Source organism: Podarcis vaucheri, assembly GCF_965113315.1.
Source record: "Podarcis vaucheri genome assembly, chromosome: 13".
NCBI classification, from domain to species: Eukaryota; Metazoa; Chordata; class Lepidosauria; order Squamata; family Lacertidae; genus Podarcis; species Podarcis vaucheri.
In genome coordinates, this window is record NC_138751.1 from 19,450,920 (window position 1) to 19,574,014 (window position 123,095).

The window sequence follows — 123,095 nt, forward strand, 5'->3', positions numbered from 1 at the left end:
TGGAAGGACTTTCCTTGCCCAAGACCCTGGAGAGCTACTGCCAGACGGAATAGAAAACACAATTTCCTAAGTGAGCAAATGCAAAATTATTTTCTTCATTTATGCATTGCATTTAGCACATACCTGCTAGAAATGGAACAATCTAAAATTCCCATTAATGAATTGTGCTTTTCACAGTTTCCCCCTGCTACCCATGCATACCTTGACCGGCCCACTGTGAGATTTGGTGTCCAGAGAATGAGAAAACCAGAGCAGGAGTAGGTTTATATTAAACTTTATTAATATTAGAATTAGGAAGTATCAACACGGAGATATATACATAGCTAATGAGAGACTCCCCCACACGGCCACGGATAGCTGCACACCTCATGTGTCCCTATGCAATGATGCTTCTTATACACACACACATACAAGACTGATACCCCCAAATGGAACACATCATATCCTTTCCACACTTTGTTCAGGGCCACACCAAGCACCCAGCTATGTACACGTGTACATATTTAGAGTGCATGTGTGCGTACACCAACACAGGCTCATTAAATAAAAAGAGAAAGCTATTTATTGATGGGTAACTTGCTGTGAGGTACACTTGCTGAACTAATGGCCTTGTATTATCCTACCAAGAAGGGAGGAGAATTTTACTATCCAATGCTTCCCTAGATTTCTGATCTGATGCAGATACAGCAAGAAGACTCCCTCTTTTCCCACCACTTAGGACAAAAAAAAATCCAGTTTACTCAGCTGTTACACACACATCAAGGTAAGCCACCACCTTGTAACTTAGCCACCAGCACTGACCCATTTTTGCCCTTGGAAATATGTCAACCGAACAAAGCAGTGGGACAGGATGGATTCTTTCCACTTGGGGGCCACAGAGCACACATAAGCTGGAATGGAATCCAATTTGCTTTCCCCTCTAAAAGCAAACACCAGAACTCTGATTTTGTTTGAGTGTGTTACAATGAGTGCTCCTGCAAATCAAACGCTGCCATCTCTGTCATTCCTTCAAAGCAGAATGTCCCCACATCATTTCCATGCTCAGAATTTGAAAACTTTGATCTCAGGTATGAAATTCTGCAATCTGAATTCACACTACAGGCTTTCCAAGTAGAAATATCCAGAATGCCAAACCCCCCAGAACTGACTCTACAGAAACATGCAAAACAAGAAACACGCATACATAAAACCAACGTGGGGATTGGGGTCATTTCTCTCTAGTGGAGGGGATTCTGCCCCCCAACATAAAGCCTGCCACCCCTAACATAAATCCTGGCTAAGCCCATGGCTGTGAGTAGGGTGAAATTAGGCATTTGCTGTTAATAAGGCACACTTTCCAGCTGCATAGGTTTTAGATAATGTATCACATTCTGCGATCAACAATCTGCTACAGAAAATTCTGCAGCTGGTTATTTCATAAAGGACATTTGCAATCACATAGCCACACCAAAACCCCACATTTGATTCCTCTTCCCCCCCACCCCCAAAAAGCATTCTGTATTTGGTTGTCCATAGTACAAGCAGTAGTTGTCCTGGCAAACTGGTGACAGCTATCCTACTGGGAACCTCTGTCAAGGAGAGCGGCTTCAGACATTACATGGAAATGGAGGGCAGAGGGGACACACATTCACTTTTCACACTTCTGGTGCCAAGGAGGAACTGCAGCACCCCCCTTGCCTTGCACCTGTGGACTTCCCCAGCATCTGGCGAGCACACATCTCATAGCAGAGGAGATGAGCAAGTTTCAGTTTTGGATGACACGCCAGAAACATAAAAAGAAGGCACAAAACCAGTTAGCCTTCTTCACACCCTTCTGTTCAGCACCTGAAGCCATGTTCTCGTGGATACAGTTTGGCCTTATCCAATGCATATGCCATTTCCCTAACCCTATCCAAACCAAACACTGGTCTTATACGCCAATTTTTGAAAAGGTATCACACAGATGGGCAGCTACTTCTCTGTAGCTCATTTTGCTGACCTTGCGATTTTAACCATACACTGTAAGCTTTAATGCTGCCAGTTGCACCCACCCTGGATGGAAATCAACATCCGAGGACAACCAATATTATAAAGAAAACAGGGATGCGACAGAATGGCTGCATCCGTTAAAATCTTAAATTTTATTCTGGGTTTTTTGCCCTGCCAGACAAATTTCGAAATATCCTTCTGCCACCTCTTGAAACAGTCCATTTTGTCAAGAATTTGCAATGTTTGAAACAAAAATAACATTCTAGGCAATACATTCATCTTTATAGCTGCAATTCGGCCTAACAAGGAAAGCTTCAAATTTGACCATATTTCTAAATCTTTCTTAACTTCTGTCCAACATTTCTCATAATTATCTTTAAATAGATTCACATTCTTAGATGTCATATTAACCCCTAAATATTTCACCTTCTTAACCACTGTCAGGCCTGTTTCATTCTGAAACTTCTCCCTTTCCATGGCTGTTAAATTTTTCTCCAAAACTTTAGTTTTTTGTTTATTCAGTTTAAATCCGGCGACTTGACCAAATTCTTGAATTAATTCTAAAACTCTTTTCGTACTAGTGTCTGGCTCTTGTAAAGTAAGTACTAAATCATCTGCGAAGGCCCTTAAGGCTGAGGAGGGGTCCTTGCCACCCCACACAGAACCCATTTACACAGCTGAAACATTTTATCTCCTGTGTTGACAAGCTCTGGCCACATTTCCAAAGGGCCGCGGTTCTTTCAACCCTTCCTGGCCCCTGTGGCAAAGGCCATTGTTTTGCTACGGAGTTGTGAACATCAACAGAGGTAACTACCTTGCATATTGCTTTCGTGATTGCTTATCCCGGGTCTGAAAGAGGGATGGGCCATGGACATTTCCAGAAACTGGGGGAGATGGAGACAAGGTCAAGGACTAGGACAAAGTGGCCAGGACAGTGAGTCTGCAATGGCACATCTGTGCCCACAGGGGGCAGCATGCCAGTCCTTAAAACGAGTGGCTTGCTGGTGTGGGGGCACCGCCTAGGAAATGGGACAACATGCCCTTTTCTCAAAAGAGAAATAACTGCTTCAGACAAAATTTTTGCAGCTGAATTAGCCAGCTTAGGCTTTGACCAAAATGCCTGCATTTTGGTTCCCCAAGACATGTATATTGCTGCAGATTGTTTTCTTCTCCCAGCAACTGAAGTTAAGAAACATCTTCAATTATTTTAACATTTCCCAGATGCCTTTCTCTAATTGGCTACCTCTCTCAAAAAACTAAGGAGTCCTGACTCCTGAGTTTTCTATCTACATCTACATCTTATTACATTACTGGTTCCCCCAAAATGTTGGGGGGACGACAAAATCTATTCTCACAGATGGCCGGCCATATACCCTAGTGTGGTGATGTTATGGTTAAATCTGCTACACAAATCAATATAAATTACACAGTGAACACGTGAGGAAAACTGGTGGCCCAATGTTTCATGAAGGGGTATTTGGGAGATGGCAGGCGTTGTTGTTCTGTGAAAGTATTGCAACTTCTGGCTGAAGAGCAGTCAAAGCTCACTAGCCATGTGAACCACTTCGGTGAGGTCTGTGGACTACCCAGCCGCCCACGGAGAATAGCTCAGCAACCACTGCACTTCCAGAAAACCCAGGAAACCCAGTTCCTCTTTAACACACCACATTGCCCTGCACAGATTATAATGATGGGCTAGTTGTCACATGCATACCATCACTCAGTAATGGCAAGTTTCAAACAGCCACTGTAGATCAAATGCCAACAGAGTTTTTATAGGGTCTGTAGTTATTGACACGCCAGTGGAGACTGCTCATATATTCACCCTCAAGTAGCCAAGGGCTGCTACAAGTGGGTACGTTTACTGCTTGAAGAAGGCAGGAATTCATATGTATTAGTAGGCCAACGCATACCTAATATATTGCAGAAACAACTTTCATATCACTTCCAATTCAATGCTTTTCAATGGAGTCAGTTCACACATTCAGCTGTCAAGTGATGTATAACCACATGTTGCGTAACTGGTGTAAGTTGTATGTTGAAAGCGAGAATCAGCCTTGAATTCAGCCTTTCCCAAATTCCGTTTGTAATGATCACCCATTTCTTCTCTCTCCCAAACTATTCTCCCCTTCTCAGTCCTGAAATCTCTAAATTCTATACTGCAGGGGTAGACCCGGGGAACTTCCTGCTAGTGGTCCCTCTGTGGGATGAGCTCACCATAGGTAGCCTTTTTAACCACAAGGGATATATCCCTTACATGATGTTTAAAGGGCTAACATGTTGAAGTACCAGGCTATCACAACTGCAGCCATCAAGGGAGCCACCTGGACAGCTGAACCCACACAAATTCCAGAGAAAGTGAGGCCAATTTAAGGCTCAAGGAAGTCAGGAATTCTTAAATCCCACTGCTTCTAAGGAGATTTAACCATGCCTCACTTTCAATCTGGTCTCAAACGCCTTACTTAGGAATACATACCACTGAAATGATGGGGCTTTACTTCAAAGTATGGGGGTGAAACTTGGATACAAGTTTTTTTTTTTTTTTTTAAGGGAACTTTGCCGCTGAGTTCTAAGGAGCATTAATTGCATCCACATGCCCAGATCTAGTGACCTGCCTTCTTTAAATAAATTTTGCAATGTGAGAAGTGGCTCCGAGTCCTCCTCTATCCCACCCTAGTTTTCTTCTCCTTCCATCTGACCTCCAGTCCCACATCCTCGATCTTTCTTCTGCCTCTGTTCCTCCAACCATTACACCTGTGCTTGCATCCTAGTGCCTTCTTCTGTCCTGTTCTCTGTCCTTCTGCTGTTGGCTTGTGTCCCCTGCAGGAAATCGCTGCCACCGAGCGCAACATACAACAGTCCGTGCCCAGTACTCTCATTGGCAACTAGAGAGGGTGAGGAGGAGGCAGGCCCGGCCTGGCCTGTGGCGCCGACTCCAAGCCAGGAATGCTTTGTTAGGTAGGAAAGGCCACACGGTGGGGTCAAAAGAGGAAGTGGGTGCAGCGATCTGGCTCCACCAATCGCCACACCTCTCACTGGATAAGCGGAGCGGAGCGGTCGTTGGTCACCGTACGCTTCAGCTTGATGTGAGCAAATGGGTTGGTCCTGCGGTGGGAAAGGGTAAGTCAGAGAAGGAGAAGTGTCACCGTGGCAGGAAGGAAGCACCAGATCATGAAGGATGCTTTCTGAAGCTCTGGGTAGGGAGTTGTGACTCTCAGAACCATAGAGCCACAGAACTGTAGAACTGGAAGTGACCACGAGGGTCACCTCAATGCAGAAACCTTTCACTCAGCCTGGGGCTCAAACCCACAACCCTGAGATTAAGCGTCTCCTAGGGGTTAGCTCAATATGGCAGCAAATGAGGTGACAAGGCAGAATACAGAGAACAGACAATGGATGGGGAAACAAGACTTTTTAATGCTCTTCCATTTTAAAACAAAGAAGCTCACTTTGCAAATATAAGACTCACATTTCAGGGACAAAGGCTCTAGCCTGGCCTTTTGCCCACAGTGATAGTTTCCTGTTTGCATGATTTATTTATTTTTAAATGTACAGGAGCATTGAAAAGCGGCAGTTTTCCCACCTGTAACCGGGAGAAGGGAATCCATTCTACCACTTCACTCTCCTGAATGCGTCAACTAGGCCTGAATCATAAGGCACCCCAGAAGCTTTTGGTCATGGTGCCCTGTGCCCTCTGGGACTCTTAAGGCACTATATGCAAAATTATATCAGAATTGGGGCACTGGATGTCTCACAGGAAAAAAGACAGCTGTGGAAGACACAGGAGGGTTTCTTACCTTGACGGGGAGCCGCTTGGACTGCCAAATTCATTTGCTAGCTGGGAAGCAAAACGAGAAAGAATTGCATTCAGAGAATCCTTTCAGTTTAGGCAAAAGGCCCATAGACTCAGAGATCTAAACCCCAGAGCAGCAGACGAAGCCACAAAACTGTAAAAACTTTGCACTGCAGAATTTGCAACTTGAATTTTGAATTGTTTCTGCTAAGAAATGTTGCTTAGTGGCCTTTGACCACTGGGTGGCAGCACATACACGTTAAGAGGACAGCCGTGGCTAGGGCCCCTCTAGCGCTCTCCAGCTCCTTCTCCACACACAGCCACCTCGCAAACTCACCTGCGACAGGTCTGGGTTCAGCATGCTGTAAGGGCGCTGGCGGGATGCAGTGGCACGCGGTGAAGGCCCGAAGCGTTGGCTATCACCACCATCAGGGCCAATGGGTGGAGAGCCGGCTCGGTCCAAATTTCCTGTGCTGCTACTGTTCATCTTGCTAAGTGGGAAGCTGCTCAGGAAAGGGAAAGGAGAAAGTTTTGTGCCAATTCATGCCAAATGACTTTTGCTTCCTAGATCTGATCCAGGATTTCCCCCTCTCTGTGCTTTTGAGGAAACCCTGTAGCCTGGCCACCCAGCACACCCTGCCTGATCCATCTATATCTTTACCTATATATATCTGGCAGTGGGAGAGGCAGGTGAGCCCAAAACCCACTGCAGTACAAGGATGGGAAACCCTATTCCCACATAATCCCTTGCTGACTGGCAAGTATTAAAACATGAGCAGCTCCCGCAAAGGTCAGCCGCTGGAGACCCTTAAGGCAATCCGTCTCAAAGGGTCAAAGTGACCTGCCCCTCCACCACCAGCCAAATCTCCCTCTGAGACGCTGGGCCCCCCTCTCCCACCTTACCTGCTGAACGGTTTCTCAGACCCTTCGGCTGGGGGGAAGGGCCGGGTGTAGGAGAAAGGAAACCAGCCTTTCCTGTAAAAGGGGGAATGGGGAGGGAGAAGCATGGGAAGCAGACATTTAAGACCAGAAAGTAAAAGGGCCCAAAACTGCTTCCTATTCTTTCTGCGTTTGAGGTGAGGGTTAAGAAGGACAAGTGCTAAGCACAAGGAGCGGTAGAAGCAGGCGTAGCCAAGGCAGAGAGGTTTGGGGAGATCACCTAGTGGGCTAAGAAACAGCAGGGGCTAGCAGCCCAGATGATCCGGGTTCTCAAGAAAGGGGAATGAGCTTGGTTTAGTCACAAAACCAAGAGGCTGATAGCCAGTGTTCTTTGCAGAGGAGTCACAACGGCCTGACCACCAGAGGCAGTATCCCTCTGAATGCCTCTTGCTGGGAATTGCAAGGGGGGGGGAGGGCTGTGAGGTCCTGCTTTCCAAATTCCCGAAGGCCCCTGGATGGCTGCTGTGAGAACAGGTTGCTGGACCAGATAGGCCATGCGATGTTCTTGAAGGACAGTGCCTCTTAGCTGGGGTTGCATCCAACCAAGAGTAGACCCACTAAAATTAATGAACCTAAATTGGTCATGTTAACGAGTCTACTCTGAGTAGGACTCCCAGACCCTTATGCAAGGGAACATAAAGGTAAAGCTAAAGGTACCCCTGACCATTAAGTCCAGTTGCGAACGACTCTGGGGTTGCGGTGCTCATCTCGCTTTATTGGCCGAGGGAGCCAGCGTTTGTCCGCAGACAGCTTCTGGGTCATGTGGCCAGCATGACTAAGCTGCTTCTGGCGAACCAGAGCAGCACACGGAAACGCCGTTTACCTTCCCGCTAGAGCGGTACCTATTTATCTACTTGCACTTTGACATGCTTTCGAACTGCTAGGTGGGCAGGAGCAGAGACTGAGCAACGGGAGCTCACCCCATCGCAGGGATTCGAACCGCCGACCTTCTGATCAGCAAGCCCTAGGCTCTGTGGTTTAGGCCACAGTGCCACCCGCCTCCCCCAAGGGAACATAGGAAGCTACTTAACACTGAGTCAGGCCATTGGCCCATCAGTGTATTGTCTACACTGACTGGCAGCAGCTGCTCATGGTTTCAGGCAGAGGTCTCTTCCAGCCCCACGTGAACCTGGGACCTTCTGCATGCAGAGCAGATGCTCTGCCACTGAGCTACAGCCCTTCACCTCAAGGGAGCTGAGTCGAGCGGTTGCTGGCCGTATAGTCCGCGGAAATCTTTCTAGTCCAGTATCCCTTACTGTGGCTGGAAGTAGCTCCCCAAGGTCTCAGACGGAGGTCTTTCACATCCCCTGCTCCATAAAATGTCAGACTGAACCTGGGACCTTCGGCTACTATTGCCCTACAGGTCTTATCCAAGCTGAACAGGCCTCCCTCTCTCCCTCCCCCTGCAGAGGTTGCAAGAGAATCCTCATACCTGGTCCCTGCAAACTGCACACATGACCTGGACCCACACAGGTTAGGGTAAATTCCCACCCATCCAACAGGGAAAGCCTACCACTTGTGTTTGTATGGGGCAGAAGGGGGAGGATCTTGCTTACATTTTGGTTGCCTCGTTTTCCCCATAATGCCAGCCATCCCGTGCCTCGGTCACTAATAAAAGAATGACGTCTCCCTCTTGGAAGTTGAGCAGGGTGCTGTTCTCTCCTGCCGCATGTGAGAATATCGCCTGGACCCTCCGCCGTTCAGAACGTGGAGGCAGGACCGACAGAGGATTGATGCGGGGCAGGGTTTTGTTCTCCACTGTGAGGAGATGGGAACAGAATTGGGATAGGGAAAAGGCGGTAGTATTAGTGGCTCTCTCTGTACATATGTATATATACTTCTATGACTGGAAGAGCTGTATACAGTATATAGTTTAGTGTCTGGAGACAATAAACACTTCGTTACTTTGAACTGTATGAGAGAGTTTTCCCCTTAACTGGAGACTCTGGAAGAAGCTGTCTGATGGGAGCAGGAAATCTCTGAAGACTCTGCTAGGGCTCCACATCCTCTACTGATGAATCACACAGGTGGAGGTGTGGCAAGCTACCAACTGACTTCTACAAGTCACCGACAATTCTTACAAGCAGTGCTCAAAAGGTTTTATGGCTTCTCTTTAAGTTCTGCATCTCATGCTCCATCCTGGCCAGTTCCCAAATGGTGCAATGGTGAAAAAGTGGCCTCGTGCAACTCCAATATCGTTGTTGTTGTTTTAAGGGAATGGGCAGAATTTGTTCTGTCCTGACACTGCACAATCTGGAGTTCTGACGAGGATTCAACAGAAACATGACTGATCAGATGGCATAAATTACACAGTGGAAGTCCCATTCCATTCATCCCGGTTTTGAACCGGTGCTGGCTAAACAAGGAAGATGGGCTGCAGGTCAAAACCAACCTGGGGCACTTACCCAGCGTTGCCAGGCGGGTCTCCATTGACATTTTGCGTGGCATTGGCAGGGTGCAGGAATAGCTGTCGGCGGTCTTGGTCTGTGGAGGGGCCTGAGTGGTTTGTGTGGGTGGCAGACCTGATGTGAGGGTGAGGGGTTCGGTGACCGGCGGGTGCCCCAAGTCCCGAGATCCCCGCCCACGGTGTGAGTCGCCATTTGGTAACGGCATCACCTCCTGGACTGAGGCACGCTGTGGGGGATTGGTGGGGGGAAAAGGGAAGAGAGGAAAAAAAGAACGGATAGGGTGAACAAACACAGGTGAACCCTGATGCATCCTATTGCCCCACCTCCCTGCCGCACAGAGAACTTATAACCTTTGGGCAAGTGTGGTCCTTCTTCATAGTTGGCTAAAGTGTCACGTTAGTAGTTTGGGAGCTGCCATTTGAATCCTGGAAGTAAAGAGGGAGGTTGGGACCTCCAGGATGAGCGGCCTATTCATCAGTCCACCCCATGGACTCACGTGGTTTGGCCCCAGCTCTGAGAGCTCTTCCAGGACCTTGGAGCCAGGGAGGGCATCATTGGCTGGTATGGGAGTCCCACCAGAGAGGTTATTGGCCGTGAGCTTGACCAGGGCCAGGGCCCGCTCTGGTAAGCGGGTGGGTTGAGTGCATGATGTCTGCCAGATGGGCAACTTGGCTGCCAGCAGCTCCCGTACCTGCAAAGGGATGAAAAGAAGGTCCATGTTGCTTGTTTTTGCTTTCTTTTAGCCAACCGGCTTCCACCCCGTCCCTCTTAAGCTACTAGTGGTTGTCTGTTGGCTCCAGACTGCAGGAAGTTGTGCTGAGTTCTCTTCCCCACCTCTAATTCCCAGATTTCACCTAGACTTGGCTGTACAGGAGCAGACAGCATAGTTTTTTGGGGGGGCAACACTTACCTTACCTTCCAACAGCTGTGTGGCTGCTGTTTACTGGGAGGGAGAGAAACAAGTTGGCAGGGAGGCTGGCACAATCCAAAGCACTGGCAGTTCTATTACTCTAATATTCTCTAACCACAACATCACCCTGGCTGAGAATGATAAATTCTGCGTCAGTGCCAAATTCTGCAGTGCAGTCGCGGAATCACAGAATGCAAATGGCCCTTCCTGATTCGCTCTCCTAAAGCCTACATTGGGGAGAGGAATAGTGAAACAGGGGCTTCTAATCCCTCCTTCTGTGGTGGAGAGGGCGCAGCTCACCTTAGTGTGATAGTTGCTGAAGTGTTTGGAGACTGCACACTGGCGGTCCACCAGAAAAGAGTACCGGCGCCTCTCCTCTGTCAGGGCCGCCTTGTAGCCTTCAGCCACGAACCGATCCAGTTCGCTCTGTTTGGTGCTCATGATCTCCACATACTAAGGCAAAAACCACCATGAGAAGGGAAGGAACCATCATGTTGTAATCTGAGGCCCAACTGCTTCACAGCCAGGCCTGCATAGCAGCGCTGTACACCATTTAGTCTCTCCTATATTATGTAGCACACTTCATTTAATTTCATAAATGTATATCCCACCACTCTTTGACAGAAATCATTCAAGCGGCTTACAATAAAATGGATGTTTAAAACTGAGGTGATTTCTTTAGGAAGTCAAAAGGTGGAGAGGGGAAGGAGGTGAAACGTGCAACATCACACTTGAAGCAAAATCGTTTTCTTATTACACTTTGTGGAAACATGTTTTGACATGTCGCCTTCTTCAGGAGCGAGTGCGAGAGATGTCAACAATGATTATTAAACTGACGATAATAACCTTGCATTAAAAAAACACTTTGCCTCAAAATCATACCAAACCAGGTATATTTAACTTCCATTTTCTCTCTAAACAAAAAAAAGTGAAAAGGAACTGGTGTAGAGGAGAATTCTGAATACATTCTGTATATGTCTTCTAGTCTCTAAACTCTTTGGTTTAACTGAGTAATAAAACAGAGAAACTTAACCAGCAACAGTGAGGGCCAAATCAGGCACGACACCACTCACGCTATTAGCAATTTCATGATTTCTTTTTTTTTAATAATAAAATGGCAGCAAAGGAGTCTCATTTCCAATTGAGACCACAGCAGAAGAGGCTTCCCACACCCATCTCTCTTGCTTTCTCTCCTTCTAAGCAGCCAGTACTAATACAGATCACACCCCACATGCCTGCTATTTACTTTTTAAAAACAGAACGAAATGTGTGGTTGTTCATTGGACGTGTGGTGCTATGTCGAGTTTAGCCTTAACAGCACAATCTGTGCATGTTCACCTGGAAGTAAGTCTGACTGTTCAACGGGTCTCACTCCCAAGCACATTTAGGATTGTAGCCAGAAACACTTCCAAGTATTTTACTCAGTACTCTTTTCATGCATTGCTGTTATCATCTCTCCTAGTGCCCTTGAAGAATGCAACAAGTCAAAACATGTTTGGGGAGTATCACATCGTATAATAAAAATTCTTTTCACTTCAAGCATCATTTTGTGGTTTCATCCCCGCCTTCCTCCTGCCTCTTTCTTGTTGGCTTTTTGACCTTTTGATGCTCTGGGCTGTTCCCTCCCCTCTCCCCTGTTCAAGGTAATTTCTTCCCTACTCTTTGAAATGTTGCCTGTGGGGTGAGATAAAACACCCTGTTATTTTATATTCTATATCAGACATTTACCCAATGCAGTTTTCCCCTGGCTCATGGCTGGAACTGCTGTTCAGCGTTTAGAAAGCTGCACAGCTCACAGAGAGATATTATTACAATCAACAGATACATTAGCGTTCAAATGTACTCCTGTTCGCATGCACTAGGGAAAAACATTAGGCACCGTTTTGTTTGCGCCGCTCACTCTCCTAGCAAAGGACATCTCCATTGCCTCAGGGCAGTTTCTAGAATCCCTTGGCACATTGTTCTGGATTAATTAATGCGGAGTAATTGCCTCTGCCTAATTCCACACTCACACAACCACCAGCGTGAATTAGGATCTGAGCTCTATCCATAAGCAAGCATAGAGAGACGATTGTGGGGAGAAGTCAGTGCTTCCTTACAATTTCAGCCCAATTGTGAGTACAAAAGGATGACGAAGGTGCTCTGAAACAACTAATCTAATTTTAGGAAACATAGGGCTTGTACTGATTTTATATCCTGGGAAGCTAGGGGCAGTCTTATAGGATCCAGGAGATGAAGGGTTATCTCCATACCCCATTCCCTACCAGCCCCCTCCTTGCGGCCTCTAGCCTGAGCAGGCCTTGATCCTGAAGTAATGGTTGCCGCGGCAACAAGGTTGACAAAAGGGGCCTTTCCGGAGCCAAATGCTGCTGCTAGGATTCACAGGATGGGGGTAGGTGGCGGATGGTAGACAGGGCACCAGACCAAATTGAGTCAGAGAGCGAGGAAGACGGGTGACATCTGAATCAAGGCGGGCGCACCCTTTTTGCAGTGTTCTCCATGCACAGCACTCCATCTCCTCACAGAGAAGCTTTGCCCGACCTTTCAGGTTTGTTGTGTAAGTGTGCATGTGAAGGCGGGTGTGCAAAAGCAGCACACTGCACTTGCACATGCATTCTGAACAAGCAGGGTGTTTGTGTAAGGCTCTGGGTACAGGGTGTGCATGCGTAAAGCACATGGCATGTATGATTTGCACAGGTATGCACTTGCCTGTATGTGTGCTTACGGGTATGCCCACAATGAAGTACAGTATATACACGGGTCTGGTGGAGAGACTGTGTACATTTCTCTTTGTATTACTGTCAACAACCCAGGTACCCCCTCTGTAGAGATTACCTCTCCAGGCACTAAACAGCCAAAGAATGTTAAACCCTATTAAAGACATAAACTTCTTAGTGACCCCAATTCCAGCACCCAGATGGCATCTGTATGGAGTGGCCAGGTCTTGAGTGTAACCTGCTCCACTGAAAAACTTTAGAAAGCTGAACTTCCAAACAACAATATTCCTACACCTTTTTGCATTCAGATCTATATTTTTCATTTACACAAACAGAACTTCCCAATATTATACATTTTCAAAATTTTGAAACACAACACATACACAGAACACATGTTCTGTTGTATACCATTTTTTTTGTAACCTATCTGTTGCTGCTGCTGCTGCTGCTGTTGTTGTTATTATATGAAATGTAGCTGAAGGCTAAAATTTTAATTTTTTAATCTCATCCCGTTTGTGAGAATTGACCATTTTGGCCTTGCAGGACTACGCAAACACCTTAAAAGCTCAGCCCAGAATTGAGGTAAGTCAAAGCTAAAAAACACCATTCTCTTCAGAACTTCATGGGCTTTAATATGATATGTCACAAGATGGACTAACTTTAAATTTTAAATTTACAAGGTTGATTTTATTTTTTTAAGTGAGTGATGTGCAAGGTTGTGGGTTCAATCCCAGGCATCCTAGACTACAGGACAGGGGAAAAGACCACTGCTTGAACAGCTGCTTCCAGCCAAGGTAGATGGTAGATGGGCTAGAGAGGTCATTTGTCTACCTCAGCATAACGTAGCTTCACTTGTTATCTTATATCTTGTAAATAAGCTCACTGAGCTTGAGGAGAGAGAGAGAGACATGAGGCTGTTCTGTCTCCTGCCCAGATAGCCTGACCTGGAATTCCACATATCCGCTTCTGGCAGGATGTGACACTGTTCCCAGAGGGAGCAAGCAACATTCCCATTGTTCTCTTAAGCACTTCCCTTTATGGAATCCCTCCCTTCTCCGCTGCCAATCTTACCTGCACCTCGCGATCCCCGTATTTCTGTGGGTTTTTGCTATTCTGGCACTTCTTGCGCAGTTTTTTCAGCTCCGTCTGACACTTTTCAATTGACTCTGCTTTGGAACGGTGCTCACCTTGGTATTTCTTCAGGGTGGCCTAGGAGGTGGGGAGGGAGGGCACCAGACAGTAGATAGCCAGGTCAGCCTTGAAGGAACTGGATCCTTCCTGGTTCTCTGAGCCTCATTCCACATATAAATACACAGAGCAGCTCAACAGACAGGCTGTTGAGCTTTTATTCCTTTCGGATGAACAAGTAGATCAGGGGTGGGGAATCTTTTTTCAGTCTGAGGGCCACCTTTCTGCACCAGGGGGCCGCATGCTAAGGGTGGGATGGACCAGAGGCAAAAATGGGCAGAGCATTGGATGTCTTATCTGTTATCTATATACAGTTTCAGTCACACAAGGCTTTTACACACACTCACCCCTCTCTATCCAGGCAAGCAAGAGGCATTGTCTCAGTTACTGGAGGAGGGGATGGAGCAGGGTCAGAGTTCAGAGCTCTGAGGAGAGGTTGTGGCATAGGGAGAATCCCAGGGGCCAAACAGAGAGCCCAAGAGGGCCGCATTCAACCTGAGCCAGAGGTTCCCCACCCCTGGACAGATGCATGTTGACAGAATGGAAAATACCTCAGGTCACACCCTTCTCAAATCAATACGACATACTGAATGGATTATTGGTTTCCCTGAGGGACAACAGCTGGGCTTGGGCCAAACTGGGTCTTTCTTGAGAGGAATCTTGGACCTGGCAGAAACAATGCTGACAGTGGACGCTTGTTTCTTCACAGCCAGTCTTAAGAGTTGAGCTACACGTCTTCACCTTGGGCAAGAGGGGGAACTTGTGGCCATCCACAAGTTCCCTGACTGATGGCAACGCTAGATGAGGCTGAGGGGAGTTGTAGTTCAACCACATCTGGAGGGCTAAAAGTTCCCTGTCCCAGAGTGCCCATCCCTCAAGCTTTTCCACACAAATAGCAAGGCCTCGTTTTGGTCTTCTCGCTGGCTAGCAAGAAGCTCTCCAGAGAAGTGAAAGCCTGTGAAGAAGTGCTGACCACCGTCTCCTTTGCTTTCTCATAGACTCTGACAATCCCTCAGTCTCATCTTCCTTGGGGAATTATTGTGAGATAAAGACAAGATGAAAGAAACATCACAACCCATGCTTAGCTGAATAAATTCCTGCCTCAATGGCACTCTCTTCTGTGGATAAATTAGATACCTCCCTAAATGGCCAACTGTAAGAAATGGAAATGTATATAAACAGAGATGGAACCAGTGTTTCATTTATGAGTAAAACAAATGCAAGGCACATGCCTTCCTGGAAGCCATACTATGACACTATTTGACCTGGAGATTCCAGGAATGTTGTGACAGGCTCTGTGGTGAGGGAAAGTCATTCTGCACATGCTCAGGGGTACTTTCCTTCATCATTATTTCAGACATTCGGGGCATAGATAGATTCTGATACTGAACCCTAGCAAAGATTAAGCTTCGGATAAGATATTGCACAAGAAGTGATGGGCGGATGAATACACATGACAACAGACAGACAAACTTGAAATGGCAGAAGAGGAGGGTTCAGATATTAATCTTTCTCTCACCATCAGATACTTGATATCCAGTTCCAGTTTGTGTTCTAGCTGGGATAACAGCTCCGAGTGGAAAAGCTTCAGCTGGGACCAGGTGACAGAGAAGCAGGAAAGGAGAGGGTGAGAGTCAGGAAGACGAAGGCCAGTACTACCCCCTCCCGCCCATAGATTGGAGGTCCCAAGAATGGCTTTTGGACATGACAAGATACCAGGATAGGTGGGTCTGCGGTCCTGATTGGAAGCAGCAAAGGACAGGAGGGGAAGAGGGCAGAGGTCTAAATAGGCCCATCAGTCTGATCCAGGCAGGCCTGATGCCAGGCTAAATGGGCCCATCACATACAGATACTCACCGTTTCTTCCAGCTGCACTTGGATCTGACGGTGGACCTCAGCCATTTGGAACAACGTGTCACCTGTAGGTCAAGGTGATTGGAGGCTTAATATACCCCAGACATTCCCTGGTCTATGAAAAGAGTCCTTTGTCCCCTGGACTCTGCCTGTCCCTGGATAATCTCCTTTCGGGTTAATTCCTTTCCTAGGAGTTGACCAAGGAACTCCAACCAGCTTTTAATTGGAACCAGAATGTTGGTGGCAGGCATTTGTGGAAGCACTTGGTACATACACACAAACTTGAGCTCCGCTCTGCAGCTTCTGCTTTGGGGGCGCATTGTGCAATTCACACACCTGGCACAGAGATTAGATCAATGTGACGCAGCACACATCTAGATGGGAGCATCCCCCTCCAAAAGAAAGTGCGATCTAGCACAGGAGCAGTTCACAGCCCTGTCGCCTAAGTAGCTAAAAGTGACAAAAAGATGTTTTTTAAAAGAAAAGCAAATATGTATCCTGCCTATTGGCTGCAGGAGCCCTAAAAAAAAAGGCTTACAGCATTGTCAGTCACAACTATCTTCTGTATACATAATAATCTAAGGCTGTTGTCATGCTCTGTAGTTGGGGCAGCCATGTTAGCTCCAGCATGAAACAGTGCTGGTGACAGGCGCTTAACCGAGTGGGAAGAGGTGCTTCACATAAGAGTTCAGCAAGCTGTTTTGTGAAGCCACCCCACCCCACGTTAAATGTGGTTGAATGGATGAAGGCAAGGCACCCCATCCTTTAAATGGGGGTGAAGGTTGGGACGAGCTGTGAGGGGATAGGTGAAAAGGAGGGTGAGGTACAAAGGGAGGTGGTTTGGCCAGGGAAGAAAGCAGGTATACAACAAAATCACAAGATACAGAAGACGTGAGAGGGGAAAAAACCTGCCAGCCTCTCAAAGAATACCATTCCATGGCATAACCTGGCCCGAAACCATACAGACAGAAAAAAATGTGTCTGAACTATATTTGAGGTTTTACATTTTTAAAAACCCATCTAAAGGTGGCATTACAATTAGGGCTGCAAGGCAGGAGGAACCATCAACAGATTTATAACTGGGATACACATGCAGCAGAATGTGGGCTGTACCATTTCAGGCTGCAGGTATGGATGGCATGTTTGAATGCTCAGCTACATGAAAACTGCCCAATAAATAGTAACCAGGACGAAAAGGAATGGGCAGGACTCTAGAATCTCTTATACCATACAGCATATTATGTGTAATTTATAACTTGCAGGGAGTTGTGTTCACATGGGGCAGTGTTCAAAACCGGCATCCCTACCTCTCCTGTGAAGTGGTACAGCCCACCCTAACCACAGTTTTCTTGCTACCTCCCTCTGCTGCATGGTGGAGTTGATTAATGATAGGGGCCCATTTTAATCAATCGGGCCATGACTTAAGGGCGCCCTTGTTTATGCTGGAGTCTATTTTGGTTCTGGTGTTGCAACAGGGAATTGAAAAGAGGAAATATTAAAGATTGCCTTTGCTTCTAACAATGAGCAGTAGCTTTTGTTTGTGAAATCGTATCTCGTATTTCCTTCAACATCTCAAGAAAGGGCCTGCCGCAGTTTTATTTACATGTAATTGATGGATCGTTTGACAGAACCACTAAAAAAATCTTTAGCCGCTTGGCAGCCCTATCTACAGCGGAGACTAGTACAAAACAGCTACTGCTAAAAACCACAAGGCCCCACAGCCGACAAGCTTAAAGACTAGTTTACACCGTCAGCAGAGCCAAGCAGTAACAATCTCCTTAGGCATGTGCAGTTTTAGGCTATGAGACGCAGTGCTAAACACCAACCTGGATGGCTTTGAAAGAGAATTAGACAAATTGATGGGAGATAAGGCTCTACTGGCCACAATGGCTATGTTCGGCCTCCACTGTCAAGGACAGTGTGCTGATGGACTGAGAGTGTTGCTGTTGCACTCAGGTCTGGCTTGTGGGCTTCCCAATGGGGCAACTGCTTGGCCACTGTGAGAACAGGTTGCTGGACTAGATGGGACACTGGCCCAATCGAGAAGACTCTTCTTATGGGCGGGTATTGAATGCTTGCGAGTGAAACCAAACAAAACCCTTCATGCAGAAAAATAGGTTGGCAGGGAGAAACTGAGGCCAGACTCTCCTCCCTGCCATGCCATTCAAACATACAAGGTTTCTTTCTTAATTAAGGAAGGATTCAAGCATGCTAACATACCCAACACCCTTGCCTTCAGCCTGAAACGGACCAGCCCAAACGAAATTTTACCAAGTGGTTTTGCTGAATGTGTAAACTGGCTCAACGTCTCGGTTCGCACAGAAGCAGAGATGTGGGGTCTCTGCTCTCTTGAGGCATCATCCTTTGATGTTTCCACGATGCTTGAAGGGAAGAATTCCATGGAGTCACCAGGAACACATGGGATGCCGCCCTATTCACCACCAATAGTCCAGATATGGGGTGTGTACATGATGAGACAAGTGCAAGTGGTATCCTCATTGGAAGCGGTTTGGCAGGTGGAGCAGAGCTGCAACTCAAGCCTCCCAGAAGATATTCCACAGCCAATTACGGGAAGCGGAAGGGGTGCAGGAGTGGCTCTGCTGGTGCCCCTGCACTGCACTGACCTCCTTGCAGCTTCACCCTTCCCTTCTCCCTCCTGGTAAGTGGCAGTGACTTGTTTGCTGGTACGCCAGTGTTGCAGTTCTGCTCCACCCAAGAAACCACTTGCAAGCAACATGAGTGACCAATACTATGTGGTTCCAAACAGAGACTAGATGCTGTGGGTTTGCTGGGGTTATGCCTGCCTGCCTCTTACAATGATGCTCGCAAAGTCATAATTTGCTAACACCTTTTTGCAAGCACAAATTTGCGCTCAAGAGTGCTCTAGGGAGAGTTCAGTAGTAGGAAATAAGTCTCTTCCCTCCAGAGGAGGCCACAGGTCGAATCAAAAACCTACCTAACTCCTTGGATCCTTGGCTGTCGCTGGCCAACTCGCCGAGCTTCACTAAGGCATCAAAATAACCCTTGGCGGCCACTGTAACTCCTGCAAAGGGTGGAGGGATGGACCATTGAATCATAAACTCTCAACACAAAAGCTGCAGAGACCTTTCCCCTTTAAGGAACACCAACTCTGACCTGGCCTGAGGTCAAGGGCTGGACTGGGGCATTCCATTACCTGAGAGTGCTTTCTGATAGTTCTTTCCCATAGTAACAAAATTCCTTAGACTGGGGTTGAATTGGTCCAGAATCGCCTGGATACAAGGGAGAAGAAAACAAATAATGCAAATCCTTCTGGCATGATTCAGACAAAGTTTAGGCACTAACTTCCCACAGAAAGGCTGAGGCGTGTGCTTCATTTCCTCACTGAAATCCACAGGAATTAGAAGGACATAAGTGATTGGTTCGTCTCCTTAGCATCACAATTCTCTCCGTATTATCAGGAGAGAGGACTTCCTTGCAAAACAAGATGAATCACGAGTGCTTAGAAGAGACACACACTAATATTATTATTATTTATTAAATTTGTAATAAATGTACTTGATAGAGAAACTGATGGGCAAGTTGGTGAAGAAGAGTCTGAATTCTGTATGGTCTGATTTTAAATTGTATTTGATGTTAACCTATATTTTTCTTACAGTTGGAAAACTACTTTGTATAACTTAATGAAACTTTGGACTTTGAAGAAGCATGAACTCAGGATGAAAGGGAGAAACGAGCTAAGAGGAAGGCACGTTTGGCAAATCCTCACCGTGATCAACTCCCACCTGGAAGCTTATGTCCCCACTGTGGAAGGACATGTGGATCCAGAATCGGCCTCCACAGCCACATATGAACATACTGTTAAGACCATATTCATGGAAGCCAATCTTACTCAGCTACAAGTGATTGCCAAAGAAGAAGAAAAGTGGTCTAAAAATCTTACAAATGAAAAAAATAAATAACACAAAATGACATACTTTGGGAGAAGATATATAAACTGGCACAAGGAAGGGGAGAATTATACGCGGTGGCCTGCAGGGAGTTGAATATGACAGAGGGTACCTGGGAAATAATACACAGACCTGGTTTACATGTCATAGTAAAACAAAACAAAACATGGTTTAGTGTGAACCTGCAGGCTCTGGGAAAGTAGATCGGGGTTGTTTTGTTCCTCCCCAGGCATTCTGAAGCTGTACTGACCTAAGCCCATCATTAAGCTTAGCGTTTTGTCCGGAACTGGGCTTGTGATTTCAATCTCCCCCAGACCAATAACCCCTGATGTGGAGGACAGACTAAGATAAACCACAACTTAACTCAGCATAACACTGAGTAACGAGAGAGGAGCAACGTCGCCATGGAGTACTCATGCTAAACCATGGCTTGACTTATTATGACATGTGAACCAGGCCACAGATAGATGAGAAGTTTAGGAATGGATAAAGAAAGTAGCTAGGTCAAATAGCTTAGTTATCCATGTTTTCCTCTAAGGGGTTCAACTGAGCATATATATCCCTATATTTCTCAAAGCAACCCTATGAGGTGGGGTTCAGAAGCGCTGAGTGACCCATGACAGCCCAACTGCAGTCTAGCAAACTAACCACTACAATGGCTTGATCAAGAGTGAGCAGAAGCCCTAAACTTTACTAAAATGTTGTCCACATCTATAAAATTAAAATTAACATAATTTCTGCATGAAAAATAAAACAATCAAAACTCTACAGATTTTCTTATGACCTATATTTTGTATGTTATATTGACATGCAAAAGTCAATTCATATACAGTATTTGGGAATAGAGACATAATTGTTGATAAGGACTGTGACATTTTATTCATTTCATTTTAATGAAGGAATTGGTTTTAATGTAAGTTGTGTTTTTTTTTTTAACAGGAATGCATTAGGAAAATTTACAGTTCTCCCTGACTCCTGTGTGCTGCTTGGTAGCTACTGGTCGGGAAGCTATTTATCTTGTTTTGACTCCGATCAAGAGTGCTCAAGGGGGGTGGGAATGGAGAGAGGGAGGGAGGATTATCTGGACAGACAGGAATGTGTGGGAGGGTGGAAAGACAGACAGGAACTGGATGAAGGGAGCAGATGATGGACAGAGGGAGAGGAGAAAGGATGTCTTGTGGAATGGAGTTGGCCTGGCCTAAACATTCACCAGAAATAAGTGGTGAAAAAGGGTCAGCTTTGGTCACAGAGTGTCTACACCTCTCCCTACCCCCTATCATTTGGGGCTGTGATAGAGGGCGCCAAACCTGAGAGAGCTACCCTGGTGCTACCAAGTACTTTTTCCCTTCTGGAAATAGGAAATCAGGTCTGGTCTGCATCTAGGGTTAGTGGTTGGACCCAAGCTTGCCTGTGGACCTCGAGAAGGTGCTCAGGTACACTGATTCTTGACACTAGACCTGTGGTAGAATTAGGCATTATAATCATTTAAAGGGGAAACAGGTGGCGCTGTGGGTTAAACCACAGAGCCTAGGGCTTGCTGATCAGAAGTTCGGCGGTTCGAATCCCCACGATGGGGTGAGCTTCCATTGCTCGGTCCCAGCTCCTGCCAACCTAGCAGTTCGAAAGCACGTCAAAGTGCAAGTAGATAAATAGGTACCATTCCAGTGGGAAGGTAAACGGCGTTCGCCAGAAGCGGCTTAGTCATGCTGGCCATATGACCTGGAAAAACTGTCTGCAGACAAACGTTGGCTCCCTCAGCCAGTAAAGCGAGATGAACACCACAACACCAGAGTGGTTTGCGACTAGACTTAACTGTCAGGGGTCCTTTACCTTTTAATCATTTAAAACTGCACATGTCTCACCTGGCCCTTAAATGAAAGTTCCCTGCAAGTAAAAATCTAGCACAGTGAGGAGGATGTTAGCCAGCCCACTTCTTTTGATGCTATTTTTCTACCTACAGATTAAAAATCCCTTTCCTGTAGTCAGATGCTGAATAGTCTCTTCTGCCACCTTATTCTCACCTGATTCTTTTGCTGTTGCTTCATCACAAAAAGGCATTTTCACGCATGGTGTGAAAAAGGGTATTTTGCTTTCCTGTAATAATATACAGGTGAACACCACAATCACATTCTGCCTTTTCTTCCATTTTCTGTTCTAAATTTACAGTATTCATATGTCTTCCTCATTAGCATGATAAGCTAATAATAAGATCTTTTAGCCTAGCAGAAGCAAAAATGCCTTCAACAACTTATTGAAGCAATGGTTAGAGTAATCAACTGAGCAGATCCAGCCTCAAACTCCTACTCAGCCATGAATTCCCATGGGCCAAGTCTCTATCTTTCAGTCTAACCTCATCTCAACAAGTTGTTGTGACGATCAAATGAAGGAAAGAGTCTTACATCATCCTGAGCTCCTCTGAGGAAATGTGAACTAAAAATGTAATAAAAAATTAGAATAAGTGGGCACTGCAACAAAATGTTAGGAATATGCAGTCCATCTCATTCTCCCTTACCACTTGGGCTTTCCATTCCACAACCGTGAATTCTGCCTTGACTGAGCATGCTCAGTCCTCATTTGGTTTCTTTGGGAAGGAGCTCCTCATTTCCAGGTCTCTACCCTAAATATTATTTTATGCTCCTACAAACCTTGGGGTTCTCCTAAGCCTGCTGATACCTCTTGCTCATGGATGGTACCATTTTGGCTACATAACCAACAACACTCACAGCCCAGAGATAGAGGGAATAACAGCACTGGTTAGTACAATGTTCTCCACACACACAAGGAAAGCTGCTCTGAAGACCCAGATTTCAGACAACACCAGCGCCACTCCGGCCCCCACCTTCCCAGCCCCAAGGAGACAATGGCCCCTTCTCGGCATCTGCTTTAACAGCTGTCAGATGTGTCTCTGCTGAGCGAAGACAGCAAAGAAAGCACAGGAACCCCCGGCCTATGTGCGTGCTTCCTCCCCGGATAAGAAGAGAATATCCCATCCAGTTGGAGTCAAGATGTTTAGGCAACACATCTCAAGGGAGCGGGAAGGGTTAAGTTTTCCCTCCTCCTGGCCAAGTACATTGAGGCTGGGATTTGGCATGGGATTTGCTTCATTTCCATATGGGAGAAGAAAACACACAGAAAGAGCAAAAGCTTCCAGCTGCATCTGAACTTAACCAGAAAAGCGGATAACCACAGATTTCATTGAAAGCAGGGAGCCCAGGTCAGAATCTGGCCCCACATCCTTAGCAAAGTGTCTCTTTCCAAGGAAGCGAGCAAAACAAGAACACTTTATTAGCGGTACTATTTCTATTACCATTGACGAACTTCCCCCCAAGTTTTTTCCATCCACATGTCCAAATGCACAGCTGAGTTTCTAATAAAACAGTGGGACTGAATGATGATAATAATAATAATAATAATAATAATAATAATAATAATAATAAAGTTGTCTGTAGCCACATTTCTCCTGCAAATAACAGAACAGGTCCGTTATCTGGAAAAAACTTTTTTAAAAAAAGTTCACACAACTTCTCCATCTTAATTTGGGTTTGTCTGGCTCCCCCCCCCCCCCATTTACTAGAGGGAAGGGGGAACTTCCCAGACCTGGACGTTATTATTAATGTTGCGCTACCTTCAAATCCAGGGCATTTCTCTGCATTCAAAAGGTGGGGTGGGGGGCGCGGGGGGGCAGCGGGGGTGGGGTGCACAAAGTGTGTGTGTTTGTGGAAATGTGGAGTTGGGGGGTGGCTTGTTGGAACAACTTTGCCCCACTGGCCTCTCCTCCCTTTCCCCTGTCCCTTCCTTTTCCGAGGCTCTGTTTTTCCAAAAAGATTTTGGGAGGTGAACAAAAGGCTGGTTAAGAACAGCCAGAAAGGAAAAAAGAAAGGGGGAAGGGGGGGGTTGGAAGGGGATTTTTTGTGTGTGGCGGTGCTGGAAAGGGCTAGTGTGCGATGGGGTGTGGATGGCAGGAGTGGGGCGGAGGAAAAGAAGGACGGAAACACAAATCAGGGACGGAGGGGGGCAGAGTGGGGGGGGGAGTGGTGGGGGGAGAGAGATGAAGGGGAGCCAAAGGGAGAGGCGGAGGGGGGGGGAGAGAAAGGAAGAACAGGAGGAATAAACAGGGGAGAGGGCTGGCTGAGAAATGGACGGGGGCTGGATCTGGGAAGAGAGGGTCAAGGGAAAGAATGGAGAGAGAAAGGGGGAATGAGGAAGGGATGAGGAGAAGGATAGAAAGTGTCCCGCTCACTCACCCTATAGACGTTCTCCGTGAGCCGGTTTACCTCCTCCGAGCGGGACATGATGCCGGGGCAGTGAGCGCCGTGGGGCCTGGACGGGGCGTGTTAGAAAGGGGGTGGGGTTGTGTCCCCCCCCCGGTGGGGGCCTGAGGGGTGGGTCTTAAAATGGGGGGAAGCAGGAGGGGATTGGGAGCCAGATCAGCTGGGAAGGAAAAGGCTGGGAGAGCAGCGCCAGAAATCAAACGGGATCCTTAGCAGGCGGACCACACAGATAGACAGATAGATAGATAGATAGATAGATAGATAGATAGATAGATAGATAGATAGATAGATAGATAGATGATAGATAGATGATAGATAGATAGATAGATAGATAGATCGTGTTAGTGTCAGGCTCATATAACACGGCCATTTTTATCTTATTTTTTAATAGTACACAGGGTGCTGGAGGTATATACATACTGTTGCCAAATGTTGGAGAATTGAATCCCCAGCATCTGAAAGGCGCCGTTTGTTTTGGGTGGAGGGAGGTTTACGTTGAAATCGCTAGTAGGGAATTTTTTTTATCTCCCCGTCTGGAGTCATTTTCAGTGTTTCCCATTTAGGGAATGCTGTTGGATTTTAAGGTTATCAGGAAATAAACGTCCAGGTGTGAAAAAATATGAAAGTTAGCAAGTTAGTCACGGTGATAGTCGTCTTAAATTTTTAAGATTTTGTAAGCTTTTCTCAAGCAAAATTCAGTGTTTGAAACCCACACACGATGTCCGAAGTCTGAAAAGTTAATTTTAGCTGTGTTCAGGATGACGAGGCTAAACGATATTTATTAGGAAGATCAAATGAAGAAGTTGGTATTTTATCTGCATAAATTTAAAGAGGAGGAAAAAAGTGTCCCAAAAGCAGGAAAAAACTTCCTTAGTTTAATATGGTTGCGTATGTAGAATTGCAGCAGGAATCATCTTCCTTGTTTTGATTATTCCTTATTTTCTCTCACACAGCACTGAAGTTTTCGAAAGAGCTTCTATTAAAAATATTAATTGAAAATGTTGAAATCTGCTGGCTTGATTAATCAGGAACCCTTTTTACAATCAATCCAAACATTGTGAAGATATTCATCTTCCTGTCTAAACCGGGGGTGGGGAATCTTTTTCAGCCAAAGGCTGTGTTTCCTCCTCATAGGCAAACATGCAAAGGACACATTCCAGCGATGGGTGGGGCCTTACATATAAAGTGACTAATAAATTTAATCATCGTAGTACAACAGTAGTAAAAAAAAATCCTACGTGGTTATAGACGTGCCTCCCTTCACACTTGGTATGTACAAGTGGTAAAACTTGCACACAAGAAAATCTGCTGTGCAGTGTAAACAAACTTTCAAAGTCTGCAAAGCAGCATTTGAACTCTGATCTTGAAGGTTCAAGTCTAGGAAATAGGTATCATTGACCAGTATAGGTTGGCTGGAGAATACATGAGATGTAACACAGAGGGAGATTCCAAAAATGGTCTCCGACAGCAATGGATTTGGAAGTTGGGCATAAGCGGCCCTGGCAGAGCTTGGCAGGAGGTTTGGCTATGCCTGCTATTGTTGCTTTCCAGGGCTGGCAGGATTCCCAGCCATGCAATGCCAGCTCTGGGCGACTCGTTTTTCCCATGGGACACTGTCCAGGCCCCCTGTAGTGAAAGTCCAGGACCTAGGACTTGCCTGCCAATCCTGTATAAGATGTGTGCATCTTGGTTTCACGCTGCCCCCTGCTGGCTGTCTCTGGCACTTGGAGCTGGCAAAAGGGTTAGGAAAACAGGCTAGGCCTACTGCAGAGCTTGAGGTCTTGATCTGGGCCTGGTAGGGTGAGCCATGGAACATGTTTGTAGCACTCCAATTCCAATACCAGGGATCACTGCCTGAGTTGCCCCTGCCACACCTTGCTGAGGGCTGCAGTCTGCTTGTGTAGCAGGAACCCCCCATCCCAATCATTCAGTTTGTACAAACTTCACACACTCACACTCGCAAACTACATATGCCACACTTCTGTTATAAATTCATAGAAAAATCAACCATACATCGGATTTGCACTGTTCCATTTTTATTTTACTCCATATGACAAGGACTATCAAAGGGGGGTGGCTTGGTTCTGGTCAGCCATAATCCCTTCACCATCCCAGCACATCCACAGGAGCCCTGCCCAGTTGCTATGCCAACCCTGATGGTCCTAGACAGAAGACCATCAAGATCACAAAGAACTTGCATATGGGAGTGGATTCAGCATGGACTGGAACAAAGAACAATGATCAGATCTTCCCTCTGGGGGCAGGAAACTGCCAACTCCCCTTTGTCTCCTGGAAGTGACTCATGGGGAGGGGGAAAGGAGGAACCAGCCAGGTGACAGGACACTCAGGTTACCACCACAACTCTTCCCTCAACCCTTCCTTTCTGTAATGTATGCATGATGTCAACCCCTCCTTTCTGTAATGTATGCATGATGTTTCTGGGGGTGGGCTTGACCTAGAGGATGGGAATTTCAAAAGTTTTTATAAGGTCTTGCACACCATCTTTCTGGGTCTTTCCTCTCTCTTGCAAGTGAGGGGAACACCCTGTTGCAACAGTTCAATAAAGGCCAAGCCTACAGGCTGCTGTTTTGCTCCAAGTTATCCTGGTTGGTGTCTTTGTTTTTGTCCAAGGGAGCCCTCGGATTTTTCCAGTAACACTTGCTATAATCCTGCCTGCACAGTGGTGCCCTCAGGGTAGGATTTGGGGCAGACGTCCAAGGCCTCACTTAGCACGAGAAGGAAGCCCCCCAAATGCAGCAGGGCCAGGTAACCATGTTTTGAAGTACAGTGGTACCTTGGGTTAAGTACTTAATTCGTTCCGGAGGCCTGTACTTAACCTGAAGCTGTTCTTAACCTGAAGCACCACTTTAGCTAAGGGGCCCCCCGCTGCCACCGCGCCACCGGAGCACAATTTCTGTTTTCATCCTGAAGCAAAGTTCTTAACCCGAGGTACTATTTCTGGGTTAGCAGAGTATGTAACCTGAAGCATATGTAACCTGAAGCGTATGTAACCCGAGGTACCACTGTAAGTGAAGAAATGCACATTACCATCTAAGGAATCCAACCACATGACCATTAAGCCCAGAGTCCTGAAATCATCGTGTTGTAGCACGGGCAGCGACAGCACAGGGGTGGTTCCCTCGGGTTAAATTGTTAGGGCCGCACAATTTCAACACCCGGTGCTGCTCAATACAGCTGCACACTTCCGTTGCTAGGCTCCGTTGAAATTCCAGAACTGTGTCTAGAAAATCGGGGCACTTGGAGGGTATGGTGGTTTCCAGCACCTGGTGTTCGGAAACTTACTGCCCCACAGAGCAGAGCTTCCCAGACTTTTACACTGGTGACACACTTTTTTTAGATACGCATCATTTTGCGACACAGCAATTCAGTTTTACTAGCAAAGCAGAGGTTAAACTAACCCCTTTCAGTTAGAGCGGTCGCAGGCAGAGGACCAGGGAGGCTCAAAGGGGGGTTATTCATCCTGATCTCACTATGCCTAAACCCCACCTGTAAGGAGCTGTCCCCTCTAGATCACCTAGCAATGGCCCTACTTGTATCCTGGGGAACTGCAGTTTACTAATTATTAACGTTTTGTTTTTTGTTTTTTAAATTTCTCTTTATTGATTTTTATTACACACAAATACACACAAAACAAATTCATCACAAATAAAAACAAAACACACAACAAAACTAACAAGAGGGGAAAAAAAACAGAAGACCAAAACAACATGTAACTAATTGACTTCCTTCCACCTCGGTTTTGGGTTATGTAACAAAGGATTTCCCCCCACAGTTTCTCTTTAAAATATCTGCACGTTGTAGGGTTATATTGAGCCTACTGTGATCTTTACATTTTTTAAATCTGCTTCGATATATATTATAAATTTGTTCCATTCCTTAATAAACTTTGTTTCTTTCTGATCTCTAATTTTTTGTGTCATTTTTGCCAATTCTATGTATTCGAATAATTTGCTTTGCCAATCTCTTATCGTTGGGATATTAGTTGACTTCCAATTTTGTGCTATTAATATTCTAGCAGCTGTTGTTGCATATTGGAATAAAATCTGGTCCTCTTTCTTGATTTAATTACCAATCATCCCCAGAAGGAAATTTTCAGGTTTTTTGACAAAAGTGTATTTAAACATTTTTTAAAATTCATTATAAACAAGCTCCCAAATTATTAACGTTTATATTCCCCCAACTAGCAAAAAAACCCCTGACATTGAGGGCAACTGGAATAGACTGGATTCTTATGTCAGGTTACTGCTAGCAGATTATCTGGGAGCAAAGGTCCTGCTGGTGGGCGACCTAAATGCAAGGTTAGGGTCTGACGTTAGGGGGTTGGACTTGATGGCCCTTGTGGTCTCTTCCAACTCTATGATTCTATGATTCTATGACCCTAGTTTAGAAACTAAATACAGGCATAAAATAGGGTGCCCTGATGCCTCTGGCCCGGAGGCTTTCCAACTACCAAGGCAGTCAAAGGACCAACCCCTCTCCAGTCCCAGGAGGAGCACGGGGAGTGTTCGCACGACACACCTATACACTGCAGCCGACAAACTATTGTGTCACAACACATAGTTCGGAAAGCTTTGCTATAAGAGCGTAGGTAGAAGATACGCATTGTAGCTAGTAGCCACTGACAGCCTGAGCCTCCATGAATTTGTCTAATTCTCCTTTTAAAGCTCACCCATGGGTGAAAGAGAGAGCGAAAGTATTCCAGGGTTGCTCCACCTCTTCCTCTTTTCGTGCCGCACCTCCTTCTGTCATAAGTTTCAGTTCCCAACTGGCACACCCAGGGAGTGAAGGGGCACATGGCTGACCACAGGAGGAGGAAATAAGCTGCACTTCGACTCAAACCTCACGTACCATGGGAGAAGGAGGAAGCACACTTGAGCAGCTTCTTCAGCGGATGAGAGAAAGACCCAATGCTAAAGGTGGGTCTGCCCATGGCAGGACTTTCGGGGTTTGGTGGGGAGGTTTGGCTTCAGTCACAGAGGCAGCTTGCAAAACGGAATGAGTGGAAGGGCAAAGAGGAAATGATGGGGCTGGAAAAAATGGGTATTTCCCAAGCCTGTCTGGTTGCTTGCACAATAATATGCCCATGGCAGCACTCTTGCGTTTGCAAGGCAAAAGCCCGAGAGGGCAAGCTTTCTGCTGAAATTTTCTGCTGAAACTGCCTTTTAGCAGTCGGTGTTTTAAAAAGAGCGAGAGATATTACGACTTGCAGACCTTACATTATGAGTCTCTGTAAACTCCGGATTTTGGAAATGATTGCTTTCTTGCGTCTGACTGGATCACAAGCCTGCGGTTTCAGATTCCTCCAGTCATACCACCTTGGGCTTCCTCACATGTGGCATTTACAAATCGCTCGACAACTTGAGGTTGCTCAAGGTCTGAAGCGGTCCTTTGTTTAGCTGTGGAGGTTTGCGGAGGCTTCTTTTGTCTCCTCGCATATTGTTATGCTGCTCCTCACTTTCCTGAGAGGAGAGCAGTGTGGTTTTGTGCGGTGTGTTTTGCTTCCTTTGGATGAGAGGGCACCCAGGGATGGAGGCAGGTGCTGGCGATAGGGGGTGATGTTCTGCTGGGCCAGAGCAAAAGACCCACTGCCAATCTGTGCAGCCTGCTTGCTGGTCATCTCTCCTTGTTGCCCACCCACCTGCTGTCTCTGAGGGCACAGAAACAGTCAGACCATTTGCTCCATCTGGCTCAGGACTGTCAAAACTGACTGGCAGCAGTTCACCAGCGGCTCAGACAAGGAAATGTTTTCCCACCAAGAGATTGAACACCCGCACATTCTGAACGCAAAGCCACTTTCCTAAATAAAATTACAGGTGTGTAAAAGCAGTTAGCATGCTGTAACTAGCATGTGAACCGCCTCCCCGTGAGGATAGGGGCAGCAGCGTTGGGGAACCATCACCCCATTGTGATCATGATCAAAATGACACACCCCAATTTGCTGTTAGCCGCAGCAGGAGCCCATGGGAGTTTATTTCCTGATACAAATCACACTTTGTTTGTGTGTATGTGTGTAACCAGGATGGTGGCAGGAAGACAAGGGTTAAACTCCCCGCTCTCTGCCCACCACCATCCGGATTCTGCTCAGCTTCACCCCTGCCCCGTGGTGCCTATTTATTTAATTATTCTAAAAAGTGCAGATCCGTTGTTTCCACACATCTACCATGGCCCTGGCCCTGTGGTGACAGGATAAAGGAGAAGGAACAGCTGACCGCCATTCATCTCACTTTGTGGGCAGCTGTGGGGCTGGTTTCAGAGGAAGAAGGCAAGTGCATGGTCAGGGGTGGCAGTGGCAAGGAAAGAGAAAGAGAGAGTATGTGTATGTGTCCATGCTGGCTGGGGCTGATGGGAGTTGTAGTCCAAATTATCAGGAGATAATGGGGAAAGTTTACTTACACCTACAGCTCTGTTTTCTCCTGCTTCCATTTCCCCTTTGTTGCATTTTAGACGCTATTCTCCTTCATTCAAGAGTAACATATTTTGGGGAAGTCGCTAAAGGCTTGTCTGCGCAGTGTGGAAGGGACACTTTTCACCCCTTCCCAGGATCCCCCTGAGTACCATTGAGAAGATGTTCCCCCCTTCCTATGGCAGGCAGCTCCTTTCAATATAATAGGTGGGGCATGAACAATGGCCCCTTGCTGTGCCTTAGGAATAAGGAGAGAACTCTGCTGTACTCCCATATTGCATCCCTGAGCCTTTGAAGGGGCAGGGAACGTGGGCAGTTTATTACCCCTGTATAGGACTAGTGAATTCATATCTGCACTCCTCCTCAGTAAACCTTGCAGAAGAACCTCACATTTGCAGCTGCCTTCATGTCAATGCAGTATACTAGATTACGCATTTCACCACCCTGAGTTTAACTCACTGGAAGCGTGTTCATATTCTTGCTTTAGGAGCTGAACGTCTTCTGCATGAAGGTTCTCTCAACCCAAGATGGAGAAGAAACAACTGCCTTTGGTCCTGTGAAACCCACAGTATGACATACAGGAAGCACAAAGAGCTCACAATGCCCAATTTTAGACTTGTCTCCATGATGCTCTACATACTGTTAGTCTTCTTTGTGTGGCCGCATCAGGGCGTTCATTCTTTTGGGCTCACTCACTGTATTCTTTCCTCGAACAGACCGGGCCTTGCTACCTGCAGTGGCCAGGCCATCTCCAACTTGACTTCTGTTACCCTCCAGCTGCCCAACTCCACCTGCTGGCTCAACGCCTCCAACAACAAAGTGACGCACCTGACCTCAACGACCTTTTCCCATCTTCCTCACTTGTTGGAACTTTACCTGGACCATAACAACATATCAGGCATTGAGTATAATGCCTTCCAAAGCTTGGAGGACTTGGAGGTGCTTGATCTGAGCTGGAACCAGCTGGTGTCTGTGGAGTCTTCCATGTTGTCCAGCCTCAGGAATCTGCGTGAACTGTTTTTGGGTCACAACAGTATTGCCACATTGCATCCCAGCTCTCTCATATCCCAGGTGGCTCTGCAGGAACTGCACCTTCCCAACAATAATCTCTCTAGTCTCCAAGAGGTGGCAACAGCTACCCAAGGCTTGGCCAACCTTACCTTCCTTGACTTGGGTTCCAATCAGATCTCTACTCCGTGTATGGGCTCCAGTTGGATTGTCTTTCCCTCCCTGAGGAACCTCAGCCTCAACAGCAATGGGATTTCCAGGCTGGACTTGTCTAACTGCTCCTTCCCTAACTTGCAACAACTCAACCTAACCCATAACAACATGTCGCAAGTGGAGGCTGGATCCTTTCGGGCCACCCCTCTTTTGGTGGAGTTGTCCTTCAACATGAACCCCCTGGATATCTCCCAGCTTATCAATGCAACCCTCCCTAACCTAACCATGTTGCATTTATCCAGTATGAATCCACCATTAAATGAGAGCATGTCAGCAGCTTGTTCCTTCTTCAAAAGCTTACCCTCTTTGACCTCTTTGGACATCCAACATTCTCAAATGAATGACACTCAACTGAGGCAGCTGGGTTCCTGCACTAATCTCACGTGGCTGGATCTGTCCACCACGGGGTACAAGTATCTGAAAAATGGGGTCTTCGAAACATTTCAGGGCCTGGAATTCCTCTCTCTGGAGAAGTGCAAAGTCCTGAGGCTCAGCTCTAGCGCCTGGGGGAAGCAGATGCAGCTACGAACCCTGATCCTAAGGAGAAATTCCATTTCCCAGTTGGAGGATTCTGTCTTCCGTCCTTTGAACCAATTGAGCTATTTGGATCTGTCAAAGAACCACCTGACCAACCTTCAGCAGAGATCCTTTTTTGGCATGGAGGCATTGCGGACCCTCATCCTGCAGGGCTGCCAGATCACAGCTGTCACCCGCAACACCTTCCATTATGCCCGTAAGATGGAATTCTTGGACTTGAGGGATAACAGCATCAAATTAATCAAGCCCCGTGCCTTTTTGCTCAAGCACGTGGGGACTCTCCTGCTGTCAGGAAACAAAATCCTCACTGTCAAAAGGAATGGCTTTTACCAGCTGAACTCCCTGAGATATCTCTACCTAGACCACAACTTGCTTTACAAGCTATCTCGGGGAGTCTTTACACCCCTCAAAAAACTAGAAATCTTGGACATCAGTCACAACAACCTCTTTACTTACAACAAATATGATTACCCGAGTCCTTTTGCTGGTCTCCGCTCCCTTCGCAAGCTGGACCTTAGTTTTCAGAGTCCTAGACTACCCATTTGTCCCCCAGACAAAGTCCTCCAAGGCCTTGGGAACCTACAGTACCTCTCTTTGAAGGGCAACCCCAGTCTCTTGTTCCTTAACATCTCGTTTGTTAACCTGACTAGCCTCAAGTCTTTAGATGTCTCCGAAATCAGTCCATTCAATGACTCTTGGAAACCTTCATTAAATTTCTTCCAAGGCCTGGGTAACTTAAGCCAACTCTGGATAGATGACAGTGCCATCAAGGACTTGCCTGAACAAATATTTTCTGGTTTGACATCACTAGAGCAACTCTCCCTGAGCAAGAATGACCTGAGGAACATCAGCAAAAAAACGCTTGGTGGGCTGTCCTCCTTGAAATATCTGGATGTGTCTGGGAATCCCCTGTCATGCTCCTGTGATAATGCCTGGTTTCAAAACTGGTCTGTGTCGGAACCAAATATCCAGGTGTCCTTGCTGGGCTCATATCATTGCTTTGGCCCTGGCGCGACTGACCGTCTCTTTGCTTATGAAGACTTCTCCTTCTGCTTTGAGACCAGGGGAATATACTTCTTCATTGCCACCACTGTGATCACCCTTTGCTTCCTGTTTACTGTTTTAGTCTATGCCAAATTTGGTTGGACCCTCAGACATGGCTACTACCTGCTGAGGGGCTGGGGCTTCAAGCGCCTGCGCCTAAAGGGACAGGAATACCAGTATGATGCCTACATTTCTTGTTGTAGTCAGGACCACGAATGGGTGGTGAACAATGTTCTGGAAAAGCTGGAAGTGCAAGGAGAACCCAGCTTGCGGCTTTGCTTCGGGCCTAGAGATTTCGCGCCTGGAGAATATTACATAGACAACGTTCAGAATGGAATAAGCCAGAGCCGCAAGACCTTGTGTGTGGTGAGCGACAATTACTTGGAAAGTGAGTGGTGTTCGCTGGAAATCCAACTTGCTTGTTCCAAGATCTACTACCACAGGGAGGACCCTCTGGTTGTGGTCTTTATGGAGGAAATCCCTAACTACAGGTGAGTGAGGATAGCTCATCAGCCGCAAAGGTGAGACAGGAATATTGGGTGCCAAGGCAGGAGGTCTTATTTCATTCATTCCTTCTGATTTGAACATTTCTTATCCTTTGTTTAAAATAACCCCGGAGGAGGGTACAATTCCACAAATAAAACCACAATTTAATATTAACACCCATGTTCAGAAATGCTGGGGAAGGCTACTGCCTTTGTGCCCTTGCTTGTGGGCTTCCATATGCAGCTGGTGTGAGAATGTTGTAGGTACTAGGAGAGGATATATTGATTTAATAGTATCCTTCCCAACTCACGCTTGTAAGTCAGCAGCAGAGCGACATTCCCCAATATATAGCAGGAAGCTAGTTGGTAGATTCGTTTGAATCTCTTTACTTAAGCAATCCAATCTGGCTTTGTTCAGATTGGATTTTGTTCCTGATAAGTCCCCTTTTTACCCCTCCTAAAAAATAATAATAATAAAGACACAAGAAGCTTCTTTTCAAAGTAACAAGAATTTTACTCACATTCAGTTCACAGTTGGATTCCTGAAGGCAGGCTTTAGCTTAGAGTTACAGAAGAGGGTTTGAGTTCATCCCATATGGGAATGAGCCCATGTCCTGGTGGCTGAGAGCCAGCAGACAGCAAAATACATCAGTATCAAGAGAGCATGGCATCAAGAGGAAGAGGAAGGGAGGTGGCTGCGTGACCAGCCCCTTTTATGGGGTTTCCCAGGGTCACGCCCACCTACCTAGTCACATGCAGGGGGAGGAAGCTCCAGACAGGAAGTATGACAGGAAGTCCTCCTAGCTGTGGAGTAACCCCCCCCGTGTGTCCACTCTAGGCAAACAGGAAGTGTTGTACTTGACTGCTTATATTACATCCCACAGTTGGTTGGCCACCAAGGGAAGCAGGATGTTTTGCTTAGATTCAGCCTTTGTCTGCTCCAGCGGGCCACTTCTTGAGGACCCCGTTGAGTACGTCTGGGTGTGGAGTATGGTCAGTCTGCTAAGGAATGGGAAACCTCAGCCCTGCTTTCCTTCCTTCCTAGGTTGTCCCCCTATCATCGCCTAAGGAAACTGATGAAGCAAGAGAGCTACCTCACATGGCCGGAGGACCCTGAGGCTGAGAATGTGTTCTGGACCAAACTGCACGAGGCCTTGAGCTGTGGAGAGCCAGAGCAAAACACTACGCAATTTAGCGTGACTTGTTAGGTGACGGCCGCAAAGCAAAACACTGCGACTAGCCTTCCTGGGATCGGTTAACCTACAACTGTGCGGCCTTTTAGCTAACATAGAAATCCCCCCCCCTCCCCACACCCCCTTCAAACCTGGCTCCTCTTGTAAGTTTATTTGAATTTCCATTGAAATGTTGTGACTTTTAATTGTAAATAGCATTTTGTGTTTAATAATAGAAATGAATGTATTTCATACTTTTATAGATAAATAATTTTGTTGTTGTTTTTACTTAGCTTGGAATATATTTTTTAGAAATACATCCCCTCAAAAAAAAAGGAAGGAAGGAAGGAAGGAAGGAAGGAAGGAAGGAATCCCCTCCCTTGAGATCTTTATACAAGCCTCAGGGGTGGCGGAGCCCCACTGGCTAAGAAACACTAACCTAGAAGGACATGAAGCAGAAGGAAGAACATGTACTGCGATTGCCGCCACCAACAAAGGATGCCATGGCACTTTCCATCTCTGGATGACAGAATGTTTTATAAACGATGCTGCCTGTAATTGGACAGGGACTTGTGGGGCTCACATTAACCATCTAGAGGAGGGGGGGAGTATAAAAATATTGAATCTAGTAAGCTGATGCCTTACAGTATTGCCTTAAAATTCATTAAAAGAAAAGAATTAAATTGAGTTTTAAAAAAAATCCGTTGGGGATTAATCAATTTTTTTTGGGGGGGGGAATACATTCTGAGCATGTATTCAAGGTTTATCGCTGCTGTGCGATGACTGGGTGTTGAAGTGCTTTAGAAACATTGATAATATCAATAACTGCGGTTATTAGGTTATTAGGCTCAAAATTCTAATGGCAAAATTATATAATTCCCTCAGATTTGTTCGAAATGTTGTCTGTATCCTGAATGATATGATTTTATGGGTTGCTAGTAGAAATAGCTCTTCTTGACACCTGCTTCTTGTCTGTATGTAATTACAGATGGTTAGTACAATGACTTCGATCCCAAAAGAGTAACTGGGGCTGAATCCATTGCAGACACGTAAATTAATTGCACTTAACCCCACTGAAATCAATGGGAAAAGTAAATCCTATTGATTTCAGTGTGAACTGAGTGCAGCAAGCTTAGCCTCGTTAGCACAACCCAATGTGCTAAAATGTAAAATGCCTGGTACAATGGATCCAACGTTCCCAGTTATAAATGCTATTAGAGTTGGGGGCTGTAAGGGGAAACCCCAATCATGTAAAAGTGTTCTGGCAAGTTCAGTTTCCCATGTCAGATATGTGAAATCAAGACTTGTTAGAACCAACCTGTTGTGCTCTGAGGCTAGGGATGGAGAAAATGCTATTCAGATTGCATTCAGGACCAAATCTATGATATGCACATTTTTCAAAAACAATGTGAGAATCAAAACACAGTCATCCTCAAAATTGCTTGGGGGGGGGGGATATGTTTAGGAGAAAGTTGCATGAATTTTCATGAGGATTTAATCCCCGCCCCTGCAAACTGCTGCAGAAGTGTGGAGAACTCAGTTTAAGATTGGAAAAATGAGAAACAGAAACCCCAAAAGGACAGATGTTTTCATCCCTATCTGAGCTCTGAGCCTCAACTACCTCTGCCCTTGGGCTCTGTCTGAAGTTTACTATAATCTCAATCTGATTTTTACTTTTTTAAAAAATGCAAATCTAACAGAAAGAAAGAAGATACTACTACTGCTACTACTACTACTACTACTACTACTACTACTACTAATACTACTAATAACACCATTGCTAGCTGGCATTAACAATATGACTGTTCCATAATTTAAACATATAAATTAAATATAGGCAGTCCAAATATCCAAAGAGATATCTAAATGAAATTGATGATTATAAGCCCTGAGTTCGAATACATAGGCAGGGGGGGTACTGTTTGTGCTTTTGGAATATATGTCTAATATTTTCCCTATATTTTGGAATATATGTCTAATATTTACAGGTAGGACATATTGATATATCTTTCACAGATATTCCCCCCGTCTTGCTATCCATCCCCCCCATGGTCTACTTGACACCCTGGCTCCCCTTATGTCCTCTTATTCTACCTGCGAATAATGGGCCCCGTGTAAGTACTTTTCATTAGATGAGAAACCAGTGAATTAGTTCAAAGCTCAGACTTAGCTTCTGTGTCTCTCACTGGTAACTTAATTCTTCTGAGTGGAGTTTTAGCTTTGCAAGTCTCTTATCTGCTGGGGTGGGGGTAGAGGAGGAGGAGGGCAGTGGCATGAGGAGGGGCTCTATAAAGGCTTCCAGGCAGAGGCCTTAGCAACAGGGGTGGGAGGAGGATGGGCAAGGGTGAAGGAAAAAGCTCTGCCGTGACACCTTAAGCCCATTAATTTCTCGGTCGCCAGGGGAGACGATGCTTCTCTCCGCATCACCAACGGATTTGGCAAATTGAAAAGGAAGGAGAGGCAGGAAAAGCACAAATCCCGCCTGCCTACACTGTTGGAATACCTGCTGGCAGCTTGGTTCCGCTGGGTAGTAAAGCTCAGATGCCGCCGGCAAGGGAGAAAAGGCTCTGACGGCTGAGGCAACGCTACCAGATTTCAGGGGAGGGCAAGACCTGATTCGTGTTTGGTGACTTGGCGGGCCCAACTTGACTCCCTCCATTGTACGCTCCAGCTGGAATTAACGTCCACTTTTCCATCAAGACCTTCGGATCGCCTTCCTAACAGAGGCCTCTGAGGTGGCCCCTTGGGATTTCCGTTGGCCTCCTAAAAGAGGGCCTAGATGATCGAGGTTGCATCTAAATCTGTTGTGCGGCAACGTCCATGATACCTAGACCACCGGCCTCTAACTAGGATCACCTCCATCCTCCTTCCTTGGCTGCAAAACCCATTCCGGACTGCTCTCCCTACCCCCATCCCTTTCCCATCCGCCAGAGCCATCGCAGCTGTGGAGATGGCCTTGCATTGGGCGTTGCTCTGCCTCATCTTCTCCCCACTGATGCTGGCCACTGAATACGGCTTGCCCAAATTCATCTGCAGCCCTATGCCTCTGGATATGGACAACGGCTGCCAGTCAGCCAGCCAGCAGCGACACGGAGCAGGGGCTAACAGCGCGGGAAATGGGCACTGGGTAGGGACTCTTGAGGAAGCCAAGGAAACCATCCTGCACCTGCGGGAGACTGTGGTGCACCAGAAGGAGACGATCTTGGACCAGCGGGAGACGGTGCGGGAGTTGACGGCCAAGCTGAGCCGCTGTGAAGCCCATTCCCGGAGACATGTTGGGGAGCACCATGGTGGTCACCATGAAGAGAACCACAGCCATGGGCATGGGCATCACGAGGGAGTTCACAGAGGCCACCACGAGGGTGGGCATCGGACCCACCATGAGGATGGTCACAGGGGACATCATGAGAATGCACACCAAGGCCACCGCGAGGATGGGCATCAGGGCCACCATGAAGAAAGTCACAGGGGACACCATGAGGCTGGGCACCGAGATCCCCATGAAGGCATCCATGCCCGGGAGAACGAGTACCACCATTTTGGTCAACGGGAGCACCATGAACTACAGGTGGGGCACAGCAACCACGATGCCTTTCGCAAGGGGGCTGCCGCTGCCAACACCATGGAAGACCCACCCAAGGAGACATCTGGGGTGAACCAGATGGAGAGGATGCTGGAATCCCTCAAGGAGAGACTGGAGCATCTTCAGGTACCAAGTCTTGTGCATCAGCCACCTCTTCTCCAGAAAACTATCCCTTATCTTTCCCAGTTATGCTTTCTTCTCATATTTGTCCATCTGTTCCTTGTCTACCCAAATATTCACCACCCAAGTTTGCCTCCCATCCCTCCCTCCCTCCTTTAACGTGATCACAATAAACAAGGGCAGGCAATGCTCCCTGGTAAAAAAAAAACCCACCTTATTTAACACACAACCCTCCATAAATCCAATGTCCAAAAATATTTCCCATTCTGCCAGATACACTTTCTCGCATCAAGCTTTCCTGCTTCCTCTTCACAAATAGATTCACACGGCTAAGTTGTCTTACCCATAGGGATGATTTTTGGACATTGTGGCATGTGAGAAGCAAAATTTAATATTTTGACAGTTTATTTGAAACACATTATTTCGCTCAAAGAATTCTGGGCACTGTAGTTTACCCCTCACAGAGTTACAATTCCCAGCAACCCTTAACAAACAACAGTGCCCAGAATACTTTGAGAGGTGCTTTAAAGCTATAGTGAAGACACGGCCTATGAAGCTACCCCATCACTACCAACAATATCTGAATGGGGGAAATCACAAATTAAGGTCAGTCAGTACTCCCAGGGGACACCTAGCTTGCCTGTAGTACATGTGAAAAGGATCTAGGGGTCTTAGTAGACCACAGGTTTAACATGAGTCAACAGTGTGGTGCAGCAGCACAAAAAGCTAATGCTATTCTAGGCTGCATCAACAGAAGTATATTGTGCAGATCAAGAGAAGTAATAGGACTTCTGCCTTGGTCAGACCCTCCCTACCTAGAGTGCTGTGTCCAGTTCTGGGTGCCACAATTTAAGAAGGATGTTGACAAGCTGGACAAGAGGAGGATGACCAAGATGGTCAAAGGTCTGGAAACCAAGCCTTATGAGGATGGTTGAGGGAGTTGGGTATCTTTGGCCTGGAAAAGAGGAGATTGAGAGGAGATAGGATAGCCATCTTAAAATATCTAAAGGGCTGTCACACATGGAAGATGGAGCAAGCTTGTTTTGTCCTGCTCTGGAGGGTAGGACTCAAATCAATGGCTTCAGGTTACAAGAAAGAACTTTCTGACAGTAAGAGGTGTTCAACAGTGGAATGGACTCCCTTGGAAGCTGGTGGACTTTCCTTCCTTGGAGGTTTTTAAGCAGAGGTTGAGTGGCCATTTTTCATGGATGCTTTAGTTGATACCTTGCAGAGAAGGGGGTTGGATGAGAAGAAGCTCAAGGTCCCTTCCAACTCTACAATTCTATGATTCTATGAAATATTTTGGATCTCATTTCTTAAGGACGCCGTTGTAGACTGATCAACCTACCTACATGTCTATTCATCTTCTGTAACAGAGGCCTTCATCAGGCAAGATGCTGCACAAAGCACTGGATAAAGGAGGATATTCTCTGTCTTAAGGCAGTATATCTCCTGCTTAAGCCATATCGATCAGGTCCTGATTCTTCCCCCTCTGTAAAATCTCTAGAGCTGGGTCATCTGTAGCTTGGTTCTCATCACAGTTTCTATACACCTTTACCCTTTATGTCTGGCAGAAAAATATCTGAATTGACTCCACTGAAAAAAATTGCGCTGAAAGTCATTTTTGTAAAGAAAATTCTCTAGGTGGATTTATATCTCAGTCATCACTTCTTGTTGCAGTCATCAAGTGAAGAGCATGCGTTTCTGGCTTTATCACATACGGTTGGCCACCATTCTTTCAGTTAAGAAGTGATCCACCCCACACCCCATGTTCCTATCCCTTGAGGGTGCCAACATCTGGCACTCCATATGTTGTTGGACTGCAGATCCCATTATCCCTGACCATTGGGCTGGCTGGGGCTGATGGGAGCTGCTCTAAAACTATAGTATGGTGTAAACCCATTGTCCCTGTCCCAGTCTCTGTTGCAAGAGAGAAAAGATCGCCTTCTGCCACCTTTGTATTAAACTCTCTAAAAATAGGCAGAGATTGCAACTGAGTCCCCTTTTAATCTTCTTTTCCCTAGTCTAAACATACACAGTTTCCTTTACCTTTCTTCATACTGACTAACACACTTTCTAAACGTTTGGGTGTCATGTTGCTTTCCTGCCCTCAGGTCCACCTCCCTCTTTTTCCTTCCACCCCACTTTCCACAAACACCCTGTATTCCTTGTCTCTCCCATCAACATATCTATCTCAGCTGCCGATGTATCTCCTTCAGTAAGGAAGATAGTTCACATGGTTTCTTGGAACTCCCGCAACCTTTTCCCTAACCGCAGGGATAAATGTAGGTGAAATCTTTGTTAGGTGTCAGTGGTCTCTCTGCCCTTTGCCTCCTGAACTTATCACAAATGACCACTCACTCACATGTACCCTGTCTGTCTGTCTATTTCCATCCCTCCCTATGGCCATATATAACCAGAGACAGAAAATCATCTTGTTTTGCTTTTACAAAAGTGAGGGTGTAACAGAACCAACAGCTTGCACATGATACAGCACAATGATTCTAGTTGAAGTCAGTTTTCTGGTTCCAGTTGAAGTCATTTCATTTCTTTTTACAAGCTCAGTATATCCACACAAGATAGCACTCAGCTATCTCGGTACCAGCAAATGAGCAGGTCCTTTTAGAGGCATTTTGGTCTCAGCGGGAAAATGGTCTTCATGAGCCTTTATTCCCCCACACCCCAACACACAAACCTTGATTTCCCAAAGTGCATATCACACCAGCCTCCTCCCTGAGGCCTACCACACCTCCCAAGAAAGGAATAACATGTCGAACAAGCTCCAAAATCGACAGCTGGGTGAAACCTTTATTGGGGACTTACCACAAGCCTTTTAGTTTTCCAGACGTTGTACAAAAAGAGATGAGGCATGGGAAAAAGGAACTTTCCTTTTTCAGCATTTTGAAAATTGAGACCTTGGGTGGAATTCAATGTTGTGCTATGACAAGCATGGCAACCTGCAAGGTGGAATGACCTCCCCACCATTCCCCCATGCACTGTTCTGGGGGTTCCTTCAAACCCCTAAAACAATACTATGGGGTGTATAGGAGGAGGAGAGGGGAGAAAGTCCCATTGCACAAGCAACATATTGCCTGATGATTTTGGAGTGTTTCCCCCCCTTATGGCTCACCATAAGTTTTTAATGAAGATCAAAGTTTTCTTTTCCCTCCCCATCCCTCCTTCTTCTGACAACAGCCGAAACTACTGCCAGGGTGGCGGCATCATTCATCTAGGCCTTAGGAATTCTTTCTGACCATCCTTTCCTCTCAAAGGCTATTATTGAGACGAACAATAATAATACGTGATAAAGGTAAAGCCTGTACCGACCATGTTAAATTGGGCCTCTCTCACCACGTTGCACACCCCGTACCTTACAATTGCATCCCCTCGTGTGGAGCAACTGCAAGATCTCCCAAAACGGCTGTCGGACGAGGGATAACAAATAGGCCAGGAATCTAGGAGAGAGGAAGCATGCCAATGGATTCGTGGAATGCAGAGGTGGATCGAAGGATTATTAGATGCATAGGAAGGTTGGAAGGAAAGCAGGATAGATGAGACAAAGGAGGATGGGAGAACAGATGAGATGGAGTGAAGGACTGGCAGATGTAACACTCAGGCCCTCACTGCAAAAAAGAACTCAGGAGGTCATTTGGTGCTGCAACATTTTTAGGGGCACATAAATAATAATGATTATATGATCTGAAAGAGCATCCTCCTCCTCTTCAGAGACAGGTCAGGAGTCATTTAAGATGGCAGAACACCACAGAATGGCACTTCCATTGAAGACTATGTGCTGCCTATTCTCTTAGTGTCCCCCTCCCCACTTGCCTACCTGGCCATCTGACCTGCCTCTCATGCTGTGCTCCACACCTTTCCATGCCCCTTTTCTTCACCTTCATAGCTTTCCCCTCACACACCACCTGTTAATTACCCTTCGGAGGCCATTCCTGTACAGGTCCTGCCCCATTTTTCTCCTGTGCATATCCGGATTCCCACAATATGGCTCTCATTCTGTCTGGGGTTATATGTGGACGCATACACACCATACATGTAAAGGACATTCCCCTCCACCCACCCAAAGAATCCTGGGAATTGTACTTTACTTATCACAAAATCTACAATTCCCAGCGCCCTTAACAAAACTACAGTTCCCAGGATTCTTTGGGGGAAGTAGTTGGATTTAAAGGTAAAGGTAAAGGTACCCCTGCCCGAATGGGCCAGTCTTGCCAGACTCTGGGGTTTGTGCGCCCATCTCACATTTATTGGCCGGGGGCCAGCGCTGTCCGGAGACACTTCCGGGTCACGTGGCCAGCGTGACAACGCTGCTCTGGCGAGCCAGAGCCGCACACGGAACGCCGTTTACCTTCCCGCTGGTAAGCGGTACCTATTTATCTACTTGCCCCCGGGGGTGCTTTCGAACTGCTAGGTGGGCAGGCGCTGGGACCGAGCAGCGGGAGCGCACCCCGCCGCGGGGATTCGAACCGCCGACCTTTCGATCGGCAAGCCCTAGGCGCTGAGGCTTTAGCCCACAGCGCCACCCGCGTCCCTTGGATTTAGTTGGATTTAGGTATGTTTTAAATGTATGGTCTGTTTGCAGCCTACGTGGGAAACAGGATTAATTAAGCCTTCAAAAGGGGGTGGGGGTGGGAATTGACTGGTTTGATTTTAGACAATGGCCCTTTCAGATAGGAAGCAAAATCATGTTGTTGTTGTTATTGTTTAGTCGTTTAGTCGTGTCCGACTCTTCGTGACCCCATGGACCAGAGCACGCCAGGCCCTCCTGTCTTCCACTACCTCCCGCAGTTTGGTCAAACTCATATTAGTAGCTTCAAGAACACTGTCCAACCATCTCGTCCTGTCGTCCCCTTCTCCTTGTGCCCTCCATCCTTCCCAACATCAGGGTCTTTTCCAGGGAGTCTTCTCTTCTCATGAGGTGGCCAAAGTATTGGAACCTCAGCTTCACGATCTGTCCTTCCAGTGAGCACTCAGGGCTGATTTCCTTCAGAATGGAGAGGTTTGATCTTCTTGCAGTCCGTGGGACTCTCAAGAGTTTCCTCCAGCACCATAATTCAAAAGCATCAATTCTTTGGCGATCAGCCTTCTTTATGGTCCAGCTGCAGTAAAATCATATGGGGGTAATTTGGATGGCAGGATTCCTTCAATTCCTGGACAGAGAGGTTTAATCAGAAAATAATACTAATAATGGAAAGTGCTAAATCTGATGAGTTTTTGACATTTAAGATCTATATGCTGGCTCAGGCATTTGATAGTGACTAATACCAAGCTTTTGCAGATATTGTTGTATTTCACTGCATTGATTTTAATGGGAAAATGTTTATTTTGCTGTGACCTACCCTGAAAGAAAATTACACAAAGCAGTGTACAAAAATAGTAAAAGCACAGAACAATACAGTGAACTGCCCTGAGACCTCCGGGTATAGGGCGGTATATAAATTCAATAAATATTACTACTACTACTACTAATTCCACCACACATTTTCCTGTACAACTGAATCTGATACATGGTAAAAATTCTTCCTGGGACATGGCAGGCTAATATAGACTACGGATGGGGAACCTATGGCCCTCCAGATGTTCCTGGAGGATGTTGTTCCTGTTATTCCTGACCATTGGCCATGCTAGCAGGGGCTGCTGGGACTTGGAGTCCAACAGTATCTATGGGCTATGGGGTTCCCATCCCTGAAATAGACAATCAAGCTACTCTAGGGCCACACAGCTTACACTGGGTGGGGTGGGGGGGTGAAGGTGGAGATAGTTTACCTGTTATTTATCTGGACTCAGTAGGGTACAGGTGGGAGAGTCATATAAGAACCAGGGAGACAGCTTGAAGTCCCTACATAGCCACAAGCCCACTAGTTACAGGCCAAAGGAACCATGCCTCCCTTGCAACGTCCAACCCATCATGGAGGGAAAGACCGTAACTATCCCACCTTAGTTGCCCAGTAGGGTCAACTGGGTTGGGTGTCTGGGCTTTCTTACCCTGGGAGCTGAGTGGAAGTTGGCACCAAGCTTAGCTTGGTGGCTCTGTTTCTGGAGCGTATTGTCTGCTCTGCAGGGAACTAAGGTAGGATAAAAAGCAACGTGTCTCCACTCTCCCCCCCCCACACCTCGGCAAATTATGCAGTTTTCGCACAAGCTACAAAATGATTTTCTGTTAGTCAGCTTTAAAGTCTGCTTATTTTTCAACTTCCAGTTCAATGTGATTTGCTCTCGATAGAAATAGAACACAGCTGTACTTTGAGGTGACACTACCAAGTGGCCAAGCGCTACAAATATTATGAGCACGATAAGTCTTCTTCTTCTTCTTCTTCTTCTTCTTCTTCTTCTTCTTCTTCTTCTTCTTCTTCTTCTTCTTCTTCTCCTCCTCCTCCTCCTCCTCCTCCTCCTCCTCCTCCTCCTCCTCCTTCTTCTTCTTCTTCTTCCATCTGTAAAGAGTCCATTTCAAAACAGGATGACGTTTTTATTTGGTTAGAACTTTCCTTTATTGTTTTCAAATAAGAAAAATCCTTCTCCAGGACTCAAGTAGGCCAGGACTGACAGGTTTGGCAGCAAAGCAGCATATAACTGAGTGGTCGCTCTGGGCGTTTTTCATGGGCACTGCCAGCTTTGGCAACCCTGTACAACCTGAGGCTCAGTAGTACTAGAGCACCTGCTTTGCATGGAGAAGGCCCCATGCTCAATTCTTGGCATCTTCAGGTAGGGCTGGGAATGAGGTACACACGATGGCCTCTGAAGCGTGTCCCATGCACATGATTTCCCCCAAAGAATTCTGGGCACTGAAGTTTACGCCTTAAAGAGTTGCCCGTGCCCATCAACCTTTAGCAAACTACAGTGCCCCGAATTATTGATGGGGAGGGGGAGAGAAATGTGCTTCTAATGTGCTTTAAAAGTATAGTGTGTACACAGCCTAAGGCTTCTTTAAGTGGATGACAGCTCTAATTGCTAGTGTTGTTGTGATTATTTAAAAGATCCTTATCCTGACTTTCCAGTGTAACAAACCTCAAAGAGATTTGTCGCTCCCATTGAAACAGTGTAAAACACCCACCAGACATTCATTGACAAGGGCTAACAGGACATGGGGCATTTGTTTAGGGAGGTAATTCAATAGGAGAGGTTTTTCCACAGTGGAGGCCCTAACCTCCAAAGGGCAGGGCTATTGAGAAGAGGGCCTCAGGCGAACATCCAATTGATGGGCAGCTACAAATGGTAGAAAGTGGTATTTTAGATATCCTGAGCCTAGGCTGCTGGGCCAGAACTGCACTTGCAAATCAGGATAGAAGCCAAAGTCCCTGAGGTATGAAAACAGCTTCTGTTGTGTTGCTATTTGTTGCTATCAAAGTGTTGGTGCTGACCTTTAAATCCGTAAACAGCCTCAGTCCAGTTTACCTGAAGGAGTGTCTCCACCCCTATCATTCTGCCTGGACACTGAGGTCCAGTGCCGAGGGCCTTCTGGCAGTTCCCTTGCTGCGAGAAGCCAAGTTACAGGGAACCAGGCAGAGGGCCTTCTTGGTAGTGGCACCCACCCTGTGGAACACCCTCCCACCAGATGTCAAAGAGAAAAACAACTACCAGACTTTTAGAAGACATCAGAAGGCAGCCCTGTTTAGGGAAGCTTTTAATGTTTGACAGACTATTGTATTTTCATATTTTGTTGGAAGCTGCCCAGAGTAGCTGGGGTAACCCAGCCAGATGAGCGGGAAACAGCTATCATAAAACCATGATTAAAAAAACAATAATGACACCCTACCAAACCCTCTCAACTGATACTTCAGGCATAGAGAGATCTCTGTCCTGAGGCAGGTAATTTCATAGCCTAAGCCAGTGGTTCTCAAACTTTTTTCTCTGGGACACATTTTCAGGGGGGGAAAATTGCTCATTGCCACACTGATTATTTTTTTTAATTGATAAGAAATACACTGGAAAACAAAAAGAAACAACTCCTAGCAGTGCTTGATTTATAACATAGAGAACAAAATACTTTCTAATATGATCATGGGGCATCCAGAAAGTATAAAACAATGCAAATATCCTGCAAATAAAAAAGTATATATTGATACTATACAATACTACACTGAATTGTTTGAACATTTCTTAGATTGTCCTTGAATCTTCCTGCCACACTCTTTGAGAACCACTGGCCTGAGCCCATTTTCTTCAACTTGGGGACTCTAGGTGTTCTTGGACTACAACTGACCATTGGCTAAACTGGCTGGGGATGATGAGAGTTGTGGTCTCAACTGATCTGGGAACCCAAGGTTAAGAAACATTGATCAAGGGGCCACCACTGAGAAGGCCCTTTCCCACGCATCCATCTATTGGCCAGTTTTTTTGTGGAGTGAAGGGAGGAATGCAAAACAGGATTCCTGTGTTTTCTCTTAAAATGTTCAGTTTTTCCTGTGGAGCTGGAGTGCCCAGAAGCTAAGAAATCCAAGATATTTTGTTTCTCAAAAAGAGTAGAGGCCTTCAAAATATGTTCTGAATAGCACCTTTGTACATGGTTTTATGATTCTGCTTCGTACGTGATGGCTTTTACAAAAGAAACCTTGAAAGGAGGGACAGGACAGTTCTACTGCTATCACTGTGGGTGGGAATAGAGATTACTAGAGCATCTGAGGTGTTAACCTGAGTGCAGTGACTAAAAATAATTCTGCTGCCCTTTTCCCTCGCTTTCCCCCTTCTTAATACGTAAGCAAGAATTAGATATCCAGGAACACACCAAACTGGAGGTGGGGGTACAGTATCAAAGTTGGTGGGTCTCCCAGTCCAGGCCTGTGGGCAGGGAAGGGACTGTGGGAATTGGCAGTAGTGGCTCAAGATATTTTGCTTCCAGAAACAGAACCCAAATGTCTTCCTCCCGGCCCCATTTGAGAAAACACCTGAGAAAGTCTTGCTGCATCAGTCAGACACCACTTCTTGTCCCCTCTTGGTGTTGCCTGAAGCAGTTTGTCACACTTGCTGTGCAGCAGGGCTGGCTCCGGGTAGCCAGTGCCACAGATCTATTGACCCATACCTGGGAATAAGTTCCATTGAACTCAATAAGGCTTACTTTTGAGTAGACACATGCAGGATTGTACAGTCAACGAACTGTTTGTTTTATGTAGGCTGCGTCTTAGACAAGTTCTGATACATTATTATTATTATTATTATTATTATTATTATTATTATTATGCCACTAGAGTGTATGGTTGCATACACAACATACATTTAAAGCACAAATGTACACAAGAATCCTGGGAACTGTCATAGAATCATAGAATCATAGAATCATAGAGTTGGAAGAGACCACAAGGGCCATCGAGTCCAACCCCCTGCCAAGCAGGAAACACCATCAGAGCACTCCTGACATATGGTTGTCAAGCCTCTGCTTAAAGACCTCCAAAGTAGGAGACTCCACCACACTCCTTGGCAGCAAATTCCACTGTCGAACAGCTCTCACTGTCAGGAAGTTCTTCCTAATGTTTAGGTGGAATCTTCTTTCTTGTAGTTTGGATCCATTGCTCCGTGTCCGCTTCTCCGGAGCAGCAGAAAACAACCTTTCTCCCTCCTCCATGTGACATCCTTTTATATATTTGAACATGGCTATCATATCACCCCTTAACCTCCTCTTCTCCAGGCTAAACATGCCCAGCTCCCTTAGCCGTTCCTCATAAGGCATCGTTTCCAGGCCTTTGACCATTTTGGTTGCCCTCCTCTGGACACGTTCCAGTTTGTCAGTGTCCTTCTTGAACTGTGGTGCCCAGAACTGGACACAGTACTCCAGGTGTGGTCTGACCAGAGCAGAATACAGTGGCACTATTACTTCCCTTGATCTAGATGCTATACTCCTATTGATGCAGCCCAGAATTGCATTGGCTTTTTTAGCTGCCGCGTCACACTGTTGGCTCATGTCAAGTTTGTGGTCAACCAAGACTCCTAGATAACTGTATTTTACCCCCAACAGAGCTGTAAGTCCCAGCAACCTTACCAAACCACAGTTCCCAGAATCTTTTTTTGGGGGGGGAGAATGTTATTTAAGTGTGCTTTAAAATTTAAAGCTTAAATGTATGGTGTGTATGCAGCCAAATTCATTTAAAGAACAACGAACAAGCAACACAGGTTCCTTCTCTGTGGCACTTAACAATCTAAAATTCAACACAAAGAAGATGGAGGCGAAAGTCACAGGAAGGCCATGTGTTTAGTTGGTTATACGTTCAGCAGGGGATGAGAACTAATAGATTGTGAAGATGGTTTCACAAAAGAGTAGCTTTCAGGATAAGAAAGATGAGAGAGGCAACAGAAGTGTCCTGGTAGGAGGTTCTGGGGTTTTGAGGCAGAGTTATAGAATTAATGGTTGACATGTCTGCCCGTCTTGCCTTCACCAGCACAATCGGAACAGCTCTGTCTTCTCCACGTCCCTGCGCGATGCTCTCCAGAAAAAGATAAGCATCTTGGAGCATCAGATCCATGAGAAATCAAACGCCTCTGAGCATCACACGGTGGGTGTACCAACAGCAGCAGGCCTCAGGCACAAGCACATCTCTCATGGGCACAGTGTTGAGAAAGGTGAGTGGCAGTCACACACCAGGTGTTGCCAGGGTCAGGGTGGGGAGAGGGGGTTTGGTCTTGAGACAATGGGGTGGAGATGGATGGAAGGAAGGAAGGAAGGAAGGAAGGAAGGAAGGAAGGACGTCATCTTCAAGTATCTGAAGGGTTGTCATAGAATAAATTCATTTTCTGTTGCTCCAGAGAAAGGGTAGTCAATGTTATTGGAGCACAACTCCCATAATTCCCCCTGACCACTGTCCATGCTGACTGGGAATTGGAATCTAAAAACTGTCAGGAGCTTGTCCTACACTCGAGTAGGATCCTGGCAGAGACACATGCCCGACTGGCATGTTCTCTCCCTCCTGGTCAATTGTTCGGGAGCTTCAGAAGCTTTCTTCAGCCCAAACATCACAGCGAACGATGCCAACAGACATCGGCACACTTAGGGATCCGCAGAGTCTTTGCAGCTTGCATGACAGACCTCAGCAACTCAGCATTTTGGCTAATCTACTTTATTTACATATAAACACACACGGAGCACTGCAACATGGCTCCCTCTCTTTCTAGCATCAGACAGCAAAGAGAAAAATAACAAAGGACAATAGTCCCACTTCACGGAACACAGTAACACAAACATCCTTTCTCCATCACATCCCACTCTGTGGTCTCAAAACATAGACCGTCATGTGATAGACAACAATCCCATGACTGCAAACATGGAGCAGGAATTCTAACAAAAACATGTGGAGGTCACCACTGCACTGGCAAACCCTGCTTCAGAGCCATGCTGGCTCTGAATCAAGTGTGTATGAGTGGGCAACCTTTGGCCCTCCAGATGTTGCTGAACTTCTACTCCCCATCATCTTTGCTCACTGACCATGTTTGCTGGGGGTGATGGGAGGTGTTGTTCAGCGACATCTGGAGGGCCAAAGGTTCCTGCTCTAAAATTAATTTCTTAGGCAAATAAATTTATCAGCATGTGGACAGTGGAATAAGTGGATGTCATTATTTAGTGGGGTGAATCATGATCCAGTCAGAAGAGAGATGGGCGGAAGGATGTGTGGAAGGAATGACAACACAGTGGATTCGTAGATCGGCAGAATGAAAGATGTGGGGATGGATGCCTCAGTGACAGAACATTGAAAACATGGCTTGGTAGATAAAAGCAGTCATATGTGGCTCATTGGCTGGTTCATTGGTTGTGGGATACAAGGAAACCTTAAAGATTTTTTTAAAAAACACACAAAAAAACACAAAACATAATTTGCAAATACAACAAAAAGAAACATAGAAAAAAAATTAAATGCCAGCTGACTTTGTCAATAATATATTCCATCAATCCTAAATTAAATGTGTGGATCAATATAAGTAGTCCATATGTACAGATAGATACCTAAAATGAGACTGGCAATTATAAGCCATTCTTTCAAACACAGAAATGACAGTAAGATCTTCAAACCACTGAGTAATATCTGCTGGAGGCTTGTCCTTTGAACCTTATAGTATAAGGCTGTGCCCATAGCATACATTTAAGGCACATCCCCTGCAAAGAATCCTGGGATCTGTAGTCTTAGCCTCGCAGAGGTACAATTCTCAGCACTCTTAAGAAATGACAACTTCTTGGGAGAGGGGGTGTGAGCTTCAAATGTTAGGTGTGTATGCCCATTTTAAGGATTCTCAGAATTCACTTGTTGTATAGGTGGAAGGAAACTTTAGCAGCCGTGTGAACAGATATGACTGGATAGACCATGATGAATGGAAATGGACAGCTCAGGAGACAGACAGCAGAGTGTGATGGATGAATGCTGTTGTTGTCCATTAATATTATTTCATTTGCACCATCAGTGTGCATGGGTACAAAGAAGAGGTACCTGCCCCTAGGAGTGTACAACAGTGTAAAAACCCAGTACAAGGAAGTCCACAGAGAAAGTGGAGGGAGGAGTCAACTAGGAAATTGCGCATGATATTTCTGGTGATCAGGCGTAGTTACAGTTGGTGGGGGGAAGATGGGAATGGATCAAAAAAATATTTGGGGGGCGGATGCTTGGTAGATAAACTGGGCAGTTAGCAGCCGATGGATGGACAAACCCAATTCCCCTCCATTTCTCTGTGTTGGCAGCTCAGTCCCACATCTCTGATCCCCTCTGTCCTCCAGGAAACAAGGTGGAGAAGCAGTCTGAGGACTTCCGGGTGGGCTTCCCCCTCCGCACTAACTACATGTACGTCAAGGTGAAGCGTACGCTCCATCACGAGATCTTTGCCTTCTCCATCTGCCTCTGGCTCAAGTCCAGTTCATCACCAGGAATGGGCACCCCTTTCTCATACTCTGTGCCAGGCCAGGCCAACGAAGTGGTGCTCATCGAGTGGGGAAATAACCCCATGGAACTGCTGATCAATGACAAGGTACGGGAGCAAGGCCAATCTGGGAGCTTCTTGAGTGGGTGGCGGTGGTCAGATATGTTGCGAGACTCACTGTGAGACTTTTGTGGGTGAGCTAAGAGTTTGGACCCTGGATGACAACCTGGAGGCAGAGACAGAGGATGAGTCAGAAGGAAAATGAACTGATATTGATTTACATATATTAGTAAAGGTAAAGGTAAAGGTAAAGGGACCCCTGACCATTAGATCCAGTCGTGGCTGACTCTGGGGTTGCGGAGCTCATCTCGCTTTATTGGCCGAGGGAGCTGGCGTACATCTTCTGGGTCATGTGGCCAGCATGACTAAGCCGCTTCTGGTGAACCAGAGCAGCACACGGAAATGCCGATTACCTTCCCGCCAGAGTGGTACCTATTTATCTACTTGCACTTTGATGTGCTTTTGAACTGCTAGGTTGGCAGGAGCAGGGACTGAGCAATGGGAGCTCACCCCATTGCAGGGATTCGAACCGCCGACCTTCTGATCAGCAAGCCCTAGGCTCTGTGGTTTAACCCACAGCGCCACCCGCGTCCCTTTTCTCACACATATATTTTTCTCTCATATATTAGTAACTTTGTATTAATGTAACATTTTTATAGGTAACGGTGTATTTTTGTAATATTTTGTCAAAGCTTTCTTTTGTTGTTTCAGTTTTCTGTACACCGCTTAGAGATATTTTATAAATATATGAAGCGGTCTAGAAATCAAATAATCAAATATGTTTGAAGAATGGCCACCATGTTCATGTTTTTCCTCTGTCTCGCCTGCCTTTTGGGTTACAATAAATAAAAAACCAAAAACAGTTTTTTTATGATCACTTGGGCTGGAACAATTCAATGATGTCCTACCAAATCTGAAGAGGGCCCAACAATAAATTAAAGAGACAAAAGCCTGCCTTGTTTGCCATTTCAGGCCTTCTGGACTGGGGTTCTGGGATATACAACACAAAATGAATTCTTCACAAGGTAGACAAGAGGGGGCACAGACAGGGGATTAAGAAATCTTGACCAAAGATTTGCTGTAAACGAGAGATGTACAGTAGCTATAGATACCTTGACTTTTGCATTAGAATATTCTGTGAGCTACATCCTCCCATACCTAATTCTGGTTTTGGAATAAATTGTGTCAATTGAACAAACCTTGATCAACAAACATCCATTCATTCACAATTACAGCTACAACTCTAGAGTCCACAGCTGCACCGTGTCTTTATTGGAACCAGCCAAAAAGTCCCAGACATGTGGCAATGTTTTGAGTTTCTCCATTGCTCTTAACCAGATGGGATATCACACAAAGGGACAGACAAGGAAAAGTTTGAAACAAAAAGTACACAACTAGATGTTGTAGCCACGAGGTTGCCATTTCCAAGATGCAGATTGCAAGCTACACAGCTAGTGTAGTTTTAGATAAAAATCTTTACCCCACCATCCTATATTGCCTGATGAAGTGTTCTGGAGAACTCAGAAGTTGCCACATTGCTGTGAATTTTTGGTTGGCCCTATTAAGAGTATTACCCCATTATAGACATGGTTTCTTTTTGACAACCTTTGTCTTTTACGTGTTTTGAAGTTCAGCTTGTCCTTTGGCCACGGCCTTCAGCAAAGACCACAGAAGGGATATTGAGGCATGCCTCACCTCAGGATTCCATTGAAACTGGATCGGCAAAATATATTGTGCTCCATCCTGCCTATCCTCTCCCACTGTATTGCTCTCCCTCCCAAAAACATTGGAGGTGAGGCACAGAGAGATATTCCCAAGGCTTTATAGCTGTCTGGATGGCAGCTATAACCTGCTTCTTCTAGTTCCAAGGCTGTGCAGGTTCAACATAGCTGGTGCCATTCAGATCATGATACACTTATTGCAGCAATACTCTTAGGGCTCAGGATGTTTGCTCACCCCACTTTAACCTTTTTTCTCTGCAGGCTGCCACATTACCACTGGCCATTAATGATGCTAAGTGGCACCACATCTGTGTGACCTGGTCAACCCGGGATGGCATTTGGGAGTCTTACCAGGATGGAGTCCGGAGAGGGAGCGGAGAGAACCTGGCTCCCTGGCATCCGGTGAAGCCTGGGGGTGTTTTTGTACTGGGCCAGGAGCAGGTAAATACCCCTCAATTATTACTTATAGAGAGCCATTTCTGGTTCCTCTAAATCTGGGATGGGGAACACGTAGCCCTCTAAGTGTTGTTGAATTACGCAGTGACCCAAAACATGCATTTTTGGGTTCTGTGCAAGCATGGCTCAGAAAAAAGTGTCTATTCTGAGTTGCGTGATCTCACACGGGACATGTGATCTTGTGGAGGTCATGTGACTCACACAGGAGCACAAGCAGAAAGATGTGTGTCCTGGTTTGGGGTCTTGAGATGTTGGAAGGTGTGTTGTCATCCTTGACAGTTGGCCATGCCAGCTAGGGCTAATGAGAACCAGATTCAAATTCATGGAGGAGAAGGCCACGATCCCTGAAGGCTATGTTCTACCTCCACTCTCAGAGGAGGTAAATGCTTCCGAATATCACTTGCTGGAAACCACCAAAGGGGACACTGCTTCTGCACTCAGGTCCTGTTTGTGTGCTTTCCATAAGCATTTGGTTGGTCAGTGTGAAAACTGGAAGCTGGGCTGGATGGGCCCTTGGCCTGGCTTCTTATGTTCTTATGGAGTCCAGCACCACATGGAGGGCCACAGATTCTCTTGCCCTGCTGTGTGTTCACTCTCTTTCCCCACTCCTCTTCCTACAGGACACTCTGGGTGGCCGCTTTGATGCCACTCAAGCCTTCATTGGGGAAATCTCAGATTTCAACATGTGGGGCCACATCCTGACACCAGGCGAGGTTTACAAGATGGCTACCTGCACCAGCTACGCTGGTGGCGACATCATCAACTGGGCCGAAGCCTCCATGGAGCTTCACGGAGGAGTAGTCAAGCTACCATTTAATGCCTGCCACTGAGAGGCTACGAAGGAAGAGGGACTTCTGGATTCTTGAGAGGAGAGTGAAATCTAGAGGGTGGGGCTGGGCACAAGCCCCCCAGGATTTTATGGAGAGACAAAGATACCTAGTGGTTTTTTTGTTTTTTATAAAAGAGGGTAGGGTTTGGAAAATAATGGGGACCTTTCCATTTGGGACAAGGGTACTCCTGGATCTCTTAGGAGAGGGTGGGGTGTATGTAGCCAAGTTTTGTGCAGGGAGATCTTCGGATCTGGAATCTAGCATGCCTGGATTTTCAACAAGGGTGCCTGATCAAAATTTTACCTTTAAAAAGTAAGCAAACATTTGGAGCATTGATGTCTGTTCTGTCGAGGTGAGGGACTTTTGTCCCAACTGTAAAATGGCACCATCATGTTTTGGAATGGAGCACTTCCTTAATATGTGAAGTAAATGGAAATGGCATTCTCATGGTGGAACATAAAGGTAGATGCATGTAAAATATAGGAGACTGCTTACATAGGTCTTTTGTAAGGCCTTAATAGCACAGCATTGGTTCATTGGGAAGATGATTGGAAATAGATTATCCAATCTCTGGCAAACTGAGTTTCCCAACCATCTCTAAATCTGTTTTTAAATAGTAGCTTTCTTCTGTTGCCTTTGTGAAATATGCTTGGCAGGAATTGGAGGGAAAGTTAGGTACTTTTTTTTTTGTCTTGGAGATCTCTAACACTCCCTCCTCAGTTCAGAAGACAAGATCTTGTGTTGTTGTTTTTTACTAAACTAAATAGCCATTTGTGAACTCAAACCTCAGCTTATCTGCTTCCTCTAACCAGGAAGACCTCCGTCCCTCATCCCAAACATACTGACCAATTAAATACACCCTACACATCCTATTAGGAGAGTTAAAGTTATGTGTGTCAATCTTAGCCCATCCATGAGTTATCCCAAAACTTGGTGGAGCCCGCTTCCGGAACCATTGTTGATTTTAACATCTCCTTTCCGCTCCTTGGGAACAACTTCCAGGATCTAGACCTTCCTATAAGATTTGGGGAGGATCTGTAGGAATATTTTGCTCTCTTTGTCAATATGTATAAAACGTGTGCCTCTACACTGATGCTTCTCTCCTTAGGTGGATTCACATGACCATTTTTCTAAAGGTTTTTAACCCACTTCCACTAGTTTGCGTATCTTAGGCTAATTTGTAAATATTTCAAGATACCTTCACCAATTATCAAGAAAATCAACTGTTTGAGGGAAATTATTCCAAATGTGTAATGTAGACATGGGCTGAATGAAACACAAAAGCCATGGGCCAAAGTCTAGAAGCAAGCTGATATGTGGGTTGATGGGATTCGGTCAGATTCTGGAAACACCATAAATCCATAATGCATATCACCATAAAAGCATATTTTGTTGTTGGTGGCAGCTCAGATTTTGATGTGCTGCGACAAAGGGAATGCCTGGTTGCTACATTTGCTCATATACACAAACTCCAGTTCAGTGCTTCACCTTCTCAACCCTCATTACAGTTGACACTCACAACATGCACATTAGAACACAGGATCATGGATGACACAGACCAGGTAGAAAATAAGTGCTTGGTCACATGGAGAATGCCATGAACTACTCTCATACACACATTCGACACAGATTAATTGCAAAAACACAGTATGTGCTGGAGAAAAACAATGGCAAAATGGTTGTACGGATCTGTATTGATTGTCATTTTAGTAAATGTAGGCCAATATATTGGACCCCTCCATTATAAATAGAAAGAGGAATACAACTACGTTGTGGATAAGAGTATAAAAGTGAGGTCCAGTGCAAGAGGGCAGGTGTGCCTAGAAGCAAGGATGTCCAAAATCTCTGGAGGAGACATTGGGTGGCTGCCTACACCAGGTGTGGGGAACCTTTGCCTCCCCACTCCAATACTGGTGAACTACGACTCCCATCACCCCTGGCCATTGACCATGCTTGCTGGGGCAGATGGGAGTTGTAGTTCTGTAGAATCAGGAGCGGCAAGGATTCCCCACACCTGATTGGGACTGCAAGGGAGAAAGGGCTGAAACAGATGTGATGTTGGAATTAAATCATTTTGAAGCAGCTAGCTTTATCCATTGCAGATCTACAGTAATGGCAGATCAGGAATATCTCACATCACATCTGTTTTGGCTTTCAAGGGAGGGGCCTACAAGCCAGAAATCCTAGCTTTGTTGGAATCAGTGAAGGATGCAGACCAGAGTTTTAATGTTTGCTCCAAATAAACACCAAATGTCTTCTCTTGTGTATGTGTGTACATATATATATATAAACTTAGCATAGGTTTTTCTATCTCTCTCTCTCCCTCTTTGTAAATACTGTTTTTTTTCCTGGGCTTTGATAGCGTTCATTTGTGGAATGGGTGTAGCTACATGGGGGTATGATGTTAATTGTCTTGAATTTTCATACTTCAAACTGGATGCAATAAACCTGCCAAAGAAACTGCAACCCTTTCCCACATGCTTTTTGGTCTTTGCTTTTAAGACTCCAAATGTTTCTTTCATAACACACATTGCATCTAGATAGCACTTGTCCAAGACCCCGGATATTAGCTCATGATCAAACTAGACCTTGACTTTCCTCCACATTTCTTTTAAATACAGTGGCACTTTGGTTCTCAAACTTAATCTGTTCCGGAGGTTCATTCCAAAACCAAGATGCGCTTTCCCATAGATTAATCCATTCCAGACTTTTTTAAAAAAATCCTAAAACAGCAATTTAACATGTTACCACCTAGCGAGACCATTGATCCATGAAATGAAAGCAATAAACAATGTACTGCAGTCACACAATCAATCAATCAATCAATCAATAGCTGAACTGGGTTCCACACAGTCACAAAAACAAAACAAAAAAGCCGCAGAAACAAAAGCGCAAAATAAATAGCAAAAACAGACCTCAGTGTAACATTCAAAGCGGAAGCGTAACACTCAAAATGGAGCACGTTCGGCTTCTGAAAAAAGTTCACAAACCGGAACACTTACTTCCAGGTTTGCGGTGTTTGGGTTCCAAGTTGTTTGAGTACTAAGGTGTTTGAGAACCAAGGTACCACTGTACAAGCAGTTTTAGCAGGGCTGCTAGGCTGAGTGGAAGAATGGCCGGGTGGGGGAAATGCTGCGTTTTTCCTCCAGGAATTATTTTCCAACCTCAAAATACCCCTCCCCAATACGGTGCTCTTAAAATAGTTCTTAAGAGTGAAGGGAAACCTCTGGTTTTTCTCGTTGATGGAAAATCAGGTGGCGTAGGTGCAGTGGCGTAGCGTGGGGGGTGCAGGGGGGGCCGGCCGCACCGGGCGCAACATCTGGGGGGTAGGGTTAGGGGGCGCAAATCCATGGGTTAGGGGGGGCAAATCCATGGGTTAGGGGGCGCAAATCCATGGGTTAGGGGGCGGAAATCCACGGGTTAGGGGGCGCAAATTACTTGCCTTGCCCCGGGTGCTGACAACCCACGCTACGCCACTGCGTAGGTGGGCAGGGATTGACCAGAAAACCAGCTGGAAATGGTTAAGCACCTCCCCCCACTTCTGCTGTTGTCAGTTGCAGCCTCTGAGGCTTCTTTTTTACTTTTCAACTTGCTTTTGCTGCCTCTGAGGCTGATTTTCAGGGGTTTTTTTAATGACAAAATTATTGGGGGAATATGTTATCCCTATATTGTGGGTATGGAGGCTGCAAGTAAGAACTGGACACAGACACACAAGTAAGATTATGACCAAGGGGAGATTTGAGCTCCCACCCAGATTTACAGCTCATGCTTTTAAACTACTGAATGTCATTTATGGAGTTTGACAGTTGACTACCTTTCAGGGAGAGAAGAGTGTATGCAGCACTAATTGCATTTCAGCTATCAAATACTGAATAGCATCCCTAATATACCATCAGCTAAGATGTATTGAACAGAGGTATGAAATATTCAGTCAACGTTGGGCAACGCAATGCAGAGAGCTTAGCAGTTTTTGACCCCGTCAGCTGAGCAGATGGGAGATGTTCCAGGAACATGTGTGAATTGCTATGGAGGGAAGAATAAGGGTATTATGAGCAATTGCTAATAATGTTCAGAGAATATCCAGCGGATATTTTGCATCAAAATTCTCAAGGGGAAAACCTGAGAATTTCATTTGGAGAAAAGTGATTTCAGCATTGCTTTGGCTCGTCTCCAGGCAGGTCATACACTTGTTCTTGATCTCATTAGCAGTGGCTCAGGCCAGATCTGGCCCCTCCGCTGTGGGATGGACATGCAAGGTCAGCAGAGCAGCAAAGTATTAATAGCCTCAGGAAGGATGCATTAGTGACCCCAAGGCCAATAGAGAGATCTAGTCTGGCTCCAGGAAGCAGGGCAGGGGGTGGGGAGAAAGGCAGTATCTTGCTTCCGCTTCTCCACAGCAAGCTGGTCTCAGGAGCTGTAGTTGATGCCCACCCAATATTATCTGACATTTTCCCTTTTGCTTTCCCAAATCAATACAATGCCTGGACCTAAAAGGCTCAGCTCAAATACAAAGTGAGCAGTACACATGGTTCTTCTCTGGCTCAGATTTTCAACTGAACTGGAGAAAGTTCAATCTGATCCAGAGAGGAATCAGTGTCCCCACTCATGGGCTACACCCTTGAACCATATTGCACAGAGCTGGTGCTCTGTGAAAGTCCCCCATCCTTTTGCCTGATGCGTTGCTATGCAGAGGGCGAACATCTGGCTGAAAGCAAACCCTGGAATGGCTGTTTCTCAGAGGCTGCTTCACAGCAGGGAGGTAGGAGAGATTTTCCTCCTTTCTCCCCGTTTGCTGCTACTGGAGTACTTCGAAGCACCAGTCTTCATAAGAGAGGATGGAGGGAAGAGATCAGTGGGTGGGTGTGGTGAAGAGGACTGGGTTGATACATAGAAGACTCACTCCAAATTTGGATTTGGAAATAAGATGAGCTACAGTGGTACCTCGGGTTAAGTACTTAATTCGTTCCGGAGGTCCGTTCTTAACCTGAAACTGTTCTTAACTTGAGGTACCACTTTAGCTAATGGGGCCTCCTGCTGCTGCTGTGCTGCCAGAGCACAATTTCTGTTCTCATCCTGTAGCAAAGTTCTTAACCCAAAGCACTATTTCTGGGTTAGCTGAGTCTGTAACCTGAAGCGTATGTAACACAAGGTACCACTGTATTCCCCATTTTTTTGGAATGGGGAAGAGAGTGGAGCTCACCCATCACTACCCCGGACAGGGGGTGAGGTTGTACATTTGCTGGGCCCCCAAAACCAGCTTACTTTCTTAGTTAGATCCCAAAGAGCTTGTTCTCTCAACCTTTGATTCAAGGGTAGTAAACCATGATGTTGCTGGACTTCCAACCCCCATCATCTCCAGACCATTGGCAATGCTGGCAGAGGCTGATGAGAGGTGAAACCCAATGATATCCTGTGGGGCCACAGGTCCCCCAGTCCAGCCCACATTTAGCTGTACTCACCATTCCCCAAATTGGGAAAAATGATTCAGTTTCCCCCCAACTGTGTGCAATTGCTCCATCTTGGCTCTTTGAGGTTCAATTAATACTACTAATAAAGACTCCTGCAACACATAGACAAGTCTGCAGTGTTTACATATCATCCAACGATGCATACATTAAAATTTAAATAATAATTAACATTTTTTTTCTTTTTTAAAAAAGAGACATCGTCATCATAAAAGGAAATGGATTTAAAAACAAGAAAAAATGCCCACTTTTCTTTCTTTCTTGTTCTGGAACAGGTGGGGGCTGCTATATTGCCCCCACTCCAGCAACACAGGTATACAAATCCACAATGAGAAGTTTGCCATGGGAGGGGTGGTAAGAGTAAAATTTTACCATTGATATTGCTGTAGAACTAGTCCTCATCTTTCAATTGCACCTATTCTGGGCGTTGCCAGAGCTACCATGTGAATAGCTTCTTGTAAAAGTCCAAAAATGAGATGATTTGGAGGCGGATGAAGGTGGGGAAGAGAGAGAAGCTGTCTGCACGTGATGCTGGAAAGAAAACTAGCCACAAATGGCCAGAGAGAGAAACTGGGACTCAGAGCCAAACTATCAGTGACATTAAATGCACCTTTATAATTAATATGCACTCTTTAAAAAATGCAAACAGCCACGGTGATCGTGGCGAATAATTATTAAGATCGCAGTAGGGCAGGAGGAGGAATTGAATTTTCCTTTTCTTGCTGCAGTCATGCTCATTAAAATGTGCAATGGGAGCTGCCATCCAAGTGCAAACAGCAGCTTGGGAGGCACAATTTTTTGCCAGGTGATGTGTCAAACTCCCCCCCCCCCGCCTGCTGCAATCCTGATAATTATCAGCACCCCACTCCACATTAGCTGATATTTGCATTTAGAAAAATTTGCCTGTTCAATGCAGGCACATTTAAAGCCAGGAGTTTTTCTCAGAACTAAAAGGGGACTATGGCAAGGCAGTGAGATCTAACAGGAAAAGGGCTGTAAACTTGGAATTTCCTAGAACTGGGTTCTAGTAGTACAGAATACAGGCTTCTAGGATTTCGGGGAAGAGTGGGTGACTGATGACAGCTGCTAGGATCAAAATTTCCAGGCGCTTTGGGAGCAATGAAATAATTTAATTGCGCAAGGGGAATGGCCTGTTCAGCAGAATAATTGTAAATATATACTTCCCACAAATTTGGAAAAGTTGAATTGAGAGAATAAAGACGGCTGGTTTGCCATCTTTAATATCAAGTGACCCGATTCAGACAATCAATGACACATAATTTCTATAAGATCTAATTAAACTTGGCCCTTACCATGTCAGTTACACCCAAACGGAATAGCTCTCCCTCTCACACACCCATATTAACTGAAAATTAATACCAAACCGTTTTCTTTTCCTTGTCCTGCCTCGAATCCTTTTGCCTTTCTTCCATACGGAAAGAGTGGATCTCACTGTGACTGAGACCAAACTACATCCTTTTTAAATCCAGGATGCCTCAAACCAGATTTACCTATGTTTCAAGGATTTAAAATGGCCGCTGTCCTAAAAAAAATGCACTTCATCCCTGGCTTGCGGGTAATGGGAAGTTTAAAATGCTCACAGCAGAAAAAGACAAGGCCACACTCCTGTTGCAGTCAAAGACCTTTGCAGGCTTACAAGCACTTTGCAGCAAATCTCACCAGGTCTTCGCAAAGGAGTTTATAAACTTTAGTTGAAAAGCGCTTCACGTGGCTCTAGCAATCACACCTCAGGACCGTAATAAGTCCTGCAGGACCCCAGCTGCCATACCCAAGGGTTTGCCTGAGGCAAGTTAAGTGGTGGAAGACAAGATTTTTAGTTAGAGAGTTGTGGGAGGTGGAGGTACAATGTCCCACCCAATAATTTAGAGCTTTATCTGGTTAGAAGCTGTAGAAGCTAGATCTTCAGCACATTCAAAAGGTCACTCTCTTTTACTCCGGGTTAATTTATATGGAAACATCACATCCTGGCCTCTGACCTCATCAACCACTTATTTGGGTTTGACTTCCTGCGGCAGGTATTGGGGAAGGTGGGGAATATCCAGCATTGAACCATCCTGATTTTTCAGCCATGAGAGGTCAAAGTGTGCTCAGGGAATGCTCATCTGTTTTGTGTTATGGAAGAGCCTTTTGGTTTTAGACAGGAGTCCTAACCTTGAAGTAAACTGTTTAGGGAGGGATGGATTGGGGTGGGGTGGGGGAGAGAAGGAGAAGGAGAAGGAGAAGGAGAAGGAGAAGGAGAAGGAGGAGAAGGAGAAGGAGAAGGAGAAGAGGGTGTTGCTTCAAATTTCAGTTCATTCCAGGCAGAACTTTGGCATCAACCACCTCCACCGTGTCGTCTCAGCACAGGAGATGCCTTCTTACAGAGATCGCTGGTCTGAAGTCAAAGTTCCCTATCAGGTTCCTCTTTCAAAGGTATGGAGACATTTGGGACAGGGAAGCCCCAGATTTCTTGGTGGTAGTCTTTGAGCATCAAAGTCTTTGAACAGAGAAGGACTTTGGAGCGGGGAAAAGCAGAACTGATTTCGCAGACAATGGTCCAGTTGCCTCTGCAAAGGTTTGTGAGTAGCAGCTCAGTTTCTTGGAAATGGCAGTGACGGCAGGAAAGAGGGACTGAAGGTTTCTTCCGACCCTGTCCCCCGGCTGTGAAGAGTCAAGAGCTGTCAAGTTACACAAATGTGCTGGCTATTCCTGCTGTAGAGGAACTGGGTAGTGTTTGACATTGTGTCAGTGTGCGCATTGGTCTGTCTGGCTCCCTGCTTCCCCCTCGTGGCTGTCAGTTATGTTCACTTCCTTTCGCAAATGCCAACTTAACAGGGGATAGCAGTACAGCCCTTGGTACTTACTAGAGGCTCAGAGCCGGAATACGGGGAGACACAGTGTAGCTGGTTTGGCAACAGACTCTAAGGGGTGGCCTACACCTTCAGGGAAATGGGTGTGGAACAGCTCTCCCGGGACTGTACCAGAACTAGAATGCAGGTGGGGGAAATCAAGGGACCGAATATTCCCCTGCGGTAAAAACAAAACCGAAGAAACCTCCCCCTACAGAGAAAACTAGCCTATCAGAGAGACACACTAGCTTACTCTTGCACATGCTTTGCTTAGGTGTGCAGGATGCTGTTTTTATGCAGTTGGCCAGGGGAAGCGTGCAATTTCCCGCCTGCATTCTGAAGTGGTACAGTCCTGAGAGAGCTTTCCCATCTCCTTTATTATTCTGAGCATGTAGACTGGCTCTAAACTGGGGAAGCATAAACAGGTATAGTCTGAAGGTCCAATCAGGTGGGAAACCTTCCCTTAATGTAGTCCCAGCGTGTCGCCCTCTTAAGTCCAGGTGGGGTCAAGCTGCAGAGGGGGCTTCAAAGGCATCTACCTGAGTCTGCTGGGGGGCATAAGACAAGAAACCGCTCAGAGAGGGAGAAGCTGCCCCCCCAAAACAGGAAGGCCCACTTCAGACTCTTGCAGAGTCCCTGGCGCAGACGAAGTTCATGCCCCCGTAGGCAAATCCCAAAAGGCCAAGTGGAAGCTCTGGAGACGTGAACTAGGGGAAGGCGGGCAGAGGGCGACGGGTGTGCTGGCATGCCATCAGGCTGGCAGAGTTGTGTGGTGGTCCAACGATCCAAAGGATAAGGGGGCAGGGGATTGGCTGGTTGGTTTCATGGAGCTCAACGCAGGTGGGTTTGTCGGCAGGTCCTAGAGGGGATGCAGGAAGGTAGAGCGCAGGGAGGGAGGAGGAGGGGCAGCAGGACCCCCGCTTCATGCCTGCTCTTGCTTCTGCTTCACCGAGATCCGTTTCTTGCGGGCGGCCAGCATCTCGTAAAACGGATCCACGCTCACAGCAGCCCTGGGAGGGGCAAAGGGAGGAATGGGACAGGTCAGCCACCAATCAGGGCCTCTGGCATTGTATGGCACTCTGCTCTGTCCCAGCTGGTGTGGCACAGCACACCGGGTTTTGGATGGGTCAAGGAGTTCTGGGATTGGAGTCTGGTTCGTCAGAAAGAACCAAGCACTGTCCCAACCTTGGTCTGCTGCCAGCAGCCTGTCTCTCTCCTTGCTTGCATTCCATGCAGCCCATAAGGAACAAAATCAGGTAACATATGGATCTTTGACAAGGTAAGCATGATAAACACTTAAGAGGGGGGTGGGGTGGGGGAGACACAGACTGCCTGAAGTCTAGGAGATGGGATGAAGAGGAAATCAGAACACAGCCCGGACATATGGGGAAAGCAGGGAGAAGCAGGAAACTGCACACCTGCTCCTGATGGTAGGAATGGTCCCTGCCACAGCTAGGATGCAAAACTTCTGGTCTATTCCCTTCTTGGGAGAGGACTGTGATTCAACAGAGGAAGAGCCAGGATTCCTAGGCTAGGCCTAACGAACCTTTGACTCTCTAAATGTTGCTGAAATTGCAACTCCATCAATGCTGGCCACTGGCCCTACTTGCTGTGGCTGATGGGAACAGTAGTCCAGCAACTTCTGGAGGGCCAGAGAGTCACTGTATCTGCTCCAGGTCAGTGGTCTGCAGCTAGTAATGTGAGACTGACTTAAGCAAATGTTTCTATACTACTCTTATTACATAACTTAAAAGGAGTAGAAAGCTGGGGCGGGGGAAGGGAAAAATAGAGAGAGGGTGAAATTATGTTTGTTGTGGTCAGAGCAAAAGAGAAACATTTTGAGAAATCTTTAGTGTAATGAGAAAGGGAGCCTGTGAAGTTGGGGGTTTTCCAAGCAAGGGTTAGAATGGGTGACTCACTGTCTGTGTTGCTTTTTCCAAAACAGCAAATACATCACACCTAAGCTCCGCAGCCGCATCACGCTCTGACCGCAGCTGTTACACCACCCACCCTCTTAAGAAAGGAGGTGTCATGGCTACACTCTTAACACAACTCTTCTCAAACTGACAAATCTACTTAATTCTCATCCGATCAACCCCAAGTTTTCCTGCAAGGCTGCTGCAGGTCAGATTTCTGAGGGAGATGCTTTAATTTCATTTTCATCTGAGAAAAAAAATAGTTTAACCATCATTTAAAAGCTTTGTCTGATTCTCGATCTCAATGGCTGGGGGGGAATGAGCAAAGGAAATTTAAATGAATGTGCCAGCCTTGGGAGAAGCTCTTGGTTCGTAGCTCCAGGATCTTCCCGAAATGTACCAGTTCTAACTTGCTCAGCTGCGATGGCCTTCTCTCTCCCTGCCCATCAACGCCTAGGAATCTTTGCAGAAGGGCGCAGCTCAGTGGAAGAGCCTCTGCTTTGCACGCAGAAGGCGTTGGGTTCAATTCCTGGCAACTCCAGACAGGGCTGGGAAAGACTCCCTGCCTGAAACCCTGGAGAGCCGCTGCCAGTCAGTGCAGGCAATGCAGAGCTAGATAGACCCATGGTCTGGTTCAGGTTAAGGCAGCTTGCCTCCGCTCGCTGGGAATGTAAGATCTGCAGCAGCTTTGCCTCTCCTGAGCATCATCTCCCAGGCTTTCTTAGGGAAAAGGCATCTCGTAAACCAGCATGTCCACAATGCCAGGTGTGGACTGAAAGGCTGGAAAGTCAAAAACTGGACAAGGAAGACATATATTCAAATGCCTTGGGACCCATGTTGCAGCCTGATCTAAGGTGGGTTGCAGCAGCATATAAATACCAGGGAGGTTCGCCTGGCACTTCATTATATATCTTTAGGCACCCGGCAAAAACGTTCCTCTTCAACCAGGCCTTTGGCTGATTGATATTTATAGTCTTTTAAATATGCTTATTTGGGAGGGGGGGGTATTGTTGGGTCGTTTTTGTTTCAACTATTTATTTGTACGTTTACCTTATATTTTTACCTTGTGATCTTTACCTGAGATCTTATGAAGGGCGAGAGATGAGTCTAATAAATAAAGGAATAAAAACAAATAGTAAAAAAAGAAAAAGAAAAAATGGGGGGGGGGAATGGTCCCCCAATGTATTTTTAAATTAAAGCAGCTCCCCAAAAGGCTGAATTAAAAGATCAAGGTATATTTCAGGTTGAGGTTAAGGATGGGCCTGTTGGAGCCTAAAGAGAGATGCCCTAGGATAAGTGAGGTCTAGTCTAGAAATCTGAATGAGGTGTGTCAAATTCTCTGGGAAGTGAGTGTGGTATCTAAGGCTTTAAGAAGGGCTGCAGAACCTATGGCCCCCTCCAGGTATCTCTGGATGACCAGCTCTCATCAGCCCCAGCCAGCACAGCCAATGACCAGGAGTGATGGTAGCTGCATGTCCAGCAACCTCTAGAGGAGCACAGGTTCTCCATTCCTTGGCTAGAGATGGAGGAAGAAAATGCTGTTGATGGGGGTAGGATTCCCAGGACCCCCCCCCCGAATGGAATGGTGCCCTATCCTCACTTGATGGATTTGATCCATTCATCCTTCTCCTCCTGTGTTGGCGCCGAAATGCGATAAACCATGTGGTTCCCCTCAACCACGCGCCCGTCTGCCTCCGTCTTGCAGGCTTTGATAAGCTGGCCCTTGTTGTTGGGAATGTAGAGCTCAAAGCAATTCTAATAACAAAGAAAAGGGAGGAGAGAGAGAGAGAAATTCCTGAGAATGGCAGGTGTCTCTGAGCAGCCTCACCCCCTGCACCTCTCCAGTGGTTCAGAAAGAGGGCTGGGCAGGACACAGGAGGAAGAAGGCAGGTGGGGAGGCTGGCCACACGGGATCTCGCAACCAGCAAGTGGGCAGGAAAACGTCATGGGATTAACGTTTTGTGTTTTCAAAAATTGCTGCTGTTACTATTAAGAGCTCCTCACCATTTTCTGTGACAGCAGAAGGGCGGAATGGAAGTTCCTCCCCCACCAAACAAAGGAAAAGTTAAAGCAGCAATTTGGTAACATCGTTAAATTAATGAGAGAGTTAAAAAATAATAATGAAAACCACATAGGATTCTTAAATAACTGGAACTTGAGTGATACACACACACACACACACACACACACACGAGGAATGAATAACAATCGCAATGCTGCAACCCAGTAGTTATGCTGATTTTCATGAGGCATCCAATAAAAGAAGCACAACCAAGATGCAAAAACAGCACACGGCAGTGCTAACTCACTGGTTTCCGAGGATCTTCCACTTCTCGAATGCTCAGGTTCTCCAGAGGGATAATTCCTCTTGGTTCCTTGTCCTGTTAGCGGATTAAAGAGAGAGAGATGGAGCTGAAATGGAAGGTGTCTGAAACCTGAGCTGGGAAGGGAATGGAGAGGAGGACAAGGGCCTGATCCAAGAAGACTTGGGGGAAGGGTGCAGCTCAGACCTCAGGGCTCTTCCAGCTTCAGCCCTCTGCCACTGCTGCAAACAAGCAGGTCTGGCACCTTCTTCAACACAGTAGCACTTGGTCTTGGCATGCCAGATGGAACTCCCATTCTTTTATTTGTGGCCAAACTTTTTGGGGAGTGTGTGTGTGTGAAGGGTGGTGTGTTTGCTGCTGTTTCTGTTGACCCAGACAGGGCTGAACTTGCAGGACTATTCCCCGTGTCCTGCCCTCTTTGCCCCAAGCAAAGAACTCTGGAGGAGCTCCCATGCTCTGGGTTTAGGAATGGCCAAAGTTCAGCCATTTATCCGCTTTGCAGGCAGAAGGCCTTAGGTTCATTCCCTGGTTATCTCCAGGGCAGGGCTGGGAATGTCCCCTATCTGAGACCCCGGAGAGCCCCTGCCAATCACTGTAGACAACAGTGAACTAGGTGGATCACAAGGTCTGATTCAGTATAAGGCAGCTTCCTCCAGGGCCCTCGGTCGCTGTTCCTCCCGACCCTGGCTGTTTGGCACCCTTGGGAGGCAGATACCGCCCTGGGCTGGGGCTCTTGGGTGCCAGGTTGCTGGTTAAGGGTGGGAGCATGGGATGGGAGCAGGCGGGGAGAGAAACCATACTAACTGTTGTGTATTCAAAGTAATAGAGGCAGTTGTCAGTCAAGATGAACCAGCGTCTCTTCCACGTCTTCACTCGCCCTCCTGAAAGCAAAAGAGGAGGGAGGGGGGAGGGATTTGTGCTCGCATTGATGCAGTTTCTTTCCGCCACTTAACCCTTTCCCACCCATGGAGCCACGGGGGCGGCGGGAAGCCATGCTTACGGACAGAGCCGACGCAACGAAAAAGATTCAGCAGAAGTGTGAAAAGAAAAGGGAAACAAAATAAACAAACAAAAAGCTGACGAGGGGAGGCAAATGACAAAGGGGAATCTGAAGATGGCACCCCAGGGCGGGAAGAAGAAAACTGGCAGCAAACACTCAAAGTAACCACAAAGCACAACTGCAAGTGTGGGAGGACGTTCCTGTAGAATAGGAGTCTGTGGGATATATTCTCTCTTTCGTTCTTGTGTGGGTTTTGCTTTGCAAGCACTGGGTATCCCAGCAGGCTACTTTGAGACGAAAGTGACCAGCGGAGGGCTTGTGCCTCTAAGGCAGCCTCCCCCAGCAAGTTATGTCCTGCTGTTCTGCAACTGGGGGGGGGGGGCAGGACTAGCCTTGTGGTGACCCCTCCCACCCCATTCAAAAAGAAAACAGAGCTGTAATTTGAAAAAGGCATTTTTGCCTCTAGGCAAGGTTCTTCCGGAAGAGGACTTGCCAGCTTAGGATGCTTCCAATGCATTTTCAACCTCTATGGGAGGCAGATTTTGCTGATGAACTGGGTTTTCCTGAATAAACACCACTTCACATATTCAGTAAAAGGACTCCCGATGATATGGACCTCCAGGGAACTGCCACCAGTTTCAGCATGCAAGGCAAGCGGTTGCTACAGGCTTGAAGGCCAACTACTTCTACAAAGCTCAGACTTATCCCCAAATTCTTACTCCCAGATGCTTCCACAAAGCCAACAGATACCCTGGCTTCAGGCAAGGTGAATATGCCTGCATGTCTGCACGTCTAGTTGGAGGTGTCTCATATATGCCACTGGGCAAATGTTTCAGCCCTTGGGGGGATGCTGATTTTGGAAAAAATGCAGTTCATCCTCTTTTAAGCTCCCCATTTCGACCCAAAACAAACACACACTTCCCTTCATTCTGCTCCTCCCACCTTACCCATTAAGATAGTAGTCCTCTGTCTTTCAGATTCAGGACCCCCTGTTAACATGGGACCCACTCTCCGTTCTTTTCTTCTTTTTCTTTATAATAAACACCTTCCACTTTCCTGCTTCTCTCTAGGGTAACCAGATGCAAGAGTGGGGAGGGCTCCTCTGCTTTTAACAGTTATGAAGAGGGTATTTCAGCTAGGGATGTGAAGGCCTGGACAAATTGCCATTCCATTTCCCCACCCCTATTTGTCTCTGAAAAACTGTGTGTGTGTGTGTGTGTGTGTGTGAAATTTCTCAATTTCCCTTGCTTTCTCCCACGCCTTCACAGCTTAGGCTATGGGTTGCATATATTCCTTCCCTCTTAGGAACCCTCAGAAGAGTGCTATTGGAGCCTATCTGACCTTGCATCCTGCTTTTCCACCATGGCCATTCAAATGCCTCTGGGGAGCCCTTGAGCAGGGCTGGAAAGCCACAGCCCTCTCCTGCTCTTCCTGTGGGTGTTTTGCTTCTGTGTCTGCAGGTTGCACTCAGTCATCTTCTGCAACACGTAAGTACATAACAACAGTTCTGCTGGTATCAGGCCAGGAGGCTGGGCTAGCGGAGCCTTTGGGATAGCCCAGCGTTCTGTTTCCACAGACAGGACACGAGCACAATAGTACTTGAAAATTAGAGCTGCCCTTTTCCAGCACCATAATATACTTTCTGAGGTGCAGCGACTTGAATTCCACCCAGCCTTCCAAGGGCAGCCGAAGCCCAGATTTATATGAAGCCTTTATGATATAGTGCCCAGTTCTGGGCACCACAGTTCAAGAAGGACACTGACAAACTGGAACGTGTCCAGAGGAGGGCAACCAAAATGGTCAAAGGCCTGGAAACGATGCCTTATGAGGAACGGCTAAGGGAGCTGGGCATGTTTAGCCTGGAGAAGAGGAGGTTAAGGGGTGATATGATAGCCATGTTCAAATATATAAAAGGATGTCACATAGAGGGGGGAGAAAGGTTGTTTTCTGCTGCTCCAGAGAAGCGGACACGGAGCAATGGATCCAAACTACAAGAAAGAAGATTCCACCTAAACATTAGGAAGAACTTCCTGACAGTAAGAGCTGTTCGACAGTGGAATTTGCTGCCAAGGAGTGTAGTGGAGTCTCCTACTTTGGAGGTCTTTAAGCAGAGGCTTGACAACCATATGTTAGGAGTGCTCTGATGGTGTTTCCTGCTTGGCAGGGGGTTGGACTCGATGGCCCTTGTGGTCTATTCCAACTCTATGATTCTATGATATTGGCAGCTTTATTTCCAATTTATTACCTAAGATCCTCAGCTAACGGTGTTTCTCAAACTTAAGTCCCTGGCTGCTGTTGGACTACAACTTCCATCATCCCTAGCTAGCAGGACCAGTAGCTAGGGCTGATGGGCGTTGTAGTCCATCAACAGCCGGGGACCCAAGTTTGAGAAACACCGTATTAAAAGGTGTGGTATACCTGTCCCCCACTGCATCTGGTCACCGTCTCTCTGATTTTCTCTCTGTCAGGATGCTACTACTGAAACCCGCTATAGGTCATGGTGTGACCCATTTGTGGGTCCTCCTGATCGACTGGCTGAAGATGAATGCATGAAGATGTGTACACCTTCCAGTCAACAAAGGAACCCAAGTTCCATATTTAGTCTTCCACTCCTAGCCCACTGAATCCGTCCCTGAGCTCCCAGCACAATTCATTTCCAACCCCGCCCCCCCCCGCCTCCCCTCCAAAGAGCACCAGGCAAACCAGCTCTCGGCGGCAAAGCAAACATGCCCCCCTCTTCTCACCTACCTCCTGGGTTGGGGGGCAGAATTCAGACAGTGGAACAAATGTAGTCCGCGCCGTGGGACGGTGGAGGAGAGAGGGGGGTCAGGGCAGCAGTGGTGGGGAAAGAGGGGAGAAAGAGAGGTGGGGACCGGGGAGTCAGGATAGAGAGAATGGGGGTGAGAAAGAGAGAGAGAGAGCGAGAGCAAGAGAGAGAGAGGAAGAGAAGGAGAGAGAAAGAGAGAAAGGAGAACAAGTTACATCAACATAAGGTAGAAGTACATGGTCAAATCAAAAATCCTCCGACACAGACACAGGCATTTGGGGGCATCAGGAGTGGGGTGGGAGGGGCAGGCACAGGGAGGAAGGGTTTAAAATTTTATTGGGGTGGATGTAAGGTGATGGGCATCACTTGGCTAAATAACGTAGACCCCTAAACTCTGGCACGTCACAAGAAACCCTACTGCTAAAAGTGTGGATGAGGTTGGCATTAGCGATTGTAGGAATGGTTTCCCAAAACATCAGCCTCCACAGGGAGCTGTGGTGGATCTCGACATCTTAACCAGGCCAGGGATCGAGGTTCTAAGTCCACTTCCTCCTCCTTTTTTTAAAAAAAGGTGTTTACATTATGGTCCCCACTTTTGTGTGGGGAGCGAGGGGGTTCCAAAAAATAACACTGCTTTCTTCAGATGCCTCCATCTTGAAGCCGTGCTGATTCGGCGTCCTAACACTTCTCCTCTTTGCTCTTGATTGGCTGGCCTCCAAGCCAAGGGCAGCCAATGGGCAACTGTATTGTGCTGGGGACACCGCCCCCTCCATCAAGGGCAGAAAGGAGGATTTGGTGGTAATGAAACTTGGCTTCCATGTTGCCCTCTACTCTGAGCAGGTGGTGGCTGAGGTGGAAGGTCTGCCCACACTGAACCTGCTCTACATTTAGAAGAGCAGGGTCAAGCACGACCACCCTCACGCCAATCCCCCTGTGGAGGACAGCGGATGGAGGTCTTGAATAAGGGCTTCCACAAGTCAGGACCCAATAACTCACCTCCTATGCCTTGCCACTGCAAAGCTGCCACATTATGCTTCTGGACAGCAGTAACAGCCTATTCTGGACACTTGAATCATCTCAAGGACCAATGGCAACCTCACAAGGCCCTGGCCTTGGAGTCTTTCATCTGAGTTACTTGTTTCTGGTGTGAGGATACGGCATAAGTTCCTCCCCCCCCCCTTAGATAAAGAACCCCGTTTCTGACCCATCTGGCCACCGTCTGCTGCTCTGAAACAAAATCCTTGCCCATTTGTGGCTGCGCATCTATTACAGGGCTGCTTGGACAGCGACACCCATGTTCTACAATTCAGGCTCTGCAATGGCATCAGCGTTTTGGGAACACCTCACCCACAGACAGCTCAGTACTTGGGAAGCTGCCCAAGGCAACAGATCCAGCAAACAGTGTGTCTTGGGACTACAGAGATGTGATTGTTTTCTGGCAGAAGTTATTCCGGTGGGAATTTCACTAGTAACCCCTAACTCGATTCTGGGAACTTATTATGATTAAGGAGCAGATGAACGTCAGACACTGAATATGGGACCAGATTTTGGCTTCAACATTCTATAAATCCCATAGTGGTGGTGGGTTTTTTGTTTGTTTAAGAAGGCCACTTTCAAGCGCTTCAGGTTGGCTTGAAAACTTATCCACAGCCACTGGCGAAATATTAAGACGCCAGAAAGGAGCTTTAAGAGACATTTCAGTAGCTGACTTCTCCCTACTTTTAGAGGGATTCCGAAATCCCAGCAGACCCCTCTCATCATCCTTCAGAGGAGATCCACCTCAATGAGGAGCTGGGGAGGGGGAAGGGAAGAGGAGGGAGGATCCCGGTTTCTGCCCGATCCTTGCAATCCGATGAGCAGTGGGTCCAAACGGGTTGTTATGTATTTGCTGGTGGGTGGGGGAAGGGCTACTGGGGTGGATTTCAGGAGGATCCCTTTGATCTGATGAAGAGAGAGGTCATGCTTTAAATGACACAACAGGCGGGTGGGGGGGAAGAGAGGAGAGCGCAGAGACGTGCAAAGATCGCGGGGGGAGCGGGTAGCGGTGGTGGTAGGGGGAGGGCAAGGGGAAGGGCAGCGGGGAACGGAAGGGGGGAGGAAAGAGACCACAGTATTTAAAGGGAAGTGTGGGGGTGGGGGCCACCTCTCACCCAGCTTGAGGAGCCAGCCCTCGCGGTCAGGGTTAAAGAACGTGTGGGTCAGGTCGTTCCCATCGTCCTCGGGGATCTTGAAGGGCTCGTTGCGGATGCTGTCGTACAGATTCTGGGGAAGGGAAGGGGAGGAAGGGGAGGAGTTACAGGCAGGATACAGCCCTTCCCAAGGCAGAGAGAAAGGGTGTGTGTGCTTGTGTTTTCAGTACAGCACTGAGACCACCAAAGATACAGCAGAGAAGACAAAACACCAGATAGAAAAAGTGCTCAGGACGAAGGGCATTTTTTTGAAATCAAGGAGGTCAAAGCCTCTCACGAGCCGGCAGAGGATTCCTGAGCGGTGAAGACGACTACGACGGCCTCCCCCTCTCCCAGAAAAACGCCCAAAGAACAAAGCAGCAGGCCCATTGAACCCCCCCCCCCAGGCCTCCCCTTCCCCTCTGGCAGGCCTCTCACCCGCAGCAGCTCCTCAGGCAGGTCTCCTCCGTCGTTGATGCCGCGGTTCATGGTGATGAACCTCTCGACGGTGGGCTTGTCGCGGACGTTGGGATTGTGGAGGCTGGTGTTGAGCATGATCACTGCGAAGGAGAGGACGTAGCAGGTATCTGCGGCAGGGAGGGGAAGGAACAGAGGAAAAGAACTCAGTACCTGCCTCGGCACGTCCATCTTGTGCAGCTAATTCTGCTTTATGGTGGGGGAGGGGGGGGCTAGCTGCCAGGCTGCCTTGCTCCTCCGCCAAGGCCCTGCTGATTTAGGTTGAAGCGGCAAAATATATAGATAAATAAATCAGCGCAGACAACTATTTCTACTGATTTTTAATTGTATGTTTGTGGCTTCCTTCATTTCTTGTATACCGCATTTCATCAATCTGAGCAAAATAGAAGATGATAAAATACAATACGAAATAAATGAAGCAATACGAATAAGAATTGAAAACTGTGCGGCATCTAGAACATCTTGTTACAATTGCTACCACAGGCAGAAAAAATATTTTAAGTAGTCTGCCAAGACTCTCTGACTTTGCAGTAATAAAAGCTTTAATTCTATGAAATATTTGTGAGTGGTGTCAATTAAAGCTGATTGCTCTGCAGCTCTAACAGTTTTCTGACTGATTTCTGTGCTGATCCTACAAAATACAGAGGAGGCAGTGCAATTGCGGATGGTTCTACTTCCGCCCTCAGCCAGAGTTTCCTTCGTTTGGATTTGTTTGCCTTTGGTTTGGTTTGTTTCCCAGCTTTTGCAAAAAGAGGAGCATAGCAGCAGCAGGCAGGTCGGTAAAGGAGGCTCGTTTCTCTCTTGTCGTATTAAACCAAGATAGGATTGCCTGAATGTGATCGACAGAACTGGATTTATTCTCCATCCTGGAGAACACAGGAGCCCCACAATTCCCAGCACCAGATAAGAGTCGCATTCCCTTTTCCGGAAAACCCAGTACCTGTGGACTGAAAGACTCCTGGGTTGCACAGGCAATACCGCTGGGCAAAGGCCTCCATCATACGGTCAATTTTCTGGGCTTCTCCTGGCAGTCGGAAACTCCACAGGAATTGCCTAGATGGGGTTTAGAGGGAAGACGATGAACAGACAAAAGAATGATTTCAAGGTTGTGGGTTTGAGCCCCACATTGGGCAAAAGAGATTCCTGCATTGCAGGAGGTCAGTCTAGACAACCCTTGTGGTCCCTTCCAACTCTACAATTTTATGCTTCTATGCCTACTCCGTAAATACTGTGCCTAGCCTTATTCTCTGTATGTAGTATTTTGTAATTCTGGCCATGCAAGTTAATGCAAATATAACAGAACGGACCTCCAGGACAGTGTTGTAACTGACGACTTTCTAGCCCCTTTCTAGCTCTATTACTCTGATTTGTGTGTGTGTGGAGGGAAACATTGTTGAAAAGAAATGCCTGAAAACCTCCTTATGGTGCCTTTCATTTGCTGCTTTCCTGTGGTGAAGCAGCATTCCAGGAAAGGTGCCCGAGATAGTCGCATTTACACAAGAACTATGCACATGCAGCTGACAGAATTCTGTGTACTGGGTATAAAAAAGCTGTGCTTAAGGAGAACAGGAGGGACATGTGACTGGACAGGAGGTTTCTCTCTCAGAGATAAGGCTGCACGCCCAGCATGCATTTAAAGCACACGACTTCCCTCAAGGAATGCTGGGAACTGTAGTTTGTTAAGGGTGCCTGGAATCGGAGCTCTGTGAGGAGTAAGCTACAGTCCCCAAGAATTCTTGAGGGAAGTCATGTGCTTTAAATGTATGGTGTGTACAAAGCCTGAGCATACAAGGCCCATAGCTGTCAATGTTTCCCCTTTTTTAAGGGGAATTCCCTTATTCTGAATAGGATTCCTCGCAAGAAAAGGGAAAAGTTGACAGCTATGACAAGGACGCCACCATGCCTTCTTTGCTTGTGGCATGTGGTGCGTCTGTGGGAAGGCAACCGTTACACTTCAAGACTGGGATGTATTTTTGAGACAGAGGAAAAGAGCCAAGAGTGCCCATGACTGGCTGAGGAAAACGCCACTTTGCTGGTGCCATTCCCGCCTCCCCCCCCCACCCAGCACAGGAAGGGAGAAGGCGAGAACCTGCAGCTAAAAGGCTGGGAGACCTATTCCAGCAGGCCAGGGCTCTCTATTCTAGAGGAGGGCTGAGGATTCCCAGACTCACCTGAGTGCCTGCACAAGGTTGAGGTCAGTAAATTCATGCAAATCGACAAAGGCGTGGAGTACTGCGATATTAAACTCCTCCCTGAATAAAAGGTGGAGAGAGCTACAGTTAAGACCTCCCCTTTGAACCCCCTCACTCAGCAAGGCCCACACCCTTGTTTCTCTCCTGCTGACTACACTCCCTCTGCTAGGCGAAGCTACTTTTCACCCCATCCCTATGATCCTTTCCCAGGTCCTGGAGACTCCAAAGCTCCACCACCACGGTGGATTATAAATGGTCACTTCTGTGAGGCTATTCCTCCCACATTCCCCGACCCTTCTCACCGCTCGCCCAGGTAGTCGCCAATGGCCGTCTTGTTGAGCCCTTCCCCTTTGTAGAGGAAGCGGGCAATGTCCTCGGGGGTGGAGCGCAGCAGTTCATTTTCCACCAGGAACTGGATTCCCTGCAAAAAAACAACAACAGAGAAGCTGAGAACCGTGGGACCCAGAGCTCAAGCATGCCCCCAACCTAACAAAACATTTAAGTCACAGAGATACTTCCCAGAGAGTACCTGGGAGGACTGGCTCCCTAACCCACTAAATTGCAATTCTGAGGCAATTGCAGAAAACTCAGGATTCACAATTCTCCTGTCCAGCAAAAAGAAAAGAAGTTTCCGCTACCTTTTCACAGGGGTGGGAACAGTTGGCCTTCCAGATGCTGCTGGACTCCAACTCCCATCAGTCCCTGCAAGCACAACCAAGGGCCAGGGATGATGGGAGCTGTAGTTCAGCAACATACAAAGGGCCACATGTTTCCTATGCCACAAACCCCAGAACAGAAGCAGACAACCTGCACCCCTTGGCCTAATTTCAAAAGTAGTCAGTTCTGACCTCTGTCAAGTGTCCATTTCCTGTCAATCCACTGAGGAGGGAGGAAAGGCCAGGAGAGGGGGAAAGAAAGGGAGGCGGCGGCAGAAAGATAGTAGAAGTAGTGGCAGAAGGGATTCCATCCCACTGTGACTCTAGCCCTGCCCTCACTTATCATGCAGTTCCTGAGAGATTAGCCCCCACCCACCCACCTGCCAATCACATGCCATTTATGACTCGTCATTTCCTGAGGTGACTCTATGCAACTGTAATGCCTGATCAATGTCAGAATCCAACTGCTGCATGAGAACAATAATTATCACCACAGCTTGGAGGGGGGAGGGGAACTGTATTCCACCTGTTCCAGGTGGATGGCTGAAGGTGCTACATATATTTGGTACCAGAAACAGTCACTGCATGCACACACCCACGCCACCTACTTTTTTGGGATCCATGTTGAATTTCTTGCGGCCCATCCCCATCTTCCGGTTTCTCTGAAGCGTTTTACTGTACAAGACAAGGAAGCGTACCCATCAGACCTTTGGCCCTTGAAAGAACAAAGGGGCGGCAAACCTCTAGGAGCAAATGGAAACTCTGGGGAAATGTACATGCTACTTCCCACCTGCGCTCCAAAATTGGTACTGCCAGTCTCAGAAGGACTGTGTCACATGCTTACCCCCAAGCGTCCAACCTGGCTCTAAACGATGGATTATCAGAGGTGACACTCTTTACCATGACAGGCACACTAGCAGACACTGAACGTTCTCTCGAAAAATGAAATAAAGTGATAAGAACAGCCTTGTGCCACAGCCAACCAAAGATCCATTACGGCCAGTGCCTGGCTTCCAACACTGCCTGCCTGGCAGTTCACAAGCCCTTGTAAAAGTGGTGAAGTGCACAAGCACTTGTAAACGGCAAAATGGAACCAGAGAACTCATTTGCTTACCCACTGTTACTCATTAAGCAGGGAAGGGAAGTTCTAACTTGAGGCTGGCATTGACACAGGAGGAATCAGGATGTGTTCACAGCATGGTCACCATGAGGTTCTATGGGGCACTCTACAAGGAGCTACATTTCCCCCATCATGTACCTTGCATAGAAAGGGCATTGTAGCCCAAGGTTTTCTGGGATATTTCTCTGACAGTTTAACATGGTCTCTAGCAGCTGTTGGAAAAGAAGAGGGGAAACCTCCTACACAAGTATTTATTGAGGCTAGTGTTTTGAATGAATAGGAACCCCTTTTCAATATAATATAAACATACATTTCTGTTTGTGGGGCTCAGTAAATGTACTTCTGCACACCTGGAGGCTTCTCCACTCCTGGTTTCAATTAGGGCTGCAACCTAATCAAAGTCATTTTAATCCATTAATCACCTGAGTTTTGGCTGATTAATTGACTAAGCTTTTAATCACATTTGCATATGGGGGAAAACAATTATTTCTGAGGCAAAGATGTATGTGTGAGCGGAGGAAAGCTTTCTTTTAAGATGCCTGCTTGCCATCAGCAGTTTTTTTAAAACCTCTTGTGTGTACACACACATTTAAATACATGTTGCCCGATGCCTAAGGGACATCCTTTTGGTCAACTGACAGTTTGCTTTTTCCAACATGGAGTAATCTAACTGATTAATGGATTAAATGTTACAAGAAAATCCCAGGCAATCAAAGAATGGCAGGCAAGGAGGTATTGGGATTAGCACATTCTGAGCTTGAATGCAGATGCTGCAGGAATGAGGTTAGTTGCTGCCAGAAAGGCTTGTCCTGGCACCATGATATAAACAACATTCTGGAAGTGGCCACACTCTGTACTGCAGCCCTCCAGATGTTATTGCACTCCAACGCCCATCAGCTTCAGTCAGTGTTGCCAATGGTCAGGATTGATGCAAGTTGTAGTCCTGCATATTGCATAATGCATATTGTTAAGGAATCTCTGACCAGTGGCCAAGGCAGGGCCATGTCCAAGTACACAGGAGACTGCTTCATACAGCCAGACCATTGATCCCTCTTGCTCAGTACTGTCTACACTGACTGGCAGCAGCTCTCCAGGGCTTCAGGCAGCGAGTCTTTCCCAGCCCTATCTGGAGACACTGGGGGCAAGGGACCTTTAGCACCAAAGTGAGATGCTCTACCAGCAAGCTGCCCCCTGTAAAAGAAGGGAATCCCTCACCTTCCCTCATTGGCTTCCAGCCCCTCCACCTCATTCATGGCTTCGCTGAGCTCATCTCGCAGCCGCTGGATTTCCACCAGGAGCTCCTGCTTCCGCCGGCGGATGTTGTCCAACTCTAGCCTCTCCTCTGGCGTCAGGTCTGGAGGCACTGGGAGAGAACATGGGAAGGAGTGTAATATTCTAGCCATTTTGATCACACACCCTGCTGGTAGCAATGGAAGCTGCAGCCTGGAGGTGGGCACCAAGTCAGAGGATACAATGGGCACAGAGTCAGCTTGGAAGACCGGTGTTATAAATCAAGCAGGGAGACTATGCTAGTCGAGAAAGGTTCCCCACTGCTCTCTCCAACTTGCAGAGGGCGATGGGGTGCAGAGTCAGTGTATTCCCCCCCCCCCGCTATCCCTCATTGTGGGAGGGATCAGAATGCCTGAATAGGGTCGGAGGCAGATTAAGTATGGTAAAGAAATAGAAAAAGCATAGAAAGGGGGTTCCATGTGGCAGGTTAGGGGTAACTAATACTTTAGATGGTTCCTGGGATTGGCCAAGAAGCAGAGTGAATGGGAAAAGCTGGAGCAGGTAGGATTTCCATTTCTATGTCTACTGTACAATCCTATCCTACAGAAACCCCTTTGACATATAAGCAGCACATAAATAAATCTTACTCGGAAGTGCCAGTGAGTTCACTGGTAAGTTAACTTCCAGACAGGACTGCAGCCTTCCAGATAGGATTCTCAGTCCAAAGGATGGCTTTTCCCCATTTGAACCTGCCCAGACCCTTCTTTGCATGCCACTTCCAGGGGAGGTCTAGAGGATGGTGACAATAAAATGGGCCTTTTCTGCAGCAGCCCCCCATTTATGAAAAGCTCTCCCCAGGGAGACCTGCCTGGAGCCAACCTTGTTATTGTTTCAGCACCAGGCAAATGTGTTGTTTCAGCACCAGGCAGCGGACAGCACCAACGATATATTTTACTGTTACATCTTTTTAAAATAACGATGCAATTTTATCATTGTATTTTTTACTTTGGGATTACTTCAGTAGGAAGAGATGTATGGATTTAATAATCCTAAACCTCGAAGAGTTTTCTCTGGATCGGACAAAGCTTGTACACTAGAGAGCACACATTCAATTAACTTATTACCACCCCGATCACATTACTAATGATCCCCATTCAATGAGGACTGAGGAGCAAAGTGTGATCTGAGTTAGTGGCTGCAAACATCTGGATGTAGAGGGTCATGGTGCTTCCAGTTTTATAATGTGGTGTAGCAATCAAGAGACAGACTTGTGAATCTCCCTCAGCCTCCAGTCTTCAATATGAGGATAGATAGTTGCACACAATATAGTTGCAAGGCCTGTTGCTGCCTGTAGGTCTAAAGTATCAAACCACAAAAGGGGCTGGCCAGTGCATGATTCACCCCTCTGGGCTTGTCTCCTTCCTAATCAGCCTCTAGGGGTAATCAGGGAAAGAAGTTAGTAACTCTTCCCGGTCTCAGAGTTGGGTGTGACTGGATCATCCAAACACTCCCAATACCCAGATGTGGCAAAATTACCTGTCCTCAGATGAGACAGAATGGTGTTGCGGTTAACGCACCACACTAGGTCTAAGAGATCTAGGTCACTCCCTGGGTGACTTTGGGCCACTTACTATCTCTCAGCCTAACCTACCTACAAAGGTGAAAATAGGTGCATGTGAAAGAGAACTAGGTAGGCTCCCTCAAGCCCTTTGACGGGAAGATAGGATATTAAATAAATAAATAAGCTTTGCATGAGCTGCTTCCTCCAAGATGGCTTCCTTTGAAACATTTACTTATTTATTTTGGCTGCCCAATAACGTAGTTCTCTGGGTATCTCACAAATATAAAAATGAAACTATCATAAAAAAACAGCTGCAGCGTAAACCTTTCCAGCAGAGAAAGACCTAAAAGCAAAGCTGAGGTACGACACTCCGTGAAAGCAGTGGGATAAAGCAAGACCACAAGTTTAAAAAGTCTGGGAGGATAAAAAGTCCCTCATCTAGTTCTGAAGAAACCACAAGGAAGGTGTCAGACGGGCTTCTCTGTAGAGGCTACCCCACAACCAGGGCGCCATCACCAGGGAGATGGGCTCTCCTGAATAGCCTCACTTAACTTGGGTCACATTCACCCCACACATGTAAAGCAATGTGATACTACTTTAAACAGCCATGGGCTCCCGCAAACAACCCTGGGAAGTGTAGTTTGTTAAGGGTTGCTGAGAGTTGCCCAGGGATCTCCATATTCCCCTCGCTGAGTGACAATGACCAGAGTTCCCTGTGAAGAGGGAATGAGTTGCTGGGAACTGTTGCTTTGTGAGGGGATTATGGGAGATTTCTTAACAACTCCCATCGCATCAGCAAACTACACTTCCCAAGATTCCTTGCAGGAGGCCATGACTGTTTAAAGTGGCATCATAAATCATAAATGTGTGGTGGGGATGTGGCCTTGGTGAGGACCTTCACAGCAAGGAAGCTACACTTGGCACAGCAGCTCTTGCAGAATAGGGGTGTGTATGCCACAGATAGCCTCTTGAGATCGGGTTGTTCTTATTCTTAAATGCAGTAAAACTAAGCTTTCCCCACTTTTTCCCTCTGTGTTTGCAAACTGTGCTTCGAATTTTAAATTAAAATCATTTTAATTAAAAGGATATGTTCCTTATCTCTCAGGAGCCGCTGGGGATGAGGGAAGAAATGCACTGCAGGGGAACCTGAGGTGACACAAGTTCTGAAGCACTTACATAAACTCCTGAGCGCAATTAATCAGCGGCACTAATAATTAATTAATTGTGCTCACATTGAGCTGTCATCCAACACTGGGCTCACAAAGCAACTTCAAAAAAATAAAATAAAATATCAATCTATTGTTCTTAGTAATAATGATGCTTGACCTTCCCGTGCACTGCAAATAAAAGGCAGCCCCTCCAAGAGATAAGATCCTCTCTGACTCATTTTCCAAATATTCCTCCACCCCCGCAGAATGTTTAGCCCCGGGACACAGACACCCCTCCTCCCTAAGAGAGAAATGGTACAGACCATTATTTAAATTATTGTAACTTTATTTTTTAGTCTTCCCTCCTCCGCCAACTGAAATGGCTCTGCCGGTTAACGCCACCCTCCCCCCACTCAGCCAAGTGGTACGACCCACACGCCCCCTCCTTTCATTGTAATAGGTACTCCCAGCTGCTCACAGCAATGGTGCATCCCAATTCCCACCACCACCACTACAATGGTACAGCCTTAAAAAAAACACACCTCCGCCCTGACAATCGAATGGTGTACATCGGGTATGGCTCACGTCACCAGATCCATACAATTTTCATGTCTCCCCCTTAAATAAAATGAGATGGCCCACTCGCACATCTCCCCCTGTCACTGGTATGGTTCAGCCCAGCCCCACCCCTCTTTGTAAGGGATCGGCCCCGCCCCCTAGTCTTCTCGCTCAGAATGGCTCGGCCCGCCTACCCGCTTTTCCCATTGTAGTTACTGGACGGGTCTCACAATGCTCCCTTCCGCCTGCCTCGCCCTTCTTTAAGCTTCCCCGTGGCCGGGTCTCAGGGGTCCCTACCATAGATGCCGTCCTCCATGGTGGCCAGAGTGCCCCTAAAGGGGAGAAATGAGAGCTCCTCACTTTCTCCGTGTCTCCTTTCTTCGGGGCTCCCAACGGCTGCGCCTTCCTCCCGCAGCAGCCTGGTCCTGCACTGAAAGGAACGTTCCGCCCCGTGCGAAGGGCGTAGCCAATAGGAAAAGAGAGTCCCCGCGGAACGCCACTTGAGAGCTCGGAGAGGGAGCCAATAGACACGGCGTGCTTTTTCTCAGAATTGGGATGTACGTCCATCTCGACCAATAGGCACCTCCCTGATGATATTGACAGGGGAGCTATTCAATGAAATCTGGGACTTCTCCTAACAGCCCGCCCGATATCCTTCTGTGGATATGCAGTCGACGCTATAGACTTTCAGCTGTCCCACCCTATACGCTTACCTAGAAAGCAGAGTGGTAACTCACGACGGCTGAGAGGGCGCTTCCTGGTTCCTTTCGACGCTATTTCCATCCGTGGGAAACCACGAAGAACGCGAGCCTTTTCGTGGACCGTTGATTATGCAGCCAAACAAAAGGCAGCGCCAGAGAGAGGAGTCCGTCGTGCCCTTTATATCTCAGGCCTTATTTCACGCGATAAAGATAACGCGTGTGTAGCTTTTAAACGTTTTGAAACACAAAGCCCACACTTGGCAGCGGCGCAAGTGCAGCCCATTCCCACATCGCTGGTTGGTTTGATTATGTATAGGTGGCCGCGCGGGGGGGGGGGAGTTTACGACAGCCCTGCAATGTAGCCTATTGTTCATATTATAAGTTATAGGCATAGCTGTCAACTTTCAGATTTGAAAATAAGGGATCAGCAGCCTCGAAAATAAGGGATCAGCAGCCTCGAAAATAAGGGATCTGCAGCCTCACCTGTCCCGGGGAGAGTCTACGGGATATCTAACAATACGGGATAGAAGCGGGAAACGGCGCTGGAATAAGGGAATTTCTCGCAAAAAAAGGGGGAAAGTTGACAGCTATGGTTATAGGCCGGGGTGGTTTGGATTTGCAGCCCCAAATTCCCCATGCAAAACACTTGGTCGTCGAATTCCCCCTTAAGCCTTCCTGCCAAAATCCAGTTCTCGGTTGCATCACTGCAACGACGCCCCACTGTCTTCCATGAAGCAGTGCTGCGGCTTTGTGCAAAATCCCTACCCACACCCACCCTGCCAACGATCAGGGTTAAAAAAGAAGAAGAGCACGACATCCCCCCCCCACCCCGTAGGAGGACACGCCTAGTATGCGAGTATCCTCGATTTCTCCGTTTGTTTCCTCTTGGCAGCTCTCGCTTCTGCCCGAGGGCAGGAAGAATATTATTCCAGTTTTAAACCCGGAAATCCGATATCCGTTTGAAAGTCTATACGGCACAAGTCTATGCACTCCAAAAGATACCTTTGGTGTCCCGCCCTCGTTGCTTTATTGTCAGTCATGACGAGTGATGTGCAAAGAAGCCAATAAGAGAGTGATAGAAGGCTCTGTCTGAGGCATGGCCAACGGAGCGGACTAGAAAGGGAACACCCTGTTGCCAAGAGGGGCCTAGGCGGTTGCCATAGACCCCAGCAGCCTCACCTAGTAATTCCGTTGGGTAAAGCAGGCCTCTTTATGAATATTAAAAATACAAAAAGTCGTGCTGTACCTGAAAGACTAAGACACATATTTAGGCATGAGCTTTTGTGGACCACACAACCCACTGCATCAGAGGCACGAAGTCAATATCCTCAGTTGTTGGTGATGTGGGAAAACTCCTCTTGAGGCCCATTGTACAGCCAAGTCCCTTTTACTCACCAGCAATGACAAGTGACACCTGAAAATTCTCCAAGAAGCAAAGTTTTATTTCTTACATGTGTAGAAAAGGTTACAGCAAACACTCAAGAAAACTATCAGAGGCTAGAACCTCAGTCTTCGTTCACACACAGTTTATATAGCAATACAGACTAGACGTGCAAAGCACCCATTGGTATGGTGTAACAGCTCACTCTAAATGTCAAGCCCTTGCGCATATCTATATCTTTCATTTACACACTTCTCTGTTCTTTCTTGGTTTCTCTTAAAACTTGCATGATGGTAACAAAAAAAATAAAAATAAAAATGGTGTTTGCCTGGTTCAAGATGACATTAATCTGGCTTTAAGTTACAACATGTTAACTGTATATTAAAGTGTCACTGATTTAATAGGTGCCACTCCCCATAAGAGTTACAGTTAAAGCCAAATTTTCCATCACCTCTTACAAGAAAATTACTCTTTGTAGATAGAATCTTATAATATCTGATAAAGATGGGCACTGAGGGAGAAATTTGTTTGCATATATTTGTGGAAGCAACGTTCTCTCCCAAATAATAATTTGGAAAATGATTTCACCACTAGCACCATAATTACGATCTCATAACTCTAATGGTTTTTCATTTTTGTATGAGGGCATACACTCCCCCAACTAAGTATCCCTGTTTACCGTGGACAAATGTATTTCTGATATGATCTCTCCCAGATTTGTGAATACCTTCAAAAATATTGTTAGCATTGTAGGCAAGTGTGCTAGCGTTGTCTTTCTTCATATTCCAGCTCCCTTCTTCCTTGCTCTCAAAACTTAATGGGGGTGGTGGTGGAGAGTGAGATATATATATGTACAGCGTGATTCTAAATTAGCACACTTACATTACTAATATGTGAATGTGTAAAAATATACACACAGTTGTCACCCCTATTTTCATACCAAAGATCTTGAATAAGATGTTATTCAAGATGTTGAATAAGACCGGGCCCAAGACAGAACCCTGTGACTAGTGGGGTGCCACAGTGTTCTGTCTTGGGCCCTGTCTTATTCAACATCTTTATCAACGACTTGGATGATGGACTCAAGAGCATCCTGATCAAATTTGCAGATGACACCAAACTGGGAGGGGTGGCTAACACCCCAGAGGACAGGATCACACTTCAAAACGACCTTGACAGATTAGAGAACTGGGCCAAAACAAACAAGATGAACTTTAACAGGGAGAAATGTAAAGTATTGCACTTGGGCAAAAAAAATGAGAGGCACAAATACAAGATGGGTGACACCTGGCTTGAGAGCAGTACATGTGAAAAGGATCTAGGAGTCTTGGTTGACCACAAACTTGACATGAGCCAACAGTGTGACGCGGCAGCTAAAAAAGCCATCTAGATCAAGGGAAGTAATAGTGCCACTGTATTCTGCTCTGGTCAGACCTCACCTGGAGTACTGTGTCCAGTTCTGGGCACCACAGTTCAAGAAGGACACTGACAAACTGGAACGTGTCCAGAGGAGGGCAACCAAAATGGTCAAAGGCCTGGAAACGATGCCTTATGAGGAACGGCTAAGGGAGCTGGGCATGTTTAGCCTGGAGAAGAGGAGGTTAAGGGGTGATATGATAGCCATGTTCAAATATATAAAAGGATGTCATATAGAGGAGGGAGAAAGGTTGTTTTCTGCTGCTCCAGAGAAGCGGACACGGAGCAATGGATCCAAACTACAAGAAAGAAGATTCCACCTAAACATTAGGAAGGACTTCCTGACAGTAAGAGCTGTTCGACAGTGGAATTTGCTGCCAAGGAGTGTGGTGGAGTCTCCTACTTTGGAGGTCTTTAAGCAGAGGCTTGACAACCATATGTCAGGAGTGCTCTGATGGTGTTTCCTGCTTGGCAGGGGGTTGGACTCGATGGCCCTTGTGATCTCTTCCAACTCTATGATTCTATGATCTCTGAGTCCTGCCTCAACACTCCTATTATTCCGATAGGAACATAAGAAGCTGCCTTTTACTGAGTCAGATCATTGGTTCACCTAGATCAAACTGATTGACTGAGACACTCCAGAGTTTCAAACAGAAGACATTCCTAATCCTACTTGGAGATGCTGAGGATTAAAGCTGGGACTTTCCGCATACAAGCAGGTACCCTACCACTGAGCAATGGCCCTTCCCCTCGTTGAACACTTTGCTCTGCCAAGTGTATAGATTTGTTCTCCAATAGTCCTGTTCTATCCTGTTTGAAAATAATAAATGAAATTTCAGAAGTAAATTCCCTTAAGTTCAGTGGGACTTACTCCTATGTTCAGTGGGACTGCACTCCTATAGGAGTGCAGACTTATTTGGTGTTTTCTGCTTTGGTTAAACATATGTTGGAAAAACACAGTTGCCCTAAAATCTGTTATCAGTGGTTCAAAATGTGATTTCCCTGTGTGGGAAATGACACTCTCTGTACCCAATATGGTGCCTTATTGCCCATGCACATGCAGAAACCTGACGAATGGGCAGATCTAGCAACTCCCATTAACAATGTTTTAACAAGGCATCCTCAAAAGGCAAAAGTAGGAACAATGCAGGGACCATGATTTATCGGGGCAGACAGTGTCCAGAAAATAGGGGTTGTTGTTGTTGTTGTTTAGTCGTTTAGTCGTGTCCGACTCTTCGTGACCCCATGGACCAGAGCACGCCAGGGGTATGTATCCCTAATAATGTAGTCCATGCATTGGTGACCTTCAGCCTGGATTTCTGCAATGTGCTCTATGTGTGACTGCCTTTAGGCCTGATCTGAAAGTTTAGCCAGTGCAAACTGCAGCAGCTGGACTGCTGATGGGAGCTGACAGCATGTGGTGTCTCTGCTAAAATATCTGCATGGGCTGCTGATGTGCTCCTGGGCTACGTTCAGGGTTCTTATATTAACATAAAAGAAAAGGGACCCCTGACCGTTAAGTCCAGTCGTGAATGACTCTGGGGTTGTGGCGCTCATCTTGCTTTACAGGCCGAGGGAGCTGGGGTTTGTCCACAAACAGCTTCTGGGTCATGTGGTCAGTATGACTAAGCCACTTCTGGCAAACCAGAGCAGCGCACGGAAACGCCGTTTACCTTCCCACCGGAGCAGTACCTATTTATCTACTTGCACTTGGGCATGCTTTCGAACTGCTAGGTTGGCAGAAGCAGGGACCGAGCAACGGGATCTCACCCCGTTGTGGGGATTCGAACTGCCGACCTTCTGATTGGCAAGCCCAAGAGGCTCAGTCTGAGCATTTATATCCCAGCTTGATTACTATCACCTGGAGGAGTGTGATTAGTTGTCCTCCATGTCTTAGCAGACCAAGTAGACTTTAACCAGAATTCAGGTAATGAATTTCAGATTCAGGAAACACAAGAAGTATCTTTGTAAAAACACCCACTCACACCTTGCAGTACCACATACATATATAAAGGTAAAGGTACCCCTGACCATTATGTCCAGTCGTGGATGACTCTGGGGTTGCGGCGCTCATCTCGCTTTACTGGCCGAGGGAGCCGGCATACAGCTTCCAGGTCATGTGGCCAGCATGACTAAGCCGCTTCTGGCGAACCAGAGCAGCGCACGGAAACACTGTTTACCTTCCCGCCGGAGTGGTACCTATTTATCTACTTGCACTTTGACGTGCTTTCAGACTGCTTGGTTGGCAGGAGCTGAAACTGAACAACAGGAGATCACCCCATCGTGGGGATTCGAACTGCCAACCTTCTGATTGGCAAGTCCTAGGCTCTGTGGTTCAGAGCACAGCCCCACCCGCGTCCCATACATACATATTGGATCTTGCTATTCTGCAGACCTTGCTATTCCAGCTGTGGACACCAGAGGGGGTGCTAAGATAATCTATATTAAACCCTACACCTCTCCAAACAGAGGGATGGGGAATAAATGCAGGTGATCAGCAGGCTGCTGTGGGTTACTCTCATGGGGGTGCTGACAGTTCTGAAGGGGAACTGACTGAGATATCCTGTGTGTGAGTCCTGACTCTTTGAGGCTGAGGCTCAAGTGTCATGGGGCAGCTGGCAGGTCAGGGCAAAGAGTCATTTGTGAGCCATCTGTCTCTAATAAGTTGCTCTGTGGATGCTGATTAGTTGGATGGGGGCCAAGCAAGTTTACCAGCAATGGATTTAGTGTTAACACAGGGTGGAGATGGAGCAAATCCACACCCTTCCCCCCCCCCGGGCCTTAATGTTCTTCCTTGCCCCACATGTATTTACATATCCTCCAAAAGCAATTCTTTAGGGCGGGGATACAGTTTGCTGTGCTTTTTCTTGAGCATCTGTATTTCTGATCCTCCTCTTGCTCAATCCTTCCAAAAGTACTCTTAACCTTCAGGAATGAGAGAATTAAAGAGGGGGCCTCTTAAGCTTTGCCACCCTGCGGCACCCAGGACTGAATTTAGGTTTTGGAAGTGCCTTGGATAGAGGGCCTGAGCCATTCTCCACCTTGCGACTCTTCCTTTGCAAGACAGAGATGGTTCAGTTGCCCATTAATGCGACACAACACCAATGTACCGGTACTTAGTCTGGGGAGGAGAATAAAGGCACTTGGCATCACCAAAGCTATTGGAGTTGATGGAGGAGCAGGGATGCTGAAAAACTAACTACTCATAAGCCTCTCTATAGGTAAAGTTACTAGGTCTCAGTGTTTGACCTGTTGTTCCAGTCCTTTTTTAAAGGGTCTCCAGAGTAAGTGAAGGTCCTGAACACAGGGGAGAAATTATTTTCTGCTTGGCTTGAGAGGTTTTGCCTTTTGCTCTGCCATCTCCCCTCTCCACGATGCAGACATTTTGTCTGGTGGCTAGGTACCCCAGGTGCCGCAAGGCTCCACCCCTTTGCTCCTAGACTCCACCCCTTCACCTCGATTCAGATGAGCTTCAGGAGATCTGGCAACCCTCTGCCCAGTTATGTGTCCCATCTCTTCAACAGTTGAACTGCCTTTGCACCTATGTTTGTTTTCACACTTGTGACCTCCAGGGGTGAAGTCAAAACCGCTGTGTTAGCAGCACCCAAGTGCCCTCCCTGCAGCATAGGGCTGGGTGATCTGTATGGAGGTCCTGGGCTGCACAGATGACAAGACTAGCCCCCTCAGCCTCGTTGTTGTGGTTCAAAGGAAAGCAGAGCAACGCATTTGGTGCCAGCTTGGTTGCAGGAGTTGCCAAAAGGAGGCATACAACAAGCACCATCCTACTGTCTTAAGGACTCCACTCTGAGTTTGTGTTGGTTTTACTCCTTAGGCCAGGGGTAGGCAACCTAAGGTCCGCAGGCCGGATGCGGCCCAATCGCCTTCTCAATCCGGCCCACAGATGGCCCGGGAATCAGTGTGTTTTTACGTGAGTAGAATGTGTTCTTTTATTTAGAATGCATCTCTGGGCTATTTGTGGGGCATAGGAATTCATTCATTTCCTCCCCAAAAATATAGTCTGGTCCACCACATGGTCTGAGGGATGGTGGACTGGCCCATGGCTGAAAAAGTTTCCTGACCCCTGCCTTAGGCTTTTCTTTTCCTGCAGAGATTCCTCAAGGCAGTGGAGGTTAGGACCAGAGTTTTCCTTCTTCTAGATGGGCTTTCTTCCCAGGTTGAGGAGCCCCATCCGCCCCTCACTTTGCTCTACAGCACATATAGAAACTGCCTTCCTGTTGGAGCCAAACTGGCCTAATGTGGAAGTAAAGTGTGCATTGGCTGCAGAGCAGGATTGGGGAGGGGGGCAGCAGCTTGGGCAAGAGATGGTTGGAGCATCTCCTTTTCCCAGCTAGGGGCAGAGGGACTAGAATATTCCCTTGTCACACCTCTCCCTACCCAGCACCTCCATACTGGGGAATGCTTTAACTGTTGAATTTCTGCCCATTTGGCAGCTGTTAAAGGCACTGGAGCCATGTCAAGAAAACAAAAGTAGCAGAAGGAAGACTTGTGTTCAAATTCTGTGATTCACCTGCTGAAATTGGTTCGTTGCTCTTCACTCAGGTTCCCTGTTTATGAAACGAAGTTATAAAGGCCTCCCTTGAAATATTATTGGGCATGTGTGGGGTTGAAATAAGAGTCTGAAAACTTCATATAGTAGAGTTAGTTCAGACTAGGACCCAGGAGACCCATTTTCATATCCCCACACTCAGTCACAAAGCTTACTGAGTTTAACCCACCGCACAAGGTTGTTGTGATGATAAGGGAGAGCGAAGGGCGTTGGTAATATAGGCGTAGCCCCGCATGTATTTCAGGTCCCCCATTGGCTGTCCTAAGATAAGAGCTTGTGGTTGACCTCTGTCCCAACCTCTGGCGACTTTCACATCCCAGTCTGATAGATGCCCTAGGCTTGGAGATTAGGGACTCATGAGAGGTTATTTTTGGCTCAAGGAGAATGCCTTTCCACTTGATCTTGTCACCTGCTCCACGGTGGCGAGTTCCTGACATCCCATCACCTCTGCCGTGCCAGTGTGAAGAGTGGGTGCCAGCACCTAAGAGGCACGGGGTGATGGGACAGGGCAGAGGAGCAGAAAGTGGCAGGCGTGCAGAGGGAGCAGACCCCCCTCCACCAGAGCTGGCGCAAAGCAGTCAGGATTAGCGATGGAACTGTGTCATATTAATCTCAGCTCCCAGCTGCGAATCCAATCTGAGCTCTCACCGATCTGACCTTCAGCCTACGCTGCTGTCACCCAACCGGCTTGGACAGCAGCTGTTTATAGTGGGATCACTCGTACAGCTCTGAGATGTCTCCTGCTCCAGGTTCGAAGCAGAGGTTAATATAGGGATCTTTTATCTAGTGCTGGGATTATTTCCCCCTCCCTCCAAGAAGTGGCCAGCAAAGTGGAAGACAGACAGATCTGACCCCGGGGCCACAGTCCTCAGTCAGGTTCTCTTGTGCTTCATTGGAATGAATGAAAGTATATCAATGGGAAGGGGGCAGCACTTCAGGAAGGGGTCATAGGTCAGTGGGAGAGCACATGCACTATATACACAAGGTCTTGTAGCATATAACAGGAAGGCTTCTCCCCTACGATCCTGGAGAACTGCTGCCTGTCAGAAGAGACATTACTAGGCAAATAGAATGACCTGATAAAAGGCAGCTTCGTCTTCAGCCATAGGTATCGCTAGCATGGAGTGTGGTGGTATGGTCAGCGTGCAGCAATCGTGGCTCCCCATCTCCACTGGTGTTTCTTCCTTTCCTGCCTTCTTTTTTATTTATAAAAGGTAAAGGGACCCCTGACCAGTCGTGACCAACTCTGGGGTTGCGGTGCTTATCTCGCTTTATTGGCTGAGGGAGCTGGTGGCCAGCATGACTAAGCTGCTTCTGGCCAACCAGAGCAGTGCACGGAAATGCCATTTACCTTCCTGCCAGAGCGGTACCTGTTTATATACCTGCACTTGATGTGCTTTCGAACTGCTAGGTTGGCAGGAGCAGGGACCGAGCAGTGGGAGCTCACCCCATTGCGGGGATTCAAACCGCCGACCTTCTGATCAGCAAGTCCTAGGCTCTGAGGTTTAACCCACAGCGCCACCCGCGTCCCTTTTTTATTTATTGAGTAAGGTAAATTCTATACATTTGACTTTAAAGCAAGTGTGTGTGTGTGTGTGTGTGTGTGTGTGTGTGTGTGAGAGAGAGAGAGAGAGAGAGAGAGAGAGAGAAACTTGGGATATAACACTCACACCCATATTTTGGCCTTTCCCCAAATATTTAATGGGATGGTGGTGGCAGCGACCATACTTACATTATTTGTTTTAGGGGGCATTTCTTTCCATTTCTTTCCCTTGCTTCTGCTACAGGACTTAAAACAACAACACATGGGACCATTAGTGGTTGGATTTCAGTTTTTCTTTTTAATGACAACCCTTGTTTTGTGGTGTGATTACATTTTATGCGCCTTAACTGTCTCCTTCTAAAGAAAGATTTATTTCAAATATTGCCAGTTACTCTCTCTTTTTTTAAATGCACACACATGAAAACTTCCAGTTACTTCCACTGGAATTTTAGATAGGACTTACTGATTTGGGCTTGGCAAACCAGTTTTAGGGGTGCTAAGACCACATGTAGTTTTGCACCCTGTAGGTGTGTGATTTCTGGCCATTAGATCTGAAAAGAAACACACATTTCTGAAACAAGCTGCCCTCCTGCATTTTCATAGATCCTACAAGGCCAGATACCTTCCAGCAAATCCCCTGAAAAGTCGCCTTCAGAGCTCAATGAACCCTTCTTCCCTCTATATATCATAGAGCCTGATAGATTAGACATCCACGGCTCAAATCCACAAGGGGCAGGTCTTCATTTGAGCAACATTAAGTACCCCCCCTTATAAGTCCTTGGAACTCCGTACAATAAACACGTTTAGCTAGCTCCCACAGCCACATCCATAATTTTATGAACATGAGGTGAGTATTGTTCCTCCTGTCAGGTTTACCAGCTGTATTTAACTTTGGTTCCCGCCCCCTTCCCTTTTTAGCATCGATAACCTCTTAAACCTCCTTCAGCAGTTCCAACTATCACGGGGAAACTCTCAGTTTGTCCAAGGGCTAAAGTGTCAGAAAATGGCCTTTCTTTCTCCCAACAGTTAGAGACACAGACACCACAGCCTGTTCTAGAAAGCCCAGACCTTGCTAGATGTGCTTTTGGGGGGGTCAGGAACGGTGAAGCATGAAAGTGTTATCCTTTTGCTGTGTGAAGAGGCGGTGTTGGTGCTACAACAGCTGCTTTTCTCCCCACCTCCCCTCGGCCCTCCTCAGTCTAAGGACACTGGTGGCGTCACGTGGTGGCGGCTGCCTCGTTCTCCAGGCTCACCCTCCGGCTTCCCTGCCTTTCCTCTTCCTCCTCTTCCTCACGGCAGCAGCTGAGTGCCACCTCGTTCTCGTAGCAGAAGGAGGCGCGAGCAGCAGTGGCTCCTGCAGGGGGCGCCCTGTATTTGCGATGGCTCAGCTCCTTAGCGCTGCACGTTGGGGTTCCGGGCACCTCGTAGGTACGGTGGAAGTGCTGGTAGTCAACCTCATAGTGGCCGCGCCGTTCAAAGAGCACAGGCTCAAAGCGGTGTCCCCAGCGCAGCTCGCCGGGCAGGTAGGAACTGCGGCACTGAGTGGTCATTGCCGTGGCTTCCACCATGCCTTCCAGGATGACCACCAGCTCGAAGTCTGCCTCGGCCAGGTCTGCGGGGCCGTACTCGTAGAGGGGGCTTTCGGAGTCGATCTCGTGCACAATCGTCACAGGCGACACCAGGAAAATGCGGTCGGTGCCGCTGTCGAAACCCACGTTGACGTCGTTGTGGTCCAGAGGGATGTACTCGCCTTCAGGGGTCACACGAGGCTGCGGGAGAGAAGGCAAAGGAAAGAGGGCATTAGAGGACTTGATAAATGTGTATTCACGGTATGACTCACAGTGCCCAGCAACAGGGGTGCCAAGTGGAATAAAATTAAGGGGGGGAGGCCTCCAGGTAAGCCCCGCCCCGCATAACTGATAACATGATATGGCGCACACACATCATTTGAATGGCAATGCCCATCAATTTTGGGAGGGCCTGCCCCCCCCAATATTAGGGGCTGAAGACTCCTTGGCCTCTAGGAGTTGGCTCCTATGACCAGCAGCCATTTCCAGGGTTGATTGGGAAAACTGCCACTGCAGTTGCTGAAATGGCTGCTGGCTACTGAAGACCAGCCTTTTCTAAAACACAATTCCTACAGAGGATTCTGCTACAGGATGTAGAGGAAATAAGCACCCTACCTGCATATGTCAACTGGCCTCCTGTCCCTTCGAGAAGCTCCACCCTTATATCCATCTTTCCTTCCAGTCCCTTCACGCTTTCCCCTCTCTTACCTCAGACTCATTCATCTATTTATCTGTCTTGCCTTCCATCCCATAATACCAATGAGCTAAGTACTTGTTTTTCAAAAACCAAGCCATGGACCCCCTACTTTTGAACATTTTGAGTTCTCTATGGTATGTGAATGGTGCCCTGGACCCCCTTGGTGGGTGGCCACGAATTGGGAGTTGCTGCCTTATACAAATACAGTGGCACCTTGGTTCTCAAAATTAATCAGTTCCGGGAGTCTGTTCGGCTCCTGAAACGGTTCAAAAACTAAGGCCCGGTTTCCAATCGGCTGCAGGAGCTTCCTGCACTCAGTCAGAAGCTGCGTAAGTTGCGTCAGACATTCGGCTTCTGAAAAACATTCGCAGACCAGAGCACTCACTTCCGGATTTGCAGTGTTTGGAAGTCTGTTTGTTCGCGAGCCAAGCTGTTTCAGTACCAAGGTACCACTGTACTTCTCATAATAAAGAGCAGCTACAACATCCTCTTTCTAGCAACAGTCTGAAAAATATTCTCCACATCTGTTCACCTGCCTCCCACAAACTTCTGTCCTTCTCTATCTAAAGTTCTTCATACAGCTTTGTTGCCTTTTATCTACTCATCCATTTCCCACCTTCTGGTTTAATCATCCCAGAAGAATCATTCAAAGGACTTCCGAAAACCATCTTGCTGCCGCCCAACTCCTGCCTTGCTCCTATAGTGCCGTCCTTACCTGCAGCAGCTGTGCCCGAACATGGGCCTCCACCAGGTGGCTCTTGCGCAGGTTGGCCACACGCCACATGAGGCAGAGCTTCCCGTCGCGCATGGCCACCACGGCTGTCTCACTGAAGACCAAGGTCTCGTTGCGCTTCTTGGGTTTGGCGATCTTGACCATGATGGCCCCAATGATGAAGGCGTCAATGATGCAACCCAGAATGCACTGCAGCACCACAGCCAGGACGGCGCATGGGCACTCCTCCGTCACACTGCGGAAGCCGTACCCGATGGACGTCTGGGTCTCCAGGGAGAAGAGGAAGGCGGCCATGAAGCTGGTGACCTCGGAGAAGCAGGGCTTTGAGTTGGGAGGCTGCTCGGGTGCAAGGTCCCCATTCATGGCGGCAATGAGCCAGAAGGTGAAGCCAAAGACCAGCCAGGAGAGCACAAACGAGAGGCAGAAGATGAGGAACATCCAGCGCCAGCGGATGTCCACACAAGTGGTGAAGATGTCTGTCAGGTACCGCTGGCCCTTCTCGCTCATGTTGACGAACTGCACGTTGCAATGGCCGTTCTTCTTCACGAAACGGCTGCGCTGCCGGACGGGGACGGGCCTGCCATTGTGGCAGCTGGTGGGGGACTCCACTGACTCCTCTTCCCGCAGCTCCCCCACCCCACCACCCCCGCTGAAACGACGGATGGCTTTGGCCACCCCCATATCGGAGGGATTGGCCTTTGTCCCGGCCAAGGCTAGGCCGGGCTTGGGGGATTGGTGGCCCAGCCTGTGTGTTGTGCAGAAAAAAGCTGGTGTCAGGGAGGTGTTAGCAGGTGATAGTGCGGCGCTGCGCAGAATTGTCGCTTTTGAGTAACCTGAAAGCGGAAAGAGGAGAGAGTTGGCAAAGACCGTCATTGACTCACGTCCATTAGCACATCTCCTTAACTCACTTTAAATTCCGATTCCCCCCTCCCTCCCGAAAAAAAGGATGATAAGAAGCCAAAGGGAATTTAAAGTAAGGATTTGTGATTCGCTTCTACTTCATTTTAGGCCTGTTTCCTACCTTGTGATGTCATTTCACTACCAAGATGCAATGGAGCCCGTTCTTGTGAATGTGTGGGCCACCCATTCTGCTAACAGGGCATCTTGTGCCTTAGAGGGTTTAAAAGCCATCTTAACTGGTGTGCACCACATTCCTCTCAAGGCATATTTACTTTATCTTACAGAGCAGCTCAGGTCTTGCAAGGTGCTTTCCTTCCACCTGGGTTCTTAGGTTGTGAAAGTTGTTGAAACATCTCAACATTTGCAAAGCTTTATTATTGTTTATCTTTGCAATATGATTTTTGCTTGCCAATTCATTTTTTTAAAAAGGAGAGGTTGGAATTGAAATTTATATGGAAATCCGGAAGCTGTTATCTGGAGTGTTGTGGGGATATGGTTCTTAGGCATTGAGAACAATACACATTATACTTTTTACATGTTTCAGAGCTGAGCAGTGGCACTGAAAAGAGATTGCAGGCTAGGACCTGGCTCAAACTAAGCCACAGTTTAATTTGATCCAAAAATTTAATCTTTCTTAAATGTGTATTCTTATTGGCAATAATTGTGCACCTCCTTCACTCTGTCTTAAGACTATTACTAACTTTCAGGCTTTATAGTGCCCAACACCTCCCTTCCTGATTTGCTTTCTTGTTTCTTTGCTTAACACCACCTGCTGAAGAGTTTTGTTGAACTTGAAGGCTTGCTGCCCAGTAATTTCTACTCTAATTGCTACTCTTCCCAACATCTTTTGTAAAAGGGAAAAAAAGCCGAAAATTCACAATCGCTGATACTGAACATCCATGCTGTGAAAAACTTCACATTCCTGCAGCTGTGAAAGTGACAGGAAACCAATCAGAAGAAAAGCTGGCGATCTTAACAGAAGCACTCTGGCTTATAACATTTTAAGAATGGTTTCATGCCTTTTCTCTACTCTTCACAATCTTGCTTGGTTGATCTCCCTTCCCAGAGAAACCAGGATTGTCAACTTTTGTTCCTGTTAAGGTTTCTCCATCTTTAACTTCTGTTTCAGTGTATCTGAAGAAGTGAGCATGCACATGGAAGCTTATACCCAGAACAAATTTAGCTGGTCTCTAAGGTGCTACTGGACAATTTTTTAATTTCCCCCCCTTTCGACTCGATCTTTAACAGTTACATGACAAAAATAAATTTAGGGAGCTATGCTTTTTTCTGCCATGCAGGGATACAAAGAGTTTGCCCTGAAGAAATTGCTACAATTCTTAAGTGCAGAGGTGTGTGTGTGTAGAGGGGAGTACACAACTATCAGGTAAGTCAACATCTCCTACTTTCTGCCATACAGCACAATTTACTCCAATAGACCTTTCATTTCTCCCAGAGGTCCAAGCTATCCTGAAGCTCTATATTTCCACAGGGACAGTTCAGTGGAAGAACCCATCCTCTGCATGCAAAAGGTCCTAAGGTTCAGTCACTGGCATCTCCAGGTAAGAAAGACCCCTGTCTGAAACCTGGGGCAGCAACTGCCAGTCAACAGGTAACACTGAGGCAGCTTTCAATGTGACCATCCCCCCCAGAGCTGTCCTGATTCCTCGCTTCGTCCCATGCAAAGGCAGACAGCTGTGCAGAGTATTGTGGCAGGAGTACCATTCCCTGATCCTACAGCACCGTGGTGCCTCCTGCAATTCTCTCTGGTGCACAGAAGCCTTGTTCTCTGTTGCAGCTGGCCTTCCTAGAAAACTCCACTCACCTTCAGGTGGATGTTGCTTCTCCTGCACAAAGCTCTCAAGCCAGTGAAGGGACTTTGATCTGGCTCCTGTGGAAGGCTTGCCTTTTGCCTGGTGTGCCTAGAAAGCATGGTCTCTAAGGGGAAATCTTGCCTATTTATCTGGAAGCAAAGGGTGTGTGGCATGACACGCCAGGAGGCTGGGCCTCTTCCTCAAGAGTGAGTCCCCCTCAGGCCCTCTTCCAAGGTGGCTTGCAAAAGGCACCTCCAGCCCTCCGGGGCAAAGGAACCAGCCAAGATGATCCAGCACCCGCAAGGGGGAGAAAGGATACTGAAGGAAGAAGCAAAGGCCAACACTATTTCCGTCAGAAAAAGAGAAGATTTATGGATAGGGGATCAGGGAAAGCCCAGGTCCTTTTCAAAGCACCTGCGTCGTCATCCACGCATTATTCCACTTCTGAGGTGAGTCATTGCCAGAGTTCCAATGTTTAGGTTATGAAATGTTTAGATTAATCAGTGCAAAATCTTTTGATGGATTCAAAAGACACTTCCCAACAAAGTGGAAATTGTAGACATACAGTAGCTTAACTCAAGAAGTTTTAACCTTCTGCCTGAGATAAATTACGCTACATTTTCAAGCACGAGATTTGACGTAGTGGCAAAGAAACAGAGGAGAATATGTAAGCTCATTCGCCATAAGCTGTCAAAACGAATATACCTCTATGTACATATGATCTTGCTTGTGTGTGCTTGTGTTTAATTTGGGTGCAGTATTATAATTTATTCTTGATTTTATTGCCCCACAGTCAAGTTAATATTGTGTTATTTACTCAAACTGGTTGAAGTATACGTCTTTTGACTACAACAACTTACTGGGTGGCCAGCCCCATATTAGAAAAAACACCCCCATGTTACCCACCCACAAGCCGTTCCCAAGAGATGCAACATCATTTTAAAATGAGGAAAGTATGGTGTTTTCCCCCTTCAGAAGTATTTTATTCCCATGTGAACCTAGGTAGGTTGAATTCATTAGGCCTACAATCCTATACCTGATATCTTGGGAATAAGTCTCACTGAATGTAGTTGAACTTACTTCTTGAGTAGACACACACACGCGCACACACACACACACACACACACACACACAATTTATTTAAAATATCTGTATATACCGCCTTGTTAAAATAATCCCAAGACACTGTACAATAAAACAATTAAGTATGACCCAATTCAATTTATGTATTGCTTCATAATGCAAGAAGGGGTCATGAAGCGATTGACAAGCGCAGAAGCATCCAAAACATACAATAAAAAAATCCATAGAAACAAAACAAATATACTAAAAGTGTTCATCCACAAAAATGAACCGACAACAGAAAATGACCACTGCAGCCCCATAAGTACGAACACCAAAAAGAACAACCCGAAACCAGACCATGAGTCCTGTCCAAATGCCTGGGAGAGTATCTTATTTGCCTGGTGTTAAAAGGCACCAGGCAAACCTCCTCAACGAGAGCATTTCACAACTGAGGGGCCACCACAGAAAAGGCCCTTTGAATTGAATTAAAAAACAATTCAATATACCGTAAAACCATCAAATGAAAAGAATTTGTCATATTTACAGTAACCAGATATTGTTCAACTTGTATCAAAGGTCAGGGAAAATGTGAGTGAGCAAATGCTTTAAATAGCTGCTGGAAGCTCACCACATATCTCAATGGGGAGCTCATTCCACAGGCTAGGGGCCACTCGCCTTCAAGTTATTGTGAGATGAACTTCTCTAAAATGAGGCATAATTATTAGAGCCGACTCGCCAATTCTTACTGAATAGGAAGGTGTATTTGGCAGAAGGCATTCTTTCAGCCAGCTTTGCCCTAGCTTTCTCAAATGTGGTTTGCTACTGCAGATATTATAAGTGCATGGTACAGTGTTCCATTACCAGTCTGGTCATGACATTTTGCTACAGCTTCCACACCAGCCTTGAGGGCAGCCCCACATAGAGTGCATTGCAGTAGACCAGACCTGAGGCTACAGATACTTGGATCACTGTGGCTTTGCAATCATGGTCCAGGGAGGGTTGTAACTGGTGCACCAGCCAAAGCAAGAAAAAAAGAAGCCACTGAGACCACTTGGGCATACGTAGATCAAACCCTGTTCACCCACCCAGGTCTCCATAATACACACCAATTTAGCTACATTATCCATGATGAGACAGTGTATCACTGGGATCTTATTATGAACGGATCTGGCATTAAATACCAGCACCACAACACTGGAAGGCCCAGGAACCCAGTAACCCACCTGAGATATGGAGAACGTGTCAGAAGAGATGGCCTGAGCATGTTTCTATTCCCTTCTTGTTGATGACTTCCTCCCCACCCCACCTTCTTCCCTGGCCTTAAACACAGTGATCAGGGCATCCTTGCCATTCTTCCCTCTGCCAAGCACACCCTTCATGAGTCAACATATTTCGACCAGCACACCCTACACACTTAGGGAGTTGTTCAGAAACCAACGTAAAACACCACCAGGCACACCCATCAACACCCATCCACCTTCACCCTGACCTCTCCTAACTGACTCCAAGTTCATCACAACACATACACATATTAGGATCCCATCTACCACTTTGCCAGTGGCCACAACACACTGAGCAGGACAATGTACAGGGTTCTGTCAACACCCAAGGCCCACAAAAACAGCCCCCCTCATCTACTCATCACTTGCTCCATGATTCACAGTCTACAGAGTCACTAGCCAGGCCTGTTGTCTCAGGGGACACAGCCAACTATCCCAGTTCCTCACCAAGGCATTAGTGTAGTTCACATTCCAACCACTGTGGGCGCTCTCTACTTTCACCCAGGAGCAACTCACATAGCATTCAAGTCAACTCAAACCTACACGTACCTACCTCAAACCTACAAGTAACCACAAAAACTAAAAGGGGTGGCAGTGACAGCACCTCCACACCCTCAGCCTTATCCTCCCTTGCCCCGAGACAAGAAGCTCATGGGATGGTAACGTCAGAGGGTATCAATGAGGTGGCCAGTTTTTCTGAATGTTCCTTCCTTAGCAGCACAGTAGACCATTTACTAGAAAGCAGCGTCTCCTATGGGGAATGGGGCCTGGTGTTTTGAGCCACCTCTCCTTACTCGGTCTGGCTGCAGTCACCCACTTGCAACTGTATAGGATTGCATTGTAAGCAATGGATTAACTACAACTCCTGTGATCGGTGGAGGCTTCTTTAGTTCAGTTATGGTGACATAGGATTATAAAACACCAGTCCTGTTGCTGGCTTTGCCCCTGTTTTGGGCTCACAACAAGGTGGTGGTAAAGAGAGCAGGTCACCCCCACCCAAACTTACACTTGATGCTTGTGGCAGGAATGTTGTTCTACTACAGAGGGATCATGACTCTATATGTGGAACCCGGGACTGCTTTATCTCATGGAAGGGGAACCTGTTGCCCTCCAGATGTTGTTCAGCCAGATGTGGCTCTCCTCTGTTCTTGGCCACTGCTCATACTGCCTGAGCCTGATGGGCGTTGGAGTCCAACAACATTCAAAGGGCCACAGGTTCCCCACCCCTACTTTAGATTAAGGAATCCATAGGTTTTTTTTAAAAAATGGTTGATTTTCATTCTTGTAGATGCATCTTTAGACACTCAGTGTATCCTAGTGTCTAGCTCTTCCCTTGTATTTCTCTACCATTATATATGCGTATGGGGACGCGGGTGGCGCTGTGGGTTAAACCACAGAGCTTAGGACTTGCTGATCAGAAGGTTGGCGGTTTGAATCCCCACGACGGGGTGAGCTCCCGTTGCTCGGTCCCTGCTCATGCCAACCTAGCAGTTCAAAAGCACATCAAAGTGCAAGTAGATAAATAGGTACCGCTCTGGTGGGAAGGTAAACGGCGTTTCCGTGCGCTGCTCTGGTTCGCCAGAAGCAGCTTAGTCATGCTGGCCACATGACCCAGAAGCTGCAACCCGGCTCCCTTGGCCAATAAAGCGAGATGAGCGCTGCAACCCCAGAGTCGTCTGCGACTGGACTTAACGGTCAGGGGTCCCTTTACCTTATATATGCATACATCCCTGCCTGTGTGACCTTCGTTTCTCCAGCTCTATCCTTTCCTACAAAGGACTTCTGTTGCACTCTTCCTTCCCACTGTGCATGGAACTACCTCACAAACAATCCACACTTTCTTCCTCTGAAAGCATATTCCTTCTCTTTTTATCCTTGCTTTCATCTCCGTAAAGTTGCAGATTGTAGCTCCTTGAGGCAGGCTCCTGCCTTCTTCCATTTTATAAAATGCAATGCAGGTTGATAGTGCTATGCATATAGAAATAAAAATGGCCCTCTTTCACAAACCAGTCATGCTCCCCATTTTCTTAGCACCCACATCTCCTGGCTGCCTCATTCTTTTTTTCGTTTTGCCACCCTCCCTGTGTTTCCCCATGGCTCCAAGAAAACCCAGGAGTCCTGCTTCCCGTTCTTCCAATCTATTCCTGATTGATGATAGTGATATAAATGGGTTGGGCTTGAGCAGAGATGGCCATATTTTAATCCGGGAATGCTTAAAAAAAAGTAGTCAAAGTGTCATTTATAAAGGAAAGAGGGAGATCATTTTCAATAAATGCATTCCATATTGTTCGAGGTTCCCTACTCCCCCGAGGAAAAGCAACGTGCATATGCTCTGCCTTCCTTTGGGAGAACTCTGGAGACTTGAGGCACCTGTGTTAGATTTGCTTTATTTACCCATATAAAAGCAGAACATAACTGAAGGCAAGGAGGCCAGGCCAAAGGTCCCCAGAGAGCAACTTGGCTAGTGCCCCAAGACTGCCCCCACTAGTTTCGACTAGCTCCAGCTAGAAACTCTATCTGTCTCTGTCTTAAAAGCTGCCAACTGCTGTTTCTCACACAAGCACACCCCCCTCCCGGCACTTAGACATGGCTCCAGGGTGTGGTTTGAAGACATACAGAGCAGCAACCTTGCTGAACTCAGAGGGTCCAGTCACAGCCTTGATGGGAAACAAATTGGGAATCCTAAGCACGCCACCTCAAAAAATTATATAACGGGGAAAATAAGGTAGGATATTGTCATAGAAGCATAGAATCATAGAGTTGGAAGAGACCACAAGGGCCATCGAGTCCAACCCCCTGCCAAGCAGGAAATGTCATGGATCTGGGGTACCAAAGTCTGCTATTGAATGGCAGAAATTAATAAATGGTAGTACTGAGATGATATTCGGGATATGAAGGGAAAATACAAGCTGCAGAACTTGTGCCGGACAAGAAATTCCTGGGTTAGCTTATGCAGACCAGCCTGGCTGCTCTAGCTAAGTGCAAAGCCATTGAGAAATAATGGGATGCCGGGTATTGGGCCATTAAAGGCCACTGGCAATGCAAAAAGCTATCTTTCCCCCCTGCTCAGAGGTGTGGACAGAGACAGGAGATTTGGCAGGTTGCCAAGGTGATGGGGGCATGATGTCACAGAAAAATGTGCCCTTTTTGAAATCTGAAGGTGTTTTGAGAACAAAAAGGAGGAAGTTGCCAACAAAGGTCTGTATAGTTAAAGCCATGGTTTTCCCAGTAGTGATGTATGGAAGTGAGAACTGGACCATAAAGAAGGCTGATCGCCGAAGAATTGATGCTTTTGAATTATGGTGTTGGAGGAGACTCTTGAGAATCCCATGGACTGCAAGAAGATCAAACCTCTCAATTCTTAAGGAAATCAGCCCTGAGTGCTCACTGGAAGGACAGATCCTGAAGCTGAGGCTCCAATACTTTGGCAACCTCATGAGAAGAGAAGACTCCCTGGAAAAGATCCTGGTGCTGGGAAAGATGGAGGGCACAAGAAGAAGGGGACGACAGAGGACGAGATGGTTGGACAGTGTTCTCGAAGCTACCAGCATGAGTTTGACCAAACTGCGGGAGGCAGTAGAAGACAGGAGTGCCTGGCGTGCTCTGGTCCATGGGGTCACGAAGAGTCGGACACAACTAAACAACAAGAAGTCAGAACCCATCTTGGCACTGGCTGGAGGAGGCTGCACCAAGAGACCGGAAGCTATGACTGACTGCTGCTATGGGCGCAAGCTTGCTGAAGCTATGAGAGGGGCAATGAGAGACATCTTTGGGGTATAATGTTCTGCACCCCCTCTGTTGAAGACTTTAGGCGTAAACATGTGTAAAATAAACCATATTTCTTAAAGACACCAGCCTCCACTGTGCCTCGATTTTCCCAACAGAAGCACAACCCTGGGTGAGTGCCAGGAACCCCCTGGAATCTTGCTACTGCTTGGCAGAGATTCGAGGTGGCACACAATCTCCGTAACAATATAAATGTAAGGGGGCTGGAGAAACACTCCCTGTCCTCAGGTGGGGAAGTGCTAGCTTCTCTAAACTCGGATGGGTGCAAAAACACAGGGAGTATCAGAAAACCACCTGCTAACTATATACCTACGTTGGTAAGATATCAACCAACAAACCTGGTCTGTTATTAGGCTGCGAATACACCATGCATTTAGGGGACGCGGGTGGCGCTGTGGGTTAAACCACAGAGCCTAGGACTTGCCGATCAGAAGGTCAGCGGTTCGAATCCCCGCGACGGGGTGAGCTCCCGTTGCTCGGTCCCTGCTCCTGCCAACCTAGCAGTTCGAAAGGACACCAGTGCAAGTAGATAAATTGGTACCGCTCCGGCGGGAAGGTAAACGGCGTTTCTGTGCGCTGCTCTGGTTCACCAGAAGCGGCTTAGTCATGCTGGCCACATGACCCGGAAGCTGTACGCCGGCTCCCTCGGCCAATAAAGCGAGATGAGCACCGCAACCCCAGATTTGTCCACGACTGGACCTAATGGTCAGGGGTCCCTTTACCTTTACCTTACACCATGCATTTAAAGAACACCCCCATCCCCAATCATCATTGGAATGACAGAATACCAGATCACAAGGACAATTTCCAGCACCCTTAAAAAACTGTAGTTTCCAGGATTCTTGGGGTAGGGTGTAGGGGCACGCAGTTTAAATTATATGGCGTGCATGCAGCCTTACAGCAATCCAGCTAATGCAGGAATAGCCTGCCAGAAGGGTACAGTGATACCCTTTCAGGGTTTGAATAAATGCAAATCTGCATATTAATGCTGTGTCTGAGCGTATGAGCCTCCTAATACATATTGAGCCTCGAGGAATACATATTGCTAGATGGCAACTGCTTTATCAGAAGGTGAGTTAATCTTGCAAAATATGCTTCGGTCAACACAGTGCCTATCGCTGTTGGAACGGGGCCCTTGAAGCTGATTTTCCTGGGACCTGCCAAGGAACCAGGATTCCTGGATTCTGCACTGTTGCAGCTCTAAGCCTTTGCTCAGCAGAGCACCCAGTCTCTGTGCTTGCAGTGACACGCGCATGGGAAGCTTATGCTTCCAAATAAAGCTGATGCTGGGCTTAGCGCTTGGATAAGTGGAATTTCATGACAAAGTCAGTACCTAATCTCAGACAAGATTTCTGGCCCAAAACACACTTCTCCCTCCCTCCCTCCGCTATTCACTGGCTGGGCTTAAGCAGGAACCTGCCAGAGGAAAAGGCTTCATATGCAGGGCTGCATGTATTATTATTATTTTTTGCAAGTTTGGAGAAAGTGCAGGATTTGGGAGCAGGGTCAGAAATCAGCACTCTGAGATCTCACCTTTCATTTGAGGGAAAAAAGAGAGAAAAAGACGAATGAGTTTCAAGTGCCCCGCAAAGACAATCATGGCCTTTTGGCCTGAAACTCAGGGAATTACTTGATGGGGCAAATTTCACCTTTTGATCTGGACACGTAAAGCTAGACCTATGTTACAAGAGGTGGTAAAAATATCTAGCAGGAACTGAAGAACCTGCCTGGTTATGTTAATGACGATAGCCGAGATATACCACTGAAGATTAAGAGATATATGCAGCTATCTAGTGGGGCCATATTTCACTGTAGTGCTGACAAGCACTCATTTGGTTTTAGCATAATTCTAACCCTGAAATGAAAAGCTATTTTTAAGTGCTGGTGGAACACGAATTAATTCCTGAAGACTTCCAATGCAGTGATTTTTAAATAATAATAATAATAATAATAAATGTTATCAAAACAGGCATGCAATCTACAGCACAATTCAGAAGGAAAGTTTCTCTTGCACAGTAGAACTGTTCAGACGCTCTCCAAATTTGTGCACAGGTGGGGAGTGGGATTGTGACAACTCATGGTCACTAGCCTTGCTTCCATCCTGCACACACACATTGTCTTCAGCAGGAAAGAACATGCATGTGCACCAGTTGCACAGAAATATGCTCTGGGAACCTCTCAATTATCAGTATACTGCAGGAGGGAATCCAGCACATACTGGAACTTCAGATTTGTGCACAATGCGGATTAAAGGGCTCTGTCCCTCAAGAGCAACAAATCCACTAGGATTTTTCGAGGTTTGGAAAGTGACGAGGATCAGCACTGAAAAGTGTGGGGGGTGAACAAATGACTAGCAGGAAGATGTGTATACAAATCAGGATGGATTCAGAATGAAAGCTCATTCCTGGATAATTGCCCCACAAACAAACGAGTATTGGTAAGCTGCTTTGGGTGCCAACCTTGGTTGAAAAGAGAGGTATAATAAAAAATTACAAACCAACGAACCAAATGCAAAAACAGAGACACACTATAATCTTTTCATGGAGCAGAGAGGCAACTTCTTTGGAGGACAGCAGCACATCTGGATTGTCCTGGCTTTGGGCAGTTGTTTGTGAAATCCATTCCCTGTGTCCAGTTTGGAGTGGGCAGAGCACGCCAGGAGGAGCCATTAAAACAGGGAAAGACCTGTAGTCTTCCAGATGTTGCACCCATCTTCCCAGATGGCTGCCCACCCCAGGGGTTGGAGTCCAATAACATCTGGAAGGGTGCACAGGTATCCGAATCTTGCATGAAAAGAGAGCAGGGGATACATATAGGCCAAGTTTGCCTTCAGTAGCACTTTCACACCAATCTCACAGGATTCACCCCAAGGCCTTAAATCAGGTCACCTTCCATTTCAGCCCCTTTGCTGCCTGATATCTTCCTCTTTCTCTTGATTCCAGTTAACTGCCCTGCTCTCAGATCTGACCAGCAGGCTGGGATTGGCTAAGGTTCAGAGCCTTAGGGCAGAATAAAGGAACTCCTACATTTTTTGTTCATTGTTCGATCTGAAGGAGATAAGAATCACATCTATTTCTGTCAGGGAGTTCTGATGGAGCCCTGAGCTGGCTACTATTTTGCCTCAGGTGTACCTACGTGCAAAACTGTGAGAGAAAAAGCTGAAGAGAGGCCCTTATCTCAGCCTCCTTGGCTGCAGATGGCAAGAGGTCTTCCCCAGATATGTTGGGTATTTGAGGCTGTCTGAGGTAATTTTTTACTGTGACCATCTAGTGTCTCTGCAAGAATCTCTGTAGATCCCAGGAGATAGATAGATAGATAGATAGATAGATAGATAGATAGACAGAAAGATAGATACGGTAGCTATCTTATCTCATATTCTTTCATAAATGGTGGCAAATTATTGTGCCAACAAGGAAACAAATTAAGAGCACCTTAAGAATTTCTGGATTGTGGAGACTATCCATATAAGCCTTGTCATACAATTGCGTAATCTCTGAGTGTGTAGCACCATTATGGAACACACACACACACACACGCAAACATGAAAAGAGACGGCACACTGCCTTTGTAAGATATCATTATTCCTGGAATTCCTCTGGGCAAAAGAAGGATAAAAGGTCCTTCTAATGGTGTGTTGCGAAAGCCTAAGACTCAAATCTACAAAGAACTGGTTGGATCCAGCTGACCTACTCACTCTTCAAAGCATCCAAAACCTTGCCTCCTCCCCCCGCCTTCCTGCTATTCTACCATTGATGTTGTTTTATGGCTGTGGTGGAGGAGGAATGTAGTAACGATATTGCATTTACAATACCTACCGCTACAGATAGATAGCAGAATTAGATTTATTTATCTTTTTTTTAAAAAAGAAACCTAAGTTCATCTGCCACCCCCCTGGAAAAGCTGAACTTTGCTGTGTTTTAACATATTCTGGGGACTTGCCTTATGCCCAGTATCCATGGGAAATAGATTATTTAGTGGTGGTGAGAAAAGCCCTCTCTGGGGTGATACCAGAATTATGGAAAAGCTTTCCACATGCCATCAAACCTTTTCTATCATGTCCGCTTTTTGTGTGTGTATGTGTGCAAAGCGCTTGTTCCTGGATTTTTGCCTCTAAGATTCTAAGCCGTCGATTTTCTGGCATTGTTCTTCTCCTGGTTTGTGGCTTTGGCCTTGTCAATAGAGACCTTTAAGGTCCTCTTTGCTCCTGAGGTTGCTTGTACAGGCACCATACACTTTGAGATCCAGGCAAACTGAAACGCATTTAAGTCATTGATTCCAGTTGTTGTTGGTGGGGAGATTTAAGCATAGTTTGGCAGGACGATGCCCTTTTCTTTTTGTGGATGTTATTGTTTAACTTGGGTTCTTTGAGGCAATTGAAACAGAAAACTGTTTAGGTATGCAACTGTTGCAGCAAGAGTTTTACTAGCACAGAGATGGAGACAATAAGACTTACCAACGATCCAGGACTGGCAGAAAAAAGATGGTGGAATATGCTGAGTTGGCGAAATTGACTGGGAAAATCCAAAACCAGCAGGACCAAACGTTTCATAAAGACTGGAATAAGTTTATAGAGTGTTTGAAAGGTAATTGTAAACATCTAACAACACTGACAGGACTGATTTAAAGCTTGATAGTTTATAGAAAGCACCAATTTACAATTAACATAATTCCGTGATTATCAGAATTGAATAGAGAGTAAAGAGGGGAAATATGAAATGCAGTTAAAAAAGATATAATTTAAGGTAATCATGGGCTGGGAGGGAGTCGTGCTTGCGAGAGCGGAATATAATGTGAAAAATTTGAGTATGTTATATTTATATAAAATGGAAACTTAATAAAAATGATTTTAAAAAATGAAACGAAGTTTTAGAAACTAATGGTGTATATATACTTATAAGTATATAAGTTTTTACTGTAATTATTTCTGTTTTCAACAGATTTTATATATGTATACAGTTTTAATTCTATTGATGTTTAAATGTTTTTTAATTATTGTTTCTTCTACGTTTTTAGCAATTCTTGTTTTTATCTGTAAGCCGCCTCGAGTCTCATCAGAGGAAAAGGCAGGGTATAAATAAATAAATGACAGTGATGATAATATAATTCTCCCTATATTGTCCCGTTTGTTATCCAGCTGTTTTGAGTGCCACCTCTAACTGAGGTATCAATTGCAGCACTGAGAAGCAGGGCCTTTACATTAGTTGCCCCAAACTGGTAGAATAAATGGAGTTTCACCTCCCCCCCTATTGGCATTCTGGAGGCTGCAAAAACCTACCCCCTTTTTTTGTCTTTCATTTGGTACTGTTTTCTTTTTAAATAATTGTGTCGTTCCCCCCCCGCCCCCAGTAATACACTCTTGAACATAAGGAAAGGTGGTTATCAAGGGATTTTAATAAATAAAACATAATAAATCCACACATCTCTCCATACACATTGCTCTCGTTTTCATAGAGGGATTCTAGTTATAAAATCTGGGGACAGGGGAGGTGTTACAAACTATGGGATTTCTCCAGCTATATAATACAAGCGGATGGAATTGCATCTGTCTGCTTGGTGTGTGTGTGTGTGTGTGTGTGTGTGTGTGTGTGTCCCCATCTCCTAAAGCCATGCTCCTGGTCTGATTAATTATCAGGCCCGGAAAGCCAGAGTAAAACCTTGTTGCTGGTGCCAGAAGTCAGCTGCCCTTGATCGGCTGCCCAGAGGACACCACATGCTAAACTGTTCTGGTCCCTGCCGGATTTAGGATTTGGGCAGAGGAAGAGAGTGTGGGCCCTAGACAAGACGCAAGGGAGACCATCTTAGTCACCGGGAGGCTCAGAGTGAATTACAGCCAGCACATGAATAACACAAGGCTGTTCCTCCCTCAAGGTTATTCAAAGTTCCCATTCCCTGAAAAGGACTGCATTAACTTCTTCTTCTTCTTCTAGAAGCCATATTCTATCCAATTGCTCACTAGAAACTAATGATAAAAGAAATACATTTTAATAAATGAGGCCACCTGTATTTTATGTTCTGGCTGCCCTGCAGAGATTCCTTAACCCTCACTGCAAAAATTCTGCTGACAAACCTGGAACAGAGTCCAAGGAAGCACTAGAAATGAAAATTCGGATCCTTGGGTTCTTCTTGGTTCCACATCAAACACACACACACACACACACACACACACACACCCCTTCGGTTCAAGCAGCTATATATCTCTGCTATCCTCATTTAACGGAAGTTACGTTTAATAATTCCATTTCTAAATGTAGTCAGTTAGACCAAGGAAGGGAAATCAGGGATTCCTGGGTTATCATAGAATTTAGTGGATTAGATTGTGAGGGGGAGGTTTACTTAATTAATGCATGGATTTATTTTATTAATTTGTGCCAGGGCAGATTAATAAACACATGTGGAATGATCCAAAGTATTCCATTGAGTCCATTGGTGCTTACTTCCTAGGAATTGTGCTTAGGGTTGCAGCCTTTAAAAGTACAGTGGTACCTCAGGTTACAGACGCTTCAGGTTACATACGCTTCAGGTTACAGACTCCACTAACCCAGAAATAGTACCTCGGGTTAAGAACTTTGCTTCAGGATGAGAACAGAAATCGTGCTCTGGTGGTGTGGTGGCAGCGGGAGGCCCCATTAGCTAAAGTGGTGCTTCAGGTTAAGAACAGTTTCAGGTTAAAAATGGACCTCCGGAACGAATTAAGTTCTTAAGCTGAGGTACCACTGTACGGCAATTTTAAAAGAGCATTGCTCTGATTTAGGAGTGGTTTCTGCATTCAGATATATCACTTTATTCCTCTCAGTAAAGTTTGTTAAGAGGCTCTGAGCTATTCCACAGCCGGGCTGGGCTGACTTCAGGCTTGACGAGGTTGCTTTGTTATTGTTGGTTTTTTTTTTACTAGAACCACAAGATCTACCCAAGGGAACCAGGTGCAAAGGACATACAGTTAGAACAAAACAACTGGGTGCTTCCCTGAGCACATTCTGAACATAGGGACTTGTTTTTAGTACCGGGACCTAGCTCGCAGTCCTTTCACACAGAAACCCACTCCTTGTTAGCATTCTTCATTTCAACAGCCTAATTTTGATGGGAAATGTTGTTTCATTGTGGTATTTTGGGGAGAAAAAACAAACGGAGTCAAAACCCCTTCCCGATCTACTGCAACTGATCAAGAGATATACTAGTAGATCCTTATCTACCTTCTGCCTACCTCTTATAGCAGCATGAAAGCGCACCTGTAGCATTTGATCTGCAATTCCGATCACGACATGCAAATTATTGCTTTAGGTCGCAGCGATCAAATGGAACATAGCAGACCTAATACCTTCTTCTGTCTAGCTAAATAAATCCTACTTGAATGAATGCTCTTAGATTGACTGATAACGATTGACTCAGTATGAGGCTAGAGTGTTGGATTGTGACCGGAAAGACCCCAGAGTCAAACCCTTGCCCAGCTATGAATTCTCCCTCAGCACAGCCTACACCGCAGGGAAGTCGTGAGGATTAAAGCGGGGGACAGACTCTAGGGTCTAACCTGAACCTTTGTGAGCACTGGCAGGATACAAATGAGGTAAACAAAGTAAGCAAGGCGGGCTGCAATCTTATACCTGGGAGTAAGCGCCATTGAAGGGGGCCGCGGGTGGCACTGTGGTCTAAACCACAGAACCTTGGACTTGCCGATCAGAAGGTTGGCAGTTCGAATCCCCATGACGGGGTGAGCTCCCGTTGCTCGGTCCCTGCTCCTGCCTACCTAGCAGTTTGAAAGCACGTCAAAGTGCAAGTAGATAAATAGGTACCACTCCGGCGGGAAGGTAAACAGCGTTTCCGTGCGGTGCTCTGGTTCGCCAGAAGCTGCTTAGTTATGCTGGCCACATGACCAGGAAGCTGTCTGCGGACAAACGCCGGCTCCTTTGGCCTATAGAGCGAGATGAGCATGCAACCCCAGAGTCGTCCATGACTGGACCTAACAGTCAGGGGTACCTTTGCCTTTACCTTTAAGCACCATTGAGCTCATGTTTTCCAGTGGAATCAGCTCATGCACTCAACTACAAATCTGTACCATAAGCCATTGCAGAAGGGTGATATGCATGCCAGTGTGAAATGACAGAAATTAAAGACTTGACTGGCACGGGGGACCTGCGACTTAATCAGGAACATGTCGTCTGACCCTGTTCAAAGAAGTGACACAAGCAAGCCACAGAATGGCGTGTTGTACTGAGGTAATTGTTTGTTTGTTTGTTTCACAAGCTTGCATGAGGCAACAAGTCATATTATGATCTGGTTGCGCTGCTGTGGCAGCCACAAGAATAAGGGGAAGCAACACAGGAGTGGGAGGCACATTCTCAACTCAGCCAAACTTTAAAATAAACTATGGTTTAGCATGATGTGCAAACCAGCTTGCCATCTTCTTTTCCTTCAAGCTATTCAAGGCAGCACAACAGTACTTGAATCCAAAGGATCTTTTGTGTGTGTGTGCGCGCGCACGTGGTAGCACACATAATTTTACAATTTCAATGTAAGTATGGGGTTTAGTCCCTACCACAAATCCTCACCCAAATTAATACAGATTAAGCTCACTTCCCCATGTAGACAAACCCTGAGTTGAACTTTAAAGCCACTTTTTAATCTGTAATTAATCCAGGGGAGCGGAAAGCAAACACACAACCCCGTTTTGCTGAAAGTTTTAAGTTGCCTCTGGATACATTATTAATGCTTTGGGAAGCCGCTCATTTCAAGGTCAGAATAGGATGAAGGAGCCATCTTCCGGCAACTAGAAAAAGATTTGGGCTGTGGTGGCTTCTCCTGTATAGGGGAAACCTAAAAGGGAGCCAATTTCACACTCCCATGCAGGATCGGGACCCCTACTCTGCAATTAATCACAGAGCTTCTTTAGAAAAAAATACTGAGGACTAGAAAATGAAAATCACTATGGACTACACCCATATTTGGGAGTAGGAGAAAGGGCTTCAATTTAGAGGGCATGGGTTCTGGATTGAAGGGGGAGATTTAGACCATAGTGCATGGCTTCCAGATCAGAAGGAGGGTCTCTAGGACAGAGGGCAAGGTTTCTGGATTAGGAGGCAGAGCTTTAAACTAGAGGGCCCAGTTTACAGATTAGGCAAGCGTCTTCAAGCCAGAGGTTATGGCACCCACATTAGGAGGCAGGCCTTTAAACTGGAGGCAGGGCAGTCTTACCCATAGACGCTAAGCGTGCGGGAGACCGAGAGTCTGGGGCCTGAGACTTGAGTCCAGGGAAGAGCCTGCCCATCGGTCAGAGTGCCATGGCGGGCTCTTCTGCTGCGGGCAGCTCTGCACCACGAGTTCAGGGGCGAGCGAGCCAGCGAGACACTGAGGCGGCTGGACGGCTCTGCCCTCCTGCATGTCTGGGACTGGGCAACCTGGGGGGGGGGAGCACCTCAGTGCCACATATGCTTAAGAGACAGCCCTGACTGGAGGCAGTTGCTTGCAGGGCTTCTTGACATATTTGACACCCAACGCCTCTCTTTTTCAGAATCAAATCACTACTTTTGAGACAGGGGTGCTAACTGGAATAAAACATTGGGGGGCACAGGGAAGCCCCGCTCCACATACTAAATCACATGGCACGGCACCCCCCCCCACTTTGAATGGCAATGCGAATCAACTTTGGCGGGGCCTGGCCCCCTCAAATATTTTCTTGGGGAGCCAAAGACACTTCAGCCCCTAGGAGTTGGCTCCTATGCTTTGAGATATGGTCCTTGGGTGGTTTAAGAAAGTGAATAAAAAGCTGGTGGTAGTTGTTTTGACAGAGTGGCTTGGGAGACGACACATGTCTTCTTATATTGTAGTGCGCAACATACACATATTTCATATGTCCCACTACTGGGTCCAATCAAACTGTCATGCTATACAAATCTGCAAAACCAGCGAACAGACAGGGATGATAGCAGAATAAATGAACATAACCACTTGCAACAATACCTTACCATATTTAACCATGTGAAGGACTGGTTTTCATTCTCAAGCCAAAGATGTGGAGGGCGTTTCTTAGGTGAGTATACCACTAGGGAACTAAAGAATCCACATATAACAAATACTTTGAAGACACACCTACTCCTTCTGTTTTCCTAAGCACATACATTTTCTTAATGGGGAAAAAACCTTGATTGGCATTGAGGGTGTTGGGTGGCCCTTGAGCCTGCCCTTTGCCTCACACACCATCTGAGAGGTCCATCAAGTGTTCAGCCTCCTGCTGAATCACTGATATCCACGGAGCTGCCAGTCAGCTAAGAGTTTCTCATGCGCTGTGATTGTCAGTCACTAGTCACAGCAAGGAAACCAGAAGCTCTCTGCTTCTGGCAAAGCAGCTGCTCAGAATCGAACTTGTTCTCTCCCCCCACCCCTTACGCTCCAAAATTTTACAGGTGAGAATAAGGACACACTTGTAACACCCTGATTCTTAACTACCCTCTGCTCCTCTGCATTCTCTCCCTTGCCCAATTACACTTTGCTGAAGCAAGAGGGTGATTGTCCTTCTGGTTAAAGATATGCTAGGAAAACACACAACTGATTTGCAGTGTGTTCAGCAGCAGTGTGTGAAATGTCACTGTGCAGTCCTTAGGTTTTCTTGCACGTGTATTCCTAAGAGCAAGATGCATCCACCCAGTGCTTTTTTTCTGGGGGTACGCATACCCCTAAACGTTTTGTGAATCTTTGTACTTTTGTCCATTTACTGTATTTATTCCCCCCCCCCCCGATTTGATCTATAAAATGGTGATTTACTTGAGTCAAAATGAGAGTACTGTACCCCTAAACATATTTTTTTTTTTGGGGGGAGCACTGTATCCACCCAGCACTCAAAGGTTTCCCTCCTAGAGATGATGAAGAAAGAGCTGAAGCTCAAAGAGTAACTGACCTTACACTCCACGCCAAGGGCATTCTTACAAAGTGTCCTCAAAGACAATAGCAGGGACAGTGACCTACAAGGGACCAGAATAGCGTGACAGACCCTGGTAAACAAGAACATATGAAGTGCCTGCCTGTTCTTCTGCATCTAATTTAAAAGGTGCAACTCTAGGAATGTAGTACTCCGCACGTGGCTTGCTTATTTTCCTTAAGCTACAACAGACACAACGTAACAGGCTGTTTTTGTCTATGTAACTTCTATTTCAAACACAATTCAACATATAATATCTCACAAAGTGTAATTCCATAGACCAACACATCATGCAAACAGAACATAGCAAGAGAAATTAAAGTCCAGTATTGGCATTAACCACAATATTGTATTCTGATGTTCCTTGTATGTAGATATAAACTGAATTTATTTTGTTCTATGTTTCCGTCGTACAAGAATATGAGTATGCACGGCTGACGAAGCTCAGTTGGGCAAAACAAGGTATTATCCCGGAATCCTTGTCATGCCATACCTTCAAGTTTTCCATCTGATCTGATATTTACATACAAGGAATGTTAGAATCCTCAAAGCAGCGATACGTGGAACATAATAAGATAAGCATACCATGTTGTGGTTATTGCAAATATGCCAATTTAGGAACTGAATGGACTTTTATCTCCTGACCTTCCATTGGACTTTAATTTCTCTTGCTATGTTCTGTTTGCATGATGTGTTGGTCTATGGAATGACACTTTGTGAGATATTATATGATGAATTGTGTTTGAAATAGAAGTTACATAGTCAAAAACAGCCTGTTACGTTGTGTGTGTTGTTACCAGGATTGTATTTACGTAACCTAAGGTTTAGTAGTATTTCCTTTAAGCTACATCAAACTCTCATACCTGCAAGCAACTGGATGTGTTGTGCCCAATTTATTTGCCTATTCTCTGTCTGTGACCCTTTGCAACCTTGAGTCTGAGGATTTTAAGAGCCAAAGAGGTGATAACAGAGCAGGGATGCCCATTTTTGTTTCATACAGGCTTTGCCAAATCAAACTAGATTACAATCAGGGCTATCGCTGCTTGATCAATTAACATTATATTTGTATAAATCTATACAAGTAAAAATAATCCTTCTGGTACAGAAAGGATACCTGCTTTGATTTTCGATTGTATTGCATGGCGTATAGATTGTGTAAAAGGCATCTTCTTAGATTCTCGAAGATTAGAAAATGCTTCTTTTACGATAGTGTTTGCCATCTATAATTTTGATAACGACTTGGTTTTAAAATAGCACATACTTTAAAATCTGCAGCCTGATGAATCGGGCATCTTTTTAGTCAATTTAAAGTGTAACTTAATTAACCCATTACATGTTGCGAATACTAATTATTATTAGCTTTCAGGGCAGCAGGGTCAGGAGCTGTAGAAACTGGATCTACGCCTGCATGTGTTTTATTTTAAGGACTTGTGTCCTGCACAATTTTTCAAATGAAACGTACGGCAGCCAATGAATCAAACGCAATCCGCGACAAGACCCACAGATACGAAACTATAAATGCCCTCCAAGTAACGAACATTTTTAAAAATCCTTCGCTAACAAATCAAAACGTCATGACAGTATTTAAAATGTACGGCACAGTCCCTGCTCCTAACATAAATCCAGAGCGCCGCTTTAATGAACTGATGACAAGCTGTATTTTTCTGTTTCTGTTGTTTTCAGCAAAGACATTACTATGTTGGGTCTTATTGGTTTGAAAGCTGTCTCAGCTGGTAAGGTAACGTTTTGTTAAGTCAGTCAATAAAATGTTGCTCCACGGTGCCCTGATGTAAGTCCAAGCGCTCTTGCATAGAAACAGGTAATGTGAGCTGGACAATAACATATACAGTCAACAGGAATTTCCAGGATTGTGGCAGCAATTTGCAAATTTCTGGCTGTAGAATCCACTATTGGTCAATAGTCACTGGTGATTTTTTTTTTACACTATTATGTATTTAAATGCTTAAAAATCTTCTAGAAAGTGCAGACTAAAGAATAAATATATAACAATGCCAATGCATTTATGGAACTGGTTCAGTTGAAAACTTGCCTCATTACAGATGGGTGGGGTACAGTGCCGGATTTAGGTTTGACGAGGCCCTAAGCTCCTGAAGGTAATGGGGCCCTTTATATGTCCAGCTGTCCTTTTGTCAACAACAAATTGTCACTGTTTTTTGCGTTGAATATCTGCTATAGGGTAATTTATGGACCCATTACTAACATCATAGGAGCCTACACAACACAAAACACTGTTTCTGTATGTAGGTTTTATTTTATTAGTTTTTTATCATATTTTGGAAATGTACATCTAGTTTCTTTTCCTTTAATTTTTTTTGGGGCCCCCCAAGAGAGTGGGGCCCTAAGCTATAGCTTGTTTAGCTTATACAGTACTTAAATCCAGCACTGGTGGGGTATAACAACAAAAACAACTTTCTCAACCTTCACACCATTTGTGCACGTTAATTTATCTGCATGAGTGACTACAGCACTAGAAAACATAACTTCTCTTAAGGAAAGGGACAACATTGTACTCTCTTTAAGAACCAAAAAGGTTTCAACTAACCGAAAAGGTAGAGAACTTCACGCCTTTTAAAAATTACATGAAGGAACCTAGCAGTGATTGTTACTTTTCGGTCCTGTGCTATTTATTAGTCTGTTCTGAGTTGTATTTATTTAACACCTGATTGGAAATAATAAATGATATAATTATATTTGTATTTTTTTTTCAAGCTTCACTTTTCTTTTATTAAAACCAGTGATCAGTACAAATAAATGTATACAATGTATTATTGCAATTTTATCCCACCCTTCCTCCAAGGAGCTTGGGGTGGCATATATGGCTTTCCTGATGAGAATATAAGATGAGCCAAGGATTGCTCTGATCCAGCACTTGGTTTCTCACAGTAAACAATCAGATGTTTCTAGGAAGGCCACAAGCAGGATATAATTCCAGTAGACTCTCCCCCTGAAGTTGTCACCCAGAAATTAGTATTCTTTGAACCTTGAGTTTCCACACATCTGTCATGATCCTCACTTTATGATCACAGTAACCCTGTGAGAGGTATGTTGAGCAATTGTCCCAGTGATCACTCCTTTTTATTTGAAAGGGGATTAAAACAGGTCACTCTGGTCCTAGTCCAATACACCTAACAACTACACCACACTGGTATTGGGGTTTTGTAGGTCTACTGTCTGTGACTATTTCCGTGTAGACAAAATATATATTGGGTGACGCAGATCATAAGAACCAGATGGTTGGAAGCAGACACTAACATCTTGAATTCCGCTGAATAATCTACCCATTGGCCTCCAACTGTGAAGTCTGACTTCTGCTGAAACACCAAGAAGTCTTGTGGATTGCCACACTGTCCAACTTTTTCACATCAAAAACTGGGACATCTTCCGGGTTGCACTCCCGGGTGAGTCACTTGACCCATGTTGCGATGTCACCCCCCCAAAAGATCGCAGCACCCAAAATGGCTGCCGTGATTTTGTGGAAAAATAAAATAAAATTGGGATGTCCTGTTTCTTCCAGGGCACTTGGTGGGTATGGATTCCAAATGAATCAACTGATTACCGGGAAGCCAGGCAGACCCAAAACATTTTGCTGCCTGTGGTGAAGTACAAGATGGTGGTTCACATTCCATACACAGAAGCCAGCTGGATTAGCTCTTGAATCTTACTTCAACACTGGTAACAGGAGAGCATACCTGAGGGCAGCAAGCTCACCTAGAGGATGTAGGGCAGGCTATATGGCGTGCACAGTTCTAACCACCAATATCTTGCTGCCGCTTTCCAGCATCTGCTACCTGAAGCAGCTGCTTCACTCTGCCTAATGGTAGGGCTGGGCCTGAGGGAAGTCCCCAAACCTATCCTCAGAGGGTCTGGGATGGAGGCCTATTTCATAAACTTTAGGCTGAGCATTCATAGGCTCAAATGTTCCTCCTTCTGTGGCATTCCTTGGAGAACCTCATTGGGAGCACCAAAATGTCGCTCAATAGAGGGCAATCCAATCTCTTAACCAAGGGAATTAATATCTACCTTCCGGCACTTCACAACCAAACCAAAGTGTGCAAGAAAAGAAAACACGTTTGAGCAGGTGTTTAGCATGCAAATAAATTCAGAGGACTAAACAAGTAAACCAAACCACTTGGAGATGGAAGGTTACAAAAGAACACCCTACAACGCTCTAGGAGCTCCATCCCATTTGATTTTGGGGAATAAATTCCCCTTGCCTTCTGATATGACAGCCAAATCTACCACAGGAACTAAATTCCTCTGCCCTACGGTTTCCTTCCATAGCTGAGTTGCAGACGCAATATCATATGGATTCACCAGCCACTGTTGACCTGAAGCAGTGACAAACCCAATTAAAATTGAAGTCCACCATCTAGAAGCCACATAGCATCCACATAACATTTTACCTCTATTAGCCCGACAGGGAAGTGGCTATCCTGTCCCTAGCCTCTAGTCACAGGAATAAATCTGGCACGATTCCCCCTCACACTTAACCCTCTACTCTGTACTCATAGGTAGAGGTCAGCATCAAGGTCATTGGTCTGGGTCTGCATAAGGTCGAGATAAGGTCAGGGTATAAATGCTGATGCCCAGTGGTGTCCTTTTAAACTTTTATTTATTGCAATTGTCTGTTACCCCACTCAGATAACATCATAAATATGTTTTACAACTGGAGCACCAGAATCATCTCAATATAAAAACAGATTTTTTAAAAAACAAAAACTAACAGGCAACTAAGTAAGAGTTCAGTTCACAGAAGAAGAAAAACAGATGCCAGGGTCATAGTGAGAACATTTCATAGCTGGGGTATCGCAACAGAAAAGGCCCTTTCTATCAGCATCACCTCAGAAATTGCGGGAATTTGGCCAATTGTGTCTGTGGATAGTCTTAATAGTCAGACAGGTTCCTAAAGAAGGCAGTATTTTGGATACCAAGGCTAAGCTGGTGAGGACTTTAAAGGGAAGAAGCAAGACCTTGCATTGGGCTCAGAAAAAGACCAGTAGCCAGACTGGCAAGGAGTCATGTCTGGCAAAATGTCATCCATTTGGTTGCTAGATTTCGTTCTAACTGAAATTCCCAAGCAGTCTAGTCTGTAAGAGCATCTCCAAAAGGGCATTTCAATAGTCCTTTTAAATAAGATTCTGTATCTCTCTCATTCGTCAATGGAAGAGACAAGTATTCCCATTTTACAGAGCAAAATGCTGAGCTGGCAGGTTGTCAGCTGTCCTGACTGAGTAGGTATTTGCAATCTGGATTTGACTGCAGCATATTGTCTTTTAAGCAGCACTGTCTACGCATAGCCACCTTGCCAGCTTTCTCTTTGTACCATATCTGTCAATCTGTATCCAGACTATCTATCCATCCACATCCCTCCAAAGCCATTCATCTCTAAACTTCATATCCCCATTCTGCCTCCTTCTTTCCCCCATGCATCTCTCTAGCCTCCCGTGTTCTCTGTCTTCCGGGATTGAAACCAGAACATTATCCTGATACCAGAAGTATAGTAGCAAATCTGAGGTGGTTTCCCCCCCTGCTTGTACATATCGTTTTACTCCCTTTCTGTTCCTTCTATCCACTTTGATTGCTGCCGTGTGACATTCTCTCTCACATTCTAGTGACAAACTGTTTTATAACTTGTTTTCTTCTGAAGGTAACTGGGCATATGTGGCGTCCATGAGGGCAAATACCAAGAGACAACTGACTGCAACCTTCTGCAAACCCTTTTGCAATCACCCATTGCCTTTCAGTTCCCACCCTGGGCATCTGTTGCAAAGAAACCACTTACCCCATTACATTTGGACATCCCTGCATCTTTCCTCAGAAGTGTTTAGTTTGTTCCAGGTCACTCTTTCTCTTCTTCAGTAATGCTGTATCTTTTCTCTCTCTCCTCCTTTTCTCTCGTCACCTCTTTTCTCTTCCTTAATTCTCGTCTCCTGGCCGTCAAGGATGCCTCTCACTCACTTTTACTCTCCTCTGCTCCCTCAGACCAACTGTTGGGAACATAGATCTCAGCTAATCCCTAGAGCATCTGTAATTTGCCTTGAGTTGAAAAGGAGGCAAGCCCCTCCCCCTGGCCCTTTGAGATTGGCTGCTTTTGGGTGTCCCTCTCCAGCTGTTTATGGACAGCTGGATAGAGAGAGAGCCAGAATGGGGATGGGGAGGAACTGAAAAACGAGGAGGGATAGGGTCCAGGTCTGCCTTTCAACTTCTTATATCTTTATATTTTCCTTCCTCTTGTATTTATCAGTTCATTCATTTTATTTTATTTTCATTCTCTCTTTGTTAAGCTCCCTCCAACCACTCTGTTTTCTCTCTCTACACTCAGCGATAAAGTGCCGAGGCCTGCAAATCAATGCATGGAAAATGCTCCCAGGGGATCAGAAACGTCCTGGTGGAAACCATTAATGGTTTAAGCTTTGGACAGTCAGGACTCATAAACTGCAGAACCTGCCTTTCTTTTCCATATTTACCCTACCTAGACGGACACACACACACACACACACACACACACACACTGAGGCATAATTTTAAAAGAGTAATGAAAATGGCTCCTTCATGGCTTCCCTCATTTTCACAATTTACTGTCAGATGTCATAATTTGCCAAGTTATGTTAGAAAATATCTGAAGCAAACATGATGTTTGGAGTTCTGACATTTTCTGGTAATTTTGAAAAGCCTATATCCAATTTCAGCAACTCACAGAAATTGCATCATTTTCTTAAGATATGGCCACTTAACAAAGAAAGCCTGAAAATGTCTAAGATTGTGAAAGGGGATAGGTAGAATTCAGCTTCATTTGAGCAATTAGCAACTTGCCTTGGAAAATGTTGGCATTTACCAATAAACAATAAAAATGTGGATGAAAATTCACTATCAGTCAAAAGTCGCCTTTGTTTCCTGAACTTTGCTGTCAAATGTCAGTGATTTCTCATGGGTTTTCTAAAATGTTAAAGAAATATTGTATATTAAGATGGTTGGCATCTCTCTGTCTTGGGAGACAATGGAAGCGTGGGCTTTCAGGGGTGAAGTCAAGCCATTGGAGATTTACAGTGATTGCTGTGACTGTAGAGATCCATACAGCTAGGGCAGATGAAGACATCCGATTGTGCTGATGCAGGCATACCATAGCTTTTCTTCTTTCTGTGTATTAATAACATTCACAGAGCTTTGGCATTTACTGTCACTAAGGGTGAGCTGAAATAACTTGCCGTTCTTTTGTATATTTGTTCAGCAGGGCAAAAAACTTTAAAAAATATTTTTTCTGACATTTTTTGAGGCACTGTTCAGAAGAACTGACTTCGTCCTCAGTGGTGTCTTTCAGTTCCCCTCAGTGATTTCATCACACAGCCAAATCTGATTGGTTGTGTAGCATCACACAACCAATTTAATATGTGATGCCAAATCGAGTGGAATTACCTGTGTGTGGGACTGGCAGAAATGACTGGCAGAATCCGAGACCAGGGAAGAGAGACGGCGGAAGAAGATTGGAAGAAATTCAAGGACTATCTTGGGAAATATTACAAAATTAGTGAATGTTAGAATGATGTTGGATAGAATTTAAGTGGTTATCAGCTGTAATGATTAAGATAATTGGGGGGGGGAAAGAAAGAAAGGTGTAAAATTAAGTGAAAATTAAGGGCAAGGATTTGCTGAATGAATAATTTGAATTGGAATACAAAAAGGGGAGGTCTGAGGAGGTCTGAGAAGTAAGTTAAAAGAAAATAAGTGAATGAAATTATATGTGTTTTTATTTTTGTATTTTTGTTTTTTGCTTTTTTTGTATAATCTCTGAAAAGTTAATAAATATTTTTTTTTTTAAAAAAGGAATTACCTGTGTGACTAATCCAGGAAGAAGATTCAGTGGGGGCGGTGGAGATAAGCAGCAGTAGCACTGCAAACAGTGGTATCTTACAAAATAAATAAATGAGCGACTTTTAAGTTTTACAGGAGATATTTCTGCGCCCACCAAAATGGTAAATTTTGTCTTGAAAGCAGAGAATCTTCATCGCAACACTAACTGGAGATATATTCCGCTCATACATAATAGCTTGTTTAAAAGGCACTAGGGCTATTTTTATTTTACACAGGACCATAAAAAAGGCCTTTGAACCTTTCTCGCTCTGCTTTTGAGTGTTATTTGTTAATGCAGGACAGTCTGTGCAGGAAGAGAAAGCAAATGTCAAGCATTTTTAAAGTCTTACACGACAGACCTCTTTAATCACAAATCAATGTAAGTCTTCCACTTGTGCAACCTGCCCACCCCCAATGAATTATGTAGCACAGCTATATTTCAGTGAGGGAACAATGCTTTCTTTACATCAAACCCCTTTCAGAAGGTTGCATTCTTAAAGCAGCAGCACACTTAATGCAGGGGCTATATCTGGGCTCTTGCACTTTTCCTTGCGTAAGGAGCCACTTACCTAACAAAATGAATGGGGATATTGAGAGTTCACCTCTATATTGCAAAGGAAATTGCCTTTTAGGAGCAGTAGTCTCGTTTCTAGGCCAACATCTCCACCTTGTGGAGAGTTTGGAGGCTTGCATCAGTTACCATTTTCGGAAGGATGAGTTGGAAATTCTATTTCATTCGTGCTGAGCAACCAGCCTTCAAATCTCTGTCTAACTTTATGGGACCACTTTATGGAACACCACAACCACTTTGACCTGTCTGCTGTGGAACAGCTGCAAATGTGTGATATTTTAATAAGTGTTCCAGGAGGATACAGATTTGGTCCACTGCAGGGAGTGGGTCAGATTTGGGGTTATCCACACTTCCTCTTGTCCCACAGTCCACTTTCTCCTCCTCCTCCAAAGTGAATTTG

At 46.2% G+C, this 123,095-nt stretch overlaps 5 protein-coding genes and 2 long non-coding RNA genes across 11 annotated transcripts; 4 read left to right on the top strand and 3 right to left on the bottom strand.

The window, feature by feature from the left end:
* Nucleotides 1–264: 264 nt before the first annotated feature.
* On the top strand, nt 265–4,508 carry LOC309517727. Its single transcript, XR_014213239.1, has 2 exons — nt 265–2,095; nt 2,600–4,508. It is a non-coding gene; the product is annotated as an uncharacterized lncRNA (long non-coding RNA).
* On the bottom strand, nt 3,848–25,598 carry LOC309517659 (BAR/IMD domain-containing adapter protein 2-like). Of its 4 annotated transcripts, none has more exons than XM_082197016.1 (14): nt 24,398–25,598; nt 18,953–19,028; nt 18,734–18,820; nt 15,781–15,842; nt 15,443–15,514; nt 13,807–13,944; nt 10,319–10,471; nt 9,605–9,799; nt 9,106–9,334; nt 8,257–8,458; nt 6,665–6,736; nt 6,099–6,264; nt 5,766–5,806; nt 3,848–5,073 (listed from the first exon to the last, which is right to left on the bottom strand). In XM_082197016.1, exons 2-14 carry the CDS (start codon nt 18,981–18,983, stop codon nt 5,001–5,003), a joined length of 1,521 nt encoding a protein of 506 aa, XP_082053142.1. In that variant the 5' UTR covers nt 18,984–19,028; nt 24,398–25,598; the 3' UTR covers nt 3,848–5,000. The 4 variants fall into 4 exon arrangements, with proteins under 4 accessions (XP_082053142.1, XP_082053141.1, XP_082053143.1 ...); XM_082197015.1 differs by lacking the exon at nt 24,398–25,598 and adding an exon at nt 23,951–24,077; XM_082197017.1 differs by lacking the exons at nt 18,734–18,820; nt 18,953–19,028; nt 24,398–25,598 and adding an exon at nt 23,951–24,012.
* A 3,009-nt stretch (nt 25,599–28,607) lies between these two features.
* Nucleotides 28,608–35,914, top strand: LOC309517017 (uncharacterized protein). Its single transcript, XM_082196014.1, has 3 exons — nt 28,608–28,914; nt 30,889–33,694; nt 34,734–35,914. Exons 1-3 carry the CDS (start codon nt 28,848–28,850, stop codon nt 34,894–34,896), a joined length of 3,036 nt encoding a protein of 1,011 aa, XP_082052140.1. The 5' UTR covers nt 28,608–28,847; the 3' UTR covers nt 34,897–35,914.
* A 1,389-nt stretch (nt 35,915–37,303) lies between these two features.
* Nucleotides 37,304–57,178, top strand: LOC309517019 (neuronal pentraxin-1-like). The gene is made up of 5 exons (XM_082196015.1): nt 37,304–38,569; nt 48,946–49,126; nt 51,264–51,511; nt 53,446–53,625; nt 54,261–57,178. The coding sequence occupies exons 1-5, from the start codon at nt 37,811–37,813 to the stop codon at nt 54,468–54,470; spliced, it is 1,578 nt and encodes a 525-aa protein (XP_082052141.1). The 5' UTR covers nt 37,304–37,810; the 3' UTR covers nt 54,471–57,178.
* A 1,772-nt stretch (nt 57,179–58,950) lies between these two features.
* Nucleotides 58,951–62,384, top strand: LOC309517723. Its single transcript, XR_014213235.1, has 2 exons — nt 58,951–62,147; nt 62,198–62,384. It is a non-coding gene; the product is annotated as an uncharacterized lncRNA (long non-coding RNA).
* Nucleotides 62,385–63,560: 1,176 nt separating this feature from the next.
* Nucleotides 63,561–82,727, bottom strand: CYTH2 (cytohesin 2). 2 transcript variants are annotated; one of them, XM_082197067.1, is made up of 12 exons: nt 82,262–82,727; nt 78,620–78,767; nt 76,893–76,959; nt 75,931–76,049; nt 75,608–75,688; nt 74,377–74,489; nt 73,398–73,546; nt 72,941–73,053; nt 67,829–67,907; nt 67,010–67,081; nt 66,301–66,455; nt 63,561–63,794 (listed from the first exon to the last, which is right to left on the bottom strand). In XM_082197067.1, coding segments are annotated over exons 1-12 (1,185 nt in total). In that variant the 5' UTR covers nt 82,263–82,727; the 3' UTR covers nt 63,561–63,706. The 2 variants fall into 2 exon arrangements, with proteins under 2 accessions (XP_082053193.1, XP_082053192.1); XM_082197066.1 differs by having other exon boundaries at nt 67,829–67,905; nt 72,942–73,053; nt 82,199–82,723.
* Nucleotides 82,728–91,787: 9,060 nt separating this feature from the next.
* KCNJ14 (potassium inwardly rectifying channel subfamily J member 14) lies at nt 91,788–120,311 on the bottom strand. The gene is made up of 3 exons (XM_082195424.1): nt 120,059–120,311; nt 94,490–95,340; nt 91,788–93,278 (listed from the first exon to the last, which is right to left on the bottom strand). The coding sequence occupies exons 2-3, from the start codon at nt 95,186–95,188 to the stop codon at nt 92,727–92,729; spliced, it is 1,251 nt and encodes a 416-aa protein (XP_082051550.1). The 5' UTR covers nt 95,189–95,340; nt 120,059–120,311; the 3' UTR covers nt 91,788–92,726.
* Nucleotides 120,312–123,095: the final 2,784 nt, after the last annotated feature.

Excerpts from the sequence above, each read along its gene's own strand:
- LOC309517659 (XM_082197015.1), bottom strand. The coding sequence starts at position 23,998 with ATGTCCCGCTCGGAGGAGGTAAACCGGCTCACGGAGAACGTCTATAGG. Across the intron at positions 15,843-18,733 it reads CCAAGGATCCAAGGAGTTAG|GTGACACGTTGTTCCAAATG; the intron begins GTAGGTTTTTGA and ends CTTGACCTACAG. Across the intron at positions 9,800-10,318 it reads TCAGCAACTATCACACTAAG|GTACGGGAGCTGCTGGCAGC; the intron begins GTGAGCTGCGCC and ends ATCCCTTTGCAG.
- LOC309517017 (XM_082196014.1), top strand. The coding sequence starts at position 28,848 with ATGGGAGAAGGAGGAAGCACACTTGAGCAGCTTCTTCAGCGGATGAGA. Across the intron at positions 28,915-30,888 it reads AGAAAGACCCAATGCTAAAG|GAGCTGAACGTCTTCTGCAT; the intron begins GTGGGTCTGCCC and ends TTCTTGCTTTAG. Across the intron at positions 33,695-34,733 it reads GAGGAAATCCCTAACTACAG|GTTGTCCCCCTATCATCGCC; the intron begins GTGAGTGAGGAT and ends CTTCCTTCCTAG.
- LOC309517019 (XM_082196015.1), top strand. The coding sequence starts at position 37,811 with ATGGCCTTGCATTGGGCGTTGCTCTGCCTCATCTTCTCCCCACTGATG. Across the intron at positions 38,570-48,945 it reads AGAGACTGGAGCATCTTCAG|CACAATCGGAACAGCTCTGT; the intron begins GTACCAAGTCTT and ends TGCCTTCACCAG. Across the intron at positions 49,127-51,263 it reads TGGGCACAGTGTTGAGAAAG|GAAACAAGGTGGAGAAGCAG; the intron begins GTGAGTGGCAGT and ends TCTGTCCTCCAG.
- CYTH2 (XM_082197066.1), bottom strand. Across the intron at positions 75,689-75,930 it reads GGCGACTACCTGGGCGAGCG|GGAGGAGTTTAATATCGCAG; the intron begins GTGAGAAGGGTC and ends CCTTTTATTCAG. Across the intron at positions 73,054-73,397 it reads TGCCTGAGGAGCTGCTGCGG|AATCTGTACGACAGCATCCG; the intron begins GTGAGAGGCCTG and ends TCCCTTCCCCAG.
- KCNJ14 (XM_082195424.1), bottom strand. The coding sequence starts at position 95,188 with ATGGGGGTGGCCAAAGCCATCCGTCGTTTCAGCGGGGGTGGTGGGGTG. Across the intron at positions 93,279-94,489 it reads TTCGGGCACAGCTGCTGCAG|CCTCGTGTGACCCCTGAAGG; the intron begins GTAAGGACGGCA and ends TCTCTCCCGCAG.